General features: G+C 39.2%; 1 protein-coding gene and 3 long non-coding RNA genes across 4 annotated transcripts; 2 read left to right on the top strand and 2 right to left on the bottom strand.

Moving 5' to 3' along the window:
• Nucleotides 1-6,989: 6,989 nt before the first annotated feature.
• On the bottom strand, nucleotides 6,990-11,545 carry LOC117405714 (uncharacterized). Its single transcript, XR_004663799.2, has 6 exons — nucleotides 11,341-11,545; nucleotides 10,687-10,818; nucleotides 8,968-9,054; nucleotides 8,566-8,655; nucleotides 7,855-8,445; nucleotides 6,990-7,438 (listed from the first exon to the last, which is right to left on the bottom strand). It is a non-coding gene; the product is annotated as an uncharacterized LOC117405714 (long non-coding RNA).
• A 19,729-nt stretch (nucleotides 11,546-31,274) lies between these two features.
• LOC131738156 (uncharacterized) lies at nucleotides 31,275-33,669 on the top strand. Its single transcript, XR_009329686.1, has 3 exons — nucleotides 31,275-31,415; nucleotides 32,412-32,621; nucleotides 33,207-33,669. It is a non-coding gene; the product is annotated as an uncharacterized LOC131738156 (long non-coding RNA).
• A 124-nt stretch (nucleotides 33,670-33,793) lies between these two features.
• Nucleotides 33,794-36,074, bottom strand: LOC131738155 (uncharacterized). The gene is made up of 3 exons (XR_009329685.1): nucleotides 35,913-36,074; nucleotides 35,383-35,561; nucleotides 33,794-34,629 (listed from the first exon to the last, which is right to left on the bottom strand). It is a non-coding gene; the product is annotated as an uncharacterized LOC131738155 (long non-coding RNA).
• An 18,211-nt stretch (nucleotides 36,075-54,285) lies between these two features.
• On the top strand, nucleotides 54,286-119,902 carry cnppd1 (cyclin Pas1/PHO80 domain containing 1). The gene is made up of 8 exons (XM_034003672.3): nucleotides 54,286-54,494; nucleotides 65,060-65,162; nucleotides 91,421-91,502; nucleotides 100,481-100,601; nucleotides 101,164-101,292; nucleotides 101,783-101,844; nucleotides 114,856-114,973; nucleotides 115,547-119,902. The coding sequence occupies exons 1-8, from the start codon at nucleotides 54,432-54,434 to the stop codon at nucleotides 116,180-116,182; spliced, it is 1,314 nt and encodes a 437-aa protein (XP_033859563.2). The 5' UTR covers nucleotides 54,286-54,431; the 3' UTR covers nucleotides 116,183-119,902.
• The last annotated feature ends 22,321 nt before the right edge of the window (nucleotides 119,903-142,223 follow it).

Here is a 142,223-nt window from a genome sequence, read left to right as displayed (position 1 = left end):
ACAAAGCATGCTTGCAGTTGGTGTACCTTCCAGAAATTAATAAAAGATTACAATTATTCAGACAAGGATGGAATAAACATAAAATCCGAACAGAAAGGAACAGAACACCTGAACAAATTTGGTCAGATGGATTGGCTGCAACACTTGCAAGCTCTGCTGAATCAGGGGCAAACATTTTGGATGGTAAACAATTTGAAGAACATTTAATATTACATTTACAAAGAGCTGGAGTCCAAACAACAGATATTTTTTAGTGTGACAGAAACTGAAGAGCATTCCAATCCACTTAATTTAAACTACTCAGCAGCTTAATACCCTTAAAAGAGGAAATCCAACTTGAAGGAGACTTTAGAGATAAATATGCACGTTGCATTCACAAAACACTAGAGTTTATGTTTTCTAACGATACCTCCAATGCATCCCCAAATTATTAAATTAAATTATTAATTGAAACAAATAATAAAACCATCCTATTTGTTTTAATATGATCATTCTGGAACTTAGGTTTTCAAGACACAGCACAGCAAAATGTTGTACTTTTTAACCAATTCAGGAAGCTTGTTTTCCATGATTGTCTAGGTGCGGTCGGAGCAAATGGAGTTGTTATATGATTTGGTCATGAATTACACCTAGCATAAGGGTGTCTAGAAACTGCAAGTGGACATAGACCTGTGTGGTTTTGTAAGCTGGAGGGTACACTAGCTGTGGGAAATTACGACTTAAAGTCTATAACTACCAAGCAATATCCAAAGACTGCAAAGTCACCATCTTGCATTCTACTTTTACCTACATATCTTAACAATTCCACTTAATCACTATTGTTCTAGAAAAAAAGTAATACTTTTGAGGAACTGATCCTGCATTTATTTATTTATTGTACACAGAGATGCTTGGTGGTCATAGTTACCTGTGGTAAAAACTTTCATATAATTTGTCCAGTCCAATATGAAAGCAGGACACATTGTATTTATAACATCAAACTGTATTTAAATGCTTCTGTTCTGATTGTAATATTTTACCATTAAAGATATGACTGAAGACTATAACAATGTTATCATTCAAAAACATGTTTATTTATTTGTGTGTCTTTTTTAACATGAACACCCTTAATGTCTGTTTGAAAGTTAAGACAGCATTATTTTCATAAATATGAAATGTTTACAACATCATTTTGGTACAAAAGTTAAACAGCAAGTATGTGAATTTGGCAATTAACTTCTTATCCAAAGTCAGGAAAAAAATAAAACTCACACATTTTCTTTCTTCAACTTGGGTAAAAAGGTTACATACAATGTTGAATCCCCAAAGAGGTCATTTTATACAAACAATTTGACCTCATATTTTCAAAATAAACTTTTTTGTAAGAAAGAAAGAAAATGCCTTACACAACAAAGGGCATTTGCTCAAACAATTTGACACCATCAGTATGATAAACCATGAGAGGCAAGGTTCCATTCCATTGTTCCAAATTCCATTGAAAATGTATGGTTTTAATTGCAACAGAATAAAAACAGTGTTATTTCAATTAAATGGCTGAACAGCCCTGTAACTTTAAAGTAGGTGATAAGACAATGCAATCAAACATTTGGATTGAGCAAGTTGAATTGATTTGAAAAATGTGTGTATTGTAATTGTGTAATTGCATGACAAGTTACACGTGTTTGACAACTGTTTTTATATATATATATATATATATATATATATATATATATATATATATATATATATATATATATATATATATATATATATATATACACAGATATATATATATATATATATATATATATAGATATATATATATATATAGATATATATATATATAGATATATATATATAGATATATATATATATATATATATAATATATATTGTAACAAACCCATGGAGTACCCCCGTGTAAAACTCTACTTTCGCTTCCACCGACTAGCACAGACACAAGGACCGTTCAGGTAAGGACTTTTTATTTACAATATTTACACAGAAGTTATCACTTCCTTTATGTTGCGTATAGCCCTGTACGGGTCACTAACTGGCTCACTTCTTCGCCCCTCACCAACTGTTTCAGAATGCTGAGTCCAGCAGGCCGCGGCCTTTGCACGTCCTTTCCTCTGGAGTACTCCCACCACTCAGGTAAGCAGGGAACCGGCGCCCTCTGCTGGAATCTCTCGGCCACACAGGTAAGAGTCAAGCAGCCTCCCTCTGCTGGGATCTCGCTGCAACACAGGTAAGAAGAAAAGCACGCCCTCTGCTGGAATCCCTCTGCAACACAGGTAAGGATGACAGACTCCCTCTGCTGGAATCTTGTTGTAACACAGGTAAGAACACAAGGCCAGGATCACGCAGACTCCCTCTGCTGGAACTGGCTGTAACACAGACAAGAACAGAGAGACTCCTCTTTCCCTGTTGGAGTATCTCTGAACACAGGTGATTTATAAGAACAACGTGGATACCCACTGCTGGAGTATCGCTGCAAGACTGGGAAGGATCCACAAGAATGAAATAGAATTATATCCAGGTTGTGGGGTGAACCCCTGCAACCAATGTCCCAGTGCTTCACAGAAACACGGGGTGTCTCAGAGTTCAAACACAATATTCTTGTTTGTTTACACCACCTGTGGAAACTGTTATTCCTGTCTGTACAATAAAAGCCACATCCAAAACTCCCGACTGTTGCCTCCGTTCTTACTGTTACAGTTCGCTAATCGTGCTGCGCCTTCATGCGCGCTACCTTCCAGTAAACACGTATTGCACTTTCAGTTCTTTGCGCCGTTGCCTCCGTTCTTACTGTTACAGTTCGCTAATCGTGCTGCGCCTTCATGCGCGCTACCTTCCAGTAAACACGTATTGCACTTTCAGTTCTTTGCGCCCTGTCAGCAGTATACACCGGCGGTGCTCCCCACGATCACCCCCGTTGTCCCGCTCCACTTCCCTTTATACCCAGAAACCCCGCCTTCCCAATTAATGCTAGGGTGCCTGGGTTGTATAGATTCTCAACTGGCGTCGCCATTTCTTAAAGGCGACGCCGCCCTTTCTACAATATATATATATATATATACACACACACACACACACGACTGCGGTGAAACCAGAGTAAGGGTGGTTATGTAAAAAGTCAGTTAAATGAATCCTGTTTTAAATATCATTATACACAATTGTAACAATTACTATATTCACATAATTATTGTTTTGAGATTGGGCTTTTATTAGGGAGCTCCCCTAAATCACTTGTCTAGAAAGATACAGGGTATTAATGCTTGTGACAGGGTAGATGTCTGTCATGTGGATGCGTGCATCTGCTGCTGAGTGACAGGCAGGAGATCAAGACGGAGTTGATATGCCCCGCAGGCGAACAGGTTTTATTTGCACATCAACACACTGAACAGCTCACGTGACACTACCAGCAATGGTAGCGCACGGAGCACATACCACGAAAGTGTACAAAAACTTTGGTAGGATCTACAATCTCTGAACTAATCTTCTCTGTTCAATAACAAACTAATGTTAACATGTAAACGTTTATTGATGATACTTTGATTACTGTAAATTCTTTGTACATCTTCTAGAACAGTGTGTCTTTTAACTTCAACTGTAACTTCTTCCAATAACACATCCAGTTCCGAGAAAGCTGTGTAAGGTAGAAACACAAATATTACATTACAGTAAGTTGTATCTTTAAGTTGTACCTTTCATTCCTCAACTTTCATATTTTGCAGAAATATGCTGAATGTTATTAAAATATCCACTATCATGTGTGGCAAAGTGCCCGCCCCTGTGTGCATTTGTGTGTTATGTGTTGTATGTTGCGTGTGTTAATGTTGGTGTATAGTCATTGGTACACGGGATATAAACGGGTCTGTGTTTCACGTGTATTTAAAAAGTGTAGATTTGTATGTAGGCACGAGGAGGGCACAAATCACTTCACGTGCTGGTTAAATGTAATATGTGAGCACAGGGTTGCGCAGAATGAATTCACGTGCTGGGATTCAAGTGAATAATTAATTAGTAATTGAATCCCAGCACAACAGTATAAATAGGCACATTTTTAGTCAGTCAGGGTTGGGTGTTCGGAAGAGGAGAACGGGTGAGAGAGAGAGGAGTAAAGTAAATATAAAAGATCGTAAAGATAAGTGTTTGTTCTCACCGTGTCTGTTTGTCTGTCCGTGCACCATTTGTTTAGTGTTAGTCATTTTGTCTGTCTGTTTATTTTGGCGTCAAGTGCCGTGTCCTGTTTTGTATTCCGTTGTTTAAACCTTTTATTTTGTTATTAAACGCTGAGTGCAGCCATTGCACTCGGCTCATCATCACAACCACCGTCTCTGTGTATTCCTTTCTGGTCTGACGCCACCCACTCTGGCCGTCTTTGTGACACGTGGTGTCATCGTGGGATAGCCGCGCCTCCAAGCGTCAGACCAGGAGGGGTCTGGATTAAAAAAAAATAAAAAAAAATAAAGGATTACAAATATTGTTTTGGGGAAAAAAAAAAAAAAAGTCAATGGCAGAAGACGCCATCAAACTGCGGGACTGGTTCCTGGAGAATGCTGGGCTGGAGGCCCAGGCTCTGCCCATAGTCGTCCGCGCCCTGTGGATGATGGACAGTGAGAGATGGGAGGCATATCAGCAGGAACACACCCCAAACACCTTGGAGGAAGGTGTGGAGTTTGTCCTCAGCTACCTGGAGGCAACCATAAGCGGAACAGCAGCCCAGGTAGCAGGACCACCAGCAGAGGAGTACCTGCTGTCCCCATCTCCACCAGCAGAGGGTGAATGCCTGCTGGTTTTGCCTCCACAGCCCAAGCGGGAGGCAGAGACAGATAAAGAGGTGAAGGACAGGGAGGAGGAGTGCCGCCTAAGGGCCAGGCATCCACGGCGATGTAACAAGCCATCGCCGGGGTGCCTCCTCTGCGACCAGGATCACCTGTTCGCCCACTGTCCCTTCCGCAGTTATGGGGAGGAGCCTGAGCGTCCACAGCCCAAGCGGGAGGAGCCTGAGCGTCCACAGCCCAAGCGGGAGGAGCCTGAGCGTCCACAGCCCAAACGGGAGGAGCCTGAGCGTCCACAGCCCAAACGGGAGGAGCCTGAGCGTCCAAAGCCCAAGCGGAAGGAGCCTGAACGTCCTACGCCTGAGTGGGAGGAGCCCGAACATCCTACGCCTGAGTGGGAGGAGCCCGAACGTCCTACGCCTGAGTGGGAGGAGCCCGAACGTCCTACGCCTGAGTGGGAGGAGCCCGAACGTCCTACGCCTGAGTGGGAGGAGCCCGAACGTCCTACGCCTGAGTGGGAGGAGCCCGAACGTCCTACGCCTGAGTGGGAGGAGCCCGAACGTCCTACGCCTGAATGGGAGGAGCCCGAACGTCCTACGCCTGAGTGGGAGGAGCCCGAACGTCCTACGCCTGAGTGGGAGGAGCCCGAACGTCCTACGCCTGAGTGGGGGGAGCCCGAACGTCCACAGCCCAAGAGGGGGGAGTCGGTGCGTCCACAGCCCAAAAGGGAGGAGTCGGTGCGTCCACAGCCCAAAAGGGAGGCGGTGCGTCCACAGCCCAAAAGGGAGGAGTCGGTGCGTCCACAGCCCAAAGGGAGGCAAGTCGGGGCTTCCACAGCCCTGGGACCCAAGCCACCAGCAGAGGGAAAATGCCTGCTGGTTCAGCCCCAAGAGCCGGAAGGGGAGGAGTTACAGGCTCAACCCCCTGAAAATTTTTGGGGGGGAGAGGGGCAGGATGCTGGTGTTCCCCAGCAGCCTCTATTCATGCTGCTGAAGGCAGCACGGCGCGCACCAGCCCAGCCGCCACAGCGGAGGGAGCCAGCGCCGCCAGGAGCAGAGGAGCTGCCTCTGCCTCCGCCACCTCCACCGGCAGGAACAGAGCAGCAGGAGCTGCCTCTGTCTCCGCCACCTCCACCGGAAGGAGCAGAGGAGCAGGAGCTGCCTCTGCCTCCGCCACCTCCACCGCTTCCTCCACTAGGAGCAGAGGAGCAGGAGCTGCCTCTGCCTCCACCACCACCAGGAGCAGAGGAGCTGGAGCTGCTTCTGCTTCCGCCACCGCCCGGAGCAGAGGAGCAGGAGCTGCCTCTGCTGCCCGTACCTCCACAGGGAGTACGGTGGCCGGAGCCCCAGAAAGGGGAGCTGCCGGCCACGAAGAAGGGGGACGAGGTCTGGAGACCACTTTCCCCAGCAGCAGTTTCGCTGCAGGAGTTCTTGTGGCCGGAGCCCCACAGGAGGGAGCTGCCGGCTACGAAGAAGGTATGTAATATACTTGAGCAAAGCCATTTCAAAATGAATGATCTTATGAGTGTGCTGAAAATTATTACATAGTTTAAACAAAGACTAAGCTAAATATAATATTTTGCATGAAAACATTAATCAATAACTTATGAACACCGAATTATAAAATAAATTTTTCAAAAACTAAAAACACTCAGGCCGTAACAAACATTTTGTTTCTTGCCTTCCAAGCAATAGCAGAAAGGTTTGTAACTTTTCTGTAGATTTTCAAAACATTAAAACAGCACTTTTTAATTAAAAACATGTTGGCACCACAAACCTTTACTGGCTCTCCAATGACATTGGTAACATGACCTGTGATTGGCCACCTTAGGTTGAAGTCCTATTGCTCCGCTGAAACTACAGATGCAGAGGAGTTGCTGTTAATGTGCTATTAGTCTGTCCTCCATTTTCAAACTACAGATGCAAGAGAGCTGTTGTGGATCTGTTTTTAGGTAAGTAAAATTATTGCTATCACACTCTTCATTCAGTATTTTACTGAAATATTATTTTCCAAACAGAATAATCTTGAAAGACTCTGAAATGCATTTTTTATTAAGCTTTCTTTTTGAAATTGCAGACAAACTAATGTAGTTAGATGTGTAGTTCTAAGAATACATCCTTTGAACTTCAAGTAAAAATACTACTACTGTAATAATAATAATAATAATAATAATAATAATAATAATAATAATAATAATAATAATAATAATAATATTTGCAGTAAGCATTCCAAAATGTAGATAAAATGATTCCTGTTAAACAAAGACCACCACATCTAGCTACAACACATTAGCTGTCTGCAATTTTTTTTAAAAAGAGGCTTAATAAAAAAATATATATATGCTTTTCAGTCTTTAAAGATTTTCATGCTTGGAAAAGAATATTTTAGTAAAATACTGAATGAAGCGTATGATAGCAATTATTTTCCTTACCTAAAAAACAGTACATCCACAGCAGCTCTCTTGTATCTGTAGTTTCAACTTAGGTTGATCAATCAGGTCAGGTTACAAGTCATTGGAGTGCTTCTTCCTGTTCTCCCAGGGAGGAGTCCAGCCAGGAAATGGTCTTTGTATCTTTGTTCCAGCAGTACAATTACTGTTGGTGTGTCAGCATTTACATATGAGAAAGGTAGTGGTGGAGGCGTTGATGGATGAGTAGTCCATTCTGATAATTGAAACTAGTTATAAAAATATATATAAAAAGAGTATAATTACAATAAAAGACTGAGTGCTTGAAGTATGCCAATTTTTTATATATATATATATATATATATATATATATATATATATATATTGATTTTATATATATATATATATATATATATATATATATATATATATATATATATATATATATATATATATATATAAAATCAATTACAGGATTTTGCAGCTACATAAAAAACAGCGTGTCTACAGTATTGCAATTTTCTAAGAATTCTGGAGGATGACATCATGATGACTGCAGAGTACAATGTTCATTCCAAGAAGTTCTAAGGTGTTATTAAAAATGACTTCACTTTATTGTTTGCACTGGTTCCATAGTCATCGCATAGTGAATCTATTCATCAATAGTAAGTGAATAACCTGATACCTGTGATTGGCCAGTTGCAATCAGTTCATTTTTGAAGCTATCAGCCTGAAATAGTTGCTCAATGTCCAGAATCTCAGTCTATATAAACAGAAATGCATTCTTTGTGTAAAAATAGTATTTGAACTACCTCTCCTTAAAATGAAAATGTCTACAGGTATCTGTTTGCCCCTAAGAGAAATGTTTTTTGGCAGCTCATTTCAGATGGAACATCCAGCACCAAAGTAACTGGTTTTGCAATTGGGCTGCCTTAACATATTTTAATTATCAGCATAAATATTGCACACACAAGGTTTCTGTGTTACATATAGTAGGTGTCATGAAACCACTGCAAATAAAGACCTGGTGAACATATAAAAATCAGATCATGTTTTGGGGCAATACATCACTGCTGATCTGGTTTAAAACAATAACTGCATTTAAAGCCCAGCAAACTGACCAGACAAGGGCTTTGCAAACACTAATATATTACATAAATAAGCATAATAGACCAATTAAGCAATATAAGCAATATAGTTATCCTACCTCAGCTGCCCTTTGTGGGATGTTTTCTGATGTTTCATTTTCTAGAAGATCAGCATGTTGTTGCATAACCTAAAAAATTGAATCATTACTTTTTCCGGTAAATGAACACAAATTAGAAACACATTGTGTAACAAGACTCCTTTAATGTGTATGGACTTCTAAGTGAAGGAACAAAAACTATGACTGTACCTCATTTTCTCTTTGGTGGTAGTCTTCTATAATGGGATTTTCTGAAGTCCTTGTACCAATATTTCCATTTGACAATTCTTGTATATGCACCTGGAAAAAATAGCAATGAACACTACTAAATATTCACCAATTTAAGTACATGACAACCTTTTGGCAGAGCTAAAAGCCAATTCTGCTCAATGAATGTAAAGTTAACATAAGAGTGTACTGATCATTAATGTCATACTGCACCCACAAGATGAACTGGTTCCTACACCTTAGCATTGGGCATACAATAGTAGCACATTCTTTATTGAGCAGTTGTATGATACAATGGCCTGTGGTTTCATAGTACAAATATAAATAAGATAATTATTTATGAAGCTATCCTGTCATTTGTTCTTCTGTAGAGGTCATATCTACCTGCTCCTGAACTTGCAATTGGGTCACTGATGCATTGCTTCCTGCTGTTACTTGACAGCTTTCATTTAACATCCTTCCTTCTGTTCTCTAAATAATACAAACAAAAATTGACATAGACTTGTTTTAAACCTTAGGATAAATGTTGTGTGTGTGTGGCGCAAATATAGGGTTGGCAGGGAGGGGTTAAAATCCATAATACATGTGAGAATGTGGCTGGAGCCTTAATTGAATGATTAATGGTTAATTAGGCTCCAGCCACATGTTATATAAGGAAGTGAGATCCTTTGTTTGGGGAAAGGTGTTTATGTGTGTTTGTAGTGGTATTGTGTGGCACTTGGTCAGGGATGGGAATGCCAAGTCTGACTTCAGAATAGCTTTGTTTAACCTTTTATTTTGGCACTTGTGCTTGTTTATTTTCTTACTGACACTTCTTTGTGTTAATAAATGTGTGCACCTGTGCTTTAAACTGCAGCTTCCTGGGCTCCGAGTCTCCTTATTGATGCTATCCTGCTACAGTGAGCAATAAGAACTCTTACTTGAGAAGTTTAATGGGGATTTACAGCAGGTTACAATTCACATTTATTGAGACATAAAACAAACACATAACTGAACACACATCATGAGATAAAGAACAAAGTTAAATACAATTTGCAAGTGTGTTTCTTAAATAATGCAATAATACATTATTTTAAAAAGCATGTGTTTTAATGCCCTGATTTAAACTTTGTGTTTATGGCAACCAGCCGAGAAGTGACATATATTAGAAAATATATTGCAATTAAAACTAGTTCTATCAAAGTATAACTATTTACTAACAGACCACTGTAATAGACTGATCAAATACACTGGCATTTAGTTTTATTTACATTTGCAAAATTGGTAGGAATCACATATGTAGTGAATTTAAACTAGGCGAATCTCTGTATAATGAATTGCACTGCAGTATAAATCTTTATAGCTTCTTAGGAAAACATCCTCCGTTTTTGTAAAGTAGTTTAATTGATAAATATAATCTCAATCAATCCTGAAATTATAGGTGATGCAGAAACTTTTGGCTATAGCTGTACATTTACATTAAGCAGAGATTTCGGATATGTATGTATGTAGGCATTTTTGTCTATATATATGCACACTATTTAAGCTTCTATTATTGTATTTTGATTTAATCTAAAAAAAAAACTCGATCCATCTTTACAAAACAATAATTAGGTAGTAAAGATCCATCTGTCATAAAGAATAAACTGACCTACCTCAATTGGCAATGGTATATCACGATTAGGAACTATAAAAATCTTTCCTTTTCCTATCTTGGTTTGTAGGTCAGCTGCAGACGTTATGTTTAGCTTACTAAGACGCCGACCTTTCTCTGCCTTTGCAAAGGTAAAGCCAGTTAGAATCAAAGGAACGTCAGGAAAACTATCTTGCACAAAATTCTCTAACTGTCTTAAACTCCAGCTTCGCTGAACAGTAGATTTTGAACCGTATCTTTCATTGGTAGCAGGTTGTTCACATTTAGGAAATGCTACAGCAACATAAACAATGGAGAAACAATCAGTGGTTTGATTAAAATATATAAATTTTATTGTGTAACATAACATTTGCAAATAAAATGCATAGTTTTAATCTGTAAGCTTTTTCTTTTTTTTTTTTTTAAATAGTAAAAAATAAAATGCACATTAAACACTGGAAGGGTTATCATTAGGAGAATATGTAACCTACCTAATCCATTTCTTGTCAGTCTTGATAGTTCAGACGGTGGTGGTACAAATTCTTCATCGTTCTTTTGCAGTAAGAAAAAATGAGTCTTCCATAAATGTCCCCTTTGCCATCCTTTTTTTCTGCCTCTCTTTCCTACATTAGTTTCCAATTTCCAAGAAAGAAAGAAAGAAAGAATGAAAGAAACAGCTAAAAATACAGAAGGCATAAAAATCAGGGATAAGAATTCTAACTTCAGATAGTCAACATTGAATATTATTCTAGAAGTAATGGAGAGCAGAAAAAAGGTTCACACAAAATCAAAGTTGATACGAAATAAAAGAAAATGACCTTATTAACATTAAAAATACTTTTAAATAACTAACACAAATTACTTAGCACCATTCTAATTATGAGGACATCTGTGTTGCTTTATAGTAACAAGGTAGCAGCAGAAAAGGAATAAAAGCAGTGTCATTAGATATTCTATCCCTTTTTTCTGTCAAATATTAAATGATGTATGACACTGTAAAAAAAGAAAATGAAAACGTACTTAAATGATCATTAACATTAAGATTAATAATAAAAAAAGGCTATTATGGCCTACATTTAGAAAAATAACTGGCTGGCGTAAAGCAGGTTGGTAATATAACATATTTTCTTTCTGTTTTATGTTACCTGTCCTTTGTGATGAGTCCACAGATCTACTTCTAAACAAGGCCCTTGTTTCACTGACAAAAGAGGCTGCATCAAAATCATCTATATCGTCAGTTGTATGAGACCTCAATTCAGATTCCACTTGGCGAACTGATGACAGGGCGCGGGTTAAAACCCCGTGTACCTGCTCTCTTTCACCTGTCATGAGGCAGACCTCTGTAATCAAATAATGCTGTGAATATTTACAAAGGGTTATACAAAGTTACATAATAAACACCCACAAAAGAACGTAGTGCTCTGCATAACCACACACATTATTGTATCATTCACAGTACATATATTTTAATTATATACCTGTTAATGATTAGTAGCCTATAAGTGAAATGTTGATAGTTTGAAAACAGTCACAGTATCGGAAAAGAAGCACGGAGCCGGGGAGGGACATGAAAAGAAAATATGTCTTGCGACGTTGCGCACGACCTGTTGCCCAAATATCAAAAGTGTCTTCCCATTGTGCGAAACTCGCTGCATGTTTTAACCTGTTTTTGTTTCCATAAGAAAATCTTTTTTGATGTTTTCCGACAGCTGGACACGAGTGCAATTTACATAAAGGTCGCATAATTACTATTCATTGTGTAAATGTGAAACCTATATGTTGTCCTATATGTTGGTAATGACCCCTCACCCCCAACAACAGTCGGAAAAGCTTCCAGATCGCAACGAAGTACATATTGGAAGTGGTGCGCGACCAGTCTGAATTAACATGTCATATCTGCAACGCAATTATGTTCTAATATTCTCCATTAGCTCGCAGTCACATAAATAGCGACTCAATGTCAAGCTGCCACAACGTACACACATAATAATATATTGAACCCAACGATAATTGTACCTGTTTTGTATGAAGTTTGCACGCTTAACTTCTAATCAAGTATACAGATGGTCTCACGTTATATTTTCATTAGGCTTTTTTTTCTTTTTCTTTTACACAAAAACCTTAACTAATTCTTTGTTCTAAAATCATTTATCTCGTTGAACGTTTTTGAACCTTACACATAAGCACATCCCCACGCGCCTAAGTTATACTGTACACGATTATTTTTTCTGTCATAAATCATAAATAAACATAAATAGCGGTACTATTCATGTACTTACCTTTTTTCCAGTACAAAAAAGTAATGAGGTTTAAATAAAATTAAAAAAAAATACAATCTTCACTTCGTTGTTAGAATTATAACAGTGATGCCTCCAAATGCAAATGGCGTACGTTTATTAACAAAAACAAACGTAAGGTACACACTTCCTGTTTATTTCGAGATATCTGTAAATCATTTAGAGATATCTCTAAATAACTTCCTGTTCATTTAGAGATATCTCTAAATCATTTGAAGATATCTTCAAATAACTTCCTGTTCATTTGGAGATATCTCTAAATAGACCGGAAGTCCATTCAAAACATAGAGCATTTTCACAGGAAGTTATTTCGAGATATCTTGAAATGGCTTCCTGTTCATTTGAAGATATCTTCAAATGATTTAGAGATATCTTTAAATGAACAGGAAGTTATTTGAAGATATCTTCAAATGATTTGCAGATATCTTTAAATGAACAGGAAGTTATTTGAAGATATCTTCAAATGATTTGCAGATATCTTTAAATGAACAGGATGTTATTTGAAGATATCTTCAAATGATTTAGAGATATCTTTAAATTAATTTTAGATATCTTAAAAACTGCACAATTAAAGATATCTGAAATTCAATTTGAGATATCTTGAAATGTTTTATAGATATCTCTAAATATTTCAAGATATCTTAAAATGCAATTAGAGATATCTCTAAATGATAATTTGGCTTGGGGCTTGCCATAGTTTTAAGCCCGGACGTATGTACGTGCATACAGTAGATATTTATAAACAGACGTATGTACGTGCATAGAGTAGATATTTATAAACGAGCATATTTAAAGTTACATTTTTATTTGTTTTTCTATAATAACCTCTAGCACTGTCCGTATATTAAAATTAAACCAATATTGTTGAAATGCATTGTGTTTAGACCAAAACGTTAGAAAAAGGGCGAATTTCGTGAAATGCACGTTCGCTGTTTTTGTAATTACAGTGTTAAGGCTAAGCAAATTGCATATAAGATTAAGTAAATTGCATAACAGTCGGTTCCGCTGTTGATTCTCATACCGCTACGAAATACTGAGCATAACCCTTCATAAAGAAGTTTGAACATTGACTTCAGTGAGCAGGTCATTGCATTATATACTGGTAGCTTACATGTAGAACACAGTCAGTTCAGTCTAGCTGCCTTCCAGGCAGGTGTCAGTGCAGTCTGTAGCTGCCTTCCAGGCAGGTGTCAGTGCAGTCTAGCTGCCTTCCAGGCAGGTGTCATTCAGTGCAGCCTATAGCTTGCCTGGAAGGCAGGTTTATGTGTATCTGCCTGGAAGGCAGGTTTATGTGTTATCTGCCTGGAAGGCGGGTTTATGTGTATCTGCCTGGAAGGCGGGTTTATGTGTTATCTGCCTGGAAGGCGGGTTTATGTGTTATCTGCCTGGAAGGCGGGTTTATGTGTATCTGCCTGGAAGGCGGGTTTATGTGTATCTGCCTGGAAGGCAGGTTTATGTGTATCTGCCTGGAAGGCGGGTTTATGTGTTATCTGCCTGGAAGGCGGGTTTATGTGTATCTGCCTGGAAGGCGGGTTTATGTGTATCTGCCTGGAAGGCGGGTTTATGTGTTATCTGCCTGGAAGGCGGGTTTATGTGTTATCTGCCTGGAAGGCGGGTTTATGTGTATCTGCCTGGAAGGCGGGTTTATGTGTATCTGCCTGGAAGGCGGGTTTATGTGTATCTGCCTGGAAGGCGGGTTTATGTGTTATCTGCCTGGAAGGCGGGTTTATGTGTTATCTGCCTGGAAGGCGGGTTTATGTGTATCTGCCTGGAAGGCAGGTTTGAGTGTTGTCTGCCTGGCAGGCAGGTCTGTATTGGGGACAGGTGCTTGTCAGGCAGGTTTACAAAGGGCACAGGTGCCTGCAGGCTGGTTTATAATAATGGGCACATGTCTCTCTTAACTACAATATTACTAAGGTATGCAACAAAGTACTGCATGTAATAAAAGCTTTTCTATTGAAATGCATTATAAAATAATACCTTGGAGTGTTTGCTAAACTGTAGTATTGTATTGGTGTTGTATTTGTTGGCCGGATGTCTTTGTGATTGATCAAAATAATTAGCAGTACTATTGTCATAATTTCATACTGTTTATTTTTTTCTCAGAGAAATGCCTCAGCGAAAACGCAAGCGTACTGGTAAGTATGAATTATTGTTTTTGAATAATTAAGTTTGATCAAATTACTGAATAGTTTATTTAAAGCAAGTAAAGTAGTGCTATTTACAAGTGAGGTCTTGTATTTTTTCCTTCAGTGAAAAATGTTGCTGAAAAAGCTACATCAGCAACCCTTGATGCCTCATGTAGTGCACCAGCATCTTTAGAAGAGGCTCCTTCCCCGCTACCACAGGCATGCCCTCCTCCTTCAAGCATAGTGCCTGTGATGCCCTATGAACATGGATACTTTTGCTGAAGTTGAGAGCCTTCTCCCACTTTCATTTAATAAAAAAAAGAAAAGGTAATAAAAAATAAACGGGAATGTGATATTCTCAAGTTCATTCCAAAGGCTTACTGCAGTAAATTCTGAATTAAATATATACCTTTTATGGTTTAATTAAATGTCAATTTGTGTACCACTGATTTTGTAATGTTGGTCATATTTTGTATTGTATTATTCTTATACCTTTCCCCACCAAAGATACAAAGTCACAGCAGAGGAGATCAGGAAAAGGATCGGGCCACCAGAGAATATGTCGACCAATTCATTGGTCGCATATCTCAGGATAGATAAAAATAAAAAGGGCGAGCTAAAGAGGAAGATTGAGGAGACAGTCGGCGTTAGTACTGGCCCAACAACGAGTGTAACATCTCTGTGTTCCAAACTGTGGAAGTAGTGGTTAGGGCTCTGGACTCTTGACCGGAGGGTTGTGGGTTCAATCCCCAGTGGGGGACACTGCTGTTGTACCCTTGAGCAAGGTACTTTACCTAGATTGCTCCAGTAAAAACCCAACTGTATAAATGGGTAATTGTATGTAAAAATAATGTGATATCTGTATAATGTGAAATAATGTATAATGTGATATGTTGTAACAATTGTAAGTCGCCCTGGATAAGGGCGTCTGCTAAGAAATAAATAATAATAATAATAATAATAAATTAGTAAATGTCCACTGCAATGTCAACACACTACAACATTGAGATGTTTTATCATTCAGTAAAAAATATAAAATATACCGTATAAAATATGGTATAATATACAGACCAGAGACAACCTTATCTCAAAATGATATGGGTAGCCTTGTTTTAAATCTGTCTATCAATCTATATAATGATTTGTTACCATTCTAGGTTGTCTTGCATTCAGGCCTTAGCTAAATTCACATGTAATATTATGCAATATTTATCATGAAAGAAATCCATTGAGATTATAGAAAAATGTAATGGCATTCTTGGTGTAAATTAAAAATTGATTGTTACAATACTAGTAACACTTTTTTGTATGTTCAGTAGAAGCCTGTGATTTGGTTGTAGGGATTGGTAAATTGGCAGCGCAGATGATCCCTTTTGAAAAAATCTCAGTTTTGGAAGGCTCAATTGCCAACAAAGACATTGCAATTGGAAAACTGCAGGACTTTAAGTATGTTTCCTTACAGTTTTAAACACAGGTGTAGCATGTAAACATTAAATTACATTGAATCTGTAACACACATCTCTATAAAACAACTACAGTATCATAAGAAGTGTATACAACATGAATAGGAAATAGAAAATTATACAAAGTCTCTCAGTAAACTTAATCGGAGCAAAACATTTCCCATTATAAAACAACCAAGGTAACAGAGGGATCAGCCAGGGAAAGATACGATCAGTCAGAAGTGCCAAGTTATGGAGTATCAAGTCAACAGAAAACTCAATTAAACTACTGTCTATATTTTACCTCTAGTTTTGGATGTATGCCACTCATGAAGACAGAAGCATATATAAGCACTGTTTTTTTTTTTTTTATCCCACAAATATGATTGCAGCTGCCTGCAATGTTATTTGATAGTGTATTTTGTTTTTTAAAACTGTAAATCTACAAATTAAAGCAACTAGATAGATATATATATATATATATATATATATATATATATATATTTTAGCTCAAAGAGCCAGCTGCCCAACGTTTCGATATGCTGTACATATCTTTCTCAAGGGAGCCTGTGTTTGAATCAAAACATTGGAGGTACTTATAGGTTTTTGACAGCATGACAACTACTTGTTATTGTTTACATTCAAATCCATATATTATATGTATATATTTTTTTAATTTAGTAGTCACCAATTAGTTCTTTTTTATTATATTCTCCCCAATTTAGTAGTGTTCAATTATTTTGTTTTTAGCTCAGCTCACCACTACCACCCCTGCGCTGACTCGGGAGGGGCGAAGACGAGCACACGCTGACGAAGCGTGTGCCGTCAGCCGACCGCTTTTTTTACACACTGTAGACTCACCATGCAGCCACCCAGAGCTACAGCGTCAGAGAACAATGCAACCTTGGGCAGCTTACAGGCAAGCCCGCAGGCGCCCGGCCAGACCACAGGGGTCGCTGGTGCACGGTGAGCCGAAGACACCCTGGCTGAACTAACGGGCGGCGCTCGGCCAATTGTGCGCCGCCCCCTGGGAGCTCACATCCTCAGTCGGCAAAGGAATAACCTGGACTCGAACCAGCGACGTCCAGACTATAGGGCGCATCCTGCACTCAACGCGAGTGCTTTTACTGGATGCGCCACTCGGGAGCTATAATAGTATACCAGGATGTTATTTTTATTTTAATCAGTGACATTTAAAGCTTTAGAAAAATGGTTACATGCCCAAGGACTCAAGCTGAATTGGGTAGACCAGCAATGATTTAAAACAATATATATTCACAACTTTTTAGATTTGCTTGCAATTGTATTTTAAATCAGCAGAATACATTTGAATGCAATGGTGTTTTAATGGAACAACATGGTTTCTGGAAATAAATGCTGACACTTGGCAGGCCAAACAACAGCCGTAGCTATAAAGTGCAAAGATGAGCTGATTATTTGTTTTAGTTCTTACCGTTCGGTCATGAAAAGCCATGAATAACATTATATCAAAAGTTCAACATTTTTTTTTAATGTCTACACATTAACATGGGGTTCCAGCTAAGACTCAAATGTCTTCTTTTCCTTGTGACTTTTTGTTTATTTTACTGAACACTTTTAGAATGTCACATATATTTTTATAGCTAATCCTAACATAAGGGCACACACAGTATCTTTAATCAGGCTAATATTACCACATTAGCTCGATTAAATATATTAATATTGATTTAATTTGATATTCCATCATCAGAATCTCCGTGGAATTCAACCAATTCAATAATTCAGTTTTTGGTCAGATAATTATTGTGTATATAGAAACATAAAATATCATGAGAGAGGCTGGACTGACCCCATCTTACGTATACTGCAGTTCAGATTTTGATTTCCTGTACTTCACGGTGCTCTGCATAAGCAAATAGTATGAACCACTTAAACCCTCCTATCATTTATTTAAGATTCTTAAAACATATTTTTTCATTACAGGGAAACCCTCAGGACTACAATGGTGCACATTCAGGAGCATTCTGAGAACTTCAACAAAGCCACCCATGGACTGGGATTCCAAATGCTTAATGTCTATACCTCTATTGTTGAACATTATGTATCTGCACAGATACAAAAACTCGTAGAATAATTATTTCTTACATGACAAAAATAAACTAATTTAAAATTATATATTGTATTTTCCATCATTCAAACATCACTTAAAAGAAGTTGATGTTTCTGAAGTGTAGTTTATTTATTTTTTATAACTTCAATCCATTGTGAAGAATTCTTACAAATTACAACAAGACAAAATAAGATGGTGACTGGGTTAGTTACCACTTCAACTACAGTTAATTTAGTGAACTTTAGTTACTTGAAGAAGCAAAATACACCATAAAAATAAAAATATTTAGTCATAACTGTATTAAGAGACCATTCAAGGGGCAGTCAAATAGTGGCCTCAACACAGATGGTCTCTTAAAACAGGGACCCATACATTTTCTATTTGTCTCTAATATGCCTTCTTGTAATTCTGTATGTATGTTTAAAATACACTGTAGAATACACTCAAAGATGGAATATGAACAAAAGAAAGTGCATTCATTTAGACACTTTTCTAACACTTCAGTACTTTAATTCTCTCATCCTTTGTTTTAACAGAATGTTTATTGATTACAGATAAAAGTCAACTAACAGGTTGCTTAATTCAGGTGTAAGTCCACTGCTGGGTAAGAGAATTTTGGTCACTGGTCGCGTTAGACAGGTAGTCTCTTAATCCAGGTAAATAAAAGCACAGATATCATTAGGGGGAATTAAAAGTGGACCACATGAGCAGGTGGTCTCTAAATAAAGGTTAGCAGGTTTGACTATTTAGCTTTTTAGTTTTGTGTATCAAAATATCAATTGTAGCTCCTGATTATTTTTTTTTTTTTATCTTTCACTTATTCTCAACTTGTTTTTTTAAGACAAATCTCATGGATTGTGCTCTTGATTTTGTTTTGCACATATATCTTCTATTAGAAACTGAGTGAGGTAAAGCTGCTATCAGCATACTTAGAATTAAGAATTTTATTAGGTCTTTTAGAATATTTAGCATAGAAACGATCCAGATTTTTTTTTCTTTTTGTCTGGTTTGAAACAAAACAAGAAACTACCATTCTGTGTGCTTTTTTTTACAGCAGAATTCAATTCCATTGTGTCTTTAAAATTAGGACTGTTTGACCAGTCTGCTATCATCTGAGATGTGGACAGTTGGTTGCTTCTTGTTGTCTCTGGCACAGGATCTGAAGACTGAGCCTCCATAATTGAAGTTTCAAGCTTTTTGCTTTGAGTGTCGTGTAAGAATTGCTGAACTAGTAAGCACACACGTTTCACCAAAACTATTTGCCCTACGGCTGCACTGACCATTGCAAACAATGCTGAGTTGACCATCATCACAATGCACAACCAGATAGTCCCGTTCCTCTGTATAACTTTTGTTTTCAATAATTAACTGACTTTTTTTTTTACAGATAGCTAACACATCAACACCTAACTTTGCACCAACGCTCTTGGCAAATGCAATGTGTTTACAAACATTTCCAAGTAAAGCAAAAGGACAGTTACAGGTTAAGAATGTGAGGCCAACACTGTAAAACTTGCCCTCAGTATGTTCCGAAGGAACAGAACAATCCCCATTATCTTTTACATTGCAGACAGTCCTTTGTCGATCATTTTTTTTAGCAGAGGAATCACTGACAACTGCTGGGTTGGTTCCTGCTTGAATTCTTCCAACTTTGTGCAATTCATCTATGTACCTAAAAAAATGTACCAAATAAATCAATTTAACTATTGTGCTGAAAACAGACTATTGTACAAAATAAAACATTAAGTATCCTGAAAAATAATACTTTTTTAATGCCACCAATCTACAAGATCTGAGCAATAACAAATCCTAAAACATATTGCTTAAAACAACAACACTCAAGCAAAACAGTTAAGGCCGACATGAGGAATGGTAGAAGATGGAACCAGGACAGGTGAGATGCTTCCCACAGCCAAAAGGGTTTCTAACCAGTTACATATGCTACAGATACTCGGGGAGTAGGAATTTAATGTTTTCTTCTAGGTCAACATCTTTCAACATATCATTGTGCTATTTATATTGATGACCTTTTGATTCTTATTGTCAAATGCCAATGGAAATGATAATATTTTTTAAATAAAAAAAACAGTATTAGAATAAAGATTTTATTATGTATTAAAATATAATTTTAAATGCTCTTGTTTTGATACACAAACTCATCTTTTTAAATGATGTACCTGTAAAAATCAACAACCTTGTTTGAGAGAAGGAGGAGCAGCTGATCCAAGCGTCTGTTTGCATTGGCACCCATGAACAGATACTTTAAGCTCTGAAAAAATCTAAAACACAACATATATTTTATGTTACAATAGTATAATAGAATTTGGAAACGTACATGGCTTCAAAAATAAGAGACTGCAAGTACAACAAGATAACTGGCACATTGCATGATAACACCATGTACATGTAGGTGTGCGTGTGTCGTGTTTTCTCAATATTGTGAATGTTGGTGTTGATTGTTCACGGTTGGAATGTGGGGGTGTTTATTGAGTAATTGAATCACGTCACCTACCCAATATAAATGTTGTGGTTGCCAGTTTAAGATTTTTTTATTTATTTATTTTTTTCAACCGTTGTGTCAACCGTTGTGTTAAGAGCACAATTCAAGGAGCATACATTTTGTTAAAATATATGACATGCAATCCATCAACTTACACATATAAATCTTAAAATACTGCAGCTTACAATAAAAACACGCACAGTTCTAAAATAACATACTTACTGTAGTACATTGCTTCAACTTAATCATGGACTTGACAACTTCATTCCTCTGTGAAACATTCAAGTTCCCTCCATCCTTCCGGACCAACCATCCTTCCGGACCAACCATCTATGGACTGCCTATAAAAGGAGCATCTCAATAAATTTATGTGCTCATCTCTCCCTGGGTTTATATTACAGGTAAAAGTCACTAATAGGGCCCCTCATCACATCCTATGGTTTCTCATACCATTTCTATGCTGATGATGCTCAGATTTTCCTCTCCTTCCCCACTTCTGACTCCACCATGCCCTCCCGTATCTCTACCTGTCTGTCTGCTATTTCCTCCTGGATGCACTCGCATCACCTCAAACTCAACCTCTCTAAATCTGACCTCCTTTTCTTTCCCTCCTCCTCCTCTCTGATCTCTCTATCTCTGTTCCTCTGGAATCTACCACACTCTCTCCCTCTTCCTCCGCTAAGAACCTCAGAGTCACCCTGGACCCCTGCCTCTCTTATTCCAAGCACATCTCCACTCTGGCACGCACATGCCGATTCTTCCTGAGCAACATCCGAAGAATCCGACCCTTCCTCACCAACTACGCCACACAGCTCCTTGTACAGGCCTTGGTACTCTACCGCCTAGACTACTGCAACTCCCTCCTGGCTGGCCTCCCTGCGTCCGCTCCAGCTCATCCAGAACTCCGCTGCTCGCCTGGTGTTCTCTCTGCCTCGCTTCGCCCATGCAACTCCACTACTCTGCTCACTCCACTGGCTTCCGATCACCGCTCGCATCCAGTTCAAGACTCGTACTAGCCTACAGATGCCTTGACCAGACTGAACCCAGCTACCTCCAGACCCTCATCTCTCCCTACACCCCCACTCGATCTCTCCGCTCCGCCTGCACTAGAAGACTGGCTCTACCTCCTCTACACTCCCCTGCCTCCAGAGCCCGCTCCTTCTCCACCCTCGCCCCGCAGTGGTGGAATGACCTTCCCACAGATGTCAAGACTGCTCAGTCCCTAACCACATTCCGGCGCCTCCTCAAGACTCACCTCTTCAGAAAGCACCTGTAGAACTCCTCTGTTTTTCCCCTGGGACACATATCACCCTTCCTTAAATGCGCTTTACTTGCTCTTATCTGCCCCCTATTTTACTGCATTTAATCTTGTACTTCAGAGTACTATAATCTGCCAAGTGTTTAATCTGTAGTATTCTGTATTTAATTATATCCTGATATAACTATCACTGACACTGTTATCTGCTGTATTATTGAATTGTATTTTGTCACACTTGTACTTGCTTGAACCAAAGTCATTGTATTTATCTTGCTCTTAATTGTATTATTACTTGCACTGTGATTCTTGAAATGTATTTGTTTACGACTGTAAGTCGCCCTGGATAAGGGCATATGCTAAGAAATAAATAATAATAAAACCTTATGAATACCTGCAATACAAGAAACCAACAGAGCAGGATGACAGCATTTGGGAAAACATCTCTCACAGCATTCATTTCCTTCATGTCCTTGTCTATCATTATACATCTGTAAGAGAATTAGTTCAAATTAGTAATCTTAGTGTTCCCCCTATTTTGTATGGAAACAACCATTGGCCTAGACCAAATAAAAACTTTCGCAAATTACAAACCCAGTATTAATGGCGGGTTCCCACTGGGGTAGAAGGAATAACGTTCTGACATCAGCACCACGTTTCTAATTTGTGATTAGCGGGTGGGTCAAAGTTTTGATTTGGGCCAGGCCTTAGTGCTCAAAGGCATTGAATAACTGAAATATGAAACATAAAACTGAGTCACTCTGCATCAGCAGTTGTTGATGTATAGTTCACCCCTAATCTCTTGGATAATTGCACCTGATAAATGACTAATTAAAAACAATTGCCTTGGTGTGAACTCATTTAGGGCATCTTTCACCTTCTGAAGACACAATCCAAGATTGACTGTTTTCTTCACTTAAAATAAAGAATGCAACAGGTACACCACGACCTGCTTCACTCCTAACAATTAGGGCATACAACGCAAATGGATATGCAGTCACGCCTTTATATGTAGCATCTAAAAAAATAATGTCTTTCCCATGTTTCTGTAGCTGTTGAAGTTGCCACTCCGTGGACAGGACAATCATGAGTGGTTGTGAAACACTGCGAGCTAAAGGCTGATAGAACACCACGTCGTCTTTAAGATCTGTTTTGAGAAGTTTATCTACGCTAGAAGAATCATCATTATCCAGATATAGTCTAGCGAGATACTGTTCTTTAATCACTTTCACATCGTGGGGTGTGACAAAATATCTATGGTCACACAAATTGTCAAAACCTTGCTGTTTTGCCCACTCTGCTGCCCTAACAGCTATATCAGTTGGTAGAAGATCTTGGGCCAAATATGTTTCAATTAACCTGAGAATTTCAGGATGCATTTTGTTGACTTTTTGCTGACAAGGGTCTTTGAGATCATGCCCGTTATGAATGGGCTGAATACAAACACATCCTTTGAAAGCAGAGTCACTTATAAAATTAAAACTAACAGATGCCCTACAACCGTTGGCTCTTGTTTTCCAGGGAATTCCAAGTGATTTTCCTTTTGGTTTATTTGCTCTTTCACATCTATAATATACTGAGTTTTTAGCTTGATGTCTTGCTGTAAAGAATCCATCTTCATTGCAACTAAGTTCTTCTAAGACTTCATGGATGAAATCTTCTTCAGATTTCGTTTTAAGCAGATTCACTCTTCGGATGATGTTTGGGTCCACCTCTTCAATGGATTTAATCCAATATTGGTCCATCTGTATAAAATACAATTTGATGTTATTTGTTTTGGTAATGTACAATTTTACAAAATTAATGATATTAAGAAGAGCAGATACACACAAAACTGTACTTGCCTTCCAGGAAGATAACACAAACCTGCCTTCCAGGCAAGCTATAGGCTGCACTGACTGGTACCTGCCTGGAAGGCAGCTAGACTGCACTGACACCCGCCTGGAAGGCAGCTACAGACTGCACTGACTGTAATCTACCAGTATATAATGCAATGACCTGCTTGCTGAAGTCAACGTTCAAAACTTCTTTATGAAGGGTTATGCTCAGTATTTCGTAGCGGTATGAGAATCAACAGCGGAACCGACTGTTATGCAATTTACTTAATCTTATATGCAATTTGCTTAGCCTTAACACTGTAATTACAAAAACAGCGAACGTGCATTTCACGAAATTCGCCCTTTTTCTAACGTTTTGGTCTAAACACAATGATTTGACAATATTGGTTTAATTTAATATACGGACAGTGCTAGAGGTTATTATAGAAAAACATAAAAATGTAACTTTAAATATGCTCGTTTATAAATATCTACTGTATGCACGTACATACGTCCATTTATAAATATCTACTGTATGCACGTACATATGTCCGGGCTTAAAACAAAACTTTTTTTTTGTCAATTTAAGAGCGCCGTTACTTACCGTTCCTAACTACCCAACTTCAAACTATCCGGCGGGCTTTCAAACTCCAATACAGAGAGGAAATGGCGTAGCTGTAGGAGTGGCAGGGCGGGCTTAGATGTGTGACATCAGTAAAAGTTGTGCCCTTTTGTTGTTATCTGCCTGTGAGGCAGGGCTGCCTGACAGGCGCTTTTTGCAAACTTCTGCCTCTTGCCCACTCATTACGGAAATGCGTCATGCTGGAGCCCTCTGCCATAGAAATCTTGCCTCGCACCCAGCCACACGAAAGCATATGTCTGCTGACGCCAGGTAGAGGGAGTTTCGAAGCCGAAGGTAAGAACAAAATATTATTATTTTACAGTAGGCCTTAATTTACGTTAGCTACAGGCCTTCCTCATTCGTTTAGAAAAAATATTAATCGATAAAGTTCGTGTGTGAGATACTGAGTTTCCAGTTGTTTTGAAAGTCACTGTTAAAAGCTTTTTTGTACGGTCTATCAAACTGTTTTATTACTAATAAGTTTGCAATGTCGAGCAAGAGATTTAATCTCTTGTTCGACATTGCAGACTTCAATAGTAATACAGTAGTTTGTGTCTTCGTGGCAAAACGTTTTATATTAGTAATTGTATTGTAACCTTTCCATGGAACTTAACCTTGCAGCAAATGGTTTATATGTCAGTGTAAGCTTTGTTTTAAAAGTAGAAATTAATGAACATATTTAACGTCAGCCGTTCTCCCACCTGGTTATCTTATTCACAAGGTTGTTGATTTGGAGTAATAGCGAAGACAGTCCGTGGTCTGGGCCTGCAACCCCTAGGAGATGATGTCTTAAATGGCCGCCATAACAATATTATTATTATTATTATTATTAAGTAGTTCAGGACAAACACCAATCACAAAATGTTTTAGTACAAATATTTATTGTAGAGAATGCGGATTATGCGATTTTACAGAAAAGTATGCTGTATATACACATTCATTTGGCATCAAACCTAACTTGGTTTGAGGGTTCGCTGCCTGGCCGACTGGACGAGGCGGAGACCCCCCAAAAAGAACAAGCCGGTCTCAATGCCACGATTAGTATTGAATATAGCCCACTTGAAGGTTTAGCCAACCTTTAACAAATGATCATCAGCACGCAGGAGAGGAAAACAAAACCCATTTTTGGGAAATAAACCTCTGGGAATCCATGGCTGATTCGATTGCCCTTCCTCCAGGCAGGCTACTAACACTTAAGAGCACATTTCTGTAAAAGCATTTTTAGGCTGTGTAATATTTGTTATAATGTAAACTTGGTAAGCGCTGGAGGATCAACAACCTAACCGTTTGATGAGAGTCAGGAACTCCGTGGGAAGAAGCTGCTATGATTCTGAAGGAATGACTGGAAAACTGCTCAGCTGCGAATCCGGACCTGGAAATAAATCAGGTGAAAAGGTGAAAGAAGAACAAATGTGGGGTGACGATTGTTCAGTTTTCGTTAATAAACAGCGGGCCTGAGGGTGATGCGCCCTGAGAAAGATGGAGATGGATAAGAGAGAAAGGGATCATATGGGAGTTTAATTTATAAACAAATTGAAAAGCTTTCCCTAAATCTTCCTGGTCAGTTTTACTTCTTTTGAGCAGGAAGGAAAGGGTATCAGATGAGGTGATTGCTAGGTCAGAGATTAAGGGGTGAATCTGGGGGTTGAATTTGAGAGCGATGTAGACTCTGAGCACCTATGGGAACCCAAGAAGGCTAAGAGAAAGAGCTTTAAGGTTTTATCTAAAACAGGCAAGAGTAGCTGGAGCAGATGAGAGGTACCAAGAGAATACGTTGATGGCGATAGGTAGGCAAGCAGGGGGAGAAAGATTCTGATAGTTTAAGCCCTTTCAGGATTAGTCAAATTTGTGAGCTGCAGAGCGTAGAGCTGGAACACCGAAACGGAGTTGAAAAACTGGATGCCGGAAATTCAAATCTATAGCTCTATTCTTAAGGGACATAATATAGGGCAGCAGTGTGGCGTAGTGGTTAGGGCTCTGGACTCTTGACCGGAGGGTTGTGGGTTCAATCCCTGGTAGGGGACACTGCTGCTGTACCCTTGAGCAAAGTACTTTACCTAAAATTGCTCCAGTAAAAACCCAACTGTATAAATGGGTAATTGTATGTAAAAAGATAGTGATATCTTGTAACAATTGTAAGTCGCCCTGGATAAGGGCGTCTAAGAAATAAATAAAAATAATAATAATAATAATAATAATGACGCTACGGGCACTGAAAATGATGGAAAGTGAATGCAAAGTGAAATTTTAAAGCAATTCCAGGATGACCAGTACATTTGCAGTGAGCGGGGAGTGATGCCGAGAAGAGTTGTTTCTTGAGCCTGCAGAATCAGGGAATGCAGCAGGTGGCTCACATGAAATGTCAGTTCTGAAAAGGGAGAAATCTGAGTTGGCAGGAGGTCGTCTTCGGGAGCTAATGCTTTTGGAAACGAGAAAGAGAATTGATTATATTCAGGTGGCCGAGAATGTGTTGAGCTCTGAAAATGAACTGATGAGTAACAGATAAACAGGTAATCCTTCTGAATGAACAGTCTCCCACCATATAATGAGAATAACCTTGTTAAAGATTTAGACTGTAGGTGAATTGTGAGCGGAGAAGAATGGATTTTGAGCCCAGGAAGACCCCCAAAAGGAATGCAGCTACAGCAAATGGACACATTTTGCGCAATGACGAGGAGTGATCGGTTATAGGAATGATGCTGAATTCGTCGGGCCATTGAGCAGAAAACCAAAGCCAAGAGAGGGACCTGCATCTTTGAACGGTTGAATGTCTTTGTGCAGCAGGAGACAGTTGTCGTAAAAGAAAGTACTGCCATTCCTTTCTTTTAGTAGGAGCTACCACAGGCAGAGTTCCTAGGGAAAAAAAGGATCCATGAGTAGGACATCATTGAGGGAATCGACAAAGGATCAAATCGAGAGAAGGTAGGAGATAAAAGCTCTGCCTTGAGGATTTATCCTCATTGCGTACAAATTGCAAAGCATATGACATGGTTTATTTAAATTTCCAGAAAGCTTTTGACAAAGTCCCACATAAAAGATTAATTCTCAAACTGAACGCAGTAGGGATGCGAGGAAATGCATGCACGTGGATTAGGGAGTGGTTAACATGTAGAAAACAGAAGGCCTCCAGAGTATGCAGTATTTCAGCCCTGACTGATATTCAAAGAAATGAGAACAGTTTTGAAAGTGTTTGAATAAACTGCCGATAAGCTGAAAGAAAAGCATCTCACAGAGAAGAGACCACTATGGGGTCCTGCTGGACACCCATAGCAGCCAGGGAGGTCACTGCAGGGGCCTGCTGAATGCCTGCAGTGAGGGGAGGGTAACTGATGTAACTTAAAAAAAGAGGATGATGAGTAGGTAGATTCAAGAAAATGCACAGAGTCCTTTTCTTCACTCAGTTGTTAGGTTTATTGAAATATGCAGGGAGTCTGGTCCCAGGTACAGGACAAACAGAATACTCTTCTTACAATTGTTGCATGACATTAAATACCCTTCTGCATAGGTGTCTCTCTCCTCCTCTTTCTCCGACACTTAACCAATAGAAAAGGTACAACTCATTATCATTATGTGTGTGTGTGTGTGTGTGTGTGTGTGTGTGTGTGTGTGTGTGTGTGATCTAGTGTGAAGATCTCTGAACTCAGTGCAGTCTTCAGACCCTAGTGCCCCAAAGGTCCATACATCTGTTTTTTGTCATCTTCCTTGTTCCTATCTCTTAGACACTTTGATCTCAGTGGCACTATCTCTTTGGATCTCTCTGAAGTCTTAGATCCTGGTTCTTTGGTCCCCTTGAAAATTAGCTTTATGACCCCGTCATAAACCAGCTGTATTTTCTAAGCAAAAACCTGTTAACTAGTTTTATAGCCCAGTGGACTCCCGAAGAGCAAACTTCTTTCATGTCAGGGCTGGAGATCAAAGGACTTGTTTATACAGCCGTGTGCTGCTGGCCAGCCATTTGCTTTGACACAAAATAATCTTAACTTCTCTACCATATTGCAGCCTTCATATATCACAGCAGTGCTTGCATTTTTGGAACTAACAGTTTTTTCTATCCAATGTTAAATCACTTTTCAGAAAAATAACATGAATACAGCCGTCATTCCTCATGCGTAGCAAACTGCTATTCAATACTTGTTCCATGTTTTCCAACAGTAACCTAAAAGGTTACATTTGGAAGACCGCCGAGGTAAGGAATAGAAGGGGGCTGTGGGGCAGTGATGGGGGGTGGGGAACGCGGGAGCAGCCGCTCCCAACTGTAATTACTGATTAGAGGAGACATCAAAATGGAGCGAGGTAACCAGTGGTGTATCACAGGGATCAGTATTAGGTCCTCTGCTATTCCTAATCTACATAATGATTTAGATTCTGGCATAGTAAACAAACTTCTTAAATTTGCACATGACACAAAAATAGGTGTGGAGTGGCAAACACTGTTGCAGCAGCGAAGGTCATTCAAAATGATCTAGACAGCATTCAGAACTGGGCAAGCACATGGCAAAAGACATTTAATAGAGAAGTGTAAAGTACTGCACAGGCAATAAAAATGTGCATTATAAATATCATATGGAAGATTGAAATTGAAGGAATCTTTGAAAAAGACCTAGGAGTTTATGTTGACTCAGATATGTCTTCATCTAGACAATATGGGGAAGCTGTAAAAAGGCCAACAAGATGTTCAGATATATTGTGAGTTTTGAATTTAAATCAAGGGAAGTAATGTTAAAAATTTACAATGCATTAGTAAGACCTCACCTAGAATATTGTGTTCAGTTCTGGTCACCTCGTTAAAAAGGATATTGCTGCTCTAGAAAGAGTGCAAAGAACAGCGACCAGAATTGTCCCGGAATTAAAAGGCATGTCGTATGCAGACAGGCTAAAAGAAATGAAGCTATTCAGACTTGAACAAAGAAGACTACGCATGATCTGATTCAAGCAATCAATCCTAAAAAGGTATTGACAAAGTCAACCCAGGAGACTATTTGAACCAGGAGTCACAAAAGGAAATTAGATAAAGGGGCATTCAGAACAGAAAGTAGGAGGCACTTTTTTACACAGAGAATTGTGAGGGTCTGGAACCAACTTAGTAATGTTGAAGCCGACACCCTGGGATCCTTCAAGAAGCTTCTTGATGATACTCGGAGATCAATAAGCTACTAACAACCAAATGAGCAAGATGGGCTGAATGGCCTCCTCTCGTTTGCAAATCCTCCCATGTAGTTTAAATGGCCTAGGAGGGACAGAAGATTGCGTTTAGTAGGAGGGGGACCAGACGGAAAAGTGGAAATATAAAAAATACAATCCCCTGAGGACAGGCTCAATGGGCATGATTTTAAATGTGTTTGATATATTGGTTTTAGCCAGTCATGCGTTTTTCCCAGCAATTTTGATTAAGAATATGGCGTGGTCAATTTGCATATTGCAGGGAGCAATCTTCGTGAGGGACTGTTGATGCTGGGTGTGGTGGAGTTACGGTGAGCGGAAATGAAGGAAGGAAGTTACAGGCGGAATAGCACAGGTTCCTTCAATGAAGTCATTACAAATCTGGGAAAACAATCTCTGGATACAAATGCTCAAAATTGCTGATGAGCAGAAAGAAAAGCATTTCACAGAGAAAGAATCACTATGAGGGCCTGCTGGACACCCATAGTGGCCAAAGAGGTCCCTGCAGGGGCCTGCTGGACGCCTGCAGTGATGAGGGGGTGTAACCAGAAAGGTTACAGATGCATATTATACAACAGTGGCGGGTGTCGAAACCCCAGGATAGATCGCGGGAGCAGCCGCTCCTAACTGTAAAAACAATCTCTGGATACAAATGCTCAAAACTGCTGAAGAGCAGAAAGAAAAGCATTTCACAGAGAAAGGATCACTATGAGGGCCTGCTGGACGCCCATAGTGGCCAAAGAGGTCACTGCAGGGGCCTGCTGGATGCCTGCAGTGAGGGGAGGTAACCTGAAAGGTTATAGTTGGAGCCAGAATGCTCAGGAACTGCTGAATGAGCCTTTGATTGACAGGTGCGATGGTCCTGCTTTCGGATTTTTCCGGTAGTAGACGCGCTTTGTGGAGATGCAGTCGGTGCGGGCGAGGTGTTTCAAGTCCGCTTATAATAAGCGGAAATTTGGCTTGCTTCTTGAGTCGCGGGTTGGAATTTTTAAAAACACACATACTGACATGGGTTAGCTTGTTTTGTCGTGAGACTTGGCAACACTGGGTAAAGCAACGATCAGTGCTGACGTCATAGCGCCTGCAACGGGAAGGATGAAATAAAGTAAACAAATTCTCCTTACGTGCTGTAGATTTGAATGGGATGTTGTTGCTACGAAGATAAAGCTGGAGCCGGGAGATCGTCCAGTCTCTGATGTCAGGAGTTGCGGAGGAACGAGTGGCCAGGCAGGAGCCACAGCAGACAGGAGACGCAGACATCTGGGAAGAGAAGTTTGGAGTGGTAAATACCGCCGACCGAAGTTGTCGTGGGGAGGGCTGTTTGCGTGGATCTCGGCTCCGCTGAATCTCGGTTCCGCTGAAACGGAATAATTCAGAATACTGACCATAATGCGTGCATGTACGATGAAATCAAAACACGATGTAATCAAAACGCAACTGAGAGCTAAGTAAAGAGGGTATTTATAGTGCTAACAATTTAATTAGCTAATGTGTAAATTGAATGATTCAATTTGGTGACGCGGAGATTGGTGTCTGACCCTCCTCCCGAACTTTAATTATAAATTTAATTTATTATTATTATTATTATTATTATTATTATTCAGTTTCAAATTTTACCCCGTTATGTCTCTTTATATGAATAGGAGTTGACGTATTCCTGCTCAATCAGTTGAACGTGATTGGCTTTACTCTAGATTATGTATTTTAATACAAAACACTGTTCATAGACTTTCAGTAACAGGATTCTGTGTTTTTTAGATTGCCATGTATTGCCCATTTTGCGGAAGCAATCTGGGTGCAGTGAAATGTTTTTGCTGTGCTTGTGGAAAGTCCGTGCAGTTCCTGCATGAAACAAGCACAGGTGTAGAAAGCACACCAAGCACTAGCAGTGTTCCCGAGGATTCACCAGGTAAGAGAAATTACTGTTCCAATGTAGTTTAACATGGCATCTACAAACTCTTCGTGTGTTTTGTTTGTTTGTTTTTATTTTAGTATTCACTTTTATACGATGTTTGTGTGAAGCCAGGAACAAACATTTAAATCTTACTCCAATGAGATATAAATTATTTTAAATTGAAAAGAAGTATACAATGCATAAATAATGTGAAATCCCTAGTTACTCCTGTTGGTTACTCTTGGTTGTTTATTTACTACCTATTTGGATAATTTAAGGTAAAGCTTTAATCTCAGTGTTTTACAATTAATAATTGTACCATTTGTACTCCATGTTTTTCTAATCCATATATATGTTACTTAAATGTAATTTATACAAATACCTTTGTGCATGTAGAACTCCAGACTGGTGATGTATTGTCCGTTTTGTGGAGCTCAGTTGGATCAGATTGGCAATTACTGTCCACCTTGTGGAGCCGTGCACGGCTTTCTCACTAAATATTTAATGAGCAAGCCAGATCACACTTGCAAGAACAGCCCAAATAGGTATCCTGTGTTAAAGATATCAATGTCACGGGTACTCAATTTATTCTGCCAGGGCAGTGTAAGAGGTGTTATTTACATTATTTTGAGTTCTCAAGTAGTGTATTATGTATTTTATATTTGTGTTATATGTATTGTATATAATAAATATGCATTTTTATCTGTGACTATATAAACATATAAGCAGATTCGTTACACAGACACAAACTGGTAACAAGGAGGAATGTTTGAATTGTTGAGGAAATGTGTACTGGGCTTCAAAAATTTAGAATAACCATATTAAAATAGATTCATCTGAAGACTTATTTAATCAGTCACTGTCAGGTTGTGAGAACTGTATATAAAGTACAATATTAGTAGTATTTGTTATTCTAAAAACCTTTTGAGTGTCCCTCTTTCTATTTATGTAAACTGTAATTAAGTCTAAATCTGATTATATCATACATTTAACACTTATTTCATATCACAGTTTTGGATGGATCTATTGAATGACCTGCGAGTGTGGTCTTTTTAATGGCAGCCATGAACACACGTGCTTGCTTCGTTTCACGTTCATGGATGCCTTCCAAAAGGACCTTGATGAGTGCAAACAGATGTGGAACACGCACACTATCCGAGCTTCATGACAGTCCCATTGTCCATCAGGCATACCGCATGTGCTGTACAAGCTACCTCACAGGTTTGTACTGTATGTCTGGTCACGTACTCTCTAGGCACAGCATTGTACTTTTCTTCTCCTACAGGAGGGATTGGCAGCTCTAGTCCTCAAGGGCCACAGGGTCTTCTGGTTTTCATTTCACCTCAGATCTTAATTACTGAACTAATTATTTAGATAACTGTAACATTTACCTTTTATTTTTGATCTGAAGCATTTGGCAATTGAAAGATACTCATAAAACCTGCATCAATCCGTCTCTCGCTGATTAGAGCCTATTGGTGACGGGCAGGAAAGACATTTTATAAACCTATTATTTTATTTGGAATTTAAACAAAAGACTGGCAGGAGAGCCAAACACACACTGTATTCCAATTCCTCTGAACAGACATAGAATGCAAACAGGGAATAGACAACCCAATCAACTTTGTGCATATCTGCACAGACACAGTCTCGCACAATTTTAACTATAGCACAATAAAGGGGGATTGAATGACTTCTTGATGTAGGACAGAAAGGGAAATGTCACAACAGTCTGCACATCCATACTGTTAAGTTTAGTATCATGTAGTATTTTGCTATAGGACCTTTATCATGTTGCTATTGCAGGTTTGATGGAAGGAATTGTGGATTTCCTGTTTCAGTGGAGATATTACAAGAGTTCACATCAGAAGAGTATTTCAGAGAAATACAAAGCCAGCACAACATACCACAACCTGGAAATCAGCAGTGGACAACTATATAAAGCTCCAAAAAATTGCTAATGTTTGAGTCTCTCATCACCTGGCACCTCAAAAAATACCAAACAACTACTTAATTCTTATGCCCTGGGGGCCTTAATTAAAAGGGCGAAGAGCCTGTTGTTATCTTGATTATGTTCTTATATTCATTTTTATTCTCACTAATTAAAGTAACCAAATAACAGTTTCTCTTATGGAATACATTTTGAAATACATGTAATGTCAGCACAACAGCATCCAAGACATCATAATATTGCTATGCATAGCTACAGCTTTTATGTTAAGGGAAGCAATACAAAAAGTCACATAGCATCTCTGCAAAAAGTGAAGAATACAACAGATTATACAATAAAAACTGTCTTCTCTTTTATAAAGTGTACAACAAATGTACTTGTGTGTGAGATATCTACTATTGAGCTATAGGTAGTTTACTATATGTTTGATAAAGTATTAGCATCAGCTCAAGTACTGTGGAAAGGTTTATACTACGTTTATGAACTGAAATTGTCCTTTGGATAATTATCAATATTACGACAACTATTTTTAGGCAAGGTTTTCAGAGACCATAGTTTTAAAAAAAACAAAACTATATTACTAAATTTTACATTCAGGTATAGATTACCCCAGGAAATGGTATAAAATAATACAGCATGTACAATTACAAGACGAAGACTGAATTTTCAGTTTAGTCTTCAGTAGAACAAACTGTGGTTGATAAAAAAAAAAGGATTGCATTTGTTAGTTCTTTATACTTGACCCAAGATGCTCAACATGCTGTCCTTCCAATCCACTACATTGCTGAATTTTGTGCAAACCAGTTCAATTACCAGTCATAATTAGCTGGATCTACATAACAATTTAGGCGCTGGTTGTTTCAAATGAGTGCAACTGAATGGATTGGACGGGCCGCATATTGAGTAACCTGGATTTAAACAAATTAATAACCTGAACTTAAGCAAATGAAAAACATGTTCAAAAGCAGAAAACCTTCAGACAGTTTTTAACCCTGCAAAATAAAATTCAGCAAATGGTGATACATAACATTTAAACACGTGGTTATGCGCAACCAAATCCAGGTGAATTCTGAATTCCAAAATCCATATTGGTTTTGAATTCTTCATAAGTGTTGAGCACAGGAAGTCTAATACCATTTGCACATGTGTTTGACATTGGGAAAGGCGATGACCTGTCAAAGTCAATATATGGGCGTGGCTAAATTCCTGCTGGTGGAAGTGATCGGAGTCCTGTGGTAAACATGAGGATATCCTGGAGGGACACACCATCGTCTTGTTCTGGAATCATTAATAACAATGCTTTAGAACTCAATTTTTAGTTCCCTAATAATTATAATCATCTAATAATAAACTACAACTCCTTATTTTAAATCAGGATATAAAATATATTCTGTAATAATTTAACTCTTGAAACTTTTCACAAAAAATAAGTAGGATACTAATAAGAGATTGTTCTCACAATTTTTTTTTCAGCATTACATGTTGCTTTAATTACTTAGGTCTGTAACCCCTAGATATGCATGTACTCTATAAACTCACAAATATGTATATATAACCTTCAGAGTCTAGCAGGTAGTCTGCCCAGTAACCAATGATTCTGGTCTCATCCTGTCGTCTATTGCTACCGACTGAACTTAGTTGCACATGGAAGAGGTTTTGTAGCACTGCAGCTGTTAACGTCTCCTCACTGTAGCATATGAACTCTGTAAATATTGTTGGGTGCTGTTCCAGGGCATCCAGAACATTGTGTTGCTAGTCCTTCCCTGAATCTAAAGCACAAATTCAATAATACCATTGCATTTCTCATTCACTAAAAGTCAAAATGATGTTAGTAGGTATATTACTACAATAGAAAAAAATACAATAGTTTTACAAAAAAAAACAACACATTGCAGTATTGCAGTTCTAATACCTATTACATTTTGAAAGCCACTGTTTGGAAACCTCTTATTTTATAATAATTAAACAAAATTAGTTTAGATAATAAACCTTTACCATAGATAACTACTATTGGGCACATTATCTTTTTACCTCATGAAGTGAGGTTTTGATATCTTCATCCACAATGTCTTCAATTGTGGCTGTAAAATCAGGGTGATTGGCTGTGTAATGAAAAAGGTCTCTTGAGAGAAAAAGTGGCCCTGGACCCCCATGAACCACAGAGACTGCGATCATCTTCCCAGCTAGGTAGTATTCGTCAACCCTGGCAACTGTGTGAACCACACAAATTAACACAGGTTAATCATGTACAAACATTTCAGCATGCTTCTAGTATTATTATTATTATTATTCTGACACCTTTATCCAAGGCAACTAACATATAATTGCAGTATATACAATGAAGTATCATAGATTCACAAGTAACTGTAACTAAGCGACATAGTTTAATAAGACTGATCTAATGAAGTTAGGAATACATCACTGTGAAAGGGTAGCGTCATGGGCCCAGATGTTATTCGGTAGGCAAAGAGACTCAGAGGCAAGGAAACTGCAGTTAAAGCGCTGCTGCGCGGATTAATCAATAAACAGAAAATAAAAATACAAGACAAAACACTGCTCACCAAGCAAAAATAAAAGGTCAAACAAAAACAAATCTCACACACAATAAACACTTACAAAATAACCAGCGCAAGGGCCAAAACAAAGGTTTAAACAAAAACAAAACTGTTCAGGCTGGGCAGAGCCTTCACTGAACTTGCACTTCGCCACCAAACTGTTCACTCACCAACTCCCACCACCAAACAAAGGATTTTCTCTTTTTATAGCATGTGGCTGGAGCCTAATTATCAATTATTCAATTAGCTCCACCCACATTCTCACATGTATTTTGGCAGGGATAGGAAATTAACCCCATCCCTGCCAACCACCACCAAATCACCACACAATATTATTCTTTACAGGCAGGGCCCTGCCCTGCCACAATCACCTAAAAGAAATGTGAAGTACAATGCAAAGTGCGCAATGAGCCAACGAAGAGCAAGGTAATTATGATTAGACAATCATGACTTAAGAACATGCAGCAAAACCATGAATACATGGAAAGATGCTTCTGTAGAATATGTGTCACAGTACAATTCTGATTACAAAATGTAGGTTTCAAATTTAAAAAAATATGTACAAAGGAGGAAAGAAAACTGAAGAACATTTACCTGCACTGTCAAAAGTGAGATACTTGCTGTTTGGTGGACCGTCAAATATTCTTCTTCCTTTGAGGAAAGCCATAAGGAGTGACAAAAATTCCCTTTTGGGGCCACCAGTGTCAATAGCTTCCTCAGATTGCCCTGCATCATCTGTAAACTTTACCAACATGTCAACTGCTGGATCATATGTTGAGCATTTAAAACCATGTAAGGCTCCATCCCACACTTTGGCTCTGTTAATGTTGAACCTGCAGCAGACAGTTCATCTGCTCTGTAAAATATGAAAAACAGAAAACAAAGAATATTTACCTGCACTGTCAAAATGAAACACTTGGTATTTGTTAGACCATTAAAGAATTTACAAGCACTGCCATACACAATTTCTGTGCAAATAAATTTGCTTTTAAATGAGATCGTCAATAACATACATAGTTCTTAGACGTGAAATTTCCAGTTTATTCAGTAATTTATGAATAACACTGTGTAACAATTTTTTTTTTTTTTTTTGGTTCCTGGGTAGTAAGTGTTATTTCCTAATTGCTTATTTATTTATTTATTTATTTATTTATTTATTTATTTATTTCTTTCTTAGCAGACGCCCTTATCCAGGGCGACTTACAATTGTTACAAGATATCACATTATACATTATTTCACATTATACAGATATCACATTATTTTTTACATACAATTACCCATTTATACAGTTTATGCCTCAAAAGTATAGAAAATGGCTATTATTCCCCACAAACTTTGCTTTTGTGACCAGGACAGTGATATTTTGAAATGTACCTATTTTCCAGAACATTCCAGATAGATTCAGTGCTGAGTAAACTTGGAGTAACTTCTAGAACGTTCTAGAACTTTCCAGTAATATAAATAGTAGTATAAATACAGGGGCCTTAAGCCCACCAGTTCAGTTTAGTTCCAGCTGCCTAAGTGGATACATATCTGCATTTTTATGAGATGGCATCAAGAGGCTACAAGCATCTGGCAGACGCATTTTGCTATGTCTGCGGCCAATTTATCAAGACAAGAGCAAAAAAGTACTCCGTGGAAGCATCTGCTAAGATGTGTGAGGCCTACAAGGCATATTTCGGCATGCCTGTCGGTGATCAAGACAAACCCTGGGCACCTCATTTCACCTGCGAGCACTGCAAAAAAACTCTGGAAGGTAAGATGGACAATTGTTGCTCGGAATTTTATGTTCTAAAATTTGTTAAAATTTTTAAAATTGTAAAAGTTTTTAATTTTAAAATGTTTTACAATTTTCAATGTTATTGAAAAAATATATCATATATGAAAAATGTTGCGAGAATCTCTTACACATTAGTCATGGGTGAAATAAATGTATTTTAGTAGGATGGTACAGAGGGGAAAAGAGAGCCATGAAGTATGATGAGTATGGCTGGGAGGTCATAGGAGACTTCAAAATGGTGGCATTCCTGATGGGTCTCCAAGGCGGTTTTACCAAGTTTCCCTGCTATCTTTGCCTTTGGGACAGCAGGGACACCAAGGCGCACTACCACAGGCGGGACTGGCCACAGCGGACCGAGTTCTCTGTGGGGAGGAACAACGTCAAGTGGGAGCCACTGGTGGACCCCCGGAAGGTGCTGATGCCACCACTGCACATCAAATTGGGCCTTATGAAACAATTTGTCAGAGCTCTAGATAAGGAGTCGGCAGCCTTCAAGTACCTTCAAGACTTCTTCCCTAAGCTGTCTGAGGCAAAGGTCAAAGCCGGTGTCTTCGTCGGACCACAGATAAAGAAGATCCTGGAGTGCAATGAATTCCCCAAGAAGCTCACTAGTAAGGAGAAAGCGGCTTGGAACAGCTTTGTCGCAGTGGTTCGGGGCTTCCTGGGCAATCACAAGGCCGAAAACTATGTGGAGCTGGTTGAGACTCTGGTGAAGAACTACGGCACAATGGGCTGTAGGATGTCCCTCAAAGTCCATATCCTTGATGCTCATCTTGATAAATTCAAGGAGAACATGGGAGTGTACTCGGAGGAGCAAGGCGAGCGCTTCCACCAGGATATACTGGACTTTGAACGCCGCTACCAAGGACAGTATAACGAGAACATGATGGGAGACTACATTTGGGGGCTGATTCGTGAAAGTGATTTACAGTATAATCGTAAATCTCGAAAAACTACTCACTTCTAAATCTTTTGTAGTCATTTTTGTATTACTTTAGTATAAATACATGTTAATTTGGATTCATATGTTGTTTTTTTCTGACTTTATGTGAACGAAAAGACACAAATTCGCCCGTTTTCTCATTGGAAATAGGTAAATTTCAAAATATCACTGTCCTGGTCACAAAAGCAAAGTTTGTGGGGAATAATAGCCATTTTCTATACTTTTGAGGCATAAGCAATTAGGAAATAACACTTACTACCCAGGAACAAAAATTGTGTTACATAGTGTAATGATAGTGATGATTCTAAACATTAGACTGATGAATCATTCAAACAAATAAAAAAAGGTATGTGCAGAATGACATTCAATTACTTGATAAATGTAAATACCCACTTGCTGTGGCCACATCAATGTCTTCCTCTGATTCAGAACTGCTACTATCTATTACAACTGGAGCATACACATTTGTGTAATCACTGTAAAGAAACAGTTAGTGGAATGAACACATTCAAATTAAATACAGAGAAGTAAACTACTTAAAATATTTGGTTGTGCAAGGTATAGAAAACTACGTTTTTTTAAAACATTAGTTTTTAAATGTTTCTTTGACCAACAAAAAGCAAGCTAAAATAGGCTGTGTAAATCAGTAGAACCTGTAGAAGTTGGGTTTTACACCAGCTGACGGTTCCGATATGCTTGCATAATCCTTCAATTTAAAACAAGGTTAGATGTTTCACATGCAAAGTGTGTTTAAACAACCCAGGACTTATTAGTCATATTAAATGCATAAATGTTTTAGTGAATTTTAATTCCCACCACAATTAAATGCTACAGAAATCTAGCTGTTCACCACTGCTAAGTGCCTATACCAACAATACATACCTTTACACTTTTCATTCCTGTTTCAAGGGAAATTCTGGAAAATAAATATCAAAATTTGAATTCACTTAACAGAATGTGCAATATATTTGTTTTTGTCAAATATGCAGTATGGAGCTGCACACCCATCACTAAATCAAAAAACAGTGTAGTAACAGTGCCTTCGATAAAGGTGTCTGCTAAATGTCTGCAATAACAAGAACACTGTATTGATAAATAATGTATAAAAACATACCTTTCTACAGTTCCTTTTGTTTGCTGGATTGGTGTACACGAATCCTTAGGATTTTCTAATGGCTACAGAGAAATAAAATATACAAAACTATTAATCAGTGTTAGAGAAAATGAATGTACAGTACCATATCCAATTTTATAAATCTACCAGGGTATCTGAGGTTGTGAGGTCTTCTGTTTGACATGTACGATTTATAATGACTTCAGAGTCGTCAGCACCATTCCCTATAAAATTATTTCACGTTCAGTTTGAATACATTATCTCCTTTTAAAATACTTAAAGAAATTTGGCTTTCATCAGAATTAAATACTTTTCATCACCATATTTTGGAAATTTAAAAGCATGGGCTTTATATTCCAGATTTTGTATTTGAGCATAATTAATTAATTTACTCTAAATGGAATCTAAGAAACTTCCCTTTTTAAACATTTTGTCTGTAATATTTAAACATACACATACCATTCATGCACAAATCTTCCAGGGTACAAATATACAGTGTAATTTGTATGTAGGGCTTTCCAACTGCCTCCTTGTATTTTTGGATAGTGAAAGGTGTGTCCGTCCCTGGAATATTCACAATTTCGCTTCCATCAGGTTACAGAAGCACGTATGGGCCATCAGACATATCCTGGTTAAAATCTTTTAGTCTTTTCTCAGCTGCAGCTAAAAGTTGTTTTTGAGAGCTGCAGGGATCAATGACAACTGGTAGGGACTTCCCTCTTTTGGCCTTTAAGCCATGAAGACACTGCTGCGTAATTCCAACAGATATCTTGAGCAAGAAAAAAATAATAAAGAAAAGGTAAATAGGTTAGGTTTACAAATAAACAACATTTGTTATATTCAGTATTTTAATAAATTACCTGCACTGGTTTGTTCTGTTCAAATTTTTTCTTTTTCCCTTTACTGAATTTGTCTCTCTCCATTTTTTTTTTTGGATTCCTGACTTTCAGAAATGTTTCCAAAGTCGGTGACTGAATTGCACTGGTTCCTAACCATGTTAAAACAAAAACATATTTGAAGTCAATATTATATAAAGAACACAAATATTAAGAAAATATGATTTCTATTATGCAAATACAGTGTGGCACAAACAACTAAATATTATCTTGTACAATATTTTTTTTTTTCAGTAACTGTAAAAGTAATACAGTGCCCTGGCAGAATAAAATGAGCACCTGTCAAATTGATATATATATATATATATATATATATATATATATATATATATATACAGCTCTGGAAAAAATTAAGAGACCACTGCAAAATTATCAGTTTCTCTGGTTTTACTATTTATAGGTATGTGTTTGGGTAAAATGAACATTTTTGTTTTATTCTATAAAAATGACAACTGGTCAAAATAACAAAAAAGATGCATTGTTGTCAGACCTCGAATAATGCAAAGAAAATAAGTTCATATTCATTTTTAAACAACACAATACTAATGTTTTAACTTAGGAAGAGTTCAGAAATCAATATTTGGTGGAATAACCCTGATTTTCAAGCACAGCTTTCATGCGTCTTGGCATGCTCTCCACCAGTCTTTCCCATTGATGTTGGGTGACTTTATGCCACTCCTGGCGCAAAAATTCAAGCAGCTCGGCTTTGTTTGATGGCTTGTGACCATCCATCTTCCTCTTGATCACATTCCAGAGGTTTTCAATGGGGTTCAGGTCTGGAGATTGGGCTGGCCATTACAGGGTCTTGATCTGGTGGTCCTCCATCCACACCTTGATTGACCTGGTTGTGTGGCATGGAGTATTGTCCTGCTGGAAAAACCAATCCTCAGAGTTGGGGAACATTGTCAGAGCAGAAGGAAGCAAGTTTTCTTCCAGGACAACCTTGTACTTGGCTTGATTCATGCCAAAGCTGCCCAATTCCAGCCTTGCTGAAGCACCCCCAGATCATCACCGATCCTCCACCACATTTCACAGTGGGTGCGAGACACTGTGGCTTGTAGGCCTCTCCAGGTCTCCGTCTAATCATTAGACAACCAGGTGTTGGACAAAGCTGAAAATTGGACTCATCTGGGGGTGCTTCAGCAAGGCTGGAATCGGGCAGATTTGTCTTTGTGAAGGACGCATGAATCAAGCCAAGTACAAGGTTGTCCTGGAAGAAAACTTGCTAATTTTGCAGTGGTCTCTTAATTTTTTCCAGAGCTTTATATATATATATATATATATATATATATATATATATATATATATATATATATATATATATATAGATAGATAGATAGATAGATAGATAGATAGATAGATAGATAGATAGATAGATAGATAGATAGATATAAACACAGGACACCTATTTGGGCTGTTGGTGCAAGTGTGATCTGGCTTGCTCATTAAATATTTAGTGAGAAAGCCGTGCACGGCTCCACAAGGTGGACAGTAATTTCCAATCTGATCCAACTGAGCTCCACAAGAGATTACGTGACCAGACATACAGTACAAACCTGTGAGGTAGCTTGTACAGCACATGCGGTATGCCTGATGGACAATGGGACTGTCATGAAGCTCGGATAGTGTGCGTGTTCCACATCTGTTTGCACTCGTCAAGGTCCTTTTGGAAGGCATCCATGAACGTGAAACGAAGCAAGCACATGTGTTCATGGCTGCCATTAAAAAGACCACACTCGCAGGTCATTCAATAGATCCATCCAAAACTGTGATCTGAAATAAGTGTTAAATGTATGTTATAATCAGATTTAGACTTAATTACAGTTTACATAAATAGAAAGAGGGACACTCAAAAGGTTTTTAGAATAACAAATACTACTAATATTGTACTTTATATACAGTTCTCACAACCTGACAGTGACTGATTAAATAAGTCTTCAGATGAATCTATTCTAATATGGTTATTCTTAATTTTTGAAGCCCAGTACACATTTCCTCAACAATTCAAACATTCCTCCTTGTTACCAGTTTGTGTCTGTGTAACGAATCTGCTTATATGTTTATATAGTCACAGATAAAAATGCATATTTATTATATACAGTACATATAATACAAATATAAAATACATAATACACTACTTGAGAACTCAAAATAATGTAAATAACACCTCTTACACTGCCCTGGCAGAATAAATTGAGTACCCGTGACATTGATATCTTTAACACAGGATACCTATTTGGGCTGTTCTTGCAAGTGTGATCTGGCTTGCTCATTAAATATTTAGTGAGAAAGCCGTGCACGGCTCCACAAGGTGGACAGTAATTGCCAATCTGATCCAACTGAGCTCCACAAAACGGACAATACATCACCAGTCTGGAGTTCTACATGCACAAAGGTATTTGTATAAATTACATTTAAGTAACATATATATGGATTAGAAAAACATGGAGTACAAATGGTACAATTATTAATTGTAAAACACTGAGATTAAAGCTTTACCTTAAATTATCCAAATAGGTAGTAAATAAACAACCAAGAGTAAACAACAGGAGTAACTACGGATTTCACATTATTTATGCATTGTATACTTCTTTTCAATTTAAAATAATTTATATCTCATTGGAGTAAGATTTAAATGTTTGTTCCTGGCTTCACACAAACATCGTCTAAAAGTGAATCCTCGGGAACACTGCTAGTGCCTGGTGTGCTTTCTACACCTGTGCTTGTTTCATGCAGGAACTTCCGCAAAATGGGCAATACATGGCAATCTAAAAAACACAGAATCCTGTTGGGGGGGGGACGGACAAATAAATGATTTTTTGCTATGTGTAAATATCGAGACTTTCTTCCTATGCATCGGGACGCGGGACATTTGCTAGGAAATCGAGACTGTCCCGACCATATAGGGACTGCTGGCATGTATGCACTTGTAAATCTCCTTCGCTGTAACAATAATATATTTAACAAAGGATTTCCACTAAAAAAAAAACGTTAGTATTACTTTCACTCACTTTTCACTTTCACCTGTCCTAAACCAGTTTCCCAGGACTATTTTCAGCATTTGCTTAAACGGTAACCACTTTATGGGGCAATACAAACACGTCAACTTTTTTTCACCTAAAAAAGGCTTTTGCTTTTTATTAAAAAAAAAACATGGTAATACAATATTCTGAGTTGATGTGTACATACATAGGAACATAAGAACATAAGAAAGTTTACAAACGAGAGGAGGCCATTAAGCCCATCTTGCTCGTTTGGTTGTTAGTACTAGTAGCTTATTGATCCCAGAATCTCATCAAGCAGCTTCTTGAAGGATCCCAGGGTGTCAGCTTCAACAACATTACTGGGGACCCTTACAAAAAAATCCTGCAGTATTCCTAGGAATTGTTGGTGTCCTGCAGGAATTTTTGGTGTCCTGCAGGAATTGTACAGGTGTCCTGCAGGAATAAGTGTTCTGTATGAATATATGTTGTCCTGCAGGAATTGTAATCGAGTGAGCAATGTATCCTGTGGGATATTCTGAAAGAATTATACAAAAACTCCAACCTATCTGTGCCAAATAAAATATTATTAGGATAATATTGTCTAAATATCCTATTTTGCCCAAGTATAATGTTGTATACTACTTTATTTTACATACAGTACATTCTTCAGGATGCTTTTATCTCCTCAAAATTTTTATCATTCTTTATAGCATTAAGATGAAAGAACTCCTTGAATTAATTACAATCAATGACAGTGGTGTTTAATTGATGCACGTAAGTGTTTTTATTCACATAATGCAGACACATCAGCAGTTTTTGACATTTGACATTTAGTAACAAAAAAAGGCATGACATCTTTGTATGTAAAAACAAAAAGTCTTAAATCATTCATGTGAAGTTTAGGTACATTTTTTCAATTATTATTTATTTTATTACTGAAAGCAAAAAAAACCTTAAAATAAAATAAATACAACTATTTACTATTATTAAAAAACTTTATAATATTTGTAAACAGTTCAGTAAACTGAACATATCACAAGTATAACTGAAGGAGGTAAAAACACTTGAAGTCAATTAGATGATACAATAGCACTCAACCTCAATAATAAATTGATACAACAAGAAGTAACTTATGTAAACACTTAGTGAGACTTTGTTAATTGCACTATATCTTAAGTGTAACAATAAACAGTAGTCAGTCACTCACTAGTACCTATTTAAAAGAAATATATATATATAATGGTAACCAACATCAGGGATGTTGCATAAATAAACACATGTTGTCAAGATGTCTGAGCACTTCATCAATTGAATGTCATTAGAAACAGTCACTTACCTTACAATTCCAGTAGCAGTAGCACCTGTTTGCTTATCTGTCACAATGCTGCTGTTAAATGCTGCTGTTAAATGTGACATCAGGATTAATAAATGCAAATGCTGTCATACACTCATATCCAACATCAACAATCCCAATTGACCCACCCAAAAGTACCACAGCACAGTTAATCCTTTTAAACAGTGTTTTACATGTTCTTGTGTGAATGCGATTTCCATTAATGATTGCCCTATTATGGAATTTACAATTACGTACTTTTTGCAATCCTGTTTCTTTTAATAAGTGAGCTTCTCTTGGTGTGGGCATTCTAATCAGTGGATAGCCAAGGAGCACAACACTATCTTTTAGGACACATTTTTTTGTAAGTGTGTACCCCCTTAGCATTTGTTCAACAAAACCTTTGCTCTGGGCTTCTAATCCCTCCACATAGCAAGTGTCATGAGAATGGGGACATGTTGGTATAAGCAAAACATGTTAACAATTTGTTCAGGTACACCTTGCGTGCCATGAAACAGTTTTAGTAGATTGCCATTATTGCCCTCATAAGGAAAGGTACTTTGACACCACAATGGGCCCCAATTCCTTACTGAATTACATGCATGCAGTAAAATGTGGACATTGTAACTCACATGACATTTGCCATATAACTGTTCAAAATAAATGACACATTTTTTAAAGAACAATTCAGCCAAATTAATGTCCTTTGGGGAGACTGAGTCCTTCAGAAGAATGAATGTACCTTGAATAAGAAGTAGGAAATGTTGTAAATATTGTTTTGGTAAGATTCCATTTAAGCAAGGAAGAGCATAGAACAAAATAAAATGTCTGTATTCAGAAGCTTTCCAATACCTTTGTGCATTAATAGAACGTGGTGCCCTTGTAATATTAGTAGGTGGTTTTATAGCAAGAATCCGATTGTCAACCATATCTATTTTTTTGCTTATAGACCATGCATCACAATGGAACTTGCTGTCAAACCACAATGTAACATTTGACAGCAGATACCTAAAAGAATGCAGTGCATGTAGTCAAATGCAAATCCAGAAATCATGTTAAAATATGATAAAAACATTAGTGGTGATGGGCCTTTTACACCAAGCAGTGCAGCATCATTAGATTTGATGACAGATGCTGCATGCTCACAGTGTTCATTGTGTGTTCGTAATTCTGGTTCTGGAAGGTTGAATGATACACTCTTGCATAACCATTTCCTTTTTGGACCACTTCTCCTTCATGGCAACACCAATTACAGCCAAATTCACCGTTGAACTGCTTCACATTTTGCACTAAACAATGAGTGACTGAATCACAAACACACATTAAATTGTAGACATATAACACTGTCTTTTGTCCCTTCCACTCACAAGTCAAGCCTTGCCTTTCTAGAAGTGTGCATTCTTCTACAAATGCCTGCAGGAAAGTATTCATATCTGGCCTGGTAGATCCAAACCACAGTCCACCAAGCAATATATTTTCCTTTCTTAAATTTGGAGGAAGCTCATTAATTATAACTTGAAGAGGCCAAATAAGAAAAGAGGAGGATTTAAAAATGGGCACACCATCAACATTCCAAAACAAAGACAAATTCAGTTTTGATGGATCATTTAAATTTTCTACAGACTGATACATTGTACCATCATATACAGACGTGCTCAGATTTGTTGGTACCCCTCCACAAAAAACGAAGAATGCACAATTTTCTCTGAAATAACTTGAAACTGACAAAAGTAATTGGCATCCACCATTGTTTATTCCATATTTAATAGAAATCAGACTTTGCTTTTGATTTTTTATTCAACATAATATTGTAAATAATAAAACAAATGAAAATGGCATGGACAAAAATGATGGGACCCCTAACCTAATATTTTGTTGCACAACCTTTAGAGGCAATCACTGCAATCAAACGTTTTCTGTAGCTCTCAATGAGACTTCTACACCTGTTGACAGGTAGTTTGGCCCACTCTTCCTGAGCAAACTGCTCCAGCTGTCTCAGGTTTGATGGGTGCTTTCTCCAGACTGCAAGATTCAGCTCTTTCCATAGATGTTCGATAGGATTCAGATCAGGACTCATAGAAGGCCACTTTAGAATAGTCCAATGTTTTGTTCTTATCCATTCTTGGGTGCTTTTAGCTGTGTGTTTTGGGTCATTATCCTGTTGGAGGACCCATGACCTGCGACTGAGACAGAGCTTTCTGACACTGGGCAGTACGTTTCGCTCCAGAATGCCTTGATAGTCTTGAGATTTCATTGTGCCCTGCACAGATTCAAGGCACCCTGTGCCAGGCGCAGCAAAGCAGCCCCAAAACATAACCGAGCCTCCTCCATGTTTCACTGTAGGTATGGTGTTCTTTTCTTTGAAAGCTTCATTTTTTCGTCTGTGAACATAGAGCTGATGTGACTTACCAAAAAGCTCCAGTTTTGACTCATCTGTCCAAAGGACATTCTCCCAGAAGGATTGTGGCTTGTCAATATGCATTTTAGCAAATTCCAGTCTGACTTTTTTATGTTTTTCTGTCAAAAGTGGAGTCCTCCTGGGTCTTCTTCCATGGAGCTCACTTTCGCTCAAAAAGCGACGGATGGTGCGATCAGAAACTGACGTACCTTCACCTTGGAGTTCAACTTGTATCTCTTTGGCAGTTATCCTTGGTTCTTTTTCTACCATTCGCACTATCCTTCTGTTCAATCTGGGGTCGATTTTCCTCTTGCGGCCGCGCTCAGGGAGGTTGGCTACAGTTCCATGGACCTTAAACGTCTTAATAATATTTGCAACTGTTGTCACAGGAACATCAAGCTGCTTGGAGATGGTCTTGTAGCCTTTACCTTTACCATGCTTGTCTATTATTTTCTTTCTGATCTCCTCAGACAACTCTCTCATTTGCTTTCTCTGGTCCATGTTCAGTGTAGTGCACACAATGATACCAAACAGCACAGTGACTACTTTTCTCCATTTAAATAGGCTGAATGATTACAAGATTGGAGACATGTGTGATACTAATTAAAGAAACTAATTAGTTTGAAATATCACTATAATCCAATTATTTATTATCTTTTCTAAGGGGTACCAACAAATGTGTCCAGGCCATTTTAGAATATCTTTGTAGAATAAGCAATAATTCATCTCTTTTCACAGCTTCTTTGCTTTATTCTATGACATACCAAAGGCATGCAAGTATACATGATAAAATAGCTTTTAATTTCATCACTTTTCAGGAGGAATGAAGCATTATTTCAATGAGCTGTAAGGGTACCAACAAATTTGAGCACGTCTGTATGTCTTCATAATTCTCTGTGCTAAGTTTCGTTTGAGACCATCTACAATTTAGTGCCTGGAAGAAATTTTTATCAGCCATCTTTTTTTCTAATTGTTTTTTTAAGGTCATTGTTAGGAAAACAGAACCTCTTTTAATAAGTGATTCATTATCTCCAGGGATTTGTATCTCCTTGTACATGCATTTTATATAATTTTTTTTTAATTGAGAAGTGGCGGCACTCAAGCACTGGTTTTACTAAGGTTAGAACATAAATTGAATAACAATAAAATGAGGTGATTATTGTTTGTAGGTTATCTTAGAGGTAACACTCAATTTTGACTGAGGAAAAGACCAGCACCTTTAAATGAAGCATGACATACTGTAGCCTTATCAACTGTTGAGGTGGTAAAAGTAAATTAAAAAAATATTTTACAATCTCTTTATCTTTACAGATATCTCTGGAAAAGAAAAAAGCTGATGTTATGATGCGAAAAATAATGAGTAACTGGTTTTAGAAAAGTAATGCAAGTCTACATGCAGTATCTGTTGCATAAATTGTAAGACTATCAATATTAGACATCACAAAAACATACAGGTATACAATATGTGTGTTTTTTTTTTTTGTGTTTTTTTTAAGAATTTATACAGGACATCGAAAAGCTGCTTTCCAAAACAAAAGAAAAGAACAAACAGGAGGAGCAAATCACAGAGCAGGTAAATATAAATTTATAGAGAGACCGAGGGAGGAGCCCTGCTATGTGAACACACTACAAAATATTCCACATTCATGTTCCACTGAATATGTTTTTTTAAGAAGTAAGTTTTTTTTATTATTATTATTTAACAGTCTACAGCCACCACAAATTTAGGCATAAGTAATGCCATTCAAGAGGCATGTGGTAGAGGAGGAAGTTCCTGCACCACCATGGTCAAAGACCTTGCTGTTGCCGTTTTTGGCAGGGAGGTATTATCCACCCATGGACTTTCAGGAAGAGCTGGTAATGCCAACCATGGCTCTATTGCCAAACCAGCCCTTGATCCTGGGAAATTAAAGTTGCTTCTAGGTGAGAATATTGAAATAAATATTTGAGGTGCAATGATTGTCAATTGATGATTTGTTGATACTTTACTTTTTTACATTTTGAAATAATTACTTTTGTGATGTGACTTTAATATATATATATATATATATATATATATATATATATATATATATATATAGTAAAATTATTTTAACACAATGATAATTCTGAATATATGAGTTGATACCTGGTGACCCTACATTTGTATTATGCACATATACTACTTAGTTAAAATACAGTGTAATGTGCATACATTGAGTAAAAATTAGTAAAACATAATTTTCTTCCTTATTTGGTGCCCCTTGTAGAAACAGTGCAGAGAAAGGTCCCAGGTGTTCCGCAAAAATTTATGAGCGCTGCACTCAGAGAAAAGTTAAATGATGAACATAAATTAAAATGCAGAATGATCCAACAAAGGAAGATTGGTAAGGATGATTATAAACATTTACACACAAATATTAGGATGATATTCAATAAATAATACATAATTCTCCCTAGGTAAGGGTCTGCTAAGAAATAAATAATAATATAAATATAGATATATATATTTTTTAAATTGATAAACAATGTCAAGAAAAACTTAATTGGAAAAACATATTTGATGTTGCAAAATAATGTAAAATCTGACTAAAATATAAAATTGTAGTACTTTAAAAAAAATCTATGTGAGTCTGAAGGGGATGTTGGGTTGCTGGGGGATTAAAGGAAGGGGGGTATATATGCTGTATAATATTGTGTTTGTGTTGTGTGATACAAGAATAAAATGAAAAAATGTTTGTAAAAAAATGAAAGTAAGTAAACCAAAATCTGGATAATATATATTTTTAAAATACCAACCAATAACAACATGTAGCTTGCAGAGACATGTACACGGGTCTAGTGAACACTATTACACTATTACACATGACACATAATAAACAGTTGTTTGAAGTATTAACATTTCATTGCAACATTCTGTTCTGAACAAAAGTAGCGATTATATCTTGAAAATATCTCAAACTGTTGGAAACAATGTATTGCGATGTATACTTTTTCTTCGGTAATTCAAATACATTACATGTTATCTGCGTGTTTTTCTGTTACCAACAGGGGGCATCAATCTCTATATGTACACCTCTGAATATTATATTTAGATGTCATCAAATTGCAATATATTTTACAAGCATATTTTTTTGTCTTGCAGAACAATGACCTAGGAACCGAAAAACAATGATTCTGCCTTGTTAAAGCTGCATTTAAGTGACCCACTTTGGATTGCGACTCATAGTTTAAGAATCCTTAACTTAGGAATGTGTGGCCATTATTTTAAAGTGTTATCATTGTTTTGTTATTAAATTAACTAAAAATTATTTCAATCAATTACATTTTGTAAATTTACATTTTCATTAATAAAATATATTCCTATGTCTATGTTGTCTGTTTTATTTATTACTGTTGTTTAATTAAAATGTGACATACATCTACACCTACAGTATCTACAGTACTGTATATTGATTATTTTTTTATCAGGAGCCCATTTGAAGGACAATTAGATAAGTGAAGCAACCCAAGAGGAATGTTATAAGTATTGTTCCTATAGGAAAACATACTTTATAGAAAAAAAAAATTCTTTATAAAGACTTTTATGCAGGGATCCTGTAGGACTTTTGTGCAGGAAACCTGCAGGACTTTTGTGCAGGAATCCTGTAGGGACGTATGTGCAGGAATCCTGCAGGATATCCTACAGGAAAATGGTCTGAAAATCCTGTAGAATGTCCTGCAGGATTTCTGCAGGACTTTTTTGTAAGGGGAGTTGGTTCCAGACCCTCACAATTCTCTGTGTAAAAAAGAACATAAGAACATAAGAACATAAGAAAGTTTACAAACGAGAGGAGGCCATTCAGCCCATCTTGCTTGTTTGGCTGTTAGTAGCTTATTGATCCCAGACTCTCATCAAGCAGCTTCTTGAAGGATCCCAGGGTGTCAGCTTCAACAACATTACTGGGGAGTTGGTTCCAGACCCTCACAATTCTCTGTGTAAAAAAGTGGCTCCTATCTTCTATTCTGAATGCCCCTTTATCTAATCTCCATTTGTGACCCCTGGTCCTTGTTTCTTTTTTCAGGTCAAAAAAGTCCCCTGGGTCGACATTGTCTATACCTTTTAGGATTTTGAATGTTTGAATCAGATCGCCGTGTAGTCTTCTTTGTTCAAGACTGAATAGATTCAATTCTTTTAGCCTGTCTGCATACCACATGCCTTTTAAACCTGGGAGAGCAACGAAGTGAAACTGTTCAAATGTATAGCACACTAATAAACCAGCGTCAGCAATTGCACGTCTTTTGCATTAATATGATCTACTACTGTTATTATTCTTGTTTAAAAATCGTTTTTTTTTTAATCATTGTATATCAAGCAATAAAGTCTGAGTCAATTTTAGCCGGAAAGTTTAACTTTAACTTTGGCCAGTATGTAAATATAAGGATGATTGAAATTCCCCTGATTTCCGGGCGTTTTCTCCCTTTTTAATTAATTTCCCTTACATTTTAAATTATATAGGCTACCCCTTTGCTCCTATAAACAAATGTGTTTGGTTTGTGTGTGAATTAAATAACGAGGACTAACAGATTTGTTTATCCAATAACGCAGCTTCAATCATTTTAGTGCCGTTTTAGGTAAATAGGTTATACGTGTGAATTTGGTTTAAGAAAACGGCAAATATTCATGTGCAATACAGCCTTAATATTTACTGTCCTTCGTAAATAAATTTTACGTAAATATTTGTGAGTAAAAAAAAAATGAAATAAGATAAACAATTTTAGGTTTCTGGGAAAAAAAAATAAATCTTGTTCCAAGGGAAAATAACTCTTTAGATATATAATGAGCTGAAAGCAATCGCTCACATGTTGACCTCCCCCCTCAGCTCCTGCAATATATAGAGCTTAATCCTGTGGTCAGTACTAAAGCTGGGGATCAGCTGATCTTTTTTGTTACAATTGGTACTAAATTAGTACGGAGCTGGGGTTATCCTGAGAGAGTACCGTATTTGGGGTGTGATTTGTCAAATTTCCAGAGGGGGGGGGGGATAAAATAGAAAACAACAGAACATATTGGCACCCCTTGTATGGCAAGCCAAATTATCATTTAGAGATATCTCTAATTCATTTATAGATATCTCTAAATATTTGAAGATATCTTCAAATATTTAGAGATATCTCTAAATCATTTTAAGATATCTAAAATGCATTTTTAGATATCTTTAAATCATTTGAAGATATCTTTAAATGGAGCTTTAAATGAGATATCTAAAATACATTTTTAGATATCTTTAAATCATTTTAAGATATCTCTAAATGTTTTTGAGATATCTTTAAATACTTTTCAGATATCTTTAAATCATTTAGAGATATCTCTAAATAACGTCCTATTCATTTAAAGATATCTGCAAATCATTTGAAGATATCTTCAAATAGCTTCCTGTTCATTTCGAGATATCTCTAAATCATTTAGAGATATCTTGAAATAACTTCCTGTTCGTTTAGAGATATCTCTAAATCATTTGAAGATATCTTCAAATGAACAGGAAGCCATTTCAAGATATCTCAAAATGACTTCCTGTGAAAATGCTCTATGTTTTCAATGGACTTCCTGTCCATTTAAAGATATCTTCAAATGAACAGGAAGTTATTTAGAGATATCTCTAAATGTTTTAGAGATATCTCGAAATGAACAGGAAGCTATTTGAAGATATCTTCAAATGATTTGCAGATATCTTTAAATGAACAGGACGTTATTTAAAGATATCTTCAAATGATTTAGAGATATCTTTAAATGAACAGGACGTTATTTGAAGATATCTTCAAATGATTTAGAGATATCTTTAAATAATATGTGGATGTGGCTAGCATGGTGCACCAAACTGTCATTTAGAGATATCTTAAAATGAGGGTTTTAAAGATATCTGTAAATCATTTGAAGATATCTCTAAATAATGTCCTATTCATTTAAAGATATCTGCAAATCATTTGAAGATATCTTCAAATAGCTTCCTGTTCATTTAGAGATATCTCTAAATTATTTAGAGATATCTCAAAATAACTTCCTGTTCATTTAGAGATATCTCTAAATCATTTGAAGATATCTTCAAATGAACAGGAAGTTATTTCAAGATATCTCGAAATGACTTCCTGTGAAAATGCTCTATGTTTTCAATGGACTTCCTGTCCATTTGAAGATATCTTCAAATGAACAGGAAGATATTTAGAGATATCTCTAAATGATTTAGAGATATCTTTAAATTAATTTTAGATATCTTAAAAACTGCACAAGTAAAGATATCTGGAATTCAATTTGAGATATCTTGAAATGTTTTACAGATATCTCTAAATATTTAAAGATATCTTAAAATGCAATTAGAGATATCTCTAAATGATAATTTGGCTTGCCATAGCCTTGACTCATCAGTACTGTAGTATACAATTCAAACAGCGAATCACTAAGTTATTTTTTTTTTATTATTTGTTTATGTAGCAGACGCCTTTATCCAAGGCGACTTACAGAGACTAGGGTGTGTGAAGTATGCATCAGCTGCAGAGTCACAATTACATCTCATCCGAAAGACGGAGCACAAGGAGGTTAAGTGACTTGCTCAGGGTCACACAATGAGTCAGTGGCTGAGGTAGGATTTAAACCGGGGACCTCCTGGTTACAAGCCCTTTTCTTTAACCACTGGACCACACAGCCTCACCACTGGACCACACAAAAAGTTACTTATTTTTAACAAATCAACTGCTCAAAAATATTAAAAAAAAAACTTTTTATTGATAGGGTATCAAAAGCCAATTACACCTACACTACGCATACAGTAACCGAAATGAACTTAAGTCACGAAAAGTACTTGCACTTTTACGCATAACCTCATTGAAAACTGCACAGAGTAAAACATTAGCCTATACATTGGATATTTTAACAGCTTCGTCTGCTATTAAAAAAGTGAGCGCAAAAAACATCGAGAGCCATGTTGCTTGGAATCAGGTAGCAACAATCTCTAAGGAAGAGAGTGTCAGTGACGACACCACTAAAGACCCGTATTGTGTTGGGATACCGGACCTGCGCCATATGAGCGTGTTGATAAGGTTTCATAGTGTGTCATTAAAAAATGGATTTTGAGGAATTATTTGATGAGAGGACTTTCTCCTTTTCCGACTTCCAAGAGTTTACGGTATGTATAATAAAACAAATTACTAAAAACTTTTGAAAACAAGACTAGTTAGTGTAACTAACACGGTTACGAGTGTTGCCTTAGCCGCCATCACCTTAGTTCCGTATTAACTTTTCCGAATATACAAGTACTGTGCTGTCACTTATATTCTTAATTTTTATTTTGGCGATGTCATCATAAAATATCTTCCAGCATTAAAAAATAATGCCTTCTGGTATGCTGGTGAATGTAGACATGGTAAGAAAACGTAAACTTAGAAGTGTTATCATCTTAAACAATGTTCTCTATGAAGCATGTAATACAAATGGAAAATAGTAGTATAATTCAAATGGAATATGGTATATTTTCGCTGACCCTCTAAAGTAGTAGACCTTGGCGTGATCCCTGCTCTTTCCCTGGTACCCTGCAGAGTTGCGAGCGCTGTATCTCTGAAGCAGACTATACTCGATACCGCCGCTCTTGACGGGGCCCACTGCCGTGCATTTGCAAAGCAGTGAAGCTGGGCCTACCACCAACTTTGTACTGGTTATAATGAAACCTGTCAGTTTCAACAACTGCAATGTCATTCACTAGTGCTTCCAAATTGTGATTTACAAACATGCTAAATAGTTAACTGTCAAATCGTACCGTAAACCTGGCCGTTGTGTATGGCATTCTGACCTATCCTCGCAGGAATACACTGTCATTGTGTATCGCATACTGACCTATCCTCGCAGGAATGCACTATGATTTAAATAGTGGCCGTCAAATGTGCTCTTAATGTAATAATGAAATGATGGCATGTATATATTGTGTAGGTACATTGATTAGACTTCACCACTGTGTTAATATTTTAATACTTTACCCTGCAAAAGAGCTATTTACACCAGTACTTATACTGCCGTGATTTGCACCAGTAGAAACCAATCTATATTATTGTGCCATCATTGTCATGTAGAAGGCAGGGGGTTATGGGGGTCCTCCCCCAGTGCTGGTGCAGGGGGGTATGGGGGTCCTCCCCCAGCACAGGTGTAGAGGGCAACGCCCCCCACCGAAAACAAATTTCAGGGTTTGCAGGGGTCTAAATCTTGCATATCCTGGGCCTAAATATGTGCCTTAATAGGGACCCAAAATTCAAAATAAGTGTATAACTTTGTTCATTTTTTTGTTATTTTAGGCGTCGATTTAAAGAGCAAGTAAAAGTTACTTGTGTCTATGAAAAGTAATTACAAAATTAATCTATTTATATTAGAATTTTAAAACCATAAACCTGTCATAGCACACAGTAAATTTTAATTTAAAACACTTAAAGTGGTGAGAGAAAGTCCGAACCAGACACCAATGAAACAGAGAAATTATATTTCAGGCACATAAACAAACAATATTACATTATATAAATACCATAATACCAAGTGAGATAAAGAGAAAAATGTAAAGCAATTTCTATCTTAAAAACAAAAGATAAGAATCAGTATTAATTAGTGCTGGGACAAATCCGAATATTCAAACTAATATTTTTTTAAATAAAAATTAGCTGTTCATATTCGCTAGAAATGATACCTTGCACTTATTTACCGTCTTTGAAACTGCGACAGTTTCAAAAAAGGGCAAATGAAAAAAAGCTCTGTGTGATATGTGAGATGAAAATATATAAGAACATAAGAACATAAGAAAGTTTACAAACGAGAGGAGGCCATTCAGCCCATCTTGCTCGTTTGGCTGTTAGTAGCTTATTGATCCCAGAATCTCATCAAGCAGCTTCTTGAAGGATCCCAGGGTGTCAGCTTCAACAACATTATTGGGGAGTTGGTTCCAGACCCTCACAATTCTCTGTGTAAAAAAGTGCCTCCTATCTTCTATTCTGAATGCCCCTTTATCTAATCTCCATTTGTGACACGTGGTCCTTGTTTCTTTTTTCAGGTCAAAAAAGTCCCCCGGGTTGACATTGTCTATACCTTTTAGGATTTTGAATGTTTGAATCAGATCGCCGCGTAGTCTTCTTTGTTCAAGACTGAATAGATTCAATTCTTTTAGCCTGTCTGCATACGACATGCCTTTTAAACCCAGGATAATTCTGGTCGCTCTTCTTTGCACTCTTTCTAGAGCAGCAATATCCTTTTTGTAACGAGGTGACCAGAACTGAACACAATATTCTAGGTGAGGTCTTACTAATGCATTGTAAAGTTTTAACATTACTTCCCTTGATTTAAATTCAACACTTCTCACAATATATCCGAGCATCTTGTTGGCCTTTTTTATAGCTTGCACATTTTTATCGCCCGCATGCAATACTTTACACTTTTCTCTATTAAATTTCATTTGCCATGTGTCTGCCCAGTTCTGAATGCTGTCTAGATCATTTTGAATGACCTTTGCTGCTTCAACAGTGTTTGCCACTCCTCCTATTTTTGTGTCGTCTGCAAATTTAACGAGTTTGCTTACTATACCAGAATCTAAATCATTAATGTAGATTAGGAATAGCAGAGGACCTAATACTGATCCCTGTGGTACACCACTGGTTACCTCACTCCATTTTGAGGTTTCTCCTCTAATCAGTACTTTCTGTTTTCTACCTGTTAACCACTCAGGTCTTTTGTCTGTTGGTTAAAATGCCACAATAAACTACAGTATTATTTAAGAACCACTAATTCATTAAAAAAATTAAACCGGAAAACACACACATGGTATTGAAATAATATTTCATAAACCTTCAGGGAGTATCCATCATTTATTTATTTAATAAAAATTGTAGTGTTATACCCCTTCGACATAGCACCGTAGCAGAACCTCCAAAATAATAGCTGCTACGACCAAATCATAGCAGTTAGCATCTCCTATCTAGCTATCTATATATAACAATGAAACTATCCTGAGATTTTTGGAGTAGAGTTCTCGTTCACCACTAAGGCTGCATCCACATTGGACAGAGCAATGCGAGCGAAGTCGCCGAATGTCAGTCCACACCAGACGTGTCTTGGACACGATCCAAAAGACTGGAAATAAATACATGACCCCGCTCGTGCAGTCCTATTGGACATACTAGAGATGGGCTGTCCCATTACAGAACAGGTCTTGACCTCCCGCAACTCTGTTGTAAAATAAAGGTTGGACTTGTAAAATCTATAGATCATAGTTATTGAACATCCCTATATATCCAACAGTGTTATTGTTATCATCATTAGTAGTAGTAGTAATTGTACAATTGCAGTCGTTGTATTTTTTTTTGTAGTAGTCCTATTTAAGGTACGTATGACGGGACTACACCAGCTGTCCAAATACAGCTGGAAAAAAATTCTAATTAGCACCCTTAAAGACTGCAAATTAAATGTTCAAAACAAATGGGCATGTGGTACAGAGCACGCCCCCTAGAGCCCATTGGTCGACAAAAGCTGACATGTCACCAGTGGACTCTGCGTGGGCATGCTCTAAAGAACTCTGAACTGGACTAGTCGTCTGATTTGAAGCCTGGTACATCTGTCAGAAGACAGCTGGGCAATAGTAGTATAGTTGAACTGATATTATCAAAAACATTATTTTATTGTTATATATATATATATATATATATATATATATATATACAGACATGCTCAAATTTGTTGGTACCCTTACAGCTCATTGAAATAATGCTTCATTCCTCCTGAAAAGTGATGAAATTAAAAGCTATTTTATCATGTATACTTGCATGCCTTTGGTATGTCATAGAATAAAGCAAAGAAGCTGTGAAAAGAGATTAATTATTGCTTATTCTACAAAGATATTCTAAAATGGCCTGGACACATTTGTTGGTACCCCTTAGAAAAGATAATAAATAATTGGTTTATAGTGATATTTCAAACTAATTAGTTTCTTTAATTAGTATCACGCATGTCTCCAATCTTGTAATCAGTCATTCAGCCTATTTAAATGGAGAAAAGTAGTCACTGTGCTGTTTGGTATCATTGTGTGCACCACACTGAACATGGACCAGAGAAAGCAAAGGCGAGAGTTGTCTGAGGAGATCAGAAAGAAAATAATAGACAAGCATGGTAAAGGTAAAGGCTACAAGACCATCTCCAAGCAGCTTGATGTTCCTGTGACAACAGTTGCAAATATTATTAAGACGTTTAAGGTCCATGGAACTGTAGCCAACCTCCCTGGGCGCGGCCGCAAGAGGAAAATCGACCCCAGATTGAACAGAAGGATAGTGCGAATGGTAGAAAAAGAACCAAGGATAACTGCCAAAGAGATACAAGCTGAACTCCAAGGTGAAGGTACGTCAGTTTCTGATCGCACCATCCGTCGCTTTCTGAGCGAAAGTGGGCTCCATGGAAGAAGACCCAGGAGGACTCCACTTTTGACAGAAAAACATAAAAAAGCCAGACTGGAATTTGCTAAAATGCATATTGACAAGCCACAATCCTTCTGGGAGAATGTCCTTTGGACAGATGAGTCAAAACTGGAGCTTTTTGGCAAGTCACATCAGCTCTATGTTCACAGACGAAAAAATGAAGCTTTCAAAGAAAAGAACACCATACCTACAGTGAAACATGGAGGAGGCTCGGTTATGTTTTGGGGCTGCTTTGCTGCGCCTGGCACAGGGTGCCTTGAATCTGTGCAGGGCACAATGAAATCTCAAGACTATCAAGGCATTCTGGAGCGAAACGTACTGCCCAGTGTCAGAAAGCTCTGTCTCAGTCGCAGGTCATGGGTCCTCCAACAGGATAATGACCCAAAACACACAGCTAAAAGCACCCAAGAATGGATAAGAACAAAACATTGGACTATTCTGAAGTGGCCTTCTATGAGTCGATCTGAATCCTATCGAACATCTATGGAAAGAGCTGAATCTTGCAGTCTGGAGAAGGCACCCATCAAACCTGAGACAGCTGGAGCAGTTTGCTCAGGAAGAGTGTGCCAAACTACCTGTTAACAGGTGCAGAAGTCTCATTGAGAGCTACAGAAAACGTTTGATTGCAGTGATTGCCTCTAAAGGTTGTGCAACAAAATATTAGGTTAGTGGTCCCATCATTTTTGTCCATGCCATTTTCATTTGTTTTCTTATTTACAATATTATGTTGAATAAAAAATCAAAAGCAAAGTCTGATTTCTATTAAATATGGAATAAACCATGGTGGATGCCAATTACTTTTGTCAGTTTCAAGTTATTTCAGAGAAAATTGTGCATTCTTCGTTTTTTGTGGAGGGGTACCACCAATTTGAGCACGTCTGTATATATATATATATATATATATATATATATATATATATATATATATATATATATATATATATATATATATATACACATATATATATATATACACATATATATATATATATATATATACACATATATATATATATATATATATATATATATATACACATATATATATATATACACATATATATATATATATATATACAGTGCCTATTGAAAGTCTACACCTCCTTTCAAAATGTTCACCTTTTGTTGCCTTATAGCCTGGAATTAAAATAGTTTTTTTTTTTTTCATTTACCTACACGTCCTACCCCACAACTCCTAAGTGAAAAAAATGTTCTACAAATTTGTAGAAAATTAATTAAAAATAAAAGCTGAAATAGCTTGGTTGGATAAGTGTCCACCCCCCTTGTAATAGCAATCCTAAATTAGCTCAGGTGTAACCAATCACCTTTGAAATCACACCAAGTTAAGTGGCCTCCACCTGTGTTAAATTGTAATGATTCACATGATTTCAGGATAAATTCAGCAGTTCCTGTAGGTTCCCTCTGCTGGGTAATGCATTTCAAAGCAAAGACTCAACCATGAGCACCAAGGCGCTTTCAAAAGAACTCAGGGGATGGGTATAAAAAAAATATCAAAGGCCTTGAATATCCCTTGGAGCACGGTCAAGACGATTATTAAGAAGTGGAAGGTGTATGGCACCACCAAGACCCTGCGTAGAAAAGGCTGTCTCTCCAAACTGGATGACCGAGCAAGAAGGAGACTGATCAGAGAGGCTACCAAGAGGCTTTTATGGCCAAGACTGGTCAAAGTGTGCATGTGACAACAATATCCCAAGCACTCCACAAATCTGGCCTGTATGGTAGGGTGGCAAGAAGGAAGCCATTACTCAAGAAAGCCCACCTTGAATCCCGTTTGAAGTATGCAAAAAAACACTCGGGAGATTCTGTAGCCATGTGGCAAAAAGTTTTGTGGTCTGATGAAACTAAAATGGCATAAAACTTTTTGGCCTAAATGCAAAACGTTATGTTTGGCGCAAACCCAACACAGCGCATCACCCAAAGAACACCATCCCTATTGTGAAGCATGGTGGTGGCAGCATCATGTTGTGGGGATGTTTCTCATTGGCAGGGACTGGGGCACTTGACAGGATAGAAGGGAAAATGAGTGTTGCAAAGTACAGAGAAGTCCTTGAGGAAAACCTGTTGCGCTCTGCAAGAAAGCTGAAACTGGTACGGAAGTTCACCTTTCAGCATGACAACGACCCAAAGCACACAGCCAAAGCTACACTGGAGTGGCTAAGAAACAAAAAGGTAAATGTCCTTGAGTGGCCCAGTCAGAGCCCCGACCTAAATCCAATCGAAAATTTGTGGCATGACTTGAAGATTGCTGTCCATTAATGCTCCCTAAGGAACTTGACAGAGCTTGAACAGTTTTGTAAAGAATGGTCAAATATTGCCAAATCTAGGTGTGCAAAGTTGATAGAGACCTATCCCAACAGACTCACAGCTGTAATTGCTGCCAAAGGTGCTTCCACCAAGTATTAACTCAGGGGTGGAGACTTATCCAATTATGATCTTTCAGTTTTGTATTTTTTATATAATTTTTTTGTCAATAAAAACTTTTTTCCCCTTAACAGTGTGGAGTATGGTGTGTAGATAAGTGGAAAAAAATCCTCATTTAAATGCATGAAACTCTGAGGCACTGACACAACAAAATGTGAAAAAAGTTCAAGGGTGTGTGTGTGTGTATGTGTATGTGTATGTGTATGTGTGTGTATATATATATATATATATATATATATATATATATATATATATATATATATATAATCGCCCGGTCCAATTTATTTTCACACGCGCTATCAACAGGACACTCAGTACTGCATCTCCAGCCCCGCCCCACACCTTGTTCGCTGAATTTATCACATACCTCTTCATTATTATTATTATTATTATTATTATTATTATTACTATTATTATTACTATTATTATTTATTTCTTAGCAGACGCCCTTCTCCAGGGCGACTTACAGTCGTAAACAAATACATTTCAAGAATCACAGTACAAGTATTAATACAATTAAGAGCAAGATAAAATACAATGACTTCAGTTCTAGTAAGTACAAGTATATTACAAAATACGAATTAATATCAGCGCAGATAAGTGTCAGTGATAGTTACATCAGGATACGATTAAATGCAAAATACTACAGGTTGAATAACACTAGTGGCAGATTACAGTACAGTACTCTGTAAAGTACAGGATTAAATGCAGTAAAATAGGGAGCAGATAAGCGCAAGTAAAGCGCATTAAGGAAGAGTGATAAAGTTGGAAAGCCCAATTATTTTTTTTATTTCCACCCTGCTAACCTCTGCCACCCCTGTGCTGACTCGGGAGAGATGAAGACGGACACACGTGTCCTCCGAAACGTGTGCTGTCAGCCGTCCCCATCTTTTCACTCTGCAGGCCCGCCATGCATCCATTTCAGAGCTACAGCGTCGGAGGACCACACAGCTCTTGGCAACTTACAGGCACGTCCGCAGGCTCCCGGCCAGTCTACAGGGTTCGCTGGTGTGCGGTGAGCCGAGGACACCCTGGCCGACATAAGCTCTCTCCACCAGGGTGGCGCTCGCCCACTTGTGCACTGCCCCCTGGGAACTCCCATTCAGGGTCAGCAGTGGAATAGCCTGGACTCGAACTGGCAATCTCCAGGCTATAGGATGCATCCTGCACTCAATACGGAGAGCCTTTACCGGATGTGCCACTCGGCAGCCCCGTTGTTGTTGTTAAGCACTACGTAATCATCATCTTGTTATCTGTGTTATTATGCGCAGGTCAACACTTACCTTGTATTATTATTTACTTTTATTTAGTTTTTCCTTTTAAAACAGTCCAGTGAACTTGTGAGAAAATGCTTTATAAATATGGCTCATAATCTTCAAAACTATGAGCTTGGTAATGTTGGGATGTGTCACATAGAATACAATCGTATTGCTGACTTTGTTTTACAATGTATAGAATAGTAGGACCTCTAATATTTTTGTTTGTTTGGTGAATCTCCACAAAACTTCACTTTATGCATATGTAAAGACCTTCTTGTCACGGATTTGTGCCACATAATAGTTTAGTGAACAAAATATTATTTATCATAAACAAACAAACCAAAAAAAGCCATAGTTTAAAGGTCACATGTTCAAGTTGTGTGAATGCGGGACCTTCTTTGTGTCATTTTTAAAAGCCAGCAAAAGTGCACATTTTTCATGTAAATGCTGTAAGGTTTATTAATAAGCAAAATTAAACCACCTGTAAGCCACCCAGTCATTGTCTTTCTTCTGGATGTCTTTGTAGTCGTTCAATTTGCAATCATATATTAATGGATGTTGCTGCACCTCATAAATTCACTTGTTGTTGTCCATTATTAACTTGTTTTGAGGTGTGACGTGTTTTGATGCGTGTGTTTGATTGGTCAGTTTCATTCCAGTCGCGCAAGGAAAAAAATAAAACTATTTTAGCGGCGCAAAATTTTCTCAAAGATATGTCGCTTGCTGCTGGTATGGCTACTCCCATTTAACTGCAGTTAAATGGGAGTTTAACTCCAGTGTGGATACAGCTTAACGGTATACCCTCCTTTTTTCCCCCTCATTTATACTCAAAAGGAGTTCCTTTTTGAATTATATAACTTAATTTCACATTCTTCAGCTCAACAAAAATAATTCAGGACTGAAGTGGCAGGACTAATGAAGTGCAGCTGATTAAAACAGGATTGCAAAGCTGTGACATGTTTGCGTTCTCGCACTGCGCCAGTCTCACGACAGCTAAATAGTAGGGGTGAGTCCGAGCACTCGAAACAAAAATCACTGCTCGAGCACTTTTTATTACCTGAGAACTCAAAAAATGTCACTTCTATGAAAATAAGTTAAATACATTTCAAAACTATGCATGCATACCGCCTACACGTGAGAGCAGTTGCCTCCAAGTAGTTTTTCTAATTGGTGCAACAGAAAGATTGACACTGGGGCGGGTTTTATTCTCGTCGATTCTTCATTGGCGCACTCTGTGTTCATGCTATAGTAGGTGTGGTATGGTATCCAGTCCACGTGGTAAGAGTTAATGACTAGCGTTTTTGTTATATTTAATAAAATGATATCTCTAAACAAAGGAACGTTTCTGTACATGGCATTTAAAAATAGGACTTGTGGCAGTGTTGGGAGGTTTATGTACAGTACACTACTATGTAGAGGAGAGTATTGTCTGGCGTTGGATTCGAGGACTCGAGCAATATATTTGTTGAAAATCCCACCCCTAGTAAATAGCTGGCCGTGGTTAAGGTTAGAAGATTCTCAGCGCTACTCTAAAACCCTTTCACCATGGTTACCGCTGTACTCCTCTTGTGCATTCAGATCTAGGTTATATATAGGGCTTCTGTTTTTCGGGTTTTATTAATTGTATTTTTTGGTGCTTATTTTTAGTTATTTTCCAGTTATATGTAAATCGTTTTTTTCAGGGCTTTCATTTCGGTTACTTTACAAAATGCTTGAGTGTTTATTTATTTATTTATTTATTTATTTATTTATTTATTTTTGGTGTCAAAATATGTATAGTAACTCGACAGTACTTGCACACTTAAGTTGTACCTTATTTCCTTTGCTGTCTTCCACAACGAAATCCCTATGGTCATGGGCACATTCTTCTGGGGTTTTGTGTGTAGACATATTTGTACATTTCGCCACAATTCTGTTTTAAATCCTCAGTATCTTAACTGTAATACAGCTTTAAATCCCGCTAACAAGCCTCCATCCTGAGTGTAATCTCGTTTTACATCTTGCAAGCGGAGTCTCCAATAGAAATGTAGAAATGTGCTGTCACTCAGGTCAGGAAGGCGGGACATTGCCCAGTAGCACTGGCAAATGTATTTATTATTATTTTTGTAGTAGGTTTTATTTTTTTTAATGTGAAAAGTGTAAAGTCAACGTGAATAGATTAACCATTTCCACAGTTTTAAACTTTGTTTTCCGGTATTTATTGGCTATCCACCGATTTCATTTTTTTTGTATCGGGGGGAGTTTTGTCATGTTTTATCAGTTAAAACCAAAAATCAGAAGCCCTAGTTATATACCTCAGATTCTCAGCGCTGCTCTAAAACCCTTTCATCACTGCTGCTGGTACAGGCAGTGCAGTTGACTCAACCCACATGTTTCCCCTGATCTCGGATAAAACTTACAGACCCTAAATCTTATATGTTTGAAAACTTGGTTTTACATTTGTTCATTTTCTTTGCAATCTACGAAAACAGAAAGTTTTATAACACAGAGATGTATGTGTACATTTGCATTATCTGAGAATTGTTTCTGATAGATATCATGTTTCTTTTGTTCTCTAGTTTCTTCCTGGTCACCAGAAACTAACAGAACGGGTACGGAAGCGTTTGTATTATGGACTGGATGCAGACTGTACCCTAGATGCACTTTCAGGTCCTGTTACTGGTAGGTTTTTAAAACACTTATTTTTTCTTCTACTCTTTGGAACGGCATGCTTTATTTCCAACATTTAAAACTAGTTCTGTCGCATGACGCTTTTGTTGGATTATGTCGTAACGGTTATGGCTATGTGGCGGGAGAGATTTTCATATCACAAATGATTGCAATAAAATACTGTCGGCTAACTGAAACTGCCTCTGTTGAGCCACATATTAATACATTTGTGCTGGGACAAATGGGGTATTTCATTAATATATACATTTGTGCTGGGACGAACGGTGTATTTCATTAATATATACATTTGTGCTGGGACGAACTGGGTATTGTCATGTTTGGATATCTGTTCAAAATTCATTTTTTCTTGTATCTCTTTCAGGCAGGAACAATACTTTAAAGTAAACATCGCCTTTCTTTGAAATACATGCTGTCATTTTCATTTTCAGAAAGTAATAGCGTTACTGAGCCTGAAATACTGTTTTTAGTTGAACAAGTCAAACAATGCTACAAAAGATAAAACAGAACTGAAACTGAATTTTTACAATTGTGCAATGAAAAAGCGTGGTCAGTCTCCGCACTAAGTTTGCTGCATATGTAGATGGTTCATATTAACATCCCTTAATAATGTTATTAAAAGATTTGCCTGATTGGTTCTGATGGCCCTCAGTAGGGATAACTGTAGCTTCATACTTAGTCTGGGTGTTTATTGATGAAAGGTGCTGTGCTAGTAGTAGCAGGCACATGGAAACACTTACAGCTTTAAAAAATAAAAGAAAAGGCCTCTTCAGAAATGAAAAGCTGAAGGTGGAAGTTTGAGTAAAAAAATAAAAAATATGTTGTTGTGTCACATCTGAAATTACTCTGTGTAGACAGAAGTAAAAAGTAAATAATGCCAAACTGATTACTTTTTCATTTGGCTGTTTATTACCATTCATCCCACAATGACTAAATAAAATTCCTGTTTACAGTACATACAATGTCAAAGTAACAAGAGTCACACAGGATTCCTGTGGTACTGTAGAGTGAGCGGCGCATGGAGATTGCAAGAATGGTCTGTGTTGGTAGGTTCAGTGAGCATTAAGAGGCGTGTGGAGCACTGGCTCTGAGGTGGGTGAGCATTGAGGGGGCGTGTGGAGCACTGGCTCTGAGGTGGGTGAGCATTGAGGGGCCGTGTGGAGCACAGAGAGGTGTGTGGAGCACTGGCTCTGAGGTGGGTGAGCATTGAGGGGGAGTGTGGAGCACTGGCTCTGAGGTGGGTGAGCATTGAGGGGGCGTGTGGAGCACTGGCTCTGAGGTGGGTGAGCATTGAGGGGCCGTGTGGAGCACTGGCTCTGAGGTGGGTGAGCATTGAGGGGGCGTGTGGACCACTGGCTGAGCTGGGTGAGCATTGAGAGGGCGTGTGGAGCACTGGCTCTGAGGTGGGTGAGCATTGAGGGGGAGTGTGGAGCACTGGCTCTGAGGTGGATGAGCATTGAGGAGGCGTGTGGTGCACTGGCTGAGCTGGGTGAGCATTGAGAGGGCGTGTGGAGCACCGGTTGAGGTTGGTGAGCATTGAGGGGGCGTGTGGAGCACTGGCTCTGAGGTGGGTGAGCATTGAGGGGGCGTGTGGACCACTGGCTGAGCTGGGTGAGCATTCAGGGGGTGTGTGAAGCACTGGCTCTGAGGTGGGTGAGCATTAAGGGGGCGTGTGGAGTACTGGCTGAGGTGGGTGAGCATTCAGGGGGCGTGTGAAGCACTGGCTCTGAGGTATTTGAGCATTGAGGTGGAGCGTGGAGCACTGGCTCTGAGGTGGATGAGCATTGAGGAGGTGTGTGGAGCACTGGCTGAGCTGGGTGAGCATTGAGGGGGCGTGTGGAGCACTGGCTCTTGGACACCGTCAATAGGAGGCTGCAGTTCAGAACCAGCTGACAAGCCATGCGGTTGAACCAAGCCTGTAGAGGGCACATATGCAAAAGACCCAGTAGGAAGGTGTTTGCTGCTGCCATCAAGCCCAGAATCCTCTGGAAGACCACTACTGGTAGTGCCCTCCGAGCTGATACAGCTCTAAGCAGGCGGTTACTCTCCTCAATCTGTCGTCCAACAGAGTTGCCAACATGTGTCCTGAATCCAGGCACACCCCCAGATAGGTCACTATCTGGTTGGCTACTAGCTGGCTCTTTGCATGGCTTACCTTCAGGCCCAACTGATGTAGATGGTTGGTGACAAGCTCTGTGTGTTTGAGTCTTAACGGGGCTAGTATAGCCTCCATGCATTTTGTAAAAACACGTGGGACTAGAGAGAGACCCAGCGGTAGAACATAGACCTGGTACACTGTTGCCTGACAGGCAAACCTCAGGTATTTCTTGTGTGCTGGAAATAGGCATCCTTTCTGTCCACTGGATAGCTGCACTAAAACAGCAACAAGCTGCTAAAGTAGGCACGCCCACAGTAGCTGTTCGGGTTTCAATACTCATCTCCCTGTAAGAAAAATGAAATGCAGTATATGATACAACCGATGGCTAACGCAAAGCAAAACACACAGTAAATATTACTGTAATTTAATAGTTAAACAAGTATTATAATTATATTAACAATAATATTCTTAATATAAAAATCCAGCTGAACAAGTCGGAGACTTGGTGCGCTAAGATCCTGGGAAGGACGGCAAGGGAGCTGCAGGCCTTCCTCGGCACACAGGGCTTAACCAGCGCTAGCTGAAAATACAGAAACACGGCTTGAAATAATACAAAATTATTTTAGCGATTCCGTAAATAATTCTGCACTTAAGCAAATGCTAAAAAAAGCGCGGAAATATACAGGAGAATATCAACTCTCTGATGTTAATCGGGTTAGGTTGAAAAGGAAAATTACGATATGGTCAGGGAAAGGACGAAACGCCCCCTGCTGGTGAGAGACTGGGAGACAGTGTTGTGCTGAGGCTGATGGAGCTCCATTTAGCCAGGGAGTTGAAGAAAACAAAAAAAACCACCTTGGTAGGGACTGTGAACAAGGCAAGATGAGAGTTACCACCAACAGCTCAGCTGTGTGAGCCCCCCCTGCACTCCACTACACTCCTCAGGCAGAACGACTGTGCCACCCAGTGCTTATTCTAAGCTCTCTGCACAAATTGGTGACCATCGGGACTGATGCTAAACAAAGCCAGAGACTGTTGCATTTAACAACGCAACGAAGTACGGTGTGGATATACTGGATCAAATGGCACGGCTGTATTCTGTCAAAGTTGGTACTCGCAGGTGGCCTGTGGCTGTTTTTTATAATGTTTTGGACCTGGCAGCCATCAACACTTTGGTTTTGTACAAGGAGTGCACCAGCAACACAATCACTCAGAGGGACTTCATTTTGCAACTAGCCCTGGAGCTACGGCAGAAACATTTTGATTTTGAACTTTGACCCATTCGACTCCTCGACCATCGCTTTCAATTCAAACACAAAATGTCTCGTTTTCAGTCACACGACAACACCCACAGTACAGAAATGTTCATTAATGATCAGCAAAATGAAAATACGTTAAAAAAAATCTCAGAGTATCTCAGAGAAACTGGAAAGGAACAGGAAATTGAAACAAGGTGAAGGGCAAGTCTCCAAATAAAGCTGAAGCACTAACGGATAACAACATAGAACATCTATCTGTACAGCACTGAAACACTAAGTTTAAAAAATCCAACTGTACTGCTGAACCTCTTCTTTAATATAAGCATCACAAGGTTTCATTTCGGGTTTCTGTGACAGCTTATAAATTAAATTAAGTAATTTATGACATTGCATAATTATTTTCCTGTAACTCACTGAAGCCCATCTAATACAAATATTTTTTGACATATATTCGGATACAAAATTCAGATGTTCATATTCTCTAGAAATTACAAAACTACCTTGCACTTATTTACTGCCTTGCCAGAGGTTGCGCTACAGTTTCAAACATGGCAAATAAAAAAAGAGCTCAGTGTGATGTGAGATTTAATATAAATATACTGTGTGTGTGTGTGTGTGTGTATATATGTATATATATATATATGTGTATATATGTATATATATATATATATATATATATATATATATATATATATATATATATATATATATAATATATATACAGTGGCTCTCAAAAGTATTCACCCCCTTGGACTTTTCCACATTTTATTGTGTTACAACATGGAATCAAAATGGATTTAATTAGGAGTTTTTGCCACTGATCAACACAAAAAAAAGTCCATAATGTCAAAGTGAAAAATATAATCGACAAATTGTTCTAAATTAATTACAAATACAAAACAGAAAATAATTGATTGCATAAGTATTCACCCCTTTGAGTCAATATTTGGTAGAGGCACCTTTGGCAGCAATTACAGCCATGAGTCTATTTGGATAAGTCTCTACCAGCTTTGCACATCTGGACACTGCAATTTTTGCCCATTCTTCTTTGCAAAATTGCTCAAGCTCCGTCAAGTTGGATGGGGACCTTTGGTGAACAGCAATTTTCAACTCTTTCCACATATTCTCAATTGGATTGAGGTCCGGGCTTTGACTGGGCCACTCCAGGACATTGACCTTTTTGTTTTTAAGGCACTCCAGTGTGGCTTTGGCTGTATGTTTGGGGTCATTGTCCTGCTGGAAGATGAATCTTCTCCCAAGTCCCAGGTCTCTTGCAGACTTCAGCAGGTTTTCTTCCAGGATTTCTCTGTACTTTGCTGGATCCATTTTGCCCTATCTTCACGAGCTTTCCAGGCCCTGACGCAGAGAAGCATCCCCATAGCATGATGCTGCCACCACCATGCTTCAAGGTAGGGATGGTGTTCTCAGGATGATGTGCGGTGTTAGGCTTGCGCCAGACCATAGAATCTTCTTCCACTTGGTCTCAGAGTCTCCCACATGCCTTCTGGCAAATTCTAGCCGAGATTTGATGTGAGTTTTTTTCAACAATGGTTTTCTTTTTGCCACTCTCCCATACAGGCCAGTTTTGTGAAGCACCCAGGCTATTGTTGCTGTATGCACAGTGTCTCCCAGCTCAGCCGTGGAAGACTAACTCCTTTAGAGTTGCCATAGGCCTCTTGGTGGCCTCCCTGACTAGTGCCCTTCTCGCCCGGATACTCAGTTTTTGAGGACGGCCTGTTCTAGACAGATTCACAGTTGTGCCATATTCTCTCCATTTCTTAATAATGGACTTTACTGTGCTCTGGGGGATATTCAATGCCTTGGAAATGTTCTTATATCCTACCCCTGATTGGTGCTTTTGAAGAACCTTATTCTGGATTTGCTTTGAATGTTCCTTCGTGTTCATGATGTAATTTTTGTTGGGAAATGTACTTAACAACTGTGGGACCTCCCAGAGACAGGTGTATTTAACCTGAAATCATGTGAAACACCTTAATTGCACACAGGTGGACTCCATTCAACTAATTATGTGACTTCTAAAGACAATTGGTTGCACCAGATCTTATTTAGGTGTGTCAGAGCAAAGGGGGTGAATACTTATGCAATCAATTATTTTCTGTTTTATATCTGTAATTGATTTAGAACAGTTTGTAGATTTTATTGTTCACTTTGACATTATGGACTTTTTGTGTTGATCAGTGGCAAAAACTCCTAATTAAATCCATTTTGATTCCATGTTGTAACGTGTAAAATGTGGAAAAGTCCAAGGGGGTGAATACTTTTGAGAGCCACTGTATGTATATGTGTGTGTGTGTGATTATTTTATATATATATATATATATATATATATATATATATATATATATATATATATATATATATATATATATATATATATATATATATATATTGTGATAGAACAAGGGGATTGGTGCAAAATGGGAGATACATTAGGGCAGTCTTGATCGCAAATTCTTGCTTCAGTCATACCGGAAGCAAGATGGCTGCCAAACAGGAAGTGACCGGTTTTAATGCCACATCATCAAAAAGGGCGTTCCCAGGGGGATAAAAAAGGGAGGTCCAGGCAAGTACCAGTGGAAAGAGTAGGGAAAGCGGTATGCTACAGGAAGTGAGTACTGGGATTGTTGGATTACTTGTTATTGACCTTGGATTGTTTGACTGCCGCCTTTGTGCTTGATACCTGGACTGTTTTGAAAACCCTGGATTGTGTATGAAGCTTTGCCTGTTTCACCGACTATTCTATGCTGGATGGACATGTAAGTAAAGCACTAACAGGTACCGCCCTGTTTGGAATTAACTTCACAGTATTTCGTCTCTGTTTAAATACTGTTCCGTTACAAAGTACTGTATGCATATTCTACACAGCCTATGAAGTTGCTACATGCAGAACTCATGTGCTCACCCTCTCTGCGTCTTACAAATACTTGGCGGTTGGACCCATATATTTCAAATTTTGACTCATCGGTCCATAAGACCGACTTCCACTCCTCAAACGTCCAGTTTCTGTGTTTTTTGGCCCAGGCAAGTCTCTTCTGCTTATTCTGCACTCTTAACAATGGTTTCTTTGCAGCAATTCTTCCAGTTAGGCCAGCTTCACGCAGTCTCCTCTGAACAGTTGATATTGAAACATCTGTACTTCTAGTAGCATTTAGCTGAGCTTGTATTTCAGGGACAGTTAATCGCCGGTTTCGCAGACTTGTGACTCGAATGAACTTGTTCTCTGATTCTGAGGTCACCCTTGGCCTGCCTGACCTTGTTCGGTCCTCATGAGTGCCAGTTTCTTCAAATCGTTTGGTCTTGGCCACAGCAGTTACAGCCACTTGCAAAGTTCTTGCAAAGTCTTTTTTCTTTGCTTAACTGAGCGTTTTTTGCCATTTTCTGCTCCCTTATATTCAGGAATGACAAACTTGTGCCTATGCTACCTATATTTATAGTAATCATGGACCCTCACCTGTTAACAATAATTGGTGACAAAAGGTTAGCCTAATTAGGTAACATGCTAGTAACTCGGAGAACATCTAACAAAGACACTTTTATACTTAGACAAGTGTTCTAACACCGTGTTATACACATTTCGGACTTTTAACTGACTTAAAATCCCCTTGCTTTGGGTGACCATTTCATTGAAATTGACAAGATTTACACTTTCATTTAAAAATAAAATTTTTGAATGCATTTCACTTATGATTATCAGCTTATATAAGTACACGTATCATATAATGAAATATTAACCCTTTGCGGTCCATTTATTAATCGCGCGTCAGGCACGCCAGGTCTAATTAATTTTCACACGCGCAGTTAATTTTATACGCGCTGTTTAAAAGTATTTTTTTTCACAGTCAAATGGGTTTAAATGGCCCTGCATATCAACAAAGCACACACTAGGCATCTCCAGCCCCGCCCCACCCTTTTGTTTGCTATAGCGTTCAGCTATGTAAGAAATAAATAATAATAATGATAATAGTCGTACATACCGATCGATCATCTCCAGATTACTCGTTTTATCACCAAACTCCTCAATAATGCGATCCAAGTCATTATTTTATTACTATAACATCTGAAAAAAGCTCTGCAAATGTCCATGATAGTCTCAGTGCGCTGACGCACTTAGCCAGCTTGTTTACTATGAACGCCCATTATCTGATACCTGATACCATGTATGACTATTCATGAAATACGCGTTTATTGCGTTGCTATAATGATGTCGGACCCAGTCCGACAAAGGACCTGTGAGGAATAATTGCAATGTCGGACCCAGTCCGACAATGGACCGCAAAGGGTTAAGTGTTTATAGACAAGTTTATACAGTTAACAGCATAGATAATCATGAAAAACCTGGTTTCAAGCAGGTGTACTCAAACTTTTGACTGGTACTGTGTATATATAAAGTGGATGCAGGGAGCAGTGGATCCATTTTTACACATTGCATTGCATAAACTACATCTGTGTTTTAGAAATTCACTGATGTTATTTTTCTGTGTTTTTATTAAAATGTCCTGCATATATAACAGGAATATTTCGGGAATAAACAAAACAACGTTTAACTTGAACTGCTATTTGACAGATAGCTCTTTTATTTAGCAAATCGAGTGAGCAGCAACACTCGCCAGTGCTCAGGGCTGACATCAGTGTGCCCAAGGAGAACACCCCCCCACTGCTCCGTGCCGGCAGGACACACCCCCACTCGGAGTAGCAGAGTCAGCTCCGCCGCCGGCTGTTGATTTAAAAATAAAAGCTTAGTTAGAAGTTAGTGTTCTTTTTTTCCTTCATGCATCCGTCAGTATAAATAATTATTGTGATTCCGATCTCCGTTGTAGATTTCAACAAAGATATTTTATTCAATACAGTTGAACAGTTGGGTATTCGATTTTCCCTAAGCACAGGTCATAACAGAATCCCAAAGGCAATAAAATGTTGGGATTTAATATAGCTTCTCTTAGACATCACCCCTTATTCCACAGAATATCACTGACAACTTGGGTCCAATTTCGGTTTATTACCTTAACCCTTTGCGGTCCATTTATTCAGTGCCTGTCAGGTGCATCAGGTCCAATTTATTTTCACACGCGCTTTTTATTTTACACACGCTGTTTAAAAGTAATTTTACTCATAGTAAAACAGGTTTAAAAGGCACTGCATATCAACAGGACACTCAGTACTGCATCTCCTGCCCTGCCCCACTCCTTGTTCGCTATATTTTTTACACACCTCTTCATAGTAGTGCATACTGATAAATCATCTCTCCTCATTTTATCACTCCTCTAATGGAGCCAAGTCATTCTTTTATTACTATAACATCTCAAAAAGCTTGGCAAATGTCTGTGATATTCTTTGAGCGCTGGATGCAGAAGTAGCTTTTTTGTTTGATTATGTCTGTGGTGAAGGGACTATGTGGATTGCTCAGATCCGCCTCCTTTTTTTTCGGCTTCTACCGGTCTCAGTCTGCCATTTGAAAGGTTTTCTCAGCTAGAGACCTGTGCTTGACGTCTTTTTGATGTTGTACCGGAAAGGAATAATTGTAATGTTGACATAGGACTGCAAAGGGTTAAGTGATTGTAACATCAAAGCCTGTTTTGATGTTCCATTCAGGAAACCCTGATGTTATAGAGATAAGGAAGGAAGGAGATTGTTTAAGCTTTTGGAGGTTTTAGCCCCCAAAGTGTTATCTCTGAACAAAGCACAGGGTCCCCTTTTAAACTGCCATTTGGTGCACTTTAAGGCTTTCCCCTTACGGTCTGTCTTCCTGCTCAAGTAATTAATATTGAACCCAAATTGTCTTAACTAACAAACCTAAATTAAACACAAATACTAACAATCTAAAACTAAACCGCTAATCTATAATTTCTTAAAGTGCATGCTTCTCCAACACCGGTGTCCGCTACAATATACCGTATTCCTTCCAATTTAAGATGTCCTCCATTAAGATGCAGTCCAAAAATAAAACATCAAATAAAGATGCATTTACAAAGATATAACCTCAGTTACGCATATGGAGGCAGTTTGTGCCCTTCTGCTGTCACACAGAGCATTACAGTTATGCGCTCTACATGTCGAAAAATACGTTTGTTAGAACTGAGCCCAATAGCGAAATGCTGAAATTGTAAAAGCTTGCCTTCGAATTCCTCAGGAAGCTAATGATACTGCTTTGAAAATGGCTGCTTCTATGTCATGGATGATTAGAGATCGGGCAGTGACGTTTTTGTTAGTCTTTTCTCAGCAGTAAGTCACATTGCTGCTTGTGTTCTCGTGCAGACATTTTTGTTTGTCTTTTCTCAGCAGCCAATCACGTGGCTGGGTGATTCTCACCAACTGGCTGTAAAACCATGTCCGTGGTGGATATCTTTTTAAGAATGCATAATTGTAACAAAAAAATATAATCATTGCAAAGGAGAAGGACAATTCTTTGCTACTAGTAAACAAAAATGTATTGTTTTTTCTCATTTTTCACATTTTTAACACTTTTTCCACTTTAAATCTCGTTACCGTAATGCGTCCAAAGTTTTTTTTATCTTTCTTAAGCATTTGTTCATGAAAAAAATAAGAAATGTCACTGACATACAGTGCCTTGCAAAAGTATTCAGACCCCTGACCAATTCTCTCATATTACTGAATTACAAATGGTACATTGAAATTTCGTTCTGTTTAATATTTTATTTTAAAACACTGAAACTCAAAATCAATTATTGTAAGGTGACATTGGTTTTATGTTGGGAAATATTTTTAAGAAAAATAAAAAACTTAAATATCTTGCTTGCATAAGTATTCAACCCCCACACATTAATATTTGGTAGAGCCACATTTCGCTGCAATAACAGCTTTAAGTCTTTTGGGGTAAGTATGTACCAGCTTTGCACACAGTGTCGGAGTGATTTTGGCCCATTCTTCTGGCAGATTTGCTCCAGGTTGTTCAGCTTGGTTGGACGACGCTTGTGGACCGCAATTTTCAAATAGTGCCACAGATTCTCAATGGGATTGAGATCAGGACTGGGCCACTGTAGGACATTCATCTTTTTGTTCTTGAGCCACTCCAATGTTGCTTTGGCCTTGTGCTTGGGATCATTGTCCTGCTGAAAGGTGAATTTCCTCCCAAGCTTCAGTTTTTTAGCGGACTGAAGCAGGTTCTCTTGCAGTATTTCCCTGTATTTTGCTCCATCCATTCTTCCTTCAATTTTAACAAGATGCCCAGTCCCTGCTGATGAGAAGCATCCCCACAGCATAATGCTGCCACCACCATACGCAAACTCCAGACGTGCTTTCAGATGGTACTTTTTGAGCTTCTTTCTTGCCACCCTCCCATACAGGCCAGTGTTATGCAGAGCTCTTGATATGGTTGACTGGTGCACCATTACTCCACTCCCATCCACTGAACTCTGTAGCTCCTTCAAAGTGATTGTTGGCCTCTCTGTGGCTTCTCTCACAAGTCTCCTTCTTGTTTGAGCGCTGAGTTTTGAGGGACGGCCTTTTCTTGGCAGTGCCTGGGTGGTGTGATGCAGCTTCCACTTCCTGATTATTGATCTAACTGTGCTCACTGGGATATCCAAACAATTGACTATTATTTTGTACCCTTTCCCTAATCTATGCATTTGTATTACTTTATCTCTAACTTCTGTAGAATGCTCTTTGGTCTTCATTTTTCTTCAGATTCACAACCTGACCAATGATCCTTCAACAGTGGGGTTTTTATCCAGAAAATGTGACAGCAACTTTAATGGTTCACAGGTGGAGGCCAATGCCTTTACAGAGCGTTTAAAAGGGACCAAAAACAAAGCACACAGAAAGAGTACTTGGAACTGCAAACACAAGTCAAAAAGGAAGTTAGAAAGGCCAAGAGAGAGATAGAAATCAATATTGCTAAGGGAGCTAAAACCAATTCCAAAATGTTTTTCCAATATTATAACAGCAAGAGAACATTCAAAGAGGAGGTTAAATGTCTAAGAGACACAAATGGCAAAATCATAGATGAAGAAAAAAAATATATATTAAATGATTATTTTTCACAGGTTTTTACAAAGGAGGACACGGACAACATGCCCCACATGTCGACCTGTTCCTATCCAATTTTAAATAACTTTAGCATAACAGAGGCAGAAGTGTTAAAGGGACTAGGAGCTCTTAAAATAAACAAATCCCCTGGGCCAGATGAGATCCTCCCAATAGTACTCAAAGAAATGAAAGAAGTTATTTACAAACCGCTAACCAAGATCATGCAACAGTCTCTTGACACGGGTTGTACCGACAGACTGGAAAATAGCAAACGTAATACCGATCCACAAAAAGGGAGACAAAACCGAACCAGGTAACTACAGACCAGTAAGCCTGACTTCTATTATATGTAAACTTATGTAAACTATAATAAGATCCAAAATGGAAAATTACCTATATGGTAACACTATCCTGGGAGACAGCCAGCATGGTTTTAGGAAAGGGAGATCATGTCTAACTAACCTACTTGACTTTTTTGAGGATGCAACATTGAAAATGGATAACTGCAAAGCATACGACATGGTTTATTTAGATTTTCAGAAAGCTTTTGACAAAATCCCGCATAAAAGATTAATTCTCAAACTGAACGAAGTAGGGATTCAAGGAAATGCATGCACATGGATTAGGGAGTGGTTAACAGAAAGTACTGATTAGAGGAGAAACCTCAAAATGGAGCGCAGTAACCAGTGGTGTACCACTGTATTAGGTCCTCTGCTATTCCTAATCTACATTAATGATTTAGACTCTTTTGATATAGTAAGCAAACTTGTTAAATTTGCAGACGACACAAAAATAGGAGGAGTGGCAGACACTGTTGAAGCAGCAAAGGTCATTCAAAATGATCTAGACAGCATTCAAAATTGGGCAGACACATGGCAAATGAAATTTAATAGAGAAAAGTGTAAAGTATTGCATGTGGACAATAAAAATGTGCATTATAATATCATATGGGAGATAGTTCCCTTCTTCAATTTCACTATGAAAAAGACCTAGGAGTTTTTGTTGACTCAGAAATGTCTTCATCTAGACAATGTGGGGAAGCTATAAAAAAGGCTAACAAGATGCTTGGATATATTGTGAGAAGTGTTGAATTTAAATCAAGGGAAGTAATGTTAAAACTCTACAATGCATTAGTAAGACCTCACCTAGAATATTGTGTTCAGTTCTGGTCACCTCGTTACAAAAAGGATATTGCTGCTCTAGAAAGAGTGCAAAGAAGAGCGACCAGAATTATCCCGGGTTTAAAAGGCATGTCGTATGCAGACAGGCTAAAAGAATTTAATCTATTCAGCCTTGAACAAAGAAGACTACACGGCGATCTGATTCAAACATTCAAAATCCTAAAAGGTATAGACAATGTCAACCCGGGGGACTTCTTTGACTTGAAAAAAGAAAAAAGGACCAGGGGTCATAAATGGAGATTAGATAAAGGGGCATTCAGAACAGAAAATATGAGGCACTTTTTTACACAGAGAATTGTGAGGGTCTGGAACCAACTCCCCAGTAATGTTGTTGAAGCTGACACCCTGGGATCCTTCAAGAAGCTGCTTGATGAGATTCTGGGATCAATAAGCTACTAACAACCAAACGAGCAAGATGGGCTGAATGGCCTCCTCTCGTTTGTAAACTTTCTTATGTTCTAATGGTAAGGTAATTGTGTCCTCGTTAGGGCAATTTCTTTCATCGGTGTAAACTGGGAGCTTCCACAGCACAGGGGTTGAATACTTATGCAAGCAAGATATTTCAGTTTTTTATTTTTCTTAAAAATATTTCCCAACATAAAACCAATGTCACCTTACAATAATTGATTTTGAGTTTCAGTGTTTTAAAATAAAATATTAAACAGAACGAAATTTCAATGTACCATTTGTAATTCAGTAATCTGAGAGAATTGGTCAGGGGTCTGAATACTTTTGCAAGGCACTGTAAATATGTTCATAATTTACTATAGTCTTTGGGTTAAAAATGTACACCTTAAAATTACTGATTTTTTTTGGAGAAAAACTACGTGTCCGAAGCAATTTGTCTCATTACCGTAACAATTGTTCAAGTTTCTCCAGAGAATCCAGGAAGTAAAAAGCTTCAAGATGGATACAAGGTGAGAACATGTGCTCTGTCTTTTTCTTTTAAATTCACATAATTAGATTTTTTAAAAAATTAACTGGCTATAAAAAAGCCATAAAAATTCCTGAGGTTTCAAAGTAAAAATTTCTCAGTCAAAGTGGCTGACACATTGTATTTGCAGAATTAAGGTAGGCCTTCTCATTACCATGTCGGTTATGAGACTTGTTACAGTAATGAGAGGTAGAATTACGGTAATGGTAACTATAAGGCATATTATACAAAACAGTTGTATTTATAGTATTATATATACATCGCATCATAGATTATTGGTGAATTAATTTTTTTAGCTTTTTTAAATTCAGGCATTAAAAACATTGTTTTGTTTAGATTGACAGACAGTGTAAAAAAGAGAGCAGCTGCACGAGCAATGGTACAGAAGCACAGAGGAAAGATCTACAGTAGTGCTGAGCTTTTAGAGGAATACAGAATAAAAGAAAGAGAAAGGTAGTTTCAGAAAGGAAGGCATTTTCTATTTAAAGATAAAGGTTTTCATATCAGTCTCTATATATACAGTGCCATGAAAAAGTATTTTCCCCCTGTCCAGGGTTTCCCCTGGGTTCTAGATTTTTGTAGTCACTAGTGACTAATACTTTCTAAAAACATTAGTCACTCCAGATATTCAGTAGTCACTACTGGCACACAGCTCAAGTTTTCAAGGGTGTTATGAGTCCCGTTTTTATTTTATACCTTAAATCACTGTATTGACCAAAACAATTATTTAATTAAACCATTTTAATAATGCTCTACAGTTTAAATTGGTAATTTACAGCTGTAAAGTTTTAGAACATTAAAACTCAAGAACCAGATTTATTTGCCCTGAAAAGCCACATACAGACACAGAATGCATTATGAATTACTTATACCATATATGTCTTTTTACAATAAAAAGAAAAAAAAAAAACAGTGTTAGAATATTATATACAACCCATGGAAACAGAGTTTTGCAATAAGGCTGAAACTTTGCTGCTTGTTTTCTTTTTCTGTTATCTGACGCATGTGAGCTAAGTTCTTTTTTTTCTGGTGTTCCGAATCCAAGTCTTCATCTTCTACAACGTGTTGTTCTGTTTGTTCTATTTCACTCTTGCTGAAAAAACGACATTTTACAGTATTGGCTAACAGTTTTGTTTTTTAATTCGCGTGCACAAGTTTACCGCAATCATGTATTTATATTGATGATAAAGTTATAGAAAAGAAGGCAAAGAAAAGTTCACTATCCACGCATCTCTACAGCTGACCTCAATACGAAAACATTACTGGCATTTTTAAATTATTGGTGACTAAAACATACAGTACTGATGCTAATTAAAAAAGAATAATAAAACGCTTACCTAGTATCAGTGTGATGGATGTCCCTGCTTGTTACCACACAAATCATCGATGATGGCAGGGAAATTGGAGAGAGCTTCAGTCGCATGACATTTTTGGCGTTTTTAATCTTTGATGATGGTATTTCGTCTTGATCGCCCTTTGCTAGTAATGTACTAGTATTGAGCAAACAATCCACATTTTTTCACTGAATTGAAAGCTAAAAACTCTTACTACTCTCACACCAGACGTAACGGCATTTCAAACTAGACCGCATGACAATACTGCGGTTTCTGACTGGCCATACATTCTGTATTTTGAAATGAACCAATAGTACTTAAGTTATAATAAACTTTAATCGGGTCATTGAAACAAATAAATATCGACTTGCAGGCACGAACGCACACAGGAAATAAAATGAGTTAAAGACTAGGCGTTTAGTTTTTTAAAATGTCTTTTTTTGTATCCCAGACAGACTGCAGTAACTGCCCAACTGTTTATATTACATTTAAACAACAGGGCTTATCTAAAATGTACATATTTAATATGTAAATTAGCCGTGTGTGCACTGAACGCTCTGTCACAGCACATCAGTCTGGTGTTAGCGATTAAACGTTGATTACATGACAAAAGTTTGCAATAGATTGGCAAGTGTTACTAAATAAAATGCGTTGTCTGCCATTTCAGAATTTTTCTCGAGTACCCCCAGGGGTACGTGTGCCCCAGTTTGAAAACTGCTAGAACTTAGAAACCACATTACCAACAGATACAGTTTAATAGTAGTAGTATTTAAATGCCGTTGTCCTGACTGGTAAATTCTTCCAGCTTGCCCTTTTATTTTGACAATTTCCATATAAAAAATTGCATTTTTTTCTTGACATTTTTCATTCTTGGCCACCAAGTAAATATTTTGGACAGTTTTCAAAACAATTGTTGCTTTATTTTTACAACACACTTTGGTGTTGTTGATAATATGATAAACGCGTATATCTGCTTCAGGTTAAACGATGGCCCGTGTTACACAGAACACTACAAATAAAATGTCAAATATACACTATGTATTTCGTTGGTTTTGTGGATTTGCTATGTTTTTAACTTATTTTAATACTGCACATAATGATATGGTTTTGAAAATGCTACTTACCAAAACCATGCTGCACGTGAACTGTATTACAAAATATTTTCCTTTATTCTGATTCCACTGGTGTTTTCTCAATGCAAGATGTATTGTAGGCATATTTACAGTGCTGTATAAAACCACACTGTCTATATATAATTTTATCATGCACGTTATAGGCCTACTGGCGAAATGGTCAAGAGACAGTTGGTGCTTAACACATACGGAATAATTTTGGCCCTGAATTTTAGCATTTTTGGTCATAGAAAAGACACATTTCACATATTTTATAACGTTACCGTAGGCTAATTTTTTTTCTTTTCTTAGTTATGATGCGTTTTCGTTTCACAAATCTTCTGCACACAGTATTTTTAAGCACAACTATAATAACCTATATTTCAACAGTCACTGCCGAAGCTGATTACTTATTCTTCCAGAAGTAATGGTTGGGTGTAACAGGGATACGAGGTTATATTTGCGCAACATGAAACTGAGGCGCTGAATGGCTGACTCCATTTACGTCGCCTACCACGGGATGAGAACGAAGCAGAGTCAATGAATGGAGAGGCTGAGGCACTGATCTGATCAGCAGCAGTGGACTCTATGGTTTAGCGATCCCTTCTTTTGAAGAAAGAGATGTCGTGTGTGACTTTAACAAAAGGGATTTTTTTTTTATAGTACAAACAGAAAATGATCGTCACTAGTGACGATTCCACTGATTTTTCTGCATTTTTGCACATTTTTCACATTGTATTTGGTCAGATTTTTTTTGTGGGTTGTAGTAGTATATATTATTATTATTATTATTTATTTCTTAGCTGACGCCCTTATCCAGGGCGACTTACAACTGTTACAAGATATCACATTATTTTTACATACAATTACCCATTTTACAGTTGGGTTTTTACTGGAGCAATGTAGGTAAAGTACCTTGCTCAAGGGTATAGCAGCAGTGTCCCCACCGGGGATTGAACCCACAACCCTCTGGTCAGGAGTCCAGAGCCCTAACCACTACTCCACACTGCTGCCTATATAGGAGTCTGAGAGAAAAAAATGACACCAAAGTTTGGTGCTTCTTTCATTTGTTTGATGTGCAAGGTAATCAAACATGCAATCTTCAGGTGTGAAAAAGTTACTGCCCCCCCTAGTTAACTCAACCCAATTAAAGGGATAATTAGGGTCAGCTGTTTGAGTACTTTGGTTAAGAACCAGGCCTGATTTGGGCCAGCCCTGCCCAATATAAATCTGAATAACTTTGGCCCTTACCATCAGAGTGAAGTTGTCAGCACACTGGTTCTAGAGGCACATCATGCCACGAACAAAAGAAATTCGGAAAAAGACCTCCGGAAAAAAAGTTGTTGATGCCTATCAGTCTGGAAAAGGTTACAAAGCCATTTCTAAGGCTCGGGGACTCCACCGAACCACAGTCAGAGCCATATTGTCCAAATGGAGAAAGTATAGGACAGTACTGAATCTTCCCAGGAGTGGTCATCCTGCCAAAATCTCTCCAACAGCAAGGCGTAAAATTGTCCAGGAAGTCACAAAGAACCCTAGAACAACATCCAGGGATCTGCAGGCCTCTCTCTCCTTGGCTAAGGTCAGTTTTCATGACTCCACCATCAGAAAGACACTGGGCAAAAATGTGATTCATGGCAGAGTAGCAAGGAGGAAACCATTGCTCACTAAGAAGAACATGAATGCTCATCTCAAGTTTGCCAAAAAGCACCTGGATGATCCTCAAGAGTTCTGGAACAATGTTCCATGGACAGATGAGTCAAAAGTGGAACTTTTTGGCCGACATGGGCCATGTCTGGCGAAAACCAAACACTGCATTCCACAGTAAGAACCTAATACCAACGGTCAAGCATGGTGGTGGTAGTGTCATGGTTTGGGGATGCTTTGCTGCATCAGGACCTGGACGCCTTGCCATCATTGAAGGAACCATGAATTCTGCTCTGTATCAGAGAATTCTACAGGAGAATGTCAGGCCATCTGTCTGTGAGCTGAAGCTGAAGCTCAGCTGGGTCATGCAGCATGACAATGATCCGAAACACAAGCAAGTCTACATCAGAATGGTTGAAGAACAAGAAATTTTAAAGTTTTGGAATGGCCTAGTCAAAGTCCAGACCTAAACCCCATTGAGATGTTGTGGCAGGATCTGAAACTAGCAGTTCATGCTCGAAAACCCACAAATGTCACTGAGTTGAAGCAGTTCTGCATGGAGGAGTGGGCCAAAATTCCTCCACGGCGCTGTGAGAGACTAATCAATAACTACAGGAAGCGTTTGGTTGCAGTTATTGCTGCTAAAGGTGGCGTAACCAGTTGTTGAGTCTAAGGGGGCGATTACTTTTTCACACGGGGGCATTTGGGTGTTGCATAACTTTCTTTAATAAATAAATAAAATATGTATCAAATTGTTGTGTTATTTGTTCAGTCAGGGCCCTTTTATCTAATATTAGGTTTTGGTTGAAGATCTGATAACATTCAGTGTCAAAAATATGCAAAAATGCAGAAAATCAGACGGGGCAAATACTTTTTCACGGCACTGTGTATGGATCATTCTCCAGTTCTTTGTACCAAAAGTAGGAACACATAGTCGAAATTTACAGTTTGTTTTTATGTGTATGCAATGTCCAACACACATACAATATTTTAGAACAATATATATTTGTTTAATAATATAGATACTCTTGATCAAATGTTACAGTGCCTATTGGTACACAGAACTGGAGAATGACCCGTATATATAATATGATATATGATTTACTTCCAACATCAGAGGCCGTTACGGTTTTGTTAATAACATGCCATAAATCTATTTGCACTCCCTAATCTAAAATGTTAACAAAACAAACAAAAAAAAATAATGCAGTCTAACATTTTTATTTATTTTTTAAAAACTATTTTTAGATACCAAAGAAGAAAGCACAATGGACTTTTAAAATCAGCTAAAGAAATGCAAAAAAAAGATCATCAAAAGCACAAATGGAGAGAAAATTCAGTGCGCTATTATGAGAAGAAAAAAAATGTAAATGCCATTCTAAATATTACGCCACCATCACCTGAAGTTGATGCAATGAGCCGGGCTGGAGATCACAGATTCTTCAATCCCAGTTTAAAATTTCCTGTTGATAAAATCTGGTACTATAGAGAGGACATAACAGATATAATTCCTGAACCTTTACCTGAAATTTGGGCTAAACATCAATACAAGGGTCAGTGATCTGGAATTATATTGAACATGGGGATAGGAGATCTCACAGTTAGATTTGGTGCTCTCTGTACTGCATTACTTCTGTCTTTAAACAGTTTCGTTTACAGTTAAATTAATGTTTGTTGCTTTGAGGAATAGGGGTTGTTTTCACATAGGTTATAGTGAAATTAATTAGTACTAGATGTTCAAATACTGTATGACAATGAAGTGAAAAAAATAAGCTATAATAACAGCATAAAAAAAACATTAAAAGACAATTGTACTCAGGCTTTGGTGAATACATTTGCGAATACTGTTCAAATACTTTAAAGATTGTATTTACCCCTATTTATCAAGGAAAGATCTTCAATTACACTTCTACCTATTACCATCTATTTGAACTCAAACTCACCTGTTCATGATCTTGTCAACCTCTTCAGAACTCACCTTTAAAGGTTGAAAAGATCATGAACAGGAGAGTTTGAATGGATAGTACAGTAATTGGTTAAAGGTATGATTAGGTCTCACTTTGAATACGGTGAAAACAACCTTTAAAGTATTTGAACAGTATTTTCGAATGTGTTTTAACCCAAGTGTGGCGGAGTGTCCCGCCCCTATTTATTATTATTTGTATTTTTGTTTGCGGCGCGGGTAAAAGCGCCGCGTCTTTTGTTATTATATTTAAAAAACCCCGTGAGGATGCATGGCTGATCAGCTACTGATTATTTAACTAGCTGACAGTCATGCATCCTTACCAAACGCGTGCAGACTCTGGCCGGGGGATAATAAGATAATTACCAACTAGTTAAATCCCTCGGCCAGAGTATATAAACCAGCAGCACTCTGCACTCGGGGTTGAGAGTGTAGAGGAGAGTACGGGAGAGCGGAGAGAGAAAAAGCAACATTAACCAAACAATTGCTAAGACGTGCTGGATTTCCCAGCACATCACTTACTTGTTTGTTTGTTCATTCGTTTGGCCCTTGTGCCCTTTTGTTTTGTGTTGTGTTAATTTGTTTAATATTTTGTTTATTAAATACGCTGAGTGCACTAACACTCAGCTTCAACCGCCCATCCACTGTTTGGTTTGAGTTACTTCCTGGTCCGTGACGTCATCCACATCACCACTGCGAGCCAGACTGTCACATATGGTGGCAGCGGTGGGATAAACAACGCCTCCAACAGCCGGACCAGGATTGAAAAGTGCGGTTTTTTTTTGTTTGTTCGTTTTTTTTTCAAATTAAAAATGGGGAAAAGTAGCCGGAGGAGAAAGCAGCAGCAGCAGCAACAACAGCAGCAGGAGGCGCAGCAACATCAGCCTTACCTTGCCACACTGGATATCTGCCTCACCTGCCTGAAGGGTGAGGAGTGGTGCTTCGCGGTTGGTGAGGTTGGGCACGTGGCACCAGACCAACCCCCTCCATGGCAGGAGAAAGAGGAGCCAGAGCGTCCAGTGAGGGAGGACCTGCATCCTCCAAAGAGGACGAATGCACTCTCCTCTGAGGGAGTCTGGGACTGGCTGGTGGAGCCGGGGAGGGATTATGAGGAAGCCCTCCCTGCAGTGATCAACCTCCTGTGGGCAAGAGATGGGGAGCGCTGGGAGGCCTGGGAACAGCAACACCACCCAGCTTCCCTCCCAGACATCGCAGCCATGGTGTTCAACTACCTGGCTGCGGATATGGGAGAGACCCTGCTGCTGCCATCTCCAGCGCCAGAGGGAGAGGAGCCATCGCTGCCGTCTCCAGCGCCAGAGGGAGAGGAGCCATCGCTGCCGTCTCCAGCGCCAGAGGGAGAGGAGCCATCGCTGCCGTCTCCAGCGCCAGAGGGAGAGGAGCCATCGCTGCCGTCTCCAGCATCAGAGGGAGAGGAGCCATCGCTACCGTCTCCAGCATCAGAGGGAGAGGAGCCATCGCTACCGTCTCCAGCATCAGAGGGAGAGGAGCCATCGCTGCCATCTCCAGCATCAGAGGGAGAGGAGCCATCGCTACCGTCTCCAGCATCAGAGGGAGAGGAGCCATCGCTACCGTCTCCACCAGCAGAGGGAGAATGCCTGCTGGTTTCGCCTCCACAGCCTGGGGAGGAGCCCGAACGTCCTACGCCCGAGTGGGAGGAGCCCGAACGTCCTACGCCCGAGTGGGAGGAGCCCGAACGTCCTACGCCCGAGTGGGAGGAGCCCGAACGTCCTACGCCCGAGTGGGAGGAGCCCGAACGTCCTACGCCCGAGTGGGAGGAGCCCGAACGTCCTACGCCCGAGTGGGAGGAGCCCGAACGTCCTACGCCCAAGAGGGGGGAGTCGGTGCGTCCACAGCCCAAGAGGGAGGAGTCGGTGCGTCCACAGCCCAAGAGGGAGGAGTCGGTGCGTCCACAGCCCAAAGAGGGGGGAGTCGGTGCGTCCATAGCCCAAGAGGTGGAAGTCTGCGCTTCCACAGCCTTAGGACCCAAGCTGCAGTCCCAAGAGCCAGAAGGGGAGGAGTTACAGGCTCAACCCCCTGAATTTTTCTGGGGGGGAGAAGGGCAGGATGCTGATGTTCCCCAGCAGCCTCTATTTATGCTGCTGAAGGGAGCACGGCACACACCAGCCCAGCCGCCACAGCAGAGGGAGCCAGAACCGCCACAGCCTCCCTCTGAGTGGCCAGCATCCGCCCCATCGCCTCTGCCTCCACCACCACCAGGAGCAGAGCAGCAGGAGCTGCCTCTGTCTCCACCACCACCAGGAGCAGGGCAGCAGGAGCTGCTTCTGTCTCCACCATCACCAGGAGCAGAGCAGCAAGAGCTGCCTCTGCCTCCGCCACCTCCACCAGCAGAGGGTGAATGCCTGCTGGTTCCACATCCACCGTCGTGGGAGGACTGCTTGCCCCTCCCACCTCCACCAGCAGAGGGTGAATGCCTGCTGGTTCCGCCTCCACCGTCGTGGGAGGACTGCTTGCCCCTCCCACCTCCACCAGCAGAGGATGAATGCCTGCTGGTTCTGCCTCAACCGTCGTGGGAGGACTGCTTGCCCCTCCCACCTCCACCAGCAGAGGATGAATACCTGCTGGTTCCGCCTCAGCCGCCGTGGGAGGACTGCTTGCCACTCCCAGCTCCACCAGCAGAGGGTGAATACCTGCTGGTTCCGTCTCAGCCGCTGTGGGAGGACTGCTTTCCCCTCCCACCTCCACCAGCAGAGGGTGAATACCTGCTGGTTCCACATCCACCGTCATGGGAAGGACTGCTCCTGCCCTGCCTCGCACCACCCAGGGATGCCTGCCTCGCATCGCCTGGGGCTGCCTGTTCCACATCGCCTGGGGTCGCCAGGGATCCTGCTTCGCCTGGGGTCGCCAGGGATCCTGCTTCGCCTGGGGTCGCCAGGGATCCTGCTTTGCCTGGGGTCGCCAGGGATCCTGCTTCGCCTGGGGTCACTACACTGTGGTCGGAGCCCCACGGAGGGGAGCTGCCAGCCATGGAAAAGGGGGGGGAGGTCAGGAGACCAGCTCCCCCAGCCGCACTTTCGCGGCAGGAAATACTGTGGCTGGAGCCCCGTGAAGGGCAGCTGTCAGCCATGAAGAAGGGGGGGGAGGTCAGGAGACCAGCTTCCCCCGCAGCAATTTCGCTGCAGGAGAAAGGGTGGCCAGAGCCCCACGGAGGGGAGCTGTCGGCCATGAAGAAGGGGGGGCAGGTCTGGAGACCACCCCCAAAAATTTTTTGGCCAGAGGAGCTGGCCGGTGCGCGGGCCATTGGAACACTACGGCTGTTTGGGTGGGAGGAGGACATCCCACCGTGGCCGCCACCTTTGGCCCGTTGCTGCCCCTGTTCCTGCGCCGGGACTGCTGACCGGGACTTTGGGGACTAAGGGGGGAGGTGGCCGAAAAGGCCATGTGTGCTGCGCACAAGGGGGGGCATGTGTGGCGGAGTGTCCCGCCCCTATTTATTATTATTTGTATTTTTGTTTGCGGCGCGGGTAAAAGCGCCGCGTCTTTTGTTATTATATTTAAAAAACCCCGTGAGGATGCATGGCTGATCAGCTACTGATTATTTAACTAGCTGACAGTCATGCATCCTTACCAAACGCGTGCAGACTCTGGCCGGGGGATAATAAGATAATTACCAACTAGTTAAATCCCTCGGCCAGAGTATATAAACCAGCAGCACTCTGCACTCGGGGTTGAGAGTGTAGAGGAGAGTACGGGAGAGCGGAGAGAGAAAAAGCAACATTAACCAAACAATTGCTAAGACGTGCTGGATTTCCCAGCACATCACTTACTTGTTTGTTTGTTCATTCGTTTGGCCCTTGTGCCCTTTTGTTTTGTGTTGTGTTAATTTGTTTAATATTTTGTTTATTAAATACGCTGAGTGCACTAACACTCAGCTTCAACCGCCCATCCACTGTTTGGTTTGAGTTACTTCCTGGTCCGTGACGTCATCCACATCACCACTGCGAGCCAGACTGTCACACCAAGTCTGACTACATTTGTCGTTTTATGTGTTTATTTTATACTGTTATTACAGCTTGTTTTTTATCTCTTGATTGTAATATCACTGAATAATTTAGAGATTTATTAAAATTACTAAAATAGTCAAATGTATATTGAACTCATTACCGTAATCAGGCCCGTATTAAGGTATTTGGGGGCCCAGGGCTACTAACATTTCAGGGGCCCCCTTGAACCCCCCCCAACCATAATACTGTACAATCAGCTGTTTATTTATTTTTATTGATTTCTTAGCAGACGCCCTTATCCAGGGCAACTTACAATTGTTACAACATATCACATTATTTTTACATACAATTACATTATTTTTTTTACAGATTATTATACATACAATTACCCATTTATACAGTTGGGTTTTTACTGGAGCAATCTAGGTAAAGTACCTTGCTCAAGGGTACAGCAGCAGTGTCCCCCCACCTGGGGTTGAACCCACGACCCTCCGGTCAAGAGTCCAGAGCCCTGACCACTACCCCATGCTCTGCGCTCATGCACAATCTCATACAATACCAACACAATCATGTCATTCGAATAGGCAGTGGACAGCGTTACCACTCACATCACAGTAGCTATGGCATGCACAATAGTATGGTAGTCGGCACTGCCACTAGCTCTCATTACCGACTGCATCGTTTCAAATTAAATCAACGTAGTCGGTGGGACCATGTTATCAGGCAGCGCAGCATGATATGACATTAGACAAAAACAGAGTGTAATCGGCGCTACTCTCAAGCCTCCTTAACATTGCAAAGTATAAAGACACAGTTGACTTACCATTGCTAGATCTTATGCTTCTTGCCTTCAAACTTGAGAACTCCTTAATAATGTCTGTTAAGTCCATTTGGCGAAGCAGGTCATGTTCAATCGACATGAGACTTAAATTCTGGCAAATAAGGGGGCCCTTGCTCATCCAGTGCGATCTCACCTCCTCGGTTATCGGACCCCAACATGCCGTATCGGAGCTAGCAATAGCATTATCTGTTTAGTCAGTTTCTCCCGCCTTAATTTGGCAGTTCAATGGCTGGCTCTCATTTTTCTCCTCTGCTGTTCTGGCTGTGCACTCAGCGCTAACCGACTCACCGATCTCTGCTCCTCTGACTCGTGGCTCTTCCTCACTTTCATTCTTCTGACACTGACTTTTAAAGAATTTAGTTAGTTTTGGGGTATTGTTTACAGTATAACCTCCTCGGCTTTAGCTAGTTTGAGTTTAGTGATTTTTCTTTTTTTCGCACCGCTCTCATATTTCCGTGACATGTTTGCCGCTAGCTACTCAGCATAGCTTATTTTAGTTGAACGCCAGTGGGTATAGCTAGAGTAAGATTTTTTTATATTTGTCAAATAACTACGGCATGCAAAAGGACACAAAATGTTTTAAAAATAGGCAAATTGTTTTGTTTAGTCCATGTTTTTTTATTAGCCAACCATCATCAGTTTGACTTTACAGGAACGACGGGGCCCCCCTAGGAGGTGGGGCCCTGGGCTTCAGCCCATGTAGCCCATTGGCTTAACACGGCCCTGACCGTAATATACCATCTCATCCTCCGTCACATTTATATCATTACCGCAACAGGCTACTATTTTTAAAATAGAGGTCATGTTTTAAAAACTAATGAAATTGGCAAGGAAAATGTATTATACAAATGATTTCCTCTACATCAACATATGTGTATTTTAATATCCATAATTAAACAAGTAAGTAAAACAAAAGAAGACATCTGATAAATGTGTCATATTACGGTAATGAGACAAAAGTGTGGATATTTTTTATATTTAAAAATACATGAATAATTGTTGATATGTTTAAGAAAATAACTTGTTATAAGTAATTTTATCACAAAATTGCCAAAGAAATATATAATTCTATGTTTTTATTGTAAAAATGAATTGGTTACGGTAATGAGATTTAGTTTTGCTTAATCACATAAAATGTTAAAATACAAAATTAAAGTATTTGAATTATAAAATGTACTTGCATAATATACTTGAGACTTTGTTCAAAGCATTTAACATAAATTGTTGGTGGAAAAAGTCTTTTTCATTTTTGCACATGAAAAACACAAACAGACAAGATTTGGTGAGAATCACCCGGCTGTTTGTGTACTCGGTTAATCGCGTCTTTTGTTGCCGATTTTTTAATACATGCATCACTATCAAATTTAAGACGCAGGCCATTTGGAAGAAAAGAATTGGTTTAAAAAGTGCGTTCTCAAATTCGAAGGAGTAAGTTATATAAAATATCACACAGATCAAGTAATTTCTGACAACGCAGATATTTTAGTTTTGCTTATTGTTCGGATGTTTGTCCCAGCACTATTTTTTTACACTTATTTAAGTGTTTTTTTTAAATCATTATTTTTATTTGAAACAGTGGCATGCTTGTTTCATTATTCCTTACAAATGTGTCCTCATGTTGCATGTAATTTGGTCTTTGGTATACTGAGGATGTGATGGGCTACTAAAGCAAAGATAAATGAAGTGAGGAGAAATCCGAGGAACAAAGTTATTTATGATCTTCAATTTTTGACCATCAATGGTTATCAATGCATCAGCCTAGCCGTAATCCTTTTTTAAAGTGTTGCTGGAAATAACAAAATATTTTATCTATAAAAAGCTTCTAATTAACTTAATGCTGAATTTATATTTATAATCTAATTTCCTTTCTCCTTATTTGCCAATTTGTTGTTTCAGATATTGCTGTGGAACTGCTTCACAAATCTGCACCAAGTCCAATCCGCAAACTCCACAAGAAGTATGCAGCACACGTGGCAAGGTCTGTTCTTAGCAAAGGCATTTTCAGTCTCCTCCTCCTAGTGCCCGGCTTGTCGTCCTGTACAGTGGGAGCCGCAACCAGTTATTTACCTGTCGCGATACTGTTGCGGTGCAACAACGCAAAAAATGCAGCAGCTTTGCAGTCCTGTTTTTTCTGACTACATTAAATCAGCTGCACTTCATTTAGTCATGCTACCAGGTGGTAACATAGTAGTAGAAGATGCATTAAACAAACCAGCAGGAAGTGCCAAGGCCAATCGTGCATTTTGTCAGAGCATTGCTAAAAGGCACGTGGTTTGGAGTTCTGCTCTGACGTCAGTTGGTTGTTCACGCTCATTCGGGAGGAATTATAGTTATTGAACTAAAATCAATATAGCAGGTTGTATAAAAACTGTTTGCAAGTATAAATACCCCACAAAACACTCTCCCTTTTTTAAGCGTACCAGAGATGATCAGTCCAGCAAGAATCTCAAATGATCAACAGCATCCTTATTATAATTATTTAAATGTGTATGTATACTACCTGTACAGAGCTTGCACACTTCCAACTATAATGATTCACTACTCTGTACCAAACTATTATACAGTCCTGTTCATTTTGTATTTAATATATGCATGAAGGTGAAAAAATGAAAACTGAAAAATAATTTATTTGTAATATAGCGCCTTTCTCAATAAAAATTGCCACAAAGTGATTCACATGAATGAAAACATTATTAATAAAGGATGCAAGAAAAAGCAATAAAAACAAAAGAAACACATAGAATAATAAAATAAGGCAGAGAATAAAAATACATAAATAAACACTACATTATAAAAGTGTGTTTTTTTTTTAATCTTGTTTTAAAAGCAGTGACACTTGGTGCTTCCCTTACAGAGCTAGGCAGATAATTCCACAGTTTTGGGGCCCTATAACAATGCTCTGCCACCTGTGTTTTTTTATTTTTTTATTTGTGGGACAGTAAGTAACCTGGCATTCTATGAGTTGCTTTAAGTTAAAAGCAACACCTTAAAATCTATCCTGAATTGGACCGGAAGCCAGTACAGAGATGCTAGCACAGGATTAATGTGATCTTGTCTGTTAGTCCCGGTTAAAATTCTAGCTGCAGCATTTTATAGAAGTTGCAGTCGAGATGTAACATGGCTATGAGTACCAGAGAGTAGGGCATTACAATAATAAATTCTAGAAGATACAAAAGCATACATCAATCTCTCAGTATCTGAGTGGGAAAGAATACTTCTCAATTTGGTGATATTTCTTAGGTGATAAAACTATTGTTTTGTAATATTCCTGATGTGTGTCTCAAAAGAAAGATTTGAAGATCACACCCAAACTTCTCATTTCTTTTGTAAGTTCATAAGAGAAGCCTCCAAGGAGTAAATCAGACATTACTTTGTTGCTTCTGAGACCCCAGAATCATCACTTCTGTTTTATCTGAGTTTAGCATTAAAAAGTTTTCAAGCATCCGTTTTTTATGTTCGCAAGACAGGTGCTCAAAATATTTACAGCCGAGGTGTCCCCCTGTTCATGGATAAATACAGCTGTGTTTATCATCAGCGTAACAATGAGAATGAACCCCATAGCTATGCAGAATATTGCCCAGAGGCAGCATATACAAAGAAAACAGAGTTGGGCCAAGAATTGAGCCCTGTGGGACCCCGCATCTAACCTTCAACAAAAAAGAAAAAAAAAAAAACCTCCTATTTTAACAAATTGCAACCTGTTTGAGAGAAACCAAGACAGACACAACCTAACAGACCTACCAGTTTTTCAAGGTGATCAATTAAAACAATGATCAATAGTGTCAAACGCAGCACTGAAATCTAATTGTATAAGAACCAAAGATGTGCCCGTGTCGGAGGATAACAGCACATCGTTAACCACTCTAATAAGTGCTGTCTCGTTCGTTGATAACATCTTATCATTTAACCACTCTAAGAAGTGCTGTCTCGGTTCTATGATAAGGCTGAAATCCAGACTGAAATTTCTCATGTAAGTTATGAACTGCAAGAAATTAGTTAAGTTGCTCGGCAACTACTCTTTCTAAAACATGAAAGCACAACAGTTTATATAGTCTTTAGATTGCAGCGCCGCAGATCTTGCCATGTAATTGTGGTGTGGAAAATCAGTCATACAGTATATGTTATGCACATTTGTCATAACTTGTGCAATGAAAATACAGTAGGTCAGTGATTTTATTCCTTTATTCTTTAGTCGTGGCGTGTTTTAATGTGTCCGTTGTCTCTTGGGCAGGTCGAGGGAAAATATGTAAAATACAAGGTACTGGAGGCTACCAAAATGACAGCATGTAGAAAGTAAAACTGAGTTCCCAAGCGCATAGTGATTTTGATGTAAATCAATTCAGTCCTGCTAAGAGTCGAATGTACTGTTTTAAATTTGTGTGTCTGTATGTGTTTCTTCTTGGGTCCATATAGCAGGGGTAGTCAATTATTTTTTTATCAAGGTCCAAATTTCTTGGTCAATGTTCAGACTCCAGAGAAACATTTTTCACACCGCAAGTGTCCCTGTTCAACAAACACATACATTAATATACCCCATTGCTTATATTTGTAGTGCATTAAATAAAAAATAAAATCAAACCACTGTATAACCTAAAAACATCCTACAAGAAAGATGTAATAAATTACATCTGAGACTTTGAGAAAGTACATAGATAAACTGTCAGATGGGTGCAAATATTTGCATTAAAACACTTTGACAACTTTCAAGTTTTGAATTTGTTTTGAGTTAAACATATTAGACACTTTCAAGCCTTTAGTGGCTTAATATTAGTATCAGAGTTTTAAAGAAAATAATACTTGGTACACATGAACTCTCTATCTTAGCTTTATGATTCAAGTCTTTCCAATAACAAATACACAACAACACACGTGTATTAAGCAAAAGAATCATGAATAATTACTGTGAAATACCTGTTAAGTGTAGTATCACTACTGAAAATGTAATTTTATACAGCAATACAAATTTAAAATATAGGTGAATAATGTATAATTATAATACTCTCCATCAGTGGGAAGTGTGACAGGCCCTCTGCTGGACAAGGGCCTTGAAGTTTGGAGTGAGTTCAGTCAAGGCAAGACGGAGGCAATTGCACAGGTGATCGTCAAACCGGAGCGATTATGCAATTTAACGTTCATTGTTGAGAATGCTGACTGTCACACATATGTCGAGCCGAACGTAGTCAAGATGTTAAATGCTACCTTCCTTAAGTGTGGATACTTAGAGTCCAGCACAAGGGTTGTCCAGAAAGTTTCAGATGTATGTTCAGTGTGCCGCACCTTTAGAACTTCATCCTCTTTAAATCAATAAGCTCCAGCTGTATTTTGCTTTTTCAACATCTGGAAAGGATGCTTTTGCATGATCTGACCAAGTGCCATTTGCTTTCACCACAAATGGGTTCCTTACAAACAGGAAGATGTCTTTTAACACTTTGAAATTATTGGAACCTCTGCTGGAAGTTTTGAAGAAGCCTGTCCAGAGATGACACCATCTGATTCACATCTGCAGTGTCTCAGCAACTTAGCAGTGTCGGGAAATGCAGCATCTCCCCAGTTTTTTCACTTTTGAAGAGACTCTGTTGGTTTTGAAATGAAGCTACACTGCTGTGGAGATCCACTACATTGAGATTTCGCCCCAGTAGCTTTAAGCTGAAATCATTTAAGTGGCCTGTCAAATTAACAAGGAAGGCCAGGATGCTCATTCAAATTAAAAAAAATCAAATTCAAAAAAGCTTTCTCTCTTCAGCTTACACCATGGCTCAGTACAAAAGAAACATACAACGATGTACACACAGCATCAATAAATAACAATCAATAATAAAACAATAATCCGTGCTAGCATAAATAGCACAGCAGCAGCTCATTGTTGACCAGCAACATACCATACTCGCATACAAGCACACACCTACACACATGCACACACAACGTGTACACACCTACACACATGTACACACAGGGTGTACTCATGCTTGCGGCATTCCTCCAAAATGCGTGTAGCTCTTCTGCCTTTTTCCCTGGAATTTTATGTAGATATTGGCTGGAAAACACACAGATATCTATGTCATTTTCTGTGACATTTATCATTGTTGTTCTGCTCAGGAGAAATCCATCAATGATGGCATCAGTTAGCCATTGTCCAGTAGAGAAAACATGTCTGCCACATTGAAGGAACTGTTCTTCACTGTCACAGCTTTGAACTGTGGATAGTCAGCTACACTTTTCCAAGGACCTGTCTTTCCTCTGAATTTCGTTGGCCTGCTAGTAAGAATCGGTTCTTCAAAAGAATGAATCTCCTCTTTTCCAAGGACCGGTCTCTCCTGTGAATTTCTTTGCTAGTAAGAAGAGGTTCTCCAAAAGAATGAATCTCCTCTTTTCCCATTCCTTGCAATAAGGTTACCCCCAATGTTTCATCCTGCTTCTCCAATGAGTCTGGAGCTGCTGTGGTCTCCAGTGTATGCTGAACTATACACTTTCTTTTGTGCCTTCACACCAATTGATAGTTTTGCAGCTAAAATATGGTTACATGAACATTTTTCATTAGAAAAATTATTGACTGCATTATCCTTATCTCTGAGCCCTTTAACAGTAAAGTTAACCGACTGTGCACAAAGAAATACACGGTTTTCTTTTGAAATCTTCTCCATTAATCCCTGTAACGTTTTCTCTTTTTGATTCCTGGTTTCTCATCCTCGCAGCTTGATTTCCACTTGCTGTCTTGTAAGACTATTATAATGTCCTCTGGTGCAACATAGTCATGGAGAAACTCAGTCTCTGCAGGGTCCATCTCCATATGGGAATGTTCATTTCTTAGATGGTAGTTTCCACTTCCACAACATCCTCTTAAAACGTCCTTGTGATAAAACGTTTGCAGAAAATAGAACGCATGAACAATGGTATCACTGTTGATTTCCTTCCATTTGCGTGAGTTGTTTGAGCACAGCATTCATGCTTTCTGACACTTGTTGTTACACCACTAGTTGCAGTGTAAACACCCAAATCATCCAACAGCCACCTGCCTCATTTTCCAAAGATGTCATTCTCTAAGTTCTTTTCAAAGTACTGCAGAAAGCCTAAACTCTATTTCGAATCCAGTTGCTCCAAAAGGTTTACAAAACCATCCTCTGTTTTGCTTTCCAGTAAGCATTTAAATATACAGCTCTGTCTGCCTTCGCTCCTTCGTGTGTTGTAACCCAGTGTTCCACGTCCTTCAATAAATGGTTCCAACAAATTCAATGTTTTTCATCTGGAAGTGCATTTGTTAAGGGCTTCACAATTCCAATCTCTCTGTCGGTTACCACAACACAATTGTGCAGCTGAGGGATAGCATCCAACATTGTAGAGAACAATAACCTGTACTCCTTGACTCCTTTCTTGTGGATAAGTGCTGCCACTGGTATTGCTGGGTTTTCCTCAAAGAATGTGCATCTGAAGACCAAGGTAGACATGTAAAAGTCTCCCAATTGAAGCGTGGTGTCATACGAAAGGAGCGAATGGGAGTCTTTGCCAAGGAATGCTGATAACCTCTCAGAGCTAAAACAACAACAAAATCAGAATGAGACTATAGTTGTGAATAAACCCCTCTAGAACAAAATTCTGTTCATACACATTGTACAGGTCATCCTGGCCGATGTTCATTACACATTGTACAGGTCATCCTGGCTGATGTTCATACACATTGTACAGGTCATCCTGGCTGATGTTCATACACATTGTACAGGTCATCCTGGCTGATGTTCATACACATTGGTATAGGCATCCTGGCTGATGTTCATACACATTGTACAGGTCATCCTGGCTGATGTTCATACACATTGTATAGGCATCCTGGCTGATGTTCATACACATTGTACAGGGTATCCTGGCTGATGTTCATACACATTGTATAGGCATCCTGGCTGATGTTCATACACAGTGTACAGGTCATCCTGGCTGATGTTCATACACATTGTACAGAGCATCCTGGCTGATGTTCATACACATTGTACAGGGCATCCTGGCTGATGTTCATACACATTTGTAACAGGGCGAGGAGCCTTGTAATGTATTTATTTATTTCTTTTTAGAACGGGGTCTCCCCTTCCGCCCCTGTGTTTCTTTGTATTTGTTTGTTTTATGATTTATGTATTATTATAGAGGACGAGCGAGGTGCCGTCCTTCAGTATTTTGTATTTGTTTTGTTGTATTTGTTATGATTTATTTATGACGGCGAAGCGCCGCGGGTTTTGGTATTGTTTTGTTATCTATTTATGACGGCGTAGCCGTGTATTTTGTTTAGTAGCGTGGATGGGAAACCCCATCCACAGTAATTAATAAACTCGTGCAGATTGTGGCTGAGGGGTAATAGAATAATTACTAGCCAGTTAAACCCCTCAGCCACGATATAAAAGGCTGCAGCTCTCTGCACTCCGGGTGGGTGTATGAGAGGAGTGGAGAGAGCGAGGAGAGAGAAAAACAAAACTTAAAAAATATACAGGAACAGTGTTAGCGACTGCCCAGCCTGACCTGTATTTATTATTTTGTGTTCGTGGTTTGTTTTATTTAAACCTTTTATTTTCGCTCTGTGAGCAAGTGTTTTTGTGTTTAAACCTTTTTATTTATTTTTGTATTATTTAAATAAAACGGCGCCGCCACGTCTTTTTCTGTTTAAATCTGCAGTATTTGGTGTCAGTTTTTAGTTCCTGCTTCTGACCTGATGTCACCGCCCAGCCACCCTGTCACAACATTGTATAGGCATCGTGGCTGATTCTCATTTTCAGTTTTTCAAATTTCAATATGTTTCTGATTTGTTCCGTGTCCTTTGGTAGACAACTTTCACGTGCGACCCCAACACACAGCTTTATGCTTTTCTTGTAAATGTCACTAGGAGTTTGATTCTTACAAGTTGCAATTCCTTGAAGGTAATGTTCGCACGTGGCTTCTGCTGGGATTTCTCTTCATAGTGCATCTTTTCCAGCAACATCATTGGCACCAACATATTGCACCAGCACCATTTTCATACTCCCATTCTCCATTTCATACCCATATCTGTGAAAATTCACTGCCCTTCGGTTAATTGGTCCCTGATGGTATGTCTTCATCAACACCAGAGTTTTCCGAGGAATCTGTTGCCTTCCCTTATGGCTCCATCGGCACTGGTCAGCACACCAGTGGTTGCATGCATCTGGTCGTCCTTCGTAGTCAAAAAGGTAAAGCTGACCATGCTTTGGGCTAGCTGTTGGAAGCCTCGAAATCCTGTATTTGTCTAGATATTGCAGTATATTCAATGATTGATCAAACGTAAGCCGCGTTCTCTTTTCCTCGTAGATGGTTGCAGCCTCCATTCCTGTCAGTTTCTGCGGTATGGGTGACTCGGCAACCTATTTATGCATGTAAATGTAATCAAGATATATACTCTGCATTTGCACTTGACAGAATGCATTTGATCGATTTGAATAATCTATCAAATGGAATTAACAAGTGTTAGTATTTAACCAACTCCAAGTGCAATTGAAGACACAGCTGTTAGTAATACATTGTTTAAGTAATCACAGGGGGAATTGGGAATTTACTGAAGTGTCTGAAGTAATGTACACCGCAATCGTTTGCAAAGTATTTGCACTTGATAATGTATTTGATCGATTTAAAATGCATTTGAATAATCTATAGAATGCATTTAGCATGGTTAATTGAGAACTTACAAGTGTTGGAAGTAATTTCAGAATACATAATGAATTACAAGTGTTTGAAGTAATTTTAGATTACATAATGAATTAGGAACATGATTAAAGTTTTTATAACAAGGAGTAGTTTGAATTCATATAGAAAAGCTTCCATGCTTGCAATTATTGGTGAGGAGTCTCCATATATATTTGTAATGCTGGCAAAAATAAAGAGAATTGTATTATACTTTTCATTACGTCGTGTAACCTATGCCACATTTTCTTTTGTTTTCTTAACTAGGTAATGAGTAAAGTCTGGGCTATGCAGGAAGCCCACCAATCATTCTCATTACCCATTTGAGTAACAACTCCTGCACTCATGTATTTTAGCCTTCATAATCCCTGCAGGCAGCAGTTACTGGGAGATAGAGCGAGAGACTGACCTCCTGAGGAGGAAGCACATTTGGAGTTTGTTACTCTTCTGAGCCAAGTACAAATAAATGTATGTGGTTCTGGTGAGAAGCTAGAGGTCCTGTTTCTTTGTTCACTGCTTAGTTTTGTCTCCATCCGGCTTTTACCCACTCCTCATATAATATAATGTAACGCACTCACTAGTAGTCCTGAATTGTAATTCTTACTGTACATTGTCAACTTTTGTCACCCTTGGGGAATAATGCGTTGTTGACAAAACCCATTCAACATTTCTCAGTCTTAAACATGCACACAGCTGCACGGTAAGTGAAAATAAATGATGAACATGTATTTACTGTAGGTTTCATAAATACACACAAAAAAGTAAACACCGGATGAGAGTGAGATTTATTTATTTGGTCTGCTTACTGTCATGTGCAGACACCTTTTTACAATACGTTTCTTTAGTATTAGGCAACGTTTAGCCGATAGATTGTTGTTGGACTTATGTTAAATGCGACCGGAATCTTACAGTGCAATATACAAATTACTTTAACTCAATGTAGTCCTTTGTGCTTTTGATATTCACAGGCTTTAGCATGTGACATCCACTTGCAAAACTCTGTTTCAGTAGTAATCTGTAACAAACCAGCTTCGAATCTAGTCAGATAACACAGTCGAGCAGTTAACAAAACTGCAGATCGCATTGACTTCAGTTTTACCGCGCAGAGTACCATATTTCGTCATTTTTATAGCTGGCTTTGGCTACCACTGTATATTTTACTTCTAGTGTACAAACCATTGTAACAGATAAGTCATTGCACATCTATTATGCTCCCGGGGATGCTTTCTTTTTGTGTAAATGGCAAGTGTTGATGTATGTATTATTCGTATTATCTGTTTCTCTTAGGGAAGCGTGTATTTCTCCCTGTGCCATGATGTTGGCTTTGGTTTACATTGAAAGGCTGAGACACAGAAACCCTGAGTACCTTCAACAAATCTCCTCATCGGACCTCTTTTTGATCTCAATGGTGAGTAGATGGAGCGAATCACACATTCAGTACCTTTCCAGCCTGTACAGCAATATTAAATTTACTGTAAGGACACCTGTAAACGGGGACTAGGAAACATGTTTGTTTACAACCAGAGTACTCGTTTCTGATGTTTAGACCTCAAAAAAACAATTTATTGTATATAGTAGTTCTCTAAATAAGGTAATGTTAAACTGATTTAAATAACACATTTCTAGTAGTACAGTACAGTAGTACAGTAGTGTTATTGTGAACATTTAATTTTCTTTTTAGCGCTTTTAAAACTTTACTGCTGAGGATTTTCATATGTTTTATACTAACCTTATTGTGTTGAAACTAAAACATGCAATACAGAGAGCACATTGCTGTGAATGCGAGTGCCAACAGATTGAATTGACATGAAGAGATAAGAAATTAATTAGCAGTGTTAGTGTGGGATCAGTGAGTGCATTCTGCAAATGCCAACAGATTGAATTGATAAGAAATTAATTAGCAGTGTTAGTGTGGGATCAGTAAGTGAATGCCCTGCATTGAGTCCCATCTTGCTTGTGTTTGACTCCAGATGGTTGCCAGCAAGTACCTGTATGATGAGGGAGAGGAGGAGGAGGTGTTCAATGATGAATGGGGAGCTGCTGGGAAGCTGGATGTGCACACTGTTAACAGCCTGGAGATGAACTTCCTCAAAGCCATTGTTATTATTATTATTATTATTATTATTATTATTATTATTATTATTATTATTATTATTATTATTACCTCCACCACATGCAGTACAATCAAAGTTGTTGTTTTTTTAGGGTTCTCCTTCAAAAAATGGGGAACCTTCTGTGCTTTTAAACTCTACAACTCTTGCCAAAAGTTTAGCACTACCTAGAGTTTTAGGATTGAGACATAATGCAATCAAAGAAACTACAAAATGATATCGCAAGTGTCTACTGGAAGCCATAATAGCAGTACTGCATTTCATGCTGGATTTTGAAATGTAGTTTTTCGATTTGTCAGTTTAAGTATGTGGGAAACTGCAAAGCGGCATGTAATTCAATATATTAACGTAACGTTATTCAGAGGTTTCATTTCTGTCTTCTATTCATTAATAATATGTGTATACAGTTGTATTGCATTGTATATACGCTGTCCTTTGCTAGGTTGGTTTTTGCTAACTGCGACTGCTTTTGTTTTAGGACTGGAGTCTCTACGCTGATCCCAGTGAGTTTTTTGAAATCTTAATCCAACTGGAAACCTGGTAAGTTTACCCGTCTCTGTGTGGGATCTTTCAAGCTTATGTAATAGCATTTTTTAAATTTGTCTGCCAACTTTTAGTATCAGTAATTATGTAATGATTTGATTTCTATATATAGAAATATAGTCACATGTTTAAATGTAGTACACACCAGAAAGCTCTTGTCTGGTATACACAAGATTTGGAGAAATACTGTGAACAGTTTCAAAAGCAAAGTGAAGTAAAACATCCATAATCTCTCAATTGAACTTCAGTTTTATTTTTACTTTTATGTTTTTAAAAAAAGAATTATAAATCTGCGTCAACTAAAAATTCAGTTTAATTTAGACCTAAATAAATACAACTGTGTTTCCCAGCCTGCTTTGAAATGCCACCAATTTATTGAAACATCTTTCAGATCGCCACACCGATCTCTTTGCCGAAGTTTACTTTGACTGTAGTGTCTTCCGTTCTTTTAGTTTTAAGTGGATCCCAGTGCATATTACTTATAAAAAGTCACAGCAAAGATAACACATAAAACAGGAATGCGCTAGAAGCTGATCAAAAGGGAATACATTGATGCTTGTTTATTTCGTCATTACAGTGCATTTGCTAGAAGCTGCAAAAATATAATTTGCCAACATGTGTCATTAAAACTCTACCACATGTCAAAAATGTTAACCCTTTGCGATCCTATGTCGGACCTGGTCCGACATTGTAGTTATTCCTAACCGGTCCAATGTCGAACCCTGTCTGACATAATCAAAAAGACGCAAAAACCGGGTTTCTAGTAGTTTTTTCTCCGGAAAAAGCAGAGAAAACCATTCAATGGCCGAGTGGGAGCAACAGGAGCCGAGACAAGCCGGGAAAAAAAAAAAAAAAGAGCATATCTCATGAATAGTCATACTTGCCCCTGGCATCCGATAACGGCGGCCATAAGGAAACAAGCTGGCTAATACTGCATCAGCGCTCAGAGAATAACACAGACATTTGCAGAGCATTTTTGAGATGTTATATTAATAAAATAATGACTTGGCTCCATTAGAGGAGTGATAAAATGAGGAGAGATGATTTATCAGTATGCACTACTATGAAGAGGTGTGTGAAAAATATAGCATTATTGAGGCGTTTGGTGATAAAACGAGTGATCAGGAGATGATCAATCGGTATGTACGACTATTATTATTATTATTTATTTCTTAGCATATGTGAAAGCTATAGCGAACGAAAGGGTTAGGCGGGGCTGGAGAGGCCTAGTGAGTGCTTTGTTGATATGCAGGGCCTTTTAAACCCGTTTGACTGTGGGAAAAAAATACTTTTAAACAGCGCGTCTAAAATTAACTGCGTGTGTGAAAATAAATTGGACCTGATGCGCCTGACACACACTTAATAAATGGACTGCAAAGGGTTAAAACACCATGCGTTTATTTTACAATTTTATAGTGTTAGCTATTTTGAAAATCATCACTTCCAACTAATTTAATAAAATTAGTTCAGCAGATTTAAAAAAAAAAAAAAAAAAAGTATTTGGCAAAGATCTGCTTTACTAAAAACGTTGCTAACATACGCAATTCAATAGTGAAAAATTCAAAGTTAAGCATTATATTTAGTGCTACATTTCTAAAACAAACAGGCCACTAATGTAGATGCTTTTCTTTTACGTGCTATTAGAACAGAATTCTGTTTAAGCGTATTCAAGACAAACGTCTCTGTCAAAACAACGCCCCAGTGCACCTTAAATAAGAACACAAGACTTCACTAGTGAGAGGAGGCCATTTCAGCACATCATGCTCGTTTGGTTGTTAAAAATCTTGCAAAAAAAGTAAATTAGACAAAAAGAAACCACTCTGGCTACTGCAATAATCCAAGTACTTTTTATTGCTTTCATGCTGAACCTGTAGCCATCTGCATTGGCAGACTTTTGCAGTGTGACTCGGAAGCTTCATAGGTCCTGTGCTTTCCTCTGCAGGTGAAGCATCACATTGATCCTGTTATCTAGGGAAACTGATCTGCTGGCTTTGAAGTCTGTATTCACCCTGGTCTTTCCACCGCTCATGCATGCAATTCAAAACACAGGATTTTTCACAGCTATCCCATTACATGCACATAAAATACAGATTAACACAAAATCCAAAGGATATAAAAACATTAAATTAAGTAATACAACGTTTGTGTGTATTCCCTAATGTAATTGCTGTTTTTTTTCCATCATGGAACAGATATCAATACATTGAGTTGTATATGCAGGTAAAGATTATTGATGCAGCATTGCCATCGGAAATGCAGTTAAAGCTGATATGGTCCAGGGTACATGCTGGCACATCTTAATGTACGCGCATCAAAAATACAGCAGCAGCCATACAAAATGTGCTGTGCGCCCTGGACTATGATATGAATGATCGAAATACATTGAAATTGTTCAGTATGTGTTCTCATTTGTAGAGCTCATTTTTGTGGGGGGTGGGGTGTAAGTGGCCTCCTCTGTGGCTGCCCGCAGGTCATTTAACCCACCATGAAATTTAATTGCCGACCCCTGCAGTAGAGCATTGCATCCTACTGAATCATCTTGAAAGCACAGTAGGACTGTCTGGCCTTGTCCTATCCTGGTTCAAATCTTATCTTTCTGATCTTTCTATTGGGGAGGTAAAATCGTCATTATCGGAAGTTGTCTGTGGTGTTCCACAGGGCTCCATTCCAGGTCCCTTGTTGTTTTCATTATATAAGCTACCGTTAGGTGACATTATCCGCAGACACAGAGTGAACTTCCATTGCTATGCTGATGATACCCAGCTATATTTCTTCTGCCTGGGTGTTATTAGCTACTTGCCTTACAGACATCAAGCATTGGATGTCACAGAATGTTCTAATGTTGAATTCAGATAAAACAGAGGTTATGCTAGTGGGCTCACAGACCCAACTAAAAGGAAATGTGGGATTACATGAGCTTGACCCTTGCAGCCTCTCATCAAACTTAAACTAGAAATGAAGAGTTTGGGGGTCGTCTTTGATCCTGAGCTATCATTTGAGACTCATATTGGGGAACTTACTAAAGTATCTTTTCACCATTTGAGAAATATAGCCAAACTTCTGATGCCAACAGACTAATGCATGCCTTTGTTTCATCTAGAATTGATTATTGTAATGCACTTTTTTTCTGGTGTCCCAAAACGTGTGGTATCTCGCTTGCAGCTTGTTCAGAATACCGCCGCTAGAGTTCTGACTAAAACCAGGAAAAGTGAACATATTAGGCTACCCCTGTTTTGGACTCTTTACACTGGCTCCCTGTGCAGTATAGAATTGATTTTAAGATTTTGCTGTTAACTTATAAGGCCCTGAATGGATTAGCACCTAGTTATTTGCAGGAGTTACTGACCCTGTATCTTCCAAACTGCACTCTGAGATCACAGGATGCGGAGCTGCTGGTTATTCCTAGGGTCAACAAAAGCAACACGGGAGGCAGGGCTTTTTCTTATAGAGCTCCAAATTTATGGAATACTCTGCTTTTGTTTCTCAGGGAAGCTGGGACCGTTACAGTTTTCAAGTCAAGACTAAAAATGCATGTTTTATAAAATGTCTTTATCTTAGTGGGTTTTCATGTGTAACTTTAAAATTGCTGCTTTTGTATACAGCGTCGGAGGACAACGCAGCTCTCGGGCAGCTTACAGGCAAGCCTGCAGGCGCCCGGTCAGACTACAGGGGTCGCTGGTGCGCGGTGAGCCGAGGACACCCTGGCCAACCTAACCCCCCCCTCCCCGGGCGATGCTCAGCCAATTGTTGCTGCCCCCTGGGAGCTCCCGTCCACGGTCGGCTGTGGAATAGCCTGGACTCGAACCGGCGACGTCCAGGCTACAGAGAGCATCCTGCACTCCACACGGAGCATCTTTACTGGATGCGCCACTCGGGAGCCCCTTTACTTATTTTACTTTCTAAAAGATTTGAACAGCATAGGTTCATGGAGGTGTTGTATATTATGTTCTGTGTGACTTTTTAAGAACATAAATGTTACAACAAAAGGGGGTCCATTTGGCCCGTCTTGCTCATTTGGTTGTTTATTGATCCAAGGAAGAACCTCATCAACCCATTTCTTGGAAGTACCTGTGTAAATCAGCTTCCACAACAGAGCTTCATTTTTTCATTCCTTGCTCACATTTTTAGGGCGCTTCTAAGATACATCTGTATATAAAACATCTGGCCTAGTTTAAAAAGTGCTTCAAGGAAAGTATTTCTGTTGTTTTGTTATACAGAAGAATTAAGAGATTCCTTGCAAATTCTTACCGCCCAACGCCCGGGACAACTAGATTTGTGTGACGGACAAGAAGTTTTGCCTTTATACTTTGTCTGTCAGATGAGTATTTTTTATTTATTTATTTATTTGTCCTATGTTTGTTCTCTTGCTAGAAAGACACTCCAGGTATATTTGTAGAGAGCCATGCAAGATTCAGAAAACTGAATTGTGGAAGTCTAGCACCAAAGCACAAACATTTTAAAAAGTGTTTACGTCCCACCCATATCACGTCTGATTGGCTAGCTATGGAAGAAACTGATCTTCTATTGGTTACAAAGAAACCCAGATATGGCTGCTAAGAGAGCCTCTGGCAACGCACAGACTAATCTTTTAACACTAGAAGGACCGGAGATATACTCATACCTAGATGCCCCGCAACACTCTTTCTGACGGCTGTATTCAAAACACTGTAAATAGTAGTATGAAAGGAGAAACAGTCGGATGTAATTCATTTTTTTTATTAAGTACGTCACATAAACATCTGAACAACCGAAGTATGTGTGTGTGTGTGTGTGTGTGTGTGTGTGTCTATATATATATATATATATATATATATATATATATTGATCAAAACAAGAAAATGTAAATAAACATCTGAACATCGGTTTACATACATATTTATAACACTGAAACGATAGCAATACATTTATTTTTCAACAGCAATCAGTTTATTATCAGATGAGCAAAAGCAACTGAACAACACAGATAAATAAACTTAGAAGAAAACATTTTACAGAAGCGCACACCACAAGAAGTTATAAAAAAAAGTCTAATTTCTTTTTCTTTTTTCTTTTCTTTTGACAAAATGGTATTCCTTTACCTTGAGTCTAAGGCTGTTCACAATCAACACAGATAATGCTCTTCTCCATGCCACCTTTCTGCACAGGGCACCGCTGTCCAAAGTTTTATTTTCATTGCACTTGCCAACCTGGCATTGGCGTCTCTTGCAGCTCTCAACGGGGGTTGCCAGCTTCAGCTGTGGGTACACGATTGGCAGTTTCCCTCTGTTCCAAATGCCTCTTGCTGAGTTCCTGTGCTAACTGTAAAGTATATTCTCTCCTTGGTAAATTCTTCTCCGTGCATTCTTTGTAAAGTACCCAGGAGTTGATGGCTGCTAGATCCAATACATTGTAAAACACCTGAACAGGCCATGTCTGGCCCCAGCTTTCATGGAATACTTCTGTGCCATCTGATCCAAAACATCAATTCCATATTTTGTTGCGTTCTAAAACTCCATGGTCTCTAGTATTTATTTTCACTCGTCTTGATGCTAATTCTGACGAAAGCAGCGCACCTGGCAAGCTGGCGCCAGCCTTTCAAAAGGCTGATTGAAAAACAATAGACTGTCAGTCATTCACTCAGGCAGAGAGTAGAGACTAATCTAATTACAGCTAAACACATTGCAAACTGGTAAATAAAAATAATAAAGTAAAATACTGTTCTGTCTAATCAAAATACAATTGTTTTCTGTGTGGCCGTCAATGTGACTGCTCCCGGGGCTTTTAGATATAATGTAATATAAGAACCTAAGAAAGCTTACAAATGAGAGGAGACCATTCGGCCCATCTTGCTCGTTTGGTTGTTAATAGCTTATTCATCCCAGAATCTTATCAAGCAGCTTCTTGAAGGATCCCAGGGTGTCCGCTTCAACAACATTACTGGGGAGTTGGTTCCAGACCCTCACAATTCTCTGTGTGAAAAGTGCCTCCTATTTTCTGTTCTGAATGGCCCTTTATCTAATCTCCATTTGTGACCCCTGGTCCTTGTTTCTTTTTTCAGGTCGAAAAAGTCCCCTGGGTCGACATTGTCAATACCTTTTAGAATTTTGAATGCTTGAATCGGATTCAATTCTTTGAGCCCGTCTGCATACTACATGCCTTTTAAACCCGGGATAATTCTGGTCGCTCTTCTTTGCACTCTTTCTAGAGCAGCAATAGCCTTTTTATAACGAGGTGACCAGAACTGAACACAGTGTTCTAGGTGAGGTCTTAATAATGCATTGTAAAGTTTTAACATTACTTCCCTTGATTTAAATTCAACACTTTTCACAATATATACAAGCATGTTGTTGGCCTTTTTTATAGCTTCCCCACATTGTCTAGATGAAGACATTTCTGAGTCAACATAAACTCCTAGGTCTTTTTCATAGATTCCTTCTTCAATTTCAGTATCTCCCATATGATATTTGTAATGCACATTTTTATTGCCTGCATGCAATGCTTTACACGTTTCTCTATTAAATGTCATTTGCCATGAGTCTGTCCAGTTCTGAATGCTGTCTAGATCATTTTGAATGACCTTTGCTGCTGCAACAGTGTTTGCCACTCCTCCTATTTTTGTGTCGTCTGCAAATTTAACAAGTTTGCTTACTATACCGGAATCTAGATCATTAATGTAGATTAGGAATAGCAGATGACTTAATACTGATCCCTGTGGTATTCCACTGGTTACCTCGCTCCATTTTGAGGTTTCTTCTCTAATCAGTACTTTCTGTTTTGTACATGTTAACCACTCCTAATCCATTATTATTTGTTTATTTAGCAGACGCCTTTATCCGAGGCGACTTACAGAGACTAGGGTGTGTGAACTATGCATCAGCTGCAGAGTCACTTACAATTACATCTCACCCGAAAGACGGAGCACAAGGAGGTTAAGTGACTTGCTCAGTGTCACACAATGAGTCAGTGGCTGAGGTGGGATTTGAACCGGGGACCTTTTGGTTACAAGCCCCTTTCTTTAACCATTGGACCACACAGCCTCCTATGTGCATGCATTTCCTTGAATCCCTACTGCGTTCAGTTTGAGAATTAATCTTTTATGCGGGACTTTGTCAAAAGCTTTCTGGAAATCTAAATAAACCATGTCGTATGCTTTGCAATTATCCATGGTCGATGTTGCATCCTCAGAAAAATCAAGTAGGTTAGTTAGACACGATCTCCCTTTCCTAAAACCATGCTGACTGTCTCCCAGGATACTGTTAACATATAGGCAATTTTCCATTTTGGATGTTATTATAGTTTACATATAATAGAAGTCAGGCTTATTGGTCTGTAGTTACCTGGTTCGGTTTTGTCTCCCTTTTTGTGGATCGGTATTACGTTTGCAATTCTCCAGTCTGTCTGTCAAGAGACTGTTGCATGATCTTGGTTAGCGGTTTGTAAATAACTTTTATCATTTCTTTGAGTACTATTGGGAGGATCTCATCCAGCCCAGGGGGTTTGTTTATTTTAAGAGCTCCTAGTCCCTTTAACACTTCTGCCTCTGTTATGCTAATTTAAAACTGGATAGGAACAGGTTGACATGTGGGGCATGTTGTCCGTGTCCTCCTTTGTAAAAACCTGTGAAAAGTAATCATTTAATGTATTTGCTTTTTTTTTTTTCGTCTATGATTTTGCCATTTGTGTCTCTTAGATATTTAACCTCCTCTTTGAATGTTCTCTTGCTGTTATAATATTGGAAAAACATTTTAGAATTGGTTTTAGCCCCCTTAGCAATATTGATTTCTATCTCTCTCTTGGCATTTCTAACTTCCTTTTTGACTTGTGTTTGCAGTTCCAAGTACTCTTTCTGTGTACTTTGTTTTTGGTACCTTTTAAACGCTCTGTAAAGTGCCTATTTTTTTTAATTGATCTATTAAACCATTTTGGCCATTTTGTTTTAGATTTAGATTTGTCTACTTTTGGGATGTAATTGTTTTGCGCCTCTAGTACTACATTTTTAAAAAACAGCCATCCTTTTTCTGTGGATGTTTTCTCTATTTTACTCCAATCTACTTCTGTTAGTCTCTGTTTCATACCTTCGTAGTTTGCTTTTCTAAAATTGTAAACCTTAGCTTTAGTCATTACTTTTGGGGTTTTAAAAAATACTTAAAATGAGACCATGTTGTGGTCTGAGTTTGCCAATGGCTGTCTGACCGCTGTTGTAGTTATTCTGTCTTCATTATTTGAAAAGACTAAATCAAGGCATGCCTCCCCTCTAGTCGGTGCCTTGACAAATTGCGTTAGGAAGCAGTCATTTGTCATTTCCACCATTTCAATTTCGTCCGCCGTGCCCCCCATCGGGTTTTCCCATTTTATATGGGGGAAGTTGAAATCCCCCATTAGTATGGCTTCTCCTTTTCGGCGGTCTATAGCATTTGGCGGTCTATAGCATGCTCCTTTTATTATGCCCTTTGAATTTGTGTCCATTATTCTGACCCATATTGATTCGGTGTTGTTTTCTTTGTCCTGATTTAACACCTGAGCTTCAAGACTATTTCTTATGTATAGCGCTACCCCTCTGCCTCTTCTGTCCTGCCTGTCTTTCCTATATAGTGTGTACCCACTAATATTATATTCGTCTCCATCACTCTCAGACAACCAAGTTTCTGTAACACATATCGCATCGTAGTTACTTGTTAGTGCAGTAGCTTCAAGTTCTAACATTTTGTTTCTGACTTCTAGCATTAAGATAAATACATTTAATAGTTGTTTTACCTGAGTTGTTGCCCTTGTTTTGATGTGGTCTCCCTTCTGTTTTTTTGTTTTCTCCCCCCTTCCTTTCTAGTTTAAATGCTTCTGGACCTCCTCAAGGATCCTTTCTCCGAGTAGATTGGTTCCCTTTCTGTTTAAGTGCAGTCCGTCCCACCTGTATAGATAGTCCTTGTTGTAGAATGTGCTCCAATGTTCAAGAAAGGTGAAGCCTTCCTGTGTGCACCACGATTTCAGCCATGCGTTTTGATTTGGTATTTCCAGCTGTCCATATGGTCCTTTGCAAGGTGCCGGCAGTATCCCAGAAAATACCACAGTTTTGGTCTTGTCTTTTAATTTCCTTCCTAGCTCTCTGAATTTGTTTTGCAGGGTTCTTGGTCTGTCTCTTCCAATGTTGTTTGTACCAATGTGGATGACTACTACCGGGTCGTCTCCTGTTCGTTCTAGGAGCCTGTCCACGTTCTTAGTGATGTGCTTGACAGAGGCTCCTGGAAGGCAGCACACTGTTGTAGTAAGGGGGTCCAAACTGCGAACTGAACTTGCTGTGTTTCTCAATATGGAGTCCCCAACAATCATGACCTCCCTTCTTTTTGCTGCCTGGCCAGCACTGTTTACAGGGTCCTGGATTTTGTTTCTTTCATTCTCTTGATGTTGGTTTTGGTCATCTAAATGTTGAAGTGGCTCAAATTTGTTGGATGTGTGGATTTCGGGTGGTTGTGTTTGACGAAGTTTCTTTTTTCCCTGCTTCTGCCTATCTGAACCCAGCTGTTTTGACTCTCTTCCATCTCCCTGGTGGCTTTCAGTCTGCTAGGGGTGCAGACTTACATGCATTGTGGGTGTGTCAGCTCCTCAAGCTCCTGTTGCTCCATTTCCTCCAGCTCCTTTTCTAGCAGGCTTAATCGCTGAATCAAGTCCTGGATCGTGAGGCACTTTACACACACTTGGTTGAGCTCTGCTGGGTTTTCTCGGATTTCCCACATCATGCAGTTGTCACAGATTACTGGCTTGAAGACCTTTTTTTTTTTTTTGAAGTTTAGTTTAGCTTATGCAGCTGTCAACCTGCTTGCAAACTGCTTCTAACTGCGTTGTACTTGTCCACGACTGTACTTCTCCCATGATATCGCTTCCACATGCTGTGGCTGGGAAGACTGCCTGCCTTTTGTTTGTTTGTGCTGCGGGCTCCGCCCCTCCCCCGTGTCTCAGAACGCCGCAGAATTTGAATCGGCTGCTCTGAGTTTCAGCTTGTCAGAAAAATACACGCAGCTGTAAGGCTTTAAGCTGCAATGTTTTCTGATTTTAAGCAACTCCAGATTTAAAGATGTAATTCCTCCTTTCTGCTTCTAACTGCATTGTACTTGTCCACGACTGTACTTCTCCCACAATGTCGCTTCCACACGCTTCACATTTCCATCTTGAATTATTATCCATTACATGATGTAAACCCTGCAATTTTGTTTCACCTCGTCCACAGACATGTTTAATATCACCAAATAGACGTGATAAAAGGATGTTGCGACGTATCAAACAAGCGGCAATACAAACCCGAGAACACTACTTAGTCAGCTGACTCCTCCCTAATCGCCTCCTGCTTCAGTGCAGGATATACCGGTACATTTACCTTCTAATACGTTATTTGGGAAAGGGTTACAGACGAGTACGCTGAAAAGATAGAAAACGATTGTGGTGACTCAAATTCAGAACCGAGCCTGACCCGAAAATTACATTTTTTGACTCGAACAGCAAACCGTGAAAAAGTTAACATTCCGACCCCAACCCGTGGGTCGGGTGCGCCCGCGGGCACCTGATCCAATGCAGGATTCTAATGACAGGTATCTGGTTCAAATACAGTTTAGTTTACATTTTCCAGTTTGGAAGCTTAACTACAAAAGTTAATACATACGCTGGTATTAATCTGTATCTCTTTATTTAGAGTTGACTGCGACCTGCATTCAGGGTCTTTTTATTTGACCTTGAAATTAGGTGGCAAATTTTCATTTCAAGTAAACACAGCTTCTGTTTCTTAGTTTTTTAAATGACCTCCAGAACAGGATGGCAGTCCCCGTCTGCAGCAGGAAGTCATGTTACTCTTGGGGGTTTGGTGGGTTGTTTTAAATGATTAGATTACACAAATTCTTCAGCAAAGAAAATATTTTTCTTTCTTTCTTTGCACCTTGTTAAATTTAATTGAATCGATTTGGGTATTACTTATTAAAACATGTTTCTGTGGTTCATGATTTATTTTTAAAACAAGACCCCTAAACTACTAAACATTCCATTTGAATAAAACTTGCTGACAGAAAAGTTCAATATTATGGAAATGCAACCTTTAGTATTTAAGAAACTGATTTATATATCAAGGCTACATTTCTCTTAGCCTGTAACAAGCTTTTTAAAGGCAGTTATCAGTTTCTGTCTGGTAAATGAAGACTAATAATTAATCAAATCACTTCTGAGAAATACAGTTTTAAAGATATTCCGAGTACATCACTGCATTTTCTGGTAACATTCTGAAAAGAAAGTTTAGAGTCTTGTACTGGTAATTATTTTATATTTGTTGTATTATTATTTATTTTTTCCCTATATGTTTCCTACAGTGTTTAGTCAGGTCAGTTGCTGAGCTTACCCTAACGACTACAGGCTTGCTTGCTTGCTTGCTTGCTTGCTTGCTTGCTCGCTTGCTCACATTGCAAGATAAGGGCAATCTTATTCACAGATCTGCATTTGGAAACATGCCAAACACAGCGTATGCTACTTTTGCATAGGAAAGATAGAGAGACGCACTAGGAGGCCTGCTGTTTACAAGACCACAAATATCCAATTCACAGTAAACACATAGTTACTGCAAGGTGCTGTCAACACTACTTACACACTCCTTGTAAAAAGAGGAACAACAAACTATTCAAACACCAGTCACATGTCGTAATGCTTTTGTGTCAGGAGCAGAGATGCCAACGGCTATGATTTGGCCATAGCAGCTACTATTTTGGAGGTTCTGCTACGGCGCTATGTCGAAGGGGTATAATACTATGATTTTTATTAAATAAACAAATGATGGATACTCTCTGAACATTTATTAAATATTATTTCAATACCATGTGTGTGTTTTCCTGTTTTTTTAATGAACTAATTGTTCTCAGTACTGTATTTCACTTACAGTTTATTGTGGCATTTTAACTGACCTACTAAAAGCTCTGAGCTGGGTTGCTTAGTAACCAGTTTAGGGGTCCTTCAGAAACTGCTTTGCAAATGTCGCCTTGCTATCAGTATCCATCACACGTTTACTTGGTTGCCACAGTATTTTTAAAAGAAATTCATAAATGACAAACTAAAAACCCATAACCATTTTTATAAAAAAAAAAAAAAAAAAAAAAACCCTCAGCAGAAGACATTTTCTGTTTACATTGTATTCTACTGATTGATGTAAGTTGCCTAAAATGTGTTATTGCTAGTTCATGAAGAACATCACCCAAAACCAAGCCTAGCCTTACATTTGTAGTAGTATGTAGAAATGTAATGTATAGTATGAGAAATTCACCAATAATGAAGCCGGTATTTGTTTGACCCCGTTGCCGTAGTAACCAAAAGCATTGACACTGGAGCGTGTAGATACTGTAGCGCTGCTTCTACTTGATACAAGTATGAAATGAACAGGGGAGGTGAAGAGATGTAAAATACTGTAAGGAAAAAAGATACAGGTTGTCAGAAATATTGAGAGAAATTTGCAGAATGGTCATTCATTAAAAGAAGTAGAGTGTCTGAATACTGCCGGACAGACTTCTCTGTGGAACATGACTGTATCACTCGCATAGGTATGAAGAAACACCAGCAATGCTCAAAATCTGACACTCCCCATTACTCTGTGTGTTTGTGCAAATGGGTTTTGAGGTTTAACTCGCTTTAAATAATTAATTATTGGATACTACACGGCATTTTGTGTTTTGATAATTGCAGAGTAGTAAACATTTAAATAAAAAACATTGTTAAATCCTTCGGCTATTGTTATTTTTATAGTTTTGAGGTTGAATATTTCAATTCCAAAAAAAAAAAAAAAAAAATCAGTGTTGAAGTATTTTTTTTATTTTTTTTATTTTTTTTAATTTCTGAATGCTGTTTGTTTGCAGTTACCACAATTATTGATTGAACAGCAAAAATGAGGTAATTGGCTTGCCAGAGCCTAGGAACCTTTTAATACTCATGTGGGGTATAGTTTTGGAGGGCACTGCAAAATGGGTTTTTTTAAAATGATTTTCTACAATAAAATCCAATTTGTTTAATTCACAGTATTGCAGAAAAGCAGGGTTTGAAGCGAGGCTGGTTTACCTACACTGACCTGTGTGTGTTACTGGAGCAGTCAACATGGCAACAAGCATTTACTCACCTGTATCAGCACTTCACCAAAGTAAGGAGCTCACATTGCATGACTGCAGAGGCCAGCATGCTTGTATTTCATGTTTTTTATATTTGGCATATATGGGCTATTCAGTTTCCAGATTTCTTAACAAATTAAAGTGGTATGAAATGAAGTTGCCTTCTACAGCCAGATCATTACATTTATTAACTGTATGAGGGGTGTTCATTTTGGTTTAATTTCCTGGACATTTACATTTGAAGATGAAACCTGTTTTAATGTTTCAGCATTTACAGATTGGTAAAGTTTATAACCAATCAGAAAAACCACCCATCACTTTTTATATTTTTTTATTTTTTTTTATCATAGACTGGATGTGTTCAGCACTTAATTTTACATAAAGAAGACTGAAGAAATATTGAATTTTTTTTACTGTACACTTACTACTATGTAAACACCTGTATTTGTCCTGTTAAATGTCCATGCAAACTTCTAAACCCTTAATACTTGGCTGATGTTGAATCTCTAAGCTGTTCGCACCCCAGTATGTCACGATATCTCAGTTCAGTCTTGTAAGTCTGTCTGAACGGTGCTCTGACGCTTCTTCTTTCTTCTCTGTTGCAGCTGGCCTGCATGTTCAGCCTGGTTTACCTCACCAGTGTTGCTGGTTTGATCGCCTCCACAGCTATACTGCAGCAAATGTTGTTCCTCAGGGGGAAGCCCCCCTGTACTCTCCTCCAGCAGAGTGAGACTCTGGGCTTTCCAATGCAGCCCCCGAGCCCTGTGCTGCCCCCTCAGTGTATCTCCAACTCCGACCTTCGCTGCTGCATCTGGGGTAATGACAGTCGAGACCGGCGCTCTGGCAGAGCTACTACAGCACTCTGTTTCTGGGGCTCCTTTCTCCCCACCCTGACCTACTGTCCTGACCCTCAGACTGCCCAAGAGACTGACCAACTCCCCCTTTACTGCCCTAACTGCCTCAAAATGCCCAAGGAATCCGGACTACCCCCTAAGTGTGGAAAACACAACACAACAGAATATGGCTCTCCCCACGAACATCTTCCTCTTGGACTGGGCTTGTGGTCTGGACCTCATGATGGACAAGGGCTAAACGGCAAGGAGAGCGATGAGGGTGTCTCCAGGAGACTGGCAGACCCTCTGTTTAGCAGTCTCTCCCCAGAAGCCCTGAGAATACGCCAGTGTTTTTTGGATGCAACAGCACCTTTGGGGAAGGTCCAGACCTTCATTTTGCCAAGCTAGAATGGGAAGTCCATTTACAAACCAGCACATCCGAATTCTATTTTAAAAACAGATTGAAAATACTCCCTCAATGTGGGCGCCATTGTTCTCGTATTTGTACATACTGGAACTAGCTGGTTTTCTGCAATGGAAAGCTAAGCCATGTGTTTTCTCTCCCTCGTAGTGTATTGTAAATAACGTTCTTTACCAACACAGTTTATCAAGGGTTTAACTACAGATTACATTATAGTAGGGCAGTGTCTCTTTGGAAACAGGCTCAAAGGGCTATTGTGAAATAACTTTATACAAAGTTTTCCCGTCACACCTAAAATCATATCCGCCAGCATGATCTGCACATATGTAGAGATTGTGAATTGTGCATATAACCATTCATGGAAGAGCATGGAATGTTGGCTTTCACTCCTGAAAATACATCTATACAATATACTTTTGTTTTTATTCCATCTTTGTTATATGACAACATTAATTTAAACTTGTCATAACTAAAGGTTAAAAATCCAGTTGACCACCCTGATTTATCTGCGCTGCGTTAGTTGGTGGCCCTGTTTTGTTCAATTTGTCATTTCTACTTTGAGGTAAATATTTAAGTCTGTGTCATTCACCTATGGTATAATGTATTTTACTGGATTTTGAACTGAAAAGTATTCAGAGACAATGCATCAGAACTAAAAAGTTCTGCTGCACAGAAAAGGAAGTGGTGAAAAAGGTACCGGTTTGGAAAATAGATTTTAAAACCTTGGTGGCAACAAGAAGACATCACAGTGTAGACAAGTAGCCACTAGATATAAAATGTGTTTGTTGAGCTGAGATGCAATTCTTCGTGGACTTAAAGGGTACATAAGGACCTTTTATATTTTATTGTTACATATTACCATGTGTTGCTACAACTGTTTACGTAAGGTTGTGTGTATTGTTTTAATTTTTTTTACATTTTGACCACTTTTAAACTTTTTAAATTGCATTCCCTGCCTCAAAATGGCTTCCAATGTACCTGCATGGACCTCTCAGAACTACATTTCCCATCATCCTCCTCACCTCACTGGTAAATCTATCTCAGTTACATATGTGAGCAGGAGGATGATAGAAAATGTAGTTCTGAGAGGTCCATGCAGGTACATGGGAAGCCATCTTGAGGCAGGGAATGCAATTTAGAAAGTTTAAAAAAGTGGTCAAAATGTAAAAAGAAAAAAGAAAAAGAAAAAAAAATACACACACCTTACGTAAACAGTTATAGCAACACTTGGGAACATGAACACAATAAAATAAAAGGTCCTTATGTACCCTTTAAAAGGCAGGTTGCAGAGCTTTTCCCCATCCCGACTGGAGGATTTCAATTGCGTACAAGAGGTGATACTTTAAGGCACTTGAGTTTGTGGTTTTGTGTTCTTTAGCATTATGGTGAAGGGATTTCAGTGTATTGAAATTTTAGCATTTCCAGCTATAGGAAATGCCTAATATTGGGGTAATTTTTGAAATACTTAAACTGCGTCTATAATAAATGAATTTGTGGTTGTGGAAATGTTCTGTACTAAGCTAACACTCCCTTGCTGAACCTGCAAGTCTTGACAGTAATCCAGCCACCTTTATTTAAAAAAGCATCTGCTTTCAAAGGCCTTGTGAAGATGATGGTGGTGGGGCTGTGAGAGCCAGTTCTGAAGAGGCTCAGAGAATGTGCTGATGAGCAAACCTGGAAGCTAGGCACTTTTGATTTACATGTTAATGGAGTGAAGGGATTTGGCATGGTAATACCAAGGGAGACAGAAAGTTACTTGGGGTTTATTATTTGGAATGTAAGATTGGTTTGTGCTTTGTTCAATTGTATTTTCATTTTGTTTTTAAAATGGCACACTTTACTGGGAAACATAATGTAATACTCCTGTTCTACAAGTTTTAAATGCAAGCTGGGAATAAACTGAAATATATATATAGAGATTTTCTATATCTATATCTCCATGCAAGTACTATACATGGAAAAGCATATGTTGTGTATGATGCTGCATATTTGGAAACATTAATCTGAGTTGTCCTTGATTTTCAGTCATCTTGGTTGGTGCTTCAGTGCATTTTTGAATAGTAGATCATTATAAATAGTTATTTACCTTATGAAAATTAACCTTGCATTTAAGATTAGTATCTTGTTTTTTTGGCAGGTAGCAGGTTGTGTTTTCTGGGGTTTAAAGTTGTCGGTAGCTTGAGGCATGCAGATGATATTAATATGAGAGGGTATATGGTATTTAAAACATATTTAAAAACACGGTACTCATCCACAGCCCATCTAGCCACACAAACATGTAACTTGTATATAAATATGAAATTTAGACTGATATACAGTATTTTGTTTTTAGCACTTTTCCTTAACTTCAGCCCATTCTGATCTCTGTTAAAGTGAGGTACACTGTTCACTTGTGTGTTGATTTTAAGTGATGTTCTAAAACAAAACCAACAATGAAAAAGGCTGTTCGCATTGGTTGCATGTTTGGACACACCTTGTTCTGTATTATTTAACAGATTCCTAGTGGTACCCCAGATTAAGCCTTAAGACGGACCCACACTACCAAAACAATACACGCTGATTGTTGATTGTTATTCACAGTCTTGTTTTCAAAACATGATTCTTGTGTATTATTCAGGTAGATTGATGTGGGACCCACAGTATTCTGGGGGGAAAATGCTCGAAACATGTAGACTTTTTGTTTTGTATGAGATCCAGGTGTCAGTTAGTTATGTGATTGTCCCTCTATTTAGCAGCAAAAACTACTAACATACTTGACAAAAAACATGATTGCTGTTATTTAATTTGAAATAATATTTGCAAAGAGATTAATCTGAATGAGCTCTCCATTTTAATGAACTTGTTTAGTGCAAGGGGTGGTTGAGTACATGCAAATTGTACATGCAATGACCCGCGTGCAAGGTTGCATAATAGCAGGTTTTATTACGCAAAGGCAGAATGTAAACCTTGCTGTATAAACTTTTGTATCATGCTGTGTTTAATTGAAATGTGTTGTGTAATTTTAATTGAAATGTGTTTTACTGCACATGAAAGTAATGGACAATACAGACAAAAGGGTTGCCTGTCTAAAGTGTATTGTTAAGGGAAGTTATCAGTTTTCTGTGAAAAATGCTGTGTAATGCTCTTTTATATATTCTAGTTCTTCACTTCTAAAGTTCATGTGAACACAGTCCTCATGACACCACTGTCACTGATTTAATAGGGTGCTAGCTATACACACTGCATTTGCACTGACACAGCACTTCACAATAACCCCAATCATCATAACACCACTGTCACTGATTTAATAGGGTGCTATACACACTTCTGATGGCACTTCAGGTATGAAAATATAATGAGAATTAAACTTGGAAATCACACTTCACTGTTAATATAGGGTTTCTCAATAGGGTTGACATTCAAGTTGAATCCGCATTCTCTTCATAGACTTGTCAGTAGTGCAGTTTTGTTGGGTTTTTTTAGTTCCTTTTCCAATAAACTGGTTTTGGGATTCATAACTCCAATACTGCTCAATCTCCTCAAAGCTTGTCTTGTTGAGTAAAACATCTTCTAATAAACTTGGGGTATATCTTAACTTCGTGTATATATTGTGCCTCAGTTGTTTTGGTACAAGAGATAAAAATGTAACTTTATTTTATATACTATGTACAATATCAAATGTCTGATATGAAACACATTTTTCCCATTAAAATGACCCATGCCACATTTGTGCTGCGTTTTGTTTGTTTATTACCATTTGATTGCCATGTGTGACCATATGTACATCACATTTGCATTCTAACATTTATCTAGATCAGTGATTCCCAAACCAGTCCTGAGGGACCCCCTGTGTCTGCTGTTTCCCTATCCAGTACGAAATGTAACTATTACCTAATGGGTATTTATCCTTAAAGACCCGAAACTTGAATAGATATATCGAAGCTGCACACACTGTGACGCAGTCGTGCCCGTCCCCTAGGGCATGAAAGGACTGCTGACGCAACATCATCATCATTTTTCTTTTCACTGACCTGAGAGAGAGATCTACGCACAGATAAGTATAAGTTAGATCTGATTTTACCTGACGACTTAATGCGATTTATTACATGCTTTCAGTAATTACTAATTACACGTTTGTGCACTCGGCTGTGGTTTCGTTAGTCCCTTAGCGGCCTTGCGCCTGCACGAAGCAGATCATTAACAAAACAACTAAAAAAGGTCAGGATGCAATGGAATACATTTTGTATTTATTCCCCCCACCCCTTGTTTACCCTTTTCCCTATTTAATTTATTAGGGCAGCAGTGTGGAGTAGTGGTTAGGGCTCTGGACTCTTGACTGGAGGGTCGTGAGTTCAATCCCAGGTGGGGGACACTGCTGCTGTACCCTTGAGCAAGGTACTTTACCTAGATTGCTCCAGTAAAAACCCAACTGTATAAATGGGTAATTGTATGTAAAAATAATGTAATGTAATGGATAAGGGCGTCTGCTAAGAAATAAAAAAATGAAATTAAATGATACATAGTGGGACTGTCTGGCCTTGTCTTATCCTGGTTTCAATCTTCCCTATCTGATAGGTATCAGTTTGTCTCTATTGGGGAGGAAAAATCAGCATTGACCGAAGTTGATTGCGGTGTTCTACAAGGTTCTATTCTGGGTCCATTGCTATTTTCATTATATATGTTACCACTGGGTGATATCGTTAGGAAACATGGTGTGAACTTCCACTGCTATGCGGATGACACCCAGCTGTATTTGTCTTGGTGAGGTAACCCCCAGCTGTAAACCTGGTGATACTTCTGCTGGGTGTTATTTGCTGCTTGCCTTGCTGACATCAAGTGCTGGATGTCTCAAAACTTCCTAATGTTGAATTCAGATAAAATTCCCATAACCAACTAAAAAATGTAAGATTGCATGAGTTTGACCCTAGCAGCCTTTTATCAAATCCTAAAACTGAAATAAAAAATGGGGGTTCTCTTTGATCCTGATTTATCATTTGAGTCTCATATTAGAAGGATACTTTAGAAATTTCCCTATCGCTTGAGAAACATAGCCAGACTGAGACCTATTATCTCTTTATCTGATGCCGAGAGACTAACACATGCCTTTGTTTCTTCAAGATTACTGTAATGCACTCCTCTCTGGCATCCTAAAATGTGCAGTGTCCTGCCTACAGCTTGTTCAGAATACCGCTGCTAGAATTTTGACTAAAACCAAAAAAAAAATGAGCATATCACCCCTGTTTTAGCCCCCTTGCAATGGCGCCCTGTTCAATATGGAATTGATTTTAAAATCTTATTATTGACCTATAAAGCCTTGAATGGAGCAGCACCTAGCTATTTGCAGGAGCTACTGAGCTCCCAAATCGCACTCTTCGATCACAAGAAGCGGGGCTGCTCGTTGTTCCCAGAGTCAATAAAGTTAATACGGGAGGGAGGTAGGGCTTTTTCTTTTAGAGCCCCTAAACTATGGATTGCTCTACCTCCATGTGTGATACTTTGGTATGAGAGGCGCTATATAAATTAAATAAATAAATAATTTTGCTTAATTGTTTAAACTGTCAAAAATGTGCAGGTCAGATATTAAGAAGCGGGTGTCTGCAACTAACAGCTACTCAATTATTATAATTTTTGTGTATTTTATTTTATTGATTTTGTCACGTGGCATCGTCATTGGATATTCACCTCCCAACGTCCAGCATGTGTTGGTCACGTGACTAGTCTGCTTCTACTGAAGCTGAATCTAGCATGGAGGAGGTGGGGCCCAGACATGCAAGCGAAATGTTAGGAAATGCGATAAAATTTGGGCTGAAAACATAACACGGTTGATTATTGAGACAATCGCAAATGGCATGCAACCAATTTCAATTGTGGAGGATAGCGGATTCAACTTGAATGTCTTTTGTTGAGCCAGATTACAGAAGACTGTGTTACTATTATTTTTTTAACAGAAGATTGCTTCCGGAATAGTGATTCTTTGAATTAACGTGATACTGTACTTGGAATAAAGTCAGTTTGGTGTGAACTTAACTAGTTTTTGTCTCTTTATATACAGCAAGTAGGATAAATTAGCAGTTTGGATTTTAGCACTGTTTGAATAATTAGACTGCATAACATTTCTTTTTTTTTTTTTAATTTATCAATTTGAAATGGCCAATTATTTTTAGGCTCAGCTCACTGCTGCCACACCTGCGCTGACTCGGGAGGTTTAAATGAAGTTTAAATGTTTATTAAATTAAACGGAATCCTAAAAGCTAGTGGCTTCGCCACCTCTTATCTGGGATTGAACACCTCAATTCAGCTACTGTATTTTTCTCTTAAACTGCTAGCTTCAGTGCTTAAAAATAAAAATGTTTATTATAAAAATTAAATTAAAATAACAATAACTGTTTTACTACTATATTGTGAGAGAACACATTTCTTCTCTGTGTATTTTCTGTTTTTTTTTTCCCCACAGAAATACTAAAGACCAAGACACTTGTTCAGTTCAAGCTGCTTGCGGTTTTTTCCGTCAGTGTCTCATTTTCAGAATTAGTATGATGACTGATAGGGCTCTTGCAGTAGGCTTTCCCCAGTTTTCAAGCTGCTGGTTAGCCAGGAGCATTATATAGGTGGGCATCCCTGTATTCACTTTCGTGGCCTGCTCCCGTTCCCGTCGGTACTTTTGCACAACAAACAAGGTTACCTCTTCCCGAGTCACTAGCAGTCACTGGACTCAGCTCTGCTTCGATTCTGACTGTTCGCAGTCCTTCCCGCAATGTCTCACTTCTGCTTTGGTCCCTGCATGCAATACCATTGTGAAGTCTGTCAGGCTGACAGAAGCCCCCTCCAGTCTTAGGGCTGTGTTGCTTTAAGCCAGAAGGTACAGTTGCTCTCAAACGTATTCACCCCCTTGGACTTTTCCACATTTTATTGTGTTACAACATGGAATCAAAATGGATTGAATTAGGAGTTTTTGCCACTGATCAACACAAAAAAGTCCATAATGTCAAAGTGAAAAATAAAATCTACAAATTGTTCTAAATTAATTACAAATATAAAACAGAAAAGAATTGATTGCATAAGTATTCACCCCCTTTGCTACGACACACCTAAATAAGATCTGGTGCAACCAATTGTCTTTAGAAGTCACATAATTAGTTGAATGGAGTCCACCTGTGTGCAATTAAGGTGTTTCACATGATTTCAGGTTAAATACACCTGTCTCTGGGAGGGCCCACAGTTGGTTAGTACATTTCCTAACAAAAATTACATCATGAACACGAAGGAACATTCAAAGCAAATCTGGAATAAGGTTCTTCAACAGCACCAATCAGGGGTAGGATATAAGAACATTTCCAAGGCATTGAATATCCCCCAGAGCACAGTAAAGTCCATTATTAAGAAATGGAGAGAATATGGCACAACTGTGAATCTGTCTAGAACAGGCCGTCCTCAAAAACTGAGTATCCGGGCGAGAAGGGCACTAGTCAGGGAATCCACCAAGAGGCCTATGGCAACTCTAAAGGAGTTACAGTCTTCCACGGCTGAGCTGGGAGACACTGTGCATACAGCAGCAATAGCCTGGGTGCTTCATAAAACTGGCCTTTATGGGAGAGTGTCAAAAAGAAAGCCATTGTTGAAAAAAACTCACATCAAATCTCGGCTAGAGTTTGCCAGAAGGCATGTGGGAGACTCTGAGACCAAGTGGAAGAAGATTCTATGGTCTGATGAGACCAAAATAGAGCTTTTTGGCCTCAACGCTAAGAGCTATGTTTGGCGCAAGCCCAACACCGCACATCATCCTGAGAACACCATCCCTACCGTGAAGCATGGTGGTGGCAGCATCATGCTATGGGGATGCTTCTCTGCGTCAGGGCCTGGAAAGCTTGTGAAGATAGAGGACAAAATGGATGCAGCAAAGTAGAGACCTGGGACTTGGGAGAAGATTCATCTTCCAGCAGGACAATGACCCCAAACATATAGCCAAAGCCACACTGGAATGCCTTAAAAACAAAAAAGGTCAATGTCCTGAAGTGGCACAGTCAAAGCCCGGACCTCAATCCAATCGAGAATATGTGGAAAGAGTTGAAAATTGCTGTTCACCAAAGGTCCCCATCCAACTTGATGGAGCTTGAGCAATTTTGCAAAGAAGAATGGGCAAAAATTGCAGTGTCCAGATGTGCAAAGCTGGTAGAGACTCCAAATAGACTCATGGCTGTAATTGCTGCCAAAGGTGCCTCTACCAAATATTGACTAAAGGGGGTGAATACTTATGCAATCAATTATTTTCTGTTTTGTATTTGTAATTAATTTAGAACAATTTGTCGATTTATATTTTTCACTTTGACATTATGGACTTTTTTGTGTTGATCAGTGGCAAAAACTCCAAATTAAATCCATTTTGATTTTATGCTGTAACACAATAAAATGTGGAAAAGTTCAAGGGGGGTGAATACTTCTGAGAGCCAATGTATACAGGTGGGCATCCCTGTATATTGCTACTTCAGTAACTGTAGGTCACTGATCTACCACTGTTCTTAGGGAGGTAGTGTACCGTGTCTGCACTGTACCATTTGCACCATGCCTTGCTCCGTGCACCATACCATTTGCACCGTACCACATGTACCGTGCATTGTGCACCGTACCATTTGCCCGTGCAGTACCGTACCGTGAATACTGTACATCGTGCAAGCACCACATTGTATACCGTACCAGTTATACCATGCAAAAAGTTTCTTCTGCACAGTACTATACTAGTGCCTAGGCACCGTGCAGATACTTAAAGGTAACAAGGCTAACTACCATTCTATAATATCATCGGATCTGGTCAGTGACTGGCCCTGTTTGTTATTACAGGGGTTGCATTGCGGCATTGCTGCTTGTGCTGTTCAAGCCTTCCTTGGTTACTAGTACTATACATCTTACTGTTATAGAAATTGCAGCTGAGCTGATGTTTGAATTATATACCACTGCTGCTATACTATGCCTGGGTTTCACTCTTGCAATGTCTGTAATGCGGGTCTCCCCATGGAGGACAGGCACGGCAGATGCGCTGCCTGTTTGGGTCCAGGGCATGGGAAGGAGGCACTCGCCAACCGCAACTCCTGTGAGTTTTGTGCATCTTTCTCCAAGTGCACGCTTGAAAAGTGAGTGTCTCACAGCTCTGTAGAGCAGTCTTTGTCCTTTCCACCTGGATAAGTCTCCCCGGTCAGAAAGAGAGATTGTATCCTGCCGAGTGCTCGGTTCCAGGATATCTTCATGTAGGAGATCGCCTTCGCAGTCTTCCTCATCTCCTTCTCCTCCTCCTGCATCTCCTAAGAAGAGCCACATGTCTCATTGATCAGAGAGCTCTGAGCAGCTGGTTAAGCTCTAGGAGGCGGTCTCCAAACAGGGCAATATAATAACAGAGCTACTTCACGAGTGCACTGCTTCACCTGCTCCCTCTGTGCCTTCAGAGCAACAGAGAGTAGTACAGGAAGAATGGCAGCAAGAGGATCTGCTGTCTATCGCTGCCTCTGAGGAGGTGGTCGATCAAGAGTTCCCCTGTGAAGAGGGAGACTCAGCGCAACCCCAGCAAGCGCAGATGTCATTGTCAGCAGAGCTTTTGCCGCTGATTAAGAGGGCCACCGATGTCTTGCAGGTTCCATGGCCTGTAAATGACAAGCAGAAACACTCTATTTTTGAGGATGATCCCGCTTCTTCTCAGGTGTCTCCTCCAGTACACCCAGACTTTATTCTTTTTGAGGTCCATTCATCCTGGGGTCACCCTGCCAAAGCGCCTGCTGTTTCACGTTTTAGGGGGATGCTGTACAGCTTGCATGAGGCAGAGAAGCTTGGCTTGTCTAATTTTCCTCAAGTAGATGGTGCTATTGCATCACTGGTACAAGCTCCAAAGCTAGCGCTCTTGAATAAGGATGCTACCTCCCCAAATAAACAGTGCAGGGTTTCTGAGACGATCCTTAAGAGGGCTTACTCAGCCGGTGTGTTCGCCGCACAGTTGGGTAATTAAACAGTATCTTGGTAGCTTACCAGAGCTGTTTGTTAAAGGCTATTTCACAGAGCCACACCACAGCAGCTGGAGGAGCTGTGGTTGGTGAATAAGAATATGCTTCATATATCAAAGTTGTACGGGCAGGCAGTGGGCAAGAACCTTGGGAGTCTATGAAGGAACTGCTGTGCCTCTTTCCAAGCAGCCTCCTCCATTACGTAGACCGGAACCAAACTGGCAGCCAAGGTTCTAGCAGCCTCAGAGACCGGTCCAGCCGGCTCCTGCTAAAGCCAGAGGGGGTTTTCACAACCGACCCGCGGCTGCGCAAAGGGGAGACTTCAGCAAGTTTTGCCGTAAACCACAAAAGCAGAAGCCTCAGGCTAAATCACAAGCCCTAGCAATTTGCTGCCACAGGCCCAGGGCCCCTTTTCTGGGAGTCACCTGGTGTACTGGCGTCAGTGCACCTCGGATACCTGGGTGCTCAATACTGTACAGACCGGCTGTTCTCTTCAATTCAGACACGGTCCCCCTCCCTTTCGGGGCACAACTACAACATTGGTCACGGACCCGACATGATGGTGTTGTCTCAGGAGGTAACAGCCCTGCTACAGAAGCGGGCTATTTGCACTGTTCATCCTCTTCATTTGGAAGAAGGGTTTTACTCCAGGTACTTCCTAGTGCCCAAGCGGGATGGTGGCCTGAGACCAATCCTCAACCTCAGACAGGTCAACCTGTATCTGAGTCGACAGAGGTTCAAAATGTTGACCATGCAGCAGCTGTTGCAGTCAATCATGCCAGGCGACTGGTTCACTATGGTGGAATTAAAGGGTACATCAGCAGTACATGAAAGATAAAACATACTATACCACCTTGCTGTTCCAAATGTATTTGGTCATTGTATAATAATCTGTATGCACCCAAACATCTGCATAATGCCACACTGCTATGTCGAAAATCACTGTTCTCGAGCATCTCCTCTGAGCCAAAAACATGACTTCCGCATGTACCCTCACATGTGCTCTGAAACGTACAGGTGCATGCCCAATGAAGCGTTGTATAAGCTATAGTACATCGGTGTGGAAACACACTAGTCTGTGTGACAACAAGGTCCGTCTAATTTTCCATAAGGAAGGAACTTGTACCTGCTTTTGTTTTGTGTAGTCGACATCTTTCACACTGTACATGTTTCCTTCACATGTTGTATTTTGATGTATTATTATGATTAATGTTGCATTAAAAAACAAAACAAAAACAAAAAAAGTCTGCTGTGTAAGTGGTTGCAGGGAAAAGAAAACCAAGACGGAGTTGTTCTCATTTCCAACTAATGAAGGGCCCCACCCACAATTATAGCAGCACTGTGCTATTTCAATATACATCCCCAGAGTCTTAGATACAGCTCCAGCGGATTCAGAATGTTTGCAGAATTGACACGTATCACATAAACTAGCAAATGAGATTTGGAAACGATGTATTTCCTTTCGGAATGAGTTCTTTGAGGATGATCCTAAAAAAATAAATATTGCATGTTTTCATCCTTCGTATTTGGTTTTCATTTGCATTTCCTGACACAACACATGCACACTCATGTGGGATAGTTTGTTTTATTTTTCGTGTAGTGCTGATGTACCCTTTAAAGGACACTTATTTTCACATTCCCATAAAACTACGGCACAGGAGTATGAGTTTTGGGTATTGCCATTCAGCCTCTCTCTAGCTCCTTGTGCCTTTTCAAAGTGCATAGAAGCTATTCTGGCCCCATTGAGACTCAGAGGCATCAGAGTGCTCAGTTACCTGGGCAACTGGCTCAATTGTGCTCAGTCTTCAGCGCAGGTAGTGGCTCACGCGCAACTCATCACAGACCACCTGCATCGGCTAGGTCTGTCAGTGAACCGTGCAAAGAGCCAGCTCACACCCTCGAAGACAGCAAAGAGCAGTTCACACCCTTGCAGACAGCAAAGAGTAACTCCACCCTCACAGACAGCAAAGAGCAGCTCAACCCTCACATACAGCAAAGAGCAGCTCAACCCTCACAGACAGCAAAGAGCAGCTCAACCCTCACATACAGCAAAGAGCAGCCCCACCCTCACAGACAGCAAAGAGCAGCTCAACCCTCACATACAGCAAAGAGCAGCCCCACCCTCACAGACAGCAAAGAGCAGCTCAACCCTCACATACAGCAAAGAGCAGCTCAACCCTCACAGACAGCAAAGAGCAGCTCAACCCTCACATACAGCAAAGAGCAGCCCCACCCTCACAGACAGCAAAGAGCAGCTCAACCCTCACATACAGCAAAGAGCAGCCCCACCCTCACAGACAGCAAAGAGCAGCTCAACCCTCACATACAGCAAAGAGCAGCTCAACCCTCACAGACAGCAAAGAGCAGCTCAACCCTCACATACAGCAAAGAGCAGCTCAACCCTCACAGACAGCAAAGAGCAGCTCAACCCTCACAGACAGCAAAGAGCAGCTCAACCCTCACATACAGCAAAGAGCAGCTCAACCCTCACAGACAGCAAAGAGCAGCTCAACCCTCACATACAGCAAAGAGCAGCTCAACCCTCACAGACAGCAAAGAGCAGCTCAACCCTCACAGACAGCAAAGAGCAGCTCAACCCTCACAGACAGCAAAGAGCAGCTCAACCCTCACATACAGCAAAGAGCAGCTCAACCCTCACAGACAGCAAAGAGCAGCTCCACCCTCACAGACAGCAAAGAGCAGCTCAACCCTCACATACAGCAAAGAGCAGCTCAACCCTCACATACAGCAAAGAGCAGCCCCACCCTCACAGACAGCAAAGAGCAGTTCAACCCTCACAGACAGCAAAGAGCCAGTTCACACCCTCGCAGACAGCCTCCTATTTAGGAGTGCATCTGGATTCCAGGACCATGCTGTCCAGTCTGTCGGAGGACAGAGTGCAGAGAATAACTGCTTGTCTGAAGCTTTTTCAGCTCAACAAAAAGCTCACAGTAGTGATGTTTCAGAGGCTTCTGTACTTGATGGCAGCAGCATCCCAGACCCTGCCTTTGAGTCTTCTGCACATGCGTTCTCTCCAAGCCTGGTTCAACAGCAGGATTTTTCAGCCAGTATCCAGGCTGACTGTTAACAGTGTCTCGGCACTGTCTGCCGGCGCTATCCTGGTGGACACAGCCTGCTCACCTGTGCTTAGGTGTAGCACTAGGCAGCGTTATCAGAAGGGAGGTGATCACCACGGATGCGTCCAGCCTCGGCAGGGGAACGCAAGGAGTGTGGAAACCCCCGTGACAATATTTTGGAGCTGCAGGCAGTGTTTCTATCCTTGCAGAATTCTTTACAGGAGGTTCAGGGGAGACACGTGCTTGTCCGGATGGACAACACTACCGTGGTGGCTTACATAAACCACCAGGGCAGCCTCAGGTCCCCCAGTCTCCACCGGGTTGCCCACAGGCTGTTGCTTTGGACGCACCATCACCTCCACTCACTGCAAGCAGTACATCTGCCTGGGGTGACGAATTGGGCGGCGACAGTTGAGTTAAAGTTACTTATAAAATGTTATAAGTAAATTCAAATCTGCAACTGTTAGGAGCTGAAAACAATTTAAAAGGTCTAATTAAGCAAATGATCAGTTCAATTAAGGGTCTAGTTAACTAATTGAGAGCTCAGTTGGAATGAAAACCAGCAGACACAGGGGGTCAGGACTGGTTTGGGAAGCACTGATTTAGAGACCTGCTTATCCAGTGGTGGTGAAGGACATTGTTTAGCACACATTTTGCACTTTTTGTTTGTCTTGTAAGTGGGCTGTACCACTGGTGTAATGGTAAATATAAAAGTGGGTAAACTCCCCTGTTTGGAGCTCCAGGTCAGGCAGTGGCGGAGCACAAGGAGGTTAAGTGACTTGCTCAGGGTCACACAATGAGTCGGTGGCTGAGGTGGGATTTGAACCGGGCATTTGAACCAGGCATTCTGCTAAGCTTGTGTTGCCTTCATCATTCAATGGCGTGATTGAAATGTGTCTGTGGAGTTACAGAATCTGCTGTCGGTAGATGATTGAGAGTTAGGATGATGATACAGACTTGCTTTGAGATCAGCTTCCAGTTTGGTAAACACTGCATAATGTGCACTTCTCTCAGCTTTGATCATGAATATTTAGCAATCTGTGTCAGACCCATTGTGTGACAAAGCCACTAATGTTGCACTTTCAACACCACATATTTCAAACCATTTCAAATCCAGACTTCAGGGCTGTAGGCGATCAGTATTTGGGCAGAGGTCTATAAGATGGCAATTTTGCCTACAAGTGATGGCCAAACATGACACATTTAGTATAGGGTTGTTTCTTCTTTAATGGAACCCTATAATTTTTTTGTAGAAATGATACTGCCACATTCTTGTTTGTTTCATGTGTATTGAATCATACATAGGCCCACTTTAAAGTCATTTTAAGGTTATTTCCCTTTCAAGTACGAAATGTAACCATTACCGAATGGGTATTTACCTCCTAAAGACCCGAAACCTGAATAAAATATATCAAAGCTGCTCGCTGAGCCTGTGGCGCAGTCATGAGTCGCCCCTTCCCAGGGATCAAGCAGCGTAAGTCAGCTGACTTTGGGTGTAATAGCTCCAGACTGGAGTTATTTATTTTCATTTTGGCTTTGGCCAAAACTACAAGGCGGTTTACATAATTAAAGTAATTGTTATTACTGTATTTTGTATGATAGAAATATTTTCTTTTCTCATTGTATTTTTCTGTCACTTCAGAGACTAAGCGCAGGACTGCAATGTGTGCTGTGGCACACGTGTAGAGAGAGCAGCTGCTGGGTCCAAAGAGGACTAGAGGCTGCTTCGGGATGTGTTTGCTTGCAAACCCTCCCACAGTATCTTGATGCCGTTTTGGTGACAGCTCTGCATCACCATTACAAGGTCTGTTAGTTCATTCTAACAAGCAGGCTTCCCTCAGTCTCGTGTGAGTACTGACTGAGTAGCTTGCACAGGTGGGCATCCCTGTACAGTGCTACCCGCGGTAACTGCGAACCGGTGCACCCGTGCTGTACCGGTACCGAGGTCACCAACCCACTCCGCTCCCCGCGGTACTAACGTCACTGAACCGACTGAACGAAAACGTTAAATTTATTTTAAAGTCTGCTTATTCTCAAGTTCATAAGAGGATTAAAACACTACTCATTGAATACCTAACGGACGTTCGCTGCCTCCTCCAGCTGATTCGTGTCTTCAACAATACAGGCACTCGAAGGCTCTCCTGCTGGCAAGGGCAGGTCCAGGTTCCAGGGTCTGCCTTCCTCGCGTTTCGTCTCCACTTCAGGGTACGAAAGAAGTGTCTTTGCAAAAACAAGAGTCATTAACTATTTAGGTATTCCACTGAAACAGCAATTCCTCCACGAATATGTGCACTCTTTGTCTGGTTATGTCTGGGATATTCCACTGCAAACTCCAGAACTGATAGCTCAATAGATTTTATTCAAATGTTCATCCAACTCTTTCTCCGGTGATCAATCAGGGCTAAGTTAGAGATTTGATTACAAGTACTTTTAGGATTTTAGACGTCTTACGCAGCGGACTCCCTTACCAAGGCAAACACCAGAGTAGTTATCTCGTATTGGAGTGTCCGAAAATGGTATCTCTGTTCCAGCTGGTTGCAGGCTGGGTCTTCAGATTGTCACGTTCAGAGACTTGTCTGTGTGTCAAGAGCCTTGGGTTTCGTGTCGGGAGCCCTGTTTGAATGCCACGCTCGTGTTTTTGTAACTTTCTCTTCACCCCTGTGATTGGATAGTTTGTTTATTTTGGGCTGCACCTGAGTCCACGTGGGGTGTTTCCCATTGGTTGTTCTCTTTCAGAGACAGCCCATTGTTCTCAATTGGTATGCTGTTTCTCTCCTGTCGGCTGTATTTATGAGGGGTACTGTTCTCTGTCCGAGCTGTCAAAGCACCCAAGACCGTCTGGTTCCTTCTGCAAGACACTACTGGTGCCAAAGGATTCATTCAGTGATGGTGAAGATAAGCCAGTTGTCCAGTATGTAGTTTATGACTCTTTTTAAAAGCATTGTTTGTCAGTGGGGGTTTGTGACCAGAAGCCAAGCAGACACAGAGAATGGCTTAGGACCCCCCCTCTGTATATTTTTCAATTCTGTTAATTTCATACACAGAATGATAGTATGACCCACTCTGACGCTACAGAGCATCAGTTATCTTTTGTAGTCTGGGTGTAGTATCCAGTGCAAAATAAATATTTATACCTGTGAACACAGCCACGTTGCTGTTTTCCTGCGTTATAAATACCTCTGTGTTCCTGAGAGAATAATGTGATTGTGGGTGGGGGTAAACTTGAACCATCACCCTGTTACACAAGCGATTGGCAGCACTTTCCCACCAAGGAACAGTGATTGCAGAGTTGCTGCATGAACGTTCGGCGCCACCTGCCCTGTCTGTCCCCTTGCGGTCCCAGGGGGCTACGAGCGCACATTGGCAGCAGGATGACATGCTGTCCATCGCCACCTCTGAGGAGGTGGGTGAACAGAAGCTGGTGTTACCATCTGAGGACGTGGGGTCACACAGCACATCCTCTGCGGTTAAGCTCTCCCTATCGGCAGAGCTTCTACCACTAATCAAGAGAGCCACTGCAGTCTTGCAAGTGCCTTGGCCTACAGAAGGTGAGACAAGGCTCTCTCGTGTCATCCAGTCATCCTAGGGTCCCCCGACTACAGCTCCTGCTGTTTCACATCCTATATAGGGTGCACAATGTGGAGAAGCTGGGCCAGGCCCAATTTGTGCCGGTAGAGTCTTCAATTGCCGCGTTGGTACAGACGCCTAATTTAGCGCTCCTGTCCAAGGACGTAATATGCCCCAACAAACAGTGCCGGGTCTCAGAGGTGATCCTCAAACGTGTCTATTCAGCCAGTGTATTCGCCGCTTGGCTGGGCACCTTTAATAGTATTCTTGTAGCTTACCAGTCCTATTTGCTGAAAAACCACAGGCCCCACAAAACACCGCTGTTGGATGCCCCTGTTTGACCAGTGCATCCGTTTGGTCCCGTGGTGGACGAGATGTTGCAGTGCTCTCACCACACAGGGAATCCACAAAGTAGCTGGTTAGCCTGCTTTCCAAGCGACCGCCTCCAGTGCGCAAACAAGTGTCAAACTGGTGCCCTAGGCACCAGCAGCCTCAAAGATGGACACGGCTGGCTGCGCCTGCTGCTAGAGGTGGTGTGGTGGTGCAGTCTGTCCCACCTATATAGATAGTCTACAACAAGGACTATCTATATAGGTGGAACGGACTGCACTTAAACAGAAAGGGAACCAATCTACTCGGAGAAAGGATCCTTGAGGAGGTTCAGAAGCATTTAAACTAGAAAGGGGGGAGAAAACAAAAAAACAGAAGGGAGACCACATCTAAACAAGGGCAACAACTCAGGTAAGACAACTATTACATGTATTTATCTTAATGCTAGAAACAAAATGTTAGAACTTGAAGCTACTGCACTAACAAGTAACTACGATGTGATAGGTGTTACAGAAACTTGGTTGTCTGAGAGTGATGGAGACGAATATAATATTAGTGGGTACACACTATATAGGAAAGACAGGCAGGACAGAAGAGGCGGAGGGGTAGCGCTATACATAAGAAATAGTCTTGAAGCCCAGGTGTTAAATCTGGACAAAGAAAACAACACCGAATCAATATGGGTCAGAATAATGGACACAAATTCAAAGGGCATAATAATAGGAGCATGCTATAGACCGTCAAATTCAGACGCCGAGCAAAATAATTTGTTATACAATGACATTAGAAATGCGTGTAGAAAAGGAGAAGCCATACTAATACGTATAAAATGGGAAAACCCGATGGGAAGCACGACGAATGAAATTGAAATGGTGGAAATGACAAATGACTGCTTCCTAACGCGACTAGAGGGGAGGCATGCCTTAATTTATTCTTTTCAAATAACGAAGATAGAATGACTGAAACAGAGGTCAGAGAGCCATTGGCAAACTCAGACCACAACATGATCTCATTTGAAGTATTTTTTAAAACCCCAAAAGTAATGACTAAAGCTAAGGTTTACAATTTTAAAAAAGCAAACTATGATGGTATGAAACAGAGACTAACAGAAGTAGATTGGAGTAAAATAGAGAAAACATCCACAGAAAAAGGATGGCTGTTTTTTAAAAATGTAGTACTAGAGGCGCAAAACAATTACATCCCAAAAGCAGACAAATCTAAATCTAAAACAAAATGGCCAAAATGGTTTAATAGATCAATTAAAAAAAATAGGCACTTTACAGAGTGTTTAAAAGGGACCAAAAACAAAGTACACAGAAGGAGTACTTGGAACTGCAAACACAAGTCAAAAAGGAAGTTAGAAATGCCAAGAGAGAGATAGAAATCAATATTGCTAAGGGGGCTAAAACCAATTCTAAAATGTTTTTCCAATATTATAACAGCAAGAGAACATTCAAAGAGGAGGTTAAATGTCTAAGAGACACAAATGGCAAAATCATAGATGAAGAAAAAAAATAGCAAATATATTAAATGATTACTTTTCACAGGTTTTTACAAAGGAGGACACAGAGGCTGTGTGGTCCAGTTGTTAAAGAAAGGGGCTTGTAACCAGAAGGTCCCCGGTTCAAATCCCACCTCAGCCACTGACTCATTGTGTGACCCTGAGTAAGTCACTTAACCTCCTTGTGCTCCGTCTTTCGGGTGAGATGTAATTGTAAGTGATTCTGCAGCTGATGCGTAGTTCACACACCCTAGTCTCTGTAAGTCGCCTTGGATAAAGGCATCTGCTAAATAAGCAAACAACATGCCCCACATGTCGACCTGTTCCTATCCAGTTTTAAATAACTTTAGCATAACAGAGGCAGAAGTCTTAAAGGGACTAGGAGCTCTTAAAATAAACAAATCCCCTGGGCCAGATGAGATCCTCCCAATAGTACTCAAAGAAATGAAAGAAGTTATTTACAAACCGCTAACCAAGATCATGCAACAGTCTCTTGACAAAGGGGTTGTACCGACAGACTGGAAAATAGCAAACGTAATACCGATCCACAAAAAGGGAGACAAAACCGAACCAGGTAACTACAGACCAATAAGCCTGACTTCTATTATATGTAAACTTATGGAAAATTACCTATATGGTAACAATATCCTGGGAGACAGTCAGCAAGGTTTTAGGAAAGGGAGATCATGTCTAACTAACCTGCTTGACTTTTTTTGAGGATGCAACATTGACAATGGATAATTGCAAAGCATACAACATGGTTTATTTATATTTCCAGAAAGTTTTTTACAAAGTCCCGCATAAAAGATAAATTCTCAAACTGAACGCAGTAGGGATTCAAGGAAATGCATGCACATGGATTAGGGAGTGGTTAACATGTAGAAAACAGAAAGTACTGATTAGAGGAGAAATCTCAAAATGGAACGAGGTAACCAGTGGATTACCACAGCAAAGGTAATTCAAAATTATCTAGACAGCATTCAGAACAGTGCAGACACATGGCAAATGACATTTAATAGAGAAAAGTGTAAAGTATTGCATTCAGGCAATAAAAATGTGCATTATAAATAACATATAGGAGATACTGAAATTGAAAAAGACCTAGGAGTTTATGTTGACTCAGAAATGTCTTCATCTAGACAATGTGGGGAAGCTATAAAAAAGCCAACAAGATGCTCGGATATATTGTGAGAAGTGTTGAATTTAAATCAAGGGAAGTAATATTAAAACTTTACAATGCATTAGTAAGACCTCACCTGGAATATTGTGTTCAGTTCTGGTCACCTCGTTACAAAAAGGATATTGCTGCTCTAGAAAGAGTGCAAAGAATACCAACCAGCAACTATGAAGGCTTCCAAGCAGTTATCGTGAAATTTAAGTGCATTGATTAGCGCACAATGTACAACATTTTTCACAGCTGTGGTATTTACCGTTCATGAGAAGACTTTTGAAATTTGCTCAATTTTCATTAAATCCAAGATGGCTGCCACACTATGTGACCAAAGGCCGCCATATTGACCACGGCACAACATCCCGTATTCCTCTACATCCGTGTCAAATTTCGTGCATTTTGGTGCAGCCGATAAGAAGTTATAGGCAGTTTTATAGCCAGTTGCGTATGTTGATGATGACATACATCACGTTTCACCTTTAGGAGAGGTCAGAGGTCATGGGTGATGACATTTTTTCAAAGAGCACATATGACTTCCTATACGTGTTCCATTATAATTATGACCCTGTCGGCACACCCTAGGAGTTAAAATTTCAACGTAAATTCCAATATGGCCGCCACACCGTGTGAGCAATCTGTTTCAAACTTCAGCAGTTATTACTTTCCAATGGTCTGTACAATTGTGTTGACATTGAAGAGCATAAGTGCAATGATGTTCTTGTTATGGGTTGTAATTTTTTTTTACAATTATCAATATGGCCGCCAAACCATGTGACCAAAATGTGTCATTTTCATATCACCAGTACTTCACGTGAGTCTCTATGGTCATATAAAGTTTCATGACTGTAGTGTATTGCACCTTGGATTTATGCATGAATGTAAGAAAATAGAGCCGTCGTGAAACGGTTATTTGCGTGCCGCGGCCATGTTTGTTAACGAAAAAGTATGGATTTTACAAATGGTAGAAAGGACCTGGTCATGAACATGCGTGCCAATTTAGCTGTCGATTGATGTTGCAGTTTAAGACAAGAAGATTACGCGTGCTAGTTTTTTAAATAATAAAATAAAAGGTTAAACAAACACTTTACTCACAGAGTGAAAATCAAATAAACAAAACAAATCACGAACACAATACACCACAGGTCCTTCAGGCTGGGCAGTAGCTTTGACGGTTCCTTTTTAAGTTTAGTTTTTGTTGTCTTTCTTTTATTTCTACTCTCCATTGTTGCTGTCGTTCCTTCTCTGAACACCCCAGGACGAACAACTTCTTCTTCTAATCTATAGGGCGCATTCCTTCTATTATTTTAGATGATTACGCCCTCTATCTGTAGTCCTTTGTCTGTCTTTGTTTTACTTTATTTTTCTGTCATCTTTATTTATTATAACTTCCCTTCTTTTCCTGTTTCCTTTATATATTTCGTCAGTATCCTTTCTCTACAGTCTCCCTTCCTCTTTCCCTTTTCCCAGCAAGTTCTTTATATTGACTTCATATACCTCAATTTCTCTCAGCCTCCTCTCCATTTTCCTTCTCTGCTCCTCATATTTCTCACACTTTAATAAATAATGTTCTACTGTTTCAGCTACTTTACATTTTTCACACTTTCCATCTTCATGTTTCCCCAGTCTTAAAAGATGTTCATTTAAAGAACTATGCCCAATCCTTAACCTATCCAACGCTCTTTCCTCTTTCCTTCCCAACTCTTTGTTTACCCAACTGTTATTCACCTCTTTCTGGATATTATGATAAAACCTTCCTTTTATGCTTTCATCCCATCTCTCCTACCATTCTTTTACTATCATTTTTTTCACATAGCCTCCCATTTCCTGCGATCCCAGAGGAATCACCACATCAATTTCCTCTCTTTTTAACCCATTTTTTGCTGCCAGATCTTCATTGCCCAGAATGCCAGAGTGACCAGGAATCCAAACTAAAATCACTTCGATCCCCATTATTGTACATTCCTTATATTGTTGCATTATTTCAAACATGATATCTCTTCTATCATTAAACTCCCCTTTTAATGCAATAAGAACACTCAATGAATCTGAAAATATGACTGCTTCTTTAGGCTTTATTTCAGCTATTTTAACTATTGCAAATAGTATAGCTACCATTTCTGCAACATATACCGATAAATGGTCAGATATCGTCGCTATTTTACAGATATCTAATTCTGGGATATAATATGCCATTGCCACTCTTCCTGTTTTTGGATCCTTGGATCCATCTGTATATATACATAGTGCCTCCATACTCTTCTCCTCTACAAAAGCTTGACTTATTTTTCAGTTCCAATTTTTCCCCTCCTTTCTTCACTTGCTCTCTCAATTCTATGCAACAGTTTGGTTTTTCCATCAACCATCCCAGAAACACTTTTATATTAACATTCTTTACCAACTTCAGATTTTCCTTTCCCAATTCCTTTATCCATTTTTGCATCCAATACCCCAACGTGCCCCCATTTGTTTACCACCTCTCCTTTTTATAATGTTTAATCCACCTATCTTCCATGCTTTTCCGAGGAGGAAATTCTGAATGTAGAGAGTTAGCCTTTATCCAATATTTTATACTTAACCATTTCCTCCTTAGTTCCAATGGCATCTCATTTATTAAAACCTGCATAGCATTTATTTGAGCAGATTTCATAGCTCCTATACACACCCTTATTGCTTTAGCTTGCAAATTATCCAATTTTTCCATCTTACTTTTACAAATTCCCACTAGAATCTGACTTCCATAATCTATTACACTCCTACTTAACCCTCTGTATATCATCATCATACAAGTTTTATTTGCTCCCCAACTCGTCCCTGAAATACTACTTAGAATATTCATCCTTCCTTTACATTTATCTATTATATAAATTTATTTGTTTTCCCCAAATTAATTTTTTATCAAACCACACTCCCAAGTTTTTAAATTCCTCCACCTCTTTAAGAATCTTATCTTGGTATAATAAATTTAACTTCTCCTGCTCTCTTCTTCTTCGTGAAAATAATAGCACCTCTGTTTTTGTTACTGATATTTTAAAGCCCCATTTATTTGACCACTTTTCCAGATTATTCATTGCCTCCTGCAATTCCCCCCTAACTATTTCAATATATTTATTCCTTTTATAAATAACCCCATCATCAACAAACAGACCTACAGATATTTTTGATTCTACTAAAATATCCTCAGCTAGATCATTTATCATTATATTAAATAGCAAAGGGATAATAACACTTCCTTGAGGCGTACCATTTTGCATCTCAAATCTTTCAGATAACTTCCCCTTAATTTTTACTTTAAATCCTCTTTCCTTCAGAAACTCTCTGATCCACCACAAAGTCCTCCCTTTTATCCCCAATGATGCTATTTTATATATTAAACCTTCTTTCCAGACCATATCAGCTTTCTCTATGTCAATAAAAACTGCCCCAACCACCTCATTCTCACTTAATGCCTCCTTGACTTCAGTAGACAATCTTACCAACTGATCAGTCGTCGATCTATTTTTACGAAAGCCACTTTGATAATCACTCATTAATTTTTTAGATTCCAAAAAATACCACATTCTCTCACACACCATCCTTTCCATAATTTTACATATAGTAGCCGTCAATGCTATTGGTCGATAAGATCCCACTTCACCCGGATCCTTTCCTGCCTTACTTATAGGAATGATGACAGCATTCTTCCATTCTTTAGGCAACACCCCCAACTCCCACACTTTATTATAAAGTTTTAATAATATTTCTAAACTTCTATCTGGTAACATTTTATACATAATATAAGAAATCTTATCTTCACCTGGAGAGGAATTCTTGCCTTTTTCAATCGAAGCTTTCACTTCACCTATTGAAAATGACACATTTATTTTTGTTTTGACATCTTCCCTATCTTCCAATATTACTGAATTATTTATACAAAATGGTCCCCTCTTATCTAAAAATTATTTATTATAATTCTCATCTTGCCCCACCTTAGCAAATGCTAACCCCAGCATAGAGGCTTTCTTCTCATCATCCGTTATAATTATTCCAACCTGCTTTAACGGAAATGATTTATTTCCTTTCCCTTTTCCTGCCATTGCCTTAATTCTACCTTCCTTTCTATCTTTCCTTATAATTATATACCCTGGTACTTTAAAATTTAGTTTTGGAATCAACCATGTCTCTTGAATACAGAAAATATCTACTAGCTTAAAATCAACTACAATTTTTTTAAATTCTTGTCCATTTGCTATTAAACTTCACGCATTCCATTGAAAAATTCTTATACCCATTATCTATTCACTTCCAACTGCCCCCCCTTTCCAGTAATTCATTTATGTGTTCAACAGACATTACCTCTATTCCCAAGTATCTTTCTCTAGCTTTACTCACAGATTGCATCTTCTCTGTCCTACTCTTAGTTTGCGCAGTACAACTGATCACATCAATAATAAACAGCAAGAATTGTTTTTTATTCACCAATAACGTTTCATCGGTTACCTTCTCAGTCACTTTAGTAATACTCTTGATTGCCTTTTCCTGGCTTGAATTCATCCGTACTTTCTTGTTGTATTTTTTTTCCATTTGTTCATTATAACTTTTTACTGCACTTGCATACAAAGTTTTTTCCTCAAATTTAATTCTTTGAATCTCCCTGGCTTTTATCTGTTCCACACATCCTTTAAATGCTGTATTATGCTCCCCACCAGAGTACAACACTTACCCTGTCCTTTTACATCACAATCCTTGAACTCATGATCCCACCACACTTAGCACATCTTCTTTTACCCCTGCAAGAGCCTGCCATATGACCAAATAGTTGACACGTATAACATCATATAGGCGATGGCCTATACTCATTCACTCTAAATCTTTGAAATCCCATAATTACTTGCTCAGGCATATTTTCTAGCTCAAACGTTAATACTACTGTTGTAGATTGAACCTCCCCCTTTTCATCCCTTTTCCCAATACGCCTTACCTCCACCACCTGATCCTTTTCCAACTCTTCCTCTAACTCCTCTACTGTAATACCCATCATCACCCCATATATCACTCCTTTACATATTTTCTTTTCCTGCCTCATGTAACTCTCAATTGGGATTTGGCCTAGCTCCTCTAACCCCAACATTTTTTGTTTTTGTTTTCGTTGTCTTACTCATACTCTCAATTAATAAACCTCCACCATTTACTTTTTTCACTGCCTTCACTCTCCCTACAGCCACCTTAATCCATTCAGCTACTTTTAATGGGTTAACATTGTTAAAATTATTATCTTTTATTTTTGATTTTATAATCACCCCTAACTCTTCCTTTTTACCTTCTACTTCCTTAGTTTCCCCTTTGCTTTTCTTTCCTGACTCCTGCCAACCTTCTTCCCTTTCACCACCTGAATCATTTTTTCTTTTACTTCCCATATTTATACTTTCCATTTCTTCCTCTCGTTTACTCCTTTTCTCCGTCATTTTTCTTTAGTCCAAAGTCAACCCCCCTCCCCTACCCCACCCCAACCTGTCCCTCCTCGATTTTCTTCCGCAAACACTCATTTCCCTTTCTTAATCCGTCCAAATTCCTCTCCATCCTTCAGGCCGCTCCCTCCCTGTTGGAAACTCCTCTGAATCAAACACTTTGCGCTCCTATACCACAACCTCTGTGACGCCTCTTCTGTTTCCCCTTCCCAGGATCCAAAGACGTTCTCTGACGCTCCTCTTGCTTTTTACCACTGATTGCCCCCCTGCCCTCCCCCAAACTGGATGTGCTGGAGGTTATTATACAGGTGACCATTTCACGATTAGCAACAATGTAAACAATTAACTAACTCGGGAGATGGCCACCTTCTGCACGAGGTTTTTAAGTACTCCTGGCAGCGGAATTTGTGTGACTGGTAAAGCTAATGTATTATTTATACATGTTATTGGTTCGATTGGTTGTGGTTTAAAAATAGTGCCGTTTTTTTGGCTTCTGTTGTTTAGGTGCAGTAGCGTTGAAATATAAATAAATAAATTGGTTTACAGTACATTTGTGTACAATCCGAGATTAGTCATTTTTCTAATAGTGTGTATGTGTGTCTCTGTGAATAAACGTGCGATCTTTTTTTTTCGAGTTTTTTTTTTTTTTTTTTTTTGGCTTCTGTTGTTTAGGTGCAGTAGCAATTAAAAATAAATAAATAAATCGGTTTACAGTACATTCACGCATGATTCCCTCTGGTTGCCTGGCTACACTTGCATATCCACGAGGTTATTTGTAAACAAACAAAATTTTACAGCAGAACAAGCTGATCAGCTCCTATTATACTAAAATGTCCGCTGTTTTGGGGAGGGATTCTCTGTGAATAACCGTGCGATCTTCATCCTTATAATTGTATTTAATAGAGCAAGCGATTCTGAACAGTTCTGTCTATACCACTCTTTACCTAACATAACTAGTTAATGAAAGATACGCTTG

The sequence above is a fragment of the Acipenser ruthenus genome, chromosome 10 (assembly GCF_902713425.1).
Source record: "Acipenser ruthenus chromosome 10, fAciRut3.2 maternal haplotype, whole genome shotgun sequence".
In the NCBI taxonomy this organism is placed as follows: Eukaryota; Metazoa; Chordata; class Actinopteri; order Acipenseriformes; family Acipenseridae; genus Acipenser; species Acipenser ruthenus.
This window is presented reverse-complemented; position numbering and strand designations above follow the sequence as displayed.

What these genes read in the sequence shown, in the direction of transcription:
- cnppd1 (XM_034003672.3), top strand. Translation starts at nt 54,432, where the DNA reads ATGGATTTTGAGGAATTATTTGATGAGAGGACTTTCTCCTTTTCCGAC. An exon ending in CCGACTTCCAAGAGTTTACG is followed by an intron (nt 54,495 to 65,059) that starts GTATGTATAATA and finishes TTTGTTCTCTAG; the next exon opens with TTTCTTCCTGGTCACCAGAA. An exon ending in TATGCAGCACACGTGGCAAG is followed by an intron (nt 91,503 to 100,480) that starts GTCTGTTCTTAG and finishes TGTTTCTCTTAG; the next exon opens with GGAAGCGTGTATTTCTCCCT.